This window comes from Grus americana, chromosome 5, assembly GCF_028858705.1.
Source record: "Grus americana isolate bGruAme1 chromosome 5, bGruAme1.mat, whole genome shotgun sequence".
In the NCBI taxonomy this organism is placed as follows: Eukaryota; Metazoa; Chordata; class Aves; order Gruiformes; family Gruidae; genus Grus; species Grus americana.
This window is the reverse complement of record NC_072856.1, coordinates 64,324,463-64,446,358: the sequence shown is the minus strand read 5'-3', so window position 1 is coordinate 64,446,358 and position 121,896 is coordinate 64,324,463. Positions and strand designations below refer to the sequence as shown.

The following is a 121,896-nucleotide window of genomic DNA, read 5'->3' as shown; positions in this document are numbered from 1 at the left end:
ATATGTGAATTGAGAGCGAGCTTTCCACTGTGCGCGGTACTGCTAAGTCCGCTGTGGATTAGCAGATGGAAGCTAAAGCATCCTGTGAACAGCATCTGCTGGTGTGTTGTATTAAGCATTGCTGCAGTTTGTCATGCAGCCTTACTGCTGCCTCTTTAGCACAAACCACAGCACAGGAACTGGTGTGTTAGCAAGTGAAACCAACCCTCTGTTCTTCCAGAGCAGCAGGAGATGAGACACTTGTCATTTCATCAGGTTGGTGTTTTGTTTCTTTTTTTTTTCCTAGAGAGTAGTTTCCATCTTTGTTAAATGTCATGTTAAAAAACATCCCTCTTGGCTTTTTCTTTAGTGAGGTTGGAAAGGGGTTGTTCTTCTTTTGTTATCACTCAATGCTGTAAGAACAAAGAGTTTTTGTTACCTGGCTAGTATGCAGCCCAAGGTAAACCAAACCTTACTGAGGCCTTTGCCAACAGCAGGAAGGTCACCAAGCTTGTAAGTACAGACAGGTTACAGCCACAGAGGTACTTTTAGCTAATGGCTGAATTGTGTGTCAATGTGTAAATGTTTTTAAAGGTATGATCCTTAGTTTGTTGGGGCTGTTGCTGTCCAGCATTGCTGGGGAGATGATTCAGCACTTCTAAATGTTGTGCCAGAAGATCGGAGATTTGGCCCTAAATACATATTTCACTCTCAGAGCACCTGTATGGCAAAGATGAAATATAATCTCCTTTTCCCAACACTTCACAAACCACTAGAGATCCTTACTCTTTATATCACAAGCTTCTACCTGTGGGTTTGTTTGGTTTTTTGCTCAAGATCCATTAGGAATGGAAGTCAGAGAAAGAGAATCCTGTGGGTTTAGAATTTTCACCCTGCTCACCAAGTATTTGACGATGTCACATCAGCAGAAAACCAAAATAATGCTGCCTGGCTGCTTCTGTTTAAAAATTCAGCCTATGGAAGTTTGACATGAAACAGGTATGTTTAGAAAGATATTTTTATTCAGTCAAGTGCATGTACAGCTTGATAGATTTGGCAAGTTACACGATGACAAAAGTACAAGAGATAAAAAACAAAGCTTTTGTTTGCAGTCACGGACTATGAAAAAAGTTTTTCAGCCTTAGCATGAGAAGAGCTGGATTTTTGTACGTGTTTGTCCTTACTTCTTCTTTCTTGAGTACGAGGCATCAGCGTCCTGCAGTGAGAGCACATTAAATCAGTGTTTCCCCCATCTGATTTAAATCCTTCACCCACACTGTTATTTTGCTCGAAACAGCTCATGACAGTGGTTACTTAAGCGTGGAAGTAGGAAGTTTTAAGTTGCACGTGCCACCCTTATTTTCACATTTCCTGCTTTTGGAGTACTTTGACATGTTGGTTTTTTGCACCAAGTTTAACAAAAACATAGTAAGACAAATAGCACCTACCAAGCAGTACTGCAAGAAGAGAACACAGCACTGCACGTCTTTCTGCAGGGACGTGAGCATAAGCGAAGAACCCTGACCAACAGCAGAATTGCTTAACGTACCTCTGGGTATGTACCTGGCACAAAAACTAGACACAGCCAAGGGAGAGATTTTCAAGTCTTAATTCCAAGTTGCATTAAATAATTTATGCTAGTGCCATCTAGCTCAGCTCTGCGTTAATGGCAAGATCTGAACTTGCAGACTGTGTGATGAAGATCAGAGCAAGACCTCTGGCGCTACACACTGTACTGACTTCCCTGCTCTGTGATGTGGCCGCACTGCAGTAATTCTAGACTACCAGGCACGCAGCTATGGAGTCTGGCCTGGCCTCAGCTGCTAAGGAAGTGAAGAGAGGAAAAGAAATGGATCCAAAATGCAATCACAACATTCCCATGGCTAAAGAATCTGTCAGAGTTAAAAAAAAAAAAAAGCAAATAAGGAAGAATAAACTTACCACTCCACTTTTAAAGTTCTGTATCCGCCTCTTGCCCATTCTGTTCATCAGCCACCAAGCCCAAGTGGGTGCGTACTGCCAGAGGTAGCAAACGGCCAGATAGGGGTGGTCGCTGATCCAGGCCTCCTTCAGGTCGTTGGCCGTGCTCACCAGGGTGAGCCGGACACAGCGGTCGGTTGGCATCTTGTGGGACTGATCACCACTGTTCTCTATGGACTGGAGGGCAGAGCAGGGATTAGAACTGTATTTCTGTTTGTGAGCGACGGAGGGAGAAAAGGGCCAGGCTCTGCGCAGCTGCCATTCTCCTCCCCGTTTCTGAGCTGTCCACAAGTAGAATAATCCACCAGTGCAGCAGAGGCTGGGGCCAGGGAACCCATCCCTCGCTCTGCTAATCCTTCAGCCTTTGCTCTGGGTTAAAAAAAAATGGATCTCCAATCTCTGTCCTGCTTCAGCATGGCTTCTACTTTATCATGAAATAGATCTGTTGCACCAGGTCACCCATTTTGAAGCTGAGGATGCTCAGAAATGGGAACTTCCTGTTCCCAGCTGCCTGCCCCATTGTAGGCTACAAATTACTCAGTAACTAAGTTACCAGATGAGGCCACATTCCCTGTTATCTTAACTATTCCTGCCAGCTTTGTGCTGCGGGCAATCACCTCAAACGAGAACAGTAACAGGGATGTCTTTTTCTTCAAATCCTGTCCACGAGTATCGCTTAGTGAACGTAAACTACAATCCTGTGAATTTATATGCATTTCACTCCAGCAGTAACAGGCTGCTTGATCAAGCTGTTCTTCTATTTCCCAGAGCAAAAGCAATTCTGGGCTAGATCTGGTCTTCCTCCCAGGTCTTTTGCATTGCTGCAATCTGAGGAATTTGTTTTGCAAGCTTTCCAGATTGCTCAAAAGTACCTCTTTACTTTCATGGAAGTATGAAGTTTTGCAAGCCAAAAATCCTTTCAGAACTCAAGTCAACAATGGGAGATTCACACACACACACAAACTGGTGGGTTATCCTGAGCTTTACATTGATTGAATTCAGGACAGATTACAATTTGATGTATCATAGTAGCAATTTTTGCCAGATACTTTGTTAGATAGCCTTTATTAAGGGCAATTGTGCAGTTGGAAGGTTTTGCTTTTTCTCCTTGAACAACCACCAACAGAAAAAGAATGCGTGCCTCACATCAGCTGACTCCAGTGGCTTTGCCAACAACAGCGTCAGCCGCACAGGGGACAGCGTGACTAGGGCAAACAAAAAGCTACCTGTCCAGAAAGGATAGTATTCTGCATGCGGAATTGTGTCCAGAAAATCCTGGCCTTTCCCCCAAAAGTGCAGCAGGGTGGCTGTACAGTAGGTTTTACTAGACTTGGATTGTATGTGTTGGAAGAGAGAAGGCATAACAATTCTCAAACTCTATTTTCATTCGATACAGACTTGATACCACAAAGAATTACAAGACTATACGTGGTTCTGCATCAATCAAAGCATTTCTTGGTAAGAAGACAAGGTTGGCTTTTGCCTTGAGGAGAAAAAGAAAAGACAACCACTAAAGGACCACTGGGCCTGCAGCAAAAGTTGAATTTATCACAACAGAACCGAGTCCTTACCTTTGCAAGATTCTCCGTAAAGACATTTTCTATAATCTTAGACTGTACAGGTCCTGGGCATATGTTGATAATACTTATGTCAGGGTAGTCAGTCAGCTCAGTTCGAAGAGAATTAAAAAAACCCTAGAAGAAAAGACTACAATGTAATCTTCCTTTGCCATATTTCTGCATGCAGCAAAGCTTAACTGACTACATATTTTCATTCTAATTCTGTACTGTAGAGGCAGCAGTATTCCACTGAAAGCAATTCCTACTGCTTTGTTTGACTTTTTACGTTCAATGGCTAATTTAAAATTTTATCTGCAATTACAGACATCATTGACACATAAATCACTAAAGGATCTATCCTTGACTTCCCAAATACACAATAATTTCTCTAAACCACAGCCAGATTCTGCTGCCCCTGTACAGAGGACAAGTCCCACTGACAGAGCAGCGTGGGGGCTCACATCTGGAGATGCTGCACATCTGCAGCTCCCACCAGAGCCAGCCACGACTACAAGTGCTCAGCATCACTGTTTGGTAGTGGAAGTGCCACCAACTACAAGAATGCAACATTGTGGAAATTATCTTTTGCAGGTGAACCGCTCTTTGCGGTGAGGTCAAGCATTTTAAACTGTTTCTATTGAGTAAGTGGCAGTGGTTTTATACAAGAAAAGGAGGAAAACTTTTCAGCTCATCAAGTCAAAGGTGGACCCTGATATTTTAGGGGGTAATTCTGCACCATGGAAATCACTGCAGAGTTTGAAATTAGCATCCACATAGATATACGTCTCATTTCAGCTCATGAATTTGCCATCAATGTATCTAAGTTTAACTATAATTATAAAAGCTGCAAGTATGTCCTTTCTTTAAGCTAACAGGATACAAGTTTTCTTAATCTCTGTGGCAATTCACATTTAGACAGGAACTACTACTGGGAACACAATCACTTCAGGAAGGTGCTTCCCACCAGAATTGCTGGCCAAGCACTCCAGAGCTACGATTTAGCAAACTCCGTATGATGTCTTATCTTTGACCTGGTTAACAACAGTTCCCTGTATTTATTCTAACACATAATCTTGTGTCACAACAGAGGCAGAGTGCGAGCACAGGCTGATAAACTTCTCCTACTGTAGTAAAAATTTATAATTTGTACTCCTGTCCAGTTTGGGAAGAGGGCTGGCTCACCCAGACCTCTTAACTACATTGCAACGCAGGGATCAGTGGATACACTCCTGTGATGACATATGAGTAGTCAGCTGGGGCAATCCACTAAAGCTGAGCAACGAGTTGCAAACCAGTGCATACCTATGACCAAAACCACAGGTCTAATTTCCCAGTTGCTGGTGACTAACTCCAGCTTATAGATTGCATACAGGCTTTGCAGTTACGTTCTGTGAAAACACTGACCATGTATTTCAAGTTAGAAGGACCTGCAGGCCCCATAACTAGTATCAGATCTTCACAGCACATTATCAAAGCCTGGGATGTGGAACTTCTAGAGGAGTACGTTCTAACATAAAGACACTTTATTCCCCAAAGTTTGCTTCTGCACGCATGCGGAAGTATTTCAGATCTGCCAGCCACCCAGTTGTTTTGGATTAAAAGCCAGGCCCTCCCCTAGATTACCTCCTGCCCCAAGAGGAGACTCCTCCACCCCCGGTGCACACCTTCAGATGTGGCACCAATACGGCCGTGCTTTACCCACCGCTCCAAGCTAATGCCACATCCCCTCCTTCCCTCAAGGGGCCCTGAGCCCGCTTATCTCAGAAAAGGCCCTTAACCCCCAAGTTGTGCACTCCAAGAGTCACAAGTAAAAAGACACTAAACCCCAAAGGGGAGAAGGTGGCAGCGTGTCATGAGTATGGCCTCTCGCGTGAGGGGAAGACATGGTACTGCTCCTTGTTGCCGTGACTGCTTTGTATCCTATTCGCTGCAGCAATGACTGAAATCCAGGCTCTCCTAGAAATCCAGCCTGAAGAGCGGCCAAGGCAGCTGTCTCCCCTCCTTCGGGCAGTTGTGAGTTACTCCATCAGGACTGAACCACATGAGCAGGGCTGAGCGAGAGCTCTCCCAGCCCACACTCCCTTAACACTCCCTGCTGATTCGGGATGCTGAGGAGCAGAATTCACTCCCATTTTGCCTGAAGGAGACAAACTCAAGATGTACTTCCAGGAGTTGAGGAGGTGGAAGGGTGTGTGTCTGTGATAGAAAGGAAGCCAGAAATATTGCTCGGTCACTCGTGACAAAGCACCTACACCAGCTTAAATGCTGGGAGGCTTCTAGGATACAAATTCTACCTAAAAATGGGCACCTGACCACAGTCCTGAGCAGCCAGATGAAGGCACAGGACAGTAGCCAGCTCTGTAGGTGACCTCACACACCTTCCTGCACAGGGCATCAGCTCTGGCATGCTCCGCTCTCAGATTGCTGCTTCTCTCCAAGTATTGCTAAGGGACCCTTGCTGACCCGAGCAAGCTGCAACATACCAAAAGCTGAGCGTTGGTCCAGTAAGCTTACATTATCTTTGGAGATCCTGTCTACACGGTAGCCGATTGCAGGGCTGCTGAGGCTTTTTTCAGAGTGCTGTTTGAGCAGCACTGTCAGTGCTATTTCATTAAAGGGTCACACAGCCTGTAAACATGAAATGCATGTAGATCACAGAGATCACAGCAAGCTCCTGTTTCTGCTCCGTGGCCATTCTGCTATCCCCCTCCATTTCAAGGGGTTTGCATGGCCCATCCTTCCCCTGTGCTGCACTTCCAAGTCTTTGCACCATGTGAGAGGTGCAGACTTCACCAGCAATGCAGGATGGCCAGGAGACGGGCTCAGCCGAAATCCTGGCTGATACACACTGAACAGTCTCTTGAAGACCAGAATCTCACATACTCAGTCCCCTCTGGAGGCTCTACCTACAATATATACAGGTTCTCTAATTCCAGCACTTATCTTAGATACCCAAAGATAGCTGGTATGAAATTCCTCCACTTCCTCCCAGAAGAGAAGCTTAAAATTCTGAAGTAAGAAAAGAAAGCAGTCTCTTTAAATTCAGGCAAGGGCAGACCCAGATTTGGGAGCAGTAAAGGAATTCAAGTGCAAGGGGAAGAATCTGAGCGTTTCCAGCAAGCCCAGACTGAAGCCAGCTCTGACATGTTGAATCGCAACCACTTTAAGCCATCTTTGGGCCTTTCCAGCTTAGTGACCAAATCCTAGAAGATGCTGAAGAAGGCAAGGCTGACCTGACTTCTACTAAGACAGAAACAAGTAGAAATTCCCCTAATGACCAGAGACTCAAAGAGAGTAGCAGTGCCTGCTCAGTGCAGTCCATGAGCTTATTAGACAAGTTCCTGATTAAGGAACATTGTGAAGGCCACCATTTCCGATCCACTCCACATGCCACCAATTACATGAATTACTAGATGAATGGCACATGATGTCCATGACCATCATCACACTAGGAGAGAAACTGCATCAGTCAGATGCAGACTCCCATGGACTTGACTCATGCTCTTACAGCACTCCCAGAACTGAAATAAAGGGTAATTTCATCAGTGGAACGCTGTTATGAAGAATTCCAACTGGCATGAATCAAAGCGTGATTGTTTCAAGAACAAATTTTAATTCTTAGCAGTTGGAGGAGGAAGGAAGGAAGGAATGCTGCCATTTAAAATAAATTAAAAAACAAACAAAAAACCCCCAACACACACAAAAAAACCCCCAGAATAAAAGCAGGACCTTTTCAAAAAGGCATAATTAAGACTGCAGCATTAACCATGTCAGCTGTGGTAGACTCCAAGGCATGAATTAAAAAAACAAAACAAACAAAAAGAACCCCAAAAAACCAACCAACCAAAAAAACCATAATAAATTCATGTCAGATAGGCAGGCATATTTAATAACAGATGGCCAAAATGCCATTTCAAGAAGATCTTAGAGTAAAGGTTGATAGATGCTGGGAAAACAAAACAGGAAAACCATCACTTCATGCTTCGTCTCATTTTTTCCCTAACCTGTCGCCAGTCATTTCTTCTTGGTCATCATCAGCGATGGGCTACGGGGCTAGCTGTAGAGGAGTGCCATTCCCACAGACCTCCTTTACCTGAACTGCTGGTGGAGTTTGACTTCAAAAGAGCTTTTCTAGGTTTTTGGGAGTTTCATGCCTACATCCAGCCATAACTCCAAACTGATATGAAACTCTCAGGCAGAGTCTTTTCAAAATCTGTATCACAAATCACATGTTTTAACACCTGCAATTAGTACTTGCATAATTACTGTGAAAGAAAGAAGAAAGGAGGTTGGAGTCTGGCCTGGTTATTGAGCAGAAGTAGAAGCTAACAAAGATATAAGCAGTTCAGTTAGCTTATTTTTAATTTATCCAGAAATTTTAGTAAACTCTCTCTTTAAAGCTTCTTCCACATTCTCAATCTTAACACGATATTCAGAGTTCTGAGAATTTTTAAAGCAACACATGAATTCCTTGTGCTCTGCAACTCATTAGCCACGCTTAGACCAACTACACCATACCCAAAAGATAATTCAACTGAAAGAACACTTAAAGGAGCATAAGGGAATTCTTGCTTCTGCTCATTGCATTCTTCTAATTTAAATCTACTAGCCTGAACCCAAAAGCTAGCCTCTGGTGGCCAATTTCATCGCTGCCACTCAATGAAGAGCAGCAGGTCCCTCCCTGTCACTAACTGAAAACTTTTTATTATCAAAGGCCTGTCACTGTCTTCTACATCTTCATTCTTTCAAGTGTCTAGTGGCTTTGCAGCCTCAGCCACTTGTTACATTCTTCTTGTTGTTAGTCAAATTGTCAACAAGATATTGATCCCATAGCTTAAGCAAAGTTATTTACTCTGTTTATGTGCTCAAATCCAACAGGGAGTAGGAAGGTGCCAGTTTTTTAAATCATCACTGAGCACAGCTGACATTTATTTTACTGAGATCAAAATGTACACTAGCAGGAAGTCACACAGTGGTGAAAGACAAATACGTCTAAATAAATTTACTAGTTAAACAAATGGTTCCTTAATGATACACGCTTTCTTCTTTCCCCAGATACTCTTCTGAGTTGTTCTTTTACGTTTTTCTACACAAGTGAGGCTACTTTGAAAAACTCTTTCCAAGCAACATTGAAAGTTAAGTGTTAGGCAGAAGATGACTTCCTAAGACACTATGAGCTGCCAGTTCTTCACACCACAGCAAGGTTCAGAACTGTCGGGAAGATTCGTTCAGATGTTCCCAGCTAGATCAGGAATTCTCATTTATCCAAGTTGTCTGCTTTACCACTCACTGTTCTCCCTTTACTGTCCTAAAGATTTCCTGTAGTCTTAAAACTCTCACCAGAGACTTTTACTCCCTAACTGAATTAAGATGAGACCATTAGGGCTTCTATATACAACAGAATAATCCTCTGATTTAGGTATTCCTTCATCTTAAGGCCAGAGGTTAAGTTCTTGTGTTTCACATTGGATTTCGCTATTTAGCAGTGGGTAGGACCACCTAAGATGGCATTTGAATTTTAGTCAGGAAAAATCAATATACACTGGGAGCTGAGATATTTCACGTTTCAGAGCAAATTAGTTTTAAAGAATTTTCCAAACCTGAGAAAGCTACATATGCTGTGTGCAATTTCAGGCGAGACTTGTGTTTTCTGCACAGAATAAATTCCTCTGCTACAGTACTAACTGATGCTGGTCTATTTACACAACAAGACTTAATTAATCTCAGAAATTTAACTTACCTGCAGAGCATGCTTGCTGGCACAGTACCCAGAGGCAAGAGGAGCTCCCATGATACCCATCACACTGCTCACTGTAACAATCTTTCCTTTTTTCCTTTGGATCATGTGATTCAGGACATGTTTTGTTAAAGAGATTGTACCTAGGTAGTTGAGTTCCATTATGGCACTGTAGACATCCAGGTTTGTATCCACAAACAAAGAGCGTTGGGAACGTCCACCATTGTTGACCAAAACATCGATCTCAGGAAAGAGACAATGGTATATTCATATAACACACATCTTGGCACTTACTCAGGCAATTGTTGGTGACTATTCTCTTCTCTCTAGTGTTGTCTCTGCCATACACAAGTACGGTCTATCAGCTGCTGAAGAAGTTTCAGCAGTTGCTCTCCCCAACCCGACTCCCCCTTTGAATGGAGGGCTGGTTAATTTTGAGCTGAATCAACCAAAGAGGAACACAGTGTTTGATGCCAGACAAGGTTAACTCCTAGTACAGGAACACTGGCAGCCGTTGTGTTGTTTTCCACACAGCATTTTTAAACCCTACTGCTCTGTAGCAAATAACACTTTTAACAACCAGGTCCTGCAAGGTGAGCTCTGAAAATACATTTTGTGCAAAACCAGAAAACAACTAGAGTAAAGAACAGAAGAACCAAATCTTGTGCTAGTAATTTCACTGTGAAATCAAAATATCAGTGCGTGAAAGGCCTACCTTTAAGTTTTGCACACTGTACTTAATATTGGTTAGCTCTGACTGCTACTGTCTTAACTCTGTACTCTGAACTAGCAATCAAGAAAACTACGCACAGAACAAGGAAACCAATTGTGCCTGGTGCCCAGTTTTGTCCCATATGGCTCTGAAGCCAAATTACATGAATAAAGGTTCTGACTTTCATGCACAATTTTAAACCCTAAATATACAGCTGAGAATTGTTCCAGATGGTCCAGAAATTCAATGACATCAAGCATGTGAATTTTTAGTTCTTAGTAATGACCAGCAATTAATTGTCCATTGCTGCATCTCTGTAAAGCCTGCTGAAACCCAGAAGCAAGCAACAGAAGGGATGAAAATTCAGGTACTTTTTGACAAGACTGAAACTTAAGAAGCAGGTAGACACTGGTGAATAAAAATGAGATATGAACATAAATGCAGGGATGAGAGATAGAAAAGAAAGAGAATTTTAACCCCAGAAGCACACCTTACCTTGCCAAAATGCTTAAGAACACTGTTGGTTGCAGCTTCATGAGAGCTTCTATCAGTCAAGTCAAGACGCAGAATAAGGATATCTTTTTCACTTAAATTGCTGATCTCTAAAAAAACCATAAAGTGAATGGGAACCAATAAGATTCCCATGATCGTTATGTCAGCAAATGTAATGTACTTTTAAACACCACATTTTCACTAAAAAGACACCAAAAAAACCATAGCATTAAGTTGGAAATAAAACACTTGCTTTGTTTTCATTTTGATCTCCACATAGAATCCATTTTTAATCTGTTTCTACCAAGTCTTTCTTTTCTCATCATTATGTTCTTACTTGTGAAAAGCTTGACTTTATTAAACAATTTCATAGAATCATAGAATGGTTTGGGTTGGAAGGGACCTTAAAGATCATCTAGTTCCAACCCCCCTGCTGCAGGCAGGGACACCCTCCACTAGACCACGTTACCCAAAGCCTCATCAATTTAACTATTGCAACAATTGCAATAGTTGGGAGTAACATGGAACAGGATTATTTGATACAGAAATTTTTCACTGAGCCATTGGGAAGCACAGCGTACTGGCAGCCTTGACACTTTGCTTGTATCTTAACTGGTCAAGCATATTTATTCCTGGCAGCAGAACAAGTACAATTTAGACCCAAAACACAACATATATACATGAGTAGCTATGAGGCAAAGTCTAGAGAAGCTGGATTATTGGAGGAGGTAGAAGGAGAAGGTTTTTATTTAACTGACAGCTTTCAATATACCCATCTCCTGAAATAAAAGTCATCTGTCATCAAGTTCAAGCCTTCATGGTGAGTGTTTCTACCACTGTCTCTTCAGAACAACTGACCTTTTCCATAGAAAGTATTTCTTGAGCAGTGATTTGTTACCCTGCGGTTCTGGGGCAGATGACTCAAAAATAAAGTCTTCAATGCTAATCTTTGCAGGTCATTTTAACTACATATAACTTTTTTTTTAACTTTATTTATATTAGTTTGATAGTCCTAATTTTGCTTCTAAATTGATTCCTAGCCACAACTAAGTGTACCTGCTCCCCTTTAACCAGCTGCTCTCTCTAGAGTGCCTAAGGCTCTGATTTTTTAATTACTACTTCTTGCGTATACAGGTAAGGTTGAACTTTGTCTTTACACTGATGTACAAATAAGGATGTTACTTCAATCCATAAGTTGCCTCTGTTCAAAGGTCATTAGAATTTAGGCTACTGCTTAAAATAAACCCATCTGTCTTGTTTAAAAGCTACTAGTATTTCCATTTATTGCTCCCTCCAACCCCTCCATGTGCATTTTCCCCTCCATTTCTTCCAGAAACACAGCACTAAAATCCACGTAGTTTAAACTACTCTCTCAGAGACACAACTCTACCTCATGCTCCCTCAAACAGATTTGCACAGTTGAAACCTGCTGGGATGTGGAGTGTTTCTGCTGTGGATTAACAAGACCACATGTTCAAACCAGCCAAGAAAGCTACACAGTGGGGAAAAGACAAAAGCTGAGGAAGAGGCACAGATAAGGACTGTGACAAGGAAGGATGTGCTGTTTTATATGATGTAAGAAACTTTTGACTTCAGGAAATATCAAACTTGAAGTCTAGTTCTTGTTTTGGAACAATCCATAGTCCAGTCTGATTTCCATTCCCCAAAGCACTCAGACTGCACATCTCTATCAGCGTCCTTACTTCCTTTCTTGGGCAAGGAATCCTTGCTCTAGTCGCTCCTCACAGACAACTTTTACAAAATTTCAAACATTCTTGTCACCCTTTTTCTAAACTTCCACTCAGCCCATTGTTTTTCCAGCAGATGGCCAGAACTGTGCAATGTTGAAGGCATGTACATATCCCAATTAATACAGTGGTAGAATGATGTTCTCCATTCCTTTTAATAATAACCTCTAATATTCCACTTCCTATTTTGCCTGCTTCCAAACTCATGTTTGGAAGGGACCAATTATGATAACGCAGAAAAACACTTGCTCCCAAGTGGGAGACCTTAGTTCAAAGTTAATTGTTTTACACAAATGCTAACATATGTCAGTTAACATCCTTTAGGGAATGTTGTGTCTCCAGCTGCAAAGTGAACAGCACATGGCTACCAACTTTCAAATGCAACTGAGTGCTCAAAGCTCAGTCTGCCCAGAACAAAGGCCACTTTCACACAGCTGTGAAATTGTGCACTTCTAAGTGCACAGTATTTTTTGCAGGTCCTTTAAAGTCTCCTTACACAGCAGCTTTATACTACGTGGCTTCTGGTTGGGATCAAACTGCCCAACCACCAAGCAGCAGGTCTTCTGACTGACATTTTCCTACCAAGCAATCATGGGCTGCCTCTTTCCCTGTTGAAGGTTCATTAAGTTCTAGTTATTTTTTAACTAAAACATGGTTACAATCACCCAACAAACTTATTTTTTGAAAGACAGCTGCATAAGTAATGGTGACTTAGAATAATATTTTGTTATGACATCAAGCGTATACCTTCTTCCCTAGAGGTTTTCAGAACAACTCTGTTCAATACATGTTAATCCAAGATAGCAGTTTCTCATAACACAATAAACACTATTACTCAGCACAGAACCATTATTTTCCAGCTCTTCAGCATTTCCTCTTATTTCTGTCTTGTATAACGCCCTTTAACAGAACATGAGCTTTCAGCAGAGGCTGAACAACATAACCTCCTGAGGTTCATTCCAACCTCAATTACTGTATAATTAGAGCACTTACAGATTGCCTGGCACTCCCTTGGCCTATCCATATTTAAATCATATTTGAGCTTTGACAAATCAAGAAACATCCTCCTATTTTTTTTTTCTTTTTAGGGCTTTTGAGAAAAAACAGCCTCCAACATTACTGGTGAAACTAAACTCATGTTGCAGAGTGGATGGGGGAAATATAGAAGCCACTTGCAGGAACTATGTAAGTTACAGAAGTTGTTTTCTCTCCCTCCTGCAGAAATGCAATGAAGTGTTGAGTCGGCATAGGCATGACTCAACAGGTATTACCATTAGTTTTATGGTACTTTCCCTCTCTCTCTCTCTCCTCCTCAGCTTTTAAGCAGTGTAGAATGCATAAACGTGTATCATAGGGTGGTGTCTCTACATTTTGAAGAAGATATATGTGCTTGTTTCTGACATTAATATGCAAATTATCTAGTTAAGTTGCTGCTGTGTATAGCATCTACAGCAGGCATGTTAAAGCCTATTAGCTCCAATTATGCCACATAATTCAGCCAAATTCAAGTTGATGTTACATGTTGCAGCTCAATCTTAATCCATCCCATGCTACTCAAACCTTACAGAATACTCTTGAACTCAATTGCAAAAAGAAAACATGCAGGTGGAAGCAGGGACAAGCCACCCAGGAAGCACGTGGACCCACTGCCCAAGCATGCAGGGCTGGAATCGAGAAGATCAAAAGCTCAGATGGAGTTAAAAATAGTGAGGAATGTGAAAGGCAACAAAGGCTTCATAGGTACAGCACCAACAACAGGAAGACCAAAGACAGAGTGAGCTCACTGCTGAACAGGGATGGTGAAGAAGTGATGAAGGGCACAGAAAAACATGAGGTACTCATTGCCTTCTTTGCCTTAGTCTTCACTGGCAAGATCTCCTCTCAGGTTCCCAAATTCCTGAGGCTAGACTCTGGGGGAAAGAAATACTACCAATGTCAGAGGAAAACCAAGTTAGGGACAAACTGGATATATAAGCAGGGCAGTACATACATCCAAGATTTACAAAAGCTAACCAATGTCACTCATCTTTGGAACATACTTGGTAAGTGAGGAGATCCTTAGTGACTGGAGAAAACCAAATGTCACACAATCTAACCTCAGTCCTTGGGAAAATTATGTGGCAATTCCTCCTGAAAGCCATTTCCAAGTATATGAAGGACGAGAAGGTGACTGGGAAAAGCTAGCACAGATTCAGTATGAACATATAGTGCTTGACCAACTTAATTGCTTTTTGTGATGAGATGACTGGCTCTGTGGACAAGGGGAGAGCAGCAGATGTTGTTTACCTTGACTATAGCTTTCTATGTTGTCTTCCATAGCATCCTTGAAGCTATATTGGGGAAATATGAAGGGTCTAGACGAGTGGATTGCAATGAAAGTGAAGAACAGGCTGGATCATCGGGCCCAAAGAGAAGCAAGCAACCATTCAAAGTCTAACTGGTGGCCAGTTGTAAGTGGTATCCCTCCATGATCAGTATCTTTTAATATCTTTGTTAATGACTCAGATGATGAGACAAAATACAGGTTTTCAGCAAATCTTCAGTTAACATCGAGTCCAAAGGAGCAGTTGCTATACTGGAGGTTAGGACTGCCATTCAGAGGCATTTCAACAAGCTGTAAGAACAGTCTGACAAACCTCATTAAGCTCAACAAAGGCAAATGCAAAATTTCACACCTGGGCCACAACAATGCTATGCAGTACTGCAGGCCAACGTCCAAATAGCTACGTATCAGCTCTCCAAACAAGACCTGAGGTCCTGATGGAAGAACAACAGCAAGTTAAACCTACATCAGCAATTAGCTCTGGCAATTACAAATGCTAACGGGCTGCACTAGCAAGACTAGACTGAGGGAAGTGATTTTTAACTGCCTCTACACAGCACTCTAAGACTCTATCTGGAGGACTGTGTTCAGTTTTGGACCTCCTAGTTGAAGACAAATACTGCTAAACTGGAGATAGTGTAGCACAGGGCCACTAAGATGGTTGGGGGGGCTAGCACACATGATAATCAAGGAAAGGGGTGGAAAACTGGGTTTATATAGCCTTAGGAAAAGAAGGGTAAGAGCAGAAGTGGGCCAAATTACTCTCTTCCACTACTTAAAGGCTGGCTATAGAAAATATGGAGTAACTATGTTTCTGAAGAGTTTCCACCCTACTAATCTTACCTATAGTTAAAATAAAGTTCAGTAGCATATACTTGCAAAAAAACATTGCTACATAAGACTTTAAAGCTAGTATACACCACAGTTAAGACATTCACAGAGTCACTTAAACTTGGCAGAGGCAGAAACTATCTTAGCTAAACCTGTACTCTTGGATCACATCAATTGAAATATTATTTCTGAATATTCCCCAGTACATCACACTCTTGTACAAGCGTTGCCTGAAAATGGATATCCAGGATTACAGCTCCTGCCAGCCTATTTAATGTTATCAGTTTTGCAATGACAACAAGTGACCACAGACGCAAATGTAGTTGCATACTTTTACTGACTGCTAAACATTGCATCATATAGCACTGAAATTTTGCCATGATTACCACTTAGCCACACTGTCCTCCTACTTCTTTTTGAAGATATCTATTTAAGTGACTGCTTTTTTAAAGCATCATAAAATAGAAATACAGAGTTGTGCATTTTTGAAAGCTCTTTGACAGATTTTCAGAGTAGCTTGCTGCAACATTTAGATTTCTAGAAATGTTTAGGTGCTAACTCAAGACAAACATTTCATTATTCACAAGCACACATGCCAAGTAGACTGTGGACATTCTATCAACATCACTAGGAATGAACTGTCAGTGTGATAATATACTCAGTATTAACACTGCATACTGAGCCATGGAAGATAAATAGTCTGAAAGAGGCATAGTGTGAATCATGTTCAAAACCTCTATTTATAAGCGTGAATTAACTGTCTACCCTTCTTGCTGTCAAGCCAGAAAACAGAAGGGAAAGAGAAACAGGAGGAATGAAGCCAGACTGACTTAGCAGGCAAATGAAAGACAACTGGAATAGTTAAACATTCTGCTTCACATCTGTTCCTCTTGATCTACAGGAGATCCTCTTTCTTGTATTTGCTCAGAACAACTTTTTCTGAATTTTTCTGTTCATTCCTTTTCCAGAGAGGAAAGTCAGTTGTCAGTCTCCCTGTAACATGCACAAACCTGAAGAAAGAAGATTTCTCAGTAGCACACAGCTACATCGTTTGGTTAGTATGACACCCCTCAGATTGTTTCCTCCATTCTCCACAGTATTTATTCTTTTTCTTAATCTAGTATCTTACAAGACCACCTGCAATTGATAATGAGATTTTTTTTTTAAAGTAACATTGGCTTATGAAGGAACTCATAACTCAAGTCTATATAAAGGCTTCTCATTCACAAAAAGAAAATAACGGCTTCAAACGTACAGTGAAGCTATGTATAAAGTTTACTTTCATCATGAAATTTATTCCTGTGATATGTGGGTTGGTATTTCTGTGGAAACTCCATTGCAGCAAGAATGGAACTGCTGACATGAAGTAGTAAGTTATACTTACGAAGGCATTTCTTTTTCACTCTTTCCAGCTCATCCTCTCTTCTTGCTGAGATGGCAAGTAAGGCTCCTATCTTTGATAGCTGGTAAGCCAATTCTTCCCCGATTCCACTTGAAGCTCCTGTCACCCAGACAACCTTGCCGCGCAGTTCATTTTCTATCAAAAGAATCAAGACAGCAGTTCACATATTGCCAATACTAGGATATACATTTAAGTCACTGCAGGGATATAATCTCATACTGTTTTTCAGAAATATGCTTGGTTTAGGGGCTATTACAAAATCCTGACTTCTTTATTTTTTGGTCACATACAATTGTGAAATCATTCATAGCTGTTCTGTTGCCACTTGAACTTTGTTCCAAGGCTAATCTGAATAAACACCAATTATCTACCTGATGGAAGAAATTTGATCGCATTTCTGCAAGCCATCCACACATAGCATTTCCACTAACCTCATCAAAGAGTTTCAGAGGAAAAGGGAGAAGAGAATTCTTGGAAATGACAGGAAACAGTTACTGTATTGCAAATCCAAACAAAAGCCTAAGCAAACCTTTCCCAATAATGTTCTACCTCGAAAATGTTCCTAAGTAATTGCCAACAGAAGAAAATTCTCTGAACAAAGACAGCTAATCATAACAAACCAAATAAGTGTTCATCCATTTTGTTTTGTATTTGATGCAGGTTAATTCCTGCACTGGCCAGAGTACAGTACACAGAGTTCCCAAGGTGTAAGCTCACGTGTAAAATTTCCCATGTACTCATAGTTTCTGCCCAGCTATGCTTTTTTAACCTATAGTAAAAATAATAGCTTATTACTCCTTTTACTCCTCTGCTTATATGCCTGTTCCCCCTTGTTTGCAATCCATGATACACCTGGGTGCTGGGAAAATGCTTAGCTTTCTAGACACATATCCAAAATCATCAAATACAACAGATGGATGAAAGTCACCCATTTAATTCTAGAACATGACTTAAGGATGAATGATTGCTAATATCAGAGCGCTTTCCAGAACGTATCATTGCCTAACACTTGTATGTGTTCTTCAAGATTAGTCTTTGTGAATATTAGTCTTCGTGAAAATCTAACAGAGCGCTGCTGACAGGAGCTCTTCTTTCCATTTCTGAAGCTTGTACAGAGGAGCATTCCACCAATGTCTAGCCAAACAAAAAAGAAAGATTTCATAACATAATTCAAATAGCAGAGCCAAATGCAGTTCCTGAGACTTAAAGCCAGTTGTATTCTGAAAAAGGCCAGAACAGCATTTTTCAGCTCACTGAAACTTACCCAACTCAGTTAATTTAGCAAAAATACTTTTTTTTTTTTCCTCCTCTGCAGCCAGTGGCTGGGACTACTTTTACTTCCTGCTTACTTCTGTAATCACTTCCTGGTTTTTTTTACACCACACTGTTTCAAATTTCTATTTTTAGAGTCTTAATGACTTAAATCCCATGAAGAGATTGGTACAAAAACCTACACTTCTGACAAGAGCAGAGAGCTCTCAAGACAGACTATCAGAGCTCAACTTGAGTTTGTGGGACTGGCAGTGAGTATTATTTGTCTTTTTTTAGGCTGACTGTACTTTAGCCAAAGAAAAATCTCTCCTAAAACCAAGCTTTGGTGGTTTGGGGGTTTTTTGTTTGCTTTTAAAAACAATAACAGCAACAACAGCCACTTCCCAAAGGAGAGATGCATTCCAAGGTTAGGAACTTGGGAGATGGAAAGGGGTGTTGCTGAAACTGTACGAATAACCACTGTATTTATCATTATACCAAATGGCTGCTGTCTGTAAAGCTTATTCACACTCTTTTCCTGCAGTTTTATTCCAATACATTACCAATTCATTGAATTAACCACAAGAAACATGGGGGCTCATCTCCCCTGTTACATTCTTTTGGGGAGAAAACCCATGTAGACAAACACTATGTGAACAAAACACAGACATACTTTCAACCCTGCTTACCAGGCTCATCTCCTCTTGCTACTGAAAATAAATCCGCTTCGTCCTACCACTTAGTTTCCCTGTTCCCAACCTGTCTTGGGCAGCTTCACTGCAGTTAGTGAGGATCTTGTTCTGTGGACAGAATAATTAACTGAGATAAGGAAAGCTTTCCACTGATTCCCCAGTGCTGATAGTTACCAAGCATTGAGCTACTGGGAGTTAACATAGTGGAAAACCTAACTCAAATGCTGTTGTAGAAGAAGTATCAAACCACCAGCTTGCTCTAGAATAAATGGCCTGTTGTTACTGGAAATAAGTTTAAAAATTAACCATGACAAAAAATAAAAGCATATTATACAATTACTAAGCATTAACTACTGTGTTACAAGGATAACAAATGAGAGGTTGAACAGGGGTTACTTGCAGTACTGCTAAGAAGTGCTTTTGTAGCTCTATTTACATTTTTTCCAACATTTTATAGCTCCTATATCACAAGGTTGCCATATAATCTCACTCATGAAAAAAAATTTGGGGTGGGGAAGTTTAAAGCAGAACATCCTCCCTGCAGCCCTAAAGAATCGTACCATTATTCCCAGCTTTAGGGCTAGGCTTTCATACGTAAAAAGATCCTCCTTAGCTTGATAATATTACGCTGCCTGTGAAAAGCACACCATTCAGAGCAACTGCTGTTCAGCTAATGAAATACGACACATAAGGGCAGTCGTCCAGCACCCAGTAACCCTTGTCTCCCAACCACACAAATATTTAGAAGATGGGAAGCAATCCAGCACCTGCCAATGACAAAACCCAGAAGTGAATTCTCCCTATAGAACTGAATCATTGAAATGGAACCAGTCTTACCTATATTAAGGCCTTTCTTCATAATCATAGTTTACAGCACAAGAGAAAGAAATATAAGAGATCAGTCTGCTTTTTGGTAAGTATTTTTATCTCCAAAACTTCGACATCCATAATAATGTTGTAGAAGCAGTAACACAATATAATGACTGCAAGAGCGACAGCTCTAATAACAGCTTTAAATAAAAACCAAGGGTTTTTTCCATGGGATCCACACGTTATTTACCTAGGTAGTCGACATTATGTGCACAATATGGGGAGGAAGAACAGAAAAGGGAGAACATATTTAAAGAAACATCTTTTCTAGTGTTTGTCCCTTCTGTTTTCCTACCTGAACAGCTAGGATCAGCACTGTGGCACCACCATCCCACGTGTATATGGCTGAACTATCAGCAAAATGGCACTTAAATGCTACTGTTTCAGCTACATATTTTAGTTAAATACAAGCACTGAGGCTAGGGTGGAAGAGGGCAAAACACAGCTCACCTCTTTGCAGAGCAAAGGAGCTTATGTTGAAAAAATTCTACCTGATTCTTCTTACATTACATGTTGAAACGACAACATCAGAAAATGACTACATTGCTCTTTATATGGGAACTCTGAGACACTAGTTAAAAGGTTTCCAGGCTTCCAACAAGACTGAAGGCTACATTCAAATAACACTATGTCTACCTGATCCTACATCTTGATGTGCATTACACATAGATCCTTTAGGACAAAGCTTCAATTCTGTTTGTATCAGTCAAGATTTATCCTGTTTCTCTGCCCTGAGTCTCTCCGTGATCTTTGCAAAGTCCACACATGAGGCTTTTTTGTAGTTTTCATATAGTAAAGGAACTATCTGATGGATATAAAACTTTGAACTGCGTACCCAAAATAGTTACAGATGATTGCTCACACAGATTTAAATTTAGTATTTCTTAGAGCTTTATTACTTGTGCATGCTTTTCTAGTCTTTTCTCCATTATATGGACTAGCACTTTTGCAGCAAGCTTCTACTGAAAGCAGAACACAAGTTTGTCCTGCTCTTCTCTCAAGCCCTTCCTAACGCCAACCATGATGTGCCACCATCCCCTACCAAAATCATGGTCTCAAGCCCAATCCCTTACTCCACCATTCCCCCTAGGCACACATTTCTGATCTGCCTTCCTTCGATGCGGTCTTATCTCAACCCAACATCCAGTTTTATTACCCACACAGGACAGCTTATGGAATGCCTCATCTCATCTTCTTTCAGATCAGCTTCTTCCCCTGACTGGTCAGATGCAAGAAGGTCACTGATGGCACCAGCTCCCTCCCCACTTTCACCTCAACGCTCAGCACAGCTCACAGCAGTCCCAAATCACCACTGCTGGTAAGGCTGAGGGGGGATATTCAGAAATTTGTGGCTTTTCTGAACAAAAGCATCTATTAAGCAAATAAAACCTATGATTTTTAAAGATCTTTGTCCAGAAGTAGGCAGAATTACAGTCAGGTTAGAAAGATCAACGTGAGCAAGAGCTGAAAATCCACATCTGAAGGCATTTTATTGAACTTTTGTACCCACGGGTTCCAAAAGCAGCACCCTACAGAAAAGCAGAGTAAAGCCTCAGACAGCAATCGCACGGTGCTGTTCCCTTATGCCTTTCAGGGCACAATTCTCGGAAGAGGAAACTCATTTAACCTGAACATTAATATTCATGTTTACTAAGTTATAAACACTTTCAGCACTACTGTGAAACTGAAATCTGCTTGAAGATGTAAGAACAAACTGAAACAGAAGCTAACCAGACTACAAAGCAACTCATCCTGGCCACATGCTCTTTTGCTCACCAACCCTTCCTTTGACACCGTTCCCAAACCAGGCACTCACCAGGCAGCCCCAGCTGCTGGACATCTGCCCAGAAACAGTGCAAAACAACTGGTTTTGGGCCAAACAAGCCAGCTCTCACCACGGATCTCCTAGAGCTCACCATTGCTGCAAAGTTGCTTTCAGACAGCTACTTTATTTATAAGGGGCACCTCACCTTGTTGGACAAGGGCAGGAAAATTATGCTTTTTTGGGTTATTTTTATTGATCTTCAGATGAGCCCGCAGGGCAGCTGCCAAGGGTTGGTTCCACCGCGCTGAGGTGACTTCAGCCCTGGGGGTCTCTCATCCCCACACGCCGCCATCCCTCACGGAGCGCCCCAAACCCGCCTCCGGCGACACCGCTCCCCGCCCCGGACCCCCGCCACCCTCCCGCCGGTCGGCGGCTGCTGGCAGGCGGCTTTACCTGGCTTCTTCCCTCGCCACTCGGCCCACAAAAGCGTGAGGTCGCCATCGGCCCGCAGCCAGCGGAACAGCTGCACCAGCAGGGCCAGGAGAGCGCCGCCCGCCAGCGCCAGACACAGCGCGCAGCCCCACGCCATGGCGGCCCACCGCCACCCGCCGCCTCCTGCCGCCGCTTTATCAGGGCCGCGGTTCGGCGGGAGCCGCCCCCGCTGCCCGAAGCCAGCGCCTGCCCCACTGCAGCGCCGCACCGCGCCGCGCCGGCCTCCTCCCCGCGTTCCGCCTCCCCTTCCACCCCTTTTCCCCGCCGGGTTGGGGCGGGCAGCTCCGCTCCACAGCGCTTTCGCCTCACCACTCCACCCCCCTTCACCCCCCCACCCCCCCTCACCCCCCCCCCACCGCGGCCTGTCCCGCACTACCCGGCCCGGCAGCGGCCCGTGGCGGTCCGGGGCCGGTGGGTAACCCGGGGCCGGTGGGTAACCCAGGGCCGGGACTGGCGCGGACAAGGCTGCGATGATAAGCGCTGGGTTTGTAGGGGAGAGGCCATGCACGTGGCGGGGTGAAGGTCGCTTTCTGGGAGCGGGGCCCTCTTCTTTCCCCTCCTCGACGTGCCCCGGAGGGGAGAAGAGGGCTGCCCGGCCTCTCTGCTGGTAAACAACCCGGGGCACTGCACGTCCTCGGGCGTTGGGCAGGTGTCCGGGGCTGTCTGGCTTCGGTGTTCAAGATCAAAAACGGGTCTTTAGAGATCAAAAACCTATGCCTGTCCTCCTGGGGAGAGCCTGGGGACACCAGGGATTCTGCTCCCCCTGAGAGCTGCCAGGCAGCCCCCAGCCCAGCTGCACCTTCCCCCCGCTCTCGCCACAGGCCATACCGCGTTCTTGTGCCAGGAGGCAGTGGGTCTTGCAGCCTGGGGGCCTTCCCTGCCCGGGTTTCTGCAGTAATGCTACCCTTGGGCGGGTCTCCCGCCATGCCAGCTGCCAAGGCAAACCCAGTTCTCACATACACCCGCTCTGGCCAGTGTTTCAGACTTTGGGTTTAAACCCTGGGCTCCAAAATCAGTGGTGCTGGATACCCACAAGTACTAAAAACCCAGAGACCACAGCATTTCTGGACATGAAATCACTCTCATCTACAGCTCATCACCATAGATTTGTAGTGCTTATGTGCAGAGGTGCAAAGCTCTGTTCTTACCACCTTGATGTTTCAAAGTTTTTCACAGCAGTACGTACAGATATAAACCCATAATAATTGCCAGACACTTGACACAAAAGCATGCAGAGCATGTGTAGGTCAAGCCACATAGTTGTTCGAAGAGACACACAACGCATTCCCAAAATCTCACAGGCTACAGCCCCTCGTCTATCGGAAGACTTGGCACAGGATGACCATGTTTACCGCAGACAGCTGCCCAGTCTGTCCCAGCTATACCGATGACCGAAGGATTCATGAATCAACACCTGAATTGCCACAAAAATTTGCATTACATCTTTCTGAGGCAAAACACAGCCATTGTCTGCCTTTAAACCTTTAGGTTCTGACTGATTTTTCAGCAAGCCAGTCAGAAGCTAATTCATATGACAAGGGAAAGGCAACATAAAAATGTATCACCAACATATTGTTTCTGTAAATAGCACCAATCCTCAACTGTGTCCAAACCAATTGTTAATTAAATGGTGGTTGTGTTTCCAAATAGAAACAGGTCTTTGGAGGTTATGAAGGAAGACTATCACAGGAATTGTGACTGCTCACAGTTACACGTCATGGTTACAGATACGCTTTGTATTTCTTCATTTTCTCCTGTTTTACTGAGTCGAGAATTAGTTTGTGTTCGTCCAATGCATAGCGTAATGGAACCTTAGTGCCATACAAAATGCAAATAATATAAATTAATAGCAAGTAATGTAAACTGTTTTCCTTACTTTCCAGTGCAAAATTAGAGCACAATGAACAAATTTTCTCATTGCAAAATTCCACTGACCATCCCTGCCAGATCTTTATAAGGCATAGTAATAAAAATTCTGGGTCTTATTTTCTCCTTTGTGCTAAGTGCAGATGGTTGCACACCTGATTGTGGAGCTTTGCACCCCAACACACCAGAACAGACAGTATAAAGTTGGAAGAGGATGTACGCTGCACCTGCACAGTGAGAATTTTCCCGGCTATCTCTAATGAGACAAGCATACAGCAGCTCAGGCTGAGTGCAGAAAGGATGCGCAGGAGAAGCTCACGAGGTCCCAGCATCCTGTGACTGGTGAGCGGTAAGAATTTATCCTGCAACACTGTGCTCTGACCCTTCTTTTACAGCAAAACCAGAGTAAAATAGATTTGTTTAAAAAAAGTTCAGTTACAGAGTTCTTGTGCATTCGTACACCTGCATGGTCGCCATCAGTGGGGGCTTTACTGCCTGTCCCCCAGATTACAAGGACAGGCCTGAAGTGCCTGGTCAGGGCATGAAGGCATGCTCAGTGTCAGGCTGAGCATGGGAAGGAGAGCACTGGAAAAGTTACAAGGCCCTTTACAAGGTAATGTCCATTCTTGCTGGTTCCTAACTTATAAAAAGTAAATACGCTCATCTCGTTAGTATTATCTTAATGACAGATAAATATACCTAAGGAATTATCTTAATTAGCCACACTTGAGTCTATTAAAAAGACTTATTTTGAGATCCCCACCAGCTAAAAAGCAGTAAAGCTACCACAGGCTGCAGCTTTTACATATGGCTGCTGTAAACCATCTAAATCATGCTGGACTGTGAGATTTCTTCTCAACCCCAAAGCATCTGGTAGAAGACTGATGGGAGTTCAGGTTGCCAGCTTCCAGTCTCACCTTAATGGCCAGCGGTGCTCTGACTTTCCTTCTGGAAGTACAACTTTGAGCGTTGACAGCAGCATACACTCTGTTTGTTGCTTCAGAGCCAGCAACTACTTAGAGAAGAGCTGTTTGACAAAGTACCAAATCAAAGTGAAACACCTCTTAAAGGATCACATCATAACAAAGCCCTTGGATTTGACCAACATCTGAATTCCTAAAGAAAACCAAAAATATTTCTCTTCTAATGCCTGAACTTAGTTTCCACCTGAGAAGCTATTTTTTACTTTCTGAAGAGGCCATTACTGCTAACAGTTTTTAAAAGTCAACCAAAGTCAACCTGAACATCAACAGAATGAATGACAGTTCTGCTGCACTTTGTGCTGTGATTTATGCAGATAGCACTTTGGAGTTCAGTAAACATATTCTGATATCTATACAAAGTACTTAACTGTGGTTGTGAAGTGCAAGAGCCAATGTAAAGCTGAAGTACAAGGCTCTGAAAACAACACAAGAACTAGTTACCAATGTGGGAGGTCAGTCACACCCTGCTGTGAACCTTGCCAAGGTTCCCCATGTTGACTCTGTGGCAGCAGATAACAGATCAATTAAACTCAGCACATAACATGATAATGTGCCTCATACTTAAGAGTTACACAAATTATATTGACACACTTAATGTAAATAAAAGCAAGATAAACAGCTTTCCGTGTCCAAACCAATAAGGCAGAAATAAATGGTTGATTAGATTGCTGGTTTGATATATGTCTTTTTATTCAGCAATTTTGTGCAGTATTGAGAAAAACCTTGTGCAAAAGTGCAATGGCACAACGGAACTGGGAGATGAATGGCTTAAGAGCTGTCCTGTGGAGAGAGACTTGTGGTACTGGTGGATGAAAAATTGCACATGAGCAGGCAGTGTGCACTTGCAGCCTACATTCTACCCCTCTGCTCTGCTTTGGTGAGACTCCACCTGCATCCAGCTCTGGGATCCCCTGTACAAGAAAGGCATTGAGCTGTTGGAGCAAGTCCAGAGGAGGCCATGAAGATGATGAGAATGTTGGAGCACCTCTCCTATGAAGACAGGCTGAGGGAGCTGGGGTTGTTCAGCCTGGAGAAGACGCTGGGGAGATCTTAGAGCAGCCTTCCTGTACCTGAAGGGGCCTACAAGAAAGCTGGAGAGGGACTGTTTACAAGGGCATAGAGTGACGGGACAAGGGGTAATGGCTTTAAACTGAAAGAGGGTAGACTTAGGTTAGATATTAGGAAGAAATTCTTTACTGTGAGGGTACTGAGGCACTGGAAGAGGTTGCCCAGAGAAGCTGTGGGTGCCCCATCCCTGGAAGTGTTCAAGGCCAGGTTGGATGGGGCTTTGGGCAACCTGGGCTAGTGGAGGGTGTCCCTGCCCATGGCAGGGGGGTTGGAACTAGATGGGCTTTCAGGTCCCTTCCAACCCAAACCATTCTATGAGTCTATAAAGCAGTAAATTTTTACAGATTGATGGGTGAAGTGCTTCCTCTTTGAAAGTTCACAAGAGGGCCTCAGATGACTTAATGCCAGCCCTGGTAATAATACTGCGAGAGCATGGGTGTGAATATTTTCCGTGGTACTGTGATGCAATTTCTTTGATCCATGTTAGAGTAAATAAAGGTCCAGTGCAATTATCTGAGATTATTTCAGTGTCTGTGTAAAACATAGATTTGAAAAATGCTCTTACTTCACTAAATTATTTATGCAGGTACGATTACATTAAAATGAACAGCGATAAGTAGAGCAGCACTATATTCCCTTTTCCTCTATTTCCTCTTCCACTGTGAGCAAAACACACACTCCTTCTAAGGAGAAAAGCTCTTTGTTTTATTTATGAAAACAAAATTTTAGGGAGAGTCTATCATAAAGTGAGTGCAAGTGAAGTGAGGCCAGTTTTGACTCCAAGCTATCTGCTTCAAAATATACCTGTGCGATATGGTTTAGTGTTGCTAGAAGACGAGACAAACACACACACACATCCAGGCAAAGACAGTCCCATGTAAATGTAACGGAGTGCCAAAAATATCTCTTACATAAATGTGTCTGATCAGACAGTGGATATATACATTCTTCCTATAGTTTTTATTTCATATCTGGTTTAACTGCAAATTATTAATTAAGAAAATGTTGTCTCTTTTGTAATAACATTTACTGAAAACTTAAAAATTTATCCTAGGTAAAGAACATCAGTTTGAGCCTTTTAAATGCAGGAATCATTTTGATCTGACACTGATTTGGGCTACAATTCTGCTGTTGCTGTCAGTGCAATTTTTGCTATTGCTTACAGAGAGTACAAGCTGTCTACTTTCTGTATCAGAATTACTGTCTTGAGATCAAGTCTCTACGGTTTTGTACACTTAAGCCTCTGCATTCCTAGCCACCCTAACCTCCTCTCATTTCAGCTTTTAGCATGTTGTTCAATCTTCATGGTTTTTAGCCCCTTCTGCCTGCCTTCTTACTCAGGTCACTTAAAGACAGACTTGAAGGAAATAACTTCCATCTTTTCTTCCTTCAGCTCTCTCCTTAATTTTACTTACTCCTTGCATCCATTTCATTTCAGTCTGTTTAGTTAAGGTTTTGTGTGTGAGCTCCCATCAGTTTAAAACTTGGGAGACTAGTCGTAATTAGGGTAAGTTGAACTACTCTGTCTTCTATCCATTTGTAAAACAGGACATCAAACTGTTGGTACTGCCTTCCTGGCCACTGCGTTACAGTTTAGTACAACCTGTTCCCAAGCAATAGAAGGTAAACCAGAGAAATTGCTTTTTTTGCCAGAGTATGCTACATCTGTACCAGTTCAGTCCAACAGGACCAGGGCGCGGAGTCATACACTGGCACATGATCATCCATCCATTTAAATTGTTATCGTGGTTCGTAGCATGGCTTTGCCCACAAACACTGTCCCAAGGAATGTGGGGTATGTCTGAGGGGTATCAGCTACAGACACAAGCCAGGTCAGGTGAGTTGGTCTCAACACTAGAAAGTCCACAGATTGTTTTACTTACTGGCAAAGACACAGCAAAAATAGTTACACAAGTCTTTGCAACTGTTTAGTTAAGCAAACTCTAAGTTCAAGTGGTGTAACTGTGAGTAAATGATTCTTTCCTCCTCCCTCAGAAAAAATTATATAGAAAACATCTGACAACATCAGCATCAGAGAAAAATACAAAATAGTATTATAAAAAGACACAGTGGCAAGACAATTCTTACTCAGCCAGGACAAACATAGGAAGCACCTTCAGACACAGAAGTAGGTAACTCCTGGTTGTTGGTCAGTGGCTTTTTGTGGCATGCCCAGAGGATTTCTTCAATATAAGAAGTGAGAGCCATTTTCAACGCTCTACCCAGTGTCACACTTGTGTCTGAGGCTGTAAAACTCTGCAGTGATCCCAGCCACCTGCAGCTACGCTGGGCCCTGCCTTTCTTCCAAATTTCACATCCATGACTTTTCAATTAGATTATAAACTGCTTGGCTTTTTGTTTGCAAAGCGCTTACCGCGCTTTTACCAACACCTGCATTAACCGTATCTGTTTAAAAGGGGCATGTTACTTTTAAAAGGACAACGTTTGCCTCCAGACAAAGAGCTCCTGCACATCGAGTCTCCCTCACTGACCTAACTGGATCTTTGAATGTGACTTAAGTCTTCCAGATGTGACCTTCACATAAGGGTGAATTTTATTCAGGACTGCCTGCGAGAGCTCTGCTCATTCCTCCAGACCACGCTACTTTGGTTTCTCATCCTGTTTATTGACATTAAAAGCACTTTTACTCAGAGAAATAACAAAAAGGGAAATCCAGAAAAAAATCCAACCTTTTCTGCAGGAGATGGGCCATTTATATGAAGATAAGATTTGTTTAGTATGATGGGACAGTGATGGAACCCAGAGTCCTTAAGTCGTATTATCCATTTCCTTTTCACAACATGCTTTCTTTAGTTTACATTAAGGAGGATGACTAAATCACCTGTGTTTATCTAAATAACAGAAATACAGAACATGTTCAGGTGAATTGAACAAAACTCCATTGGATAATAATGCCATTTTGTTTGTGTGACATTACTACTATGTAATTCTTCATGATTATTCAAATGAAATATTAAAAGAAGTCAAGATACAAATATATGAAAGATTTTTCCTCAGAGGAATAGCTATAGGTAAAGGGTTGAACATACATGAACATACCATGACATATGAATATATCATATCTGGATAAGTGATGGAAAGCAAGTACTTAATGTTTTTCTTTAAAAGAAGCTTTCTTATTTTCTTGATATGGAACAAACCTCTCGTGATGGTGAAGAAGAGGAAGACGTTATCATTGATATTTACATTCTGATTCTTAGATACCTGTTCTGCCTGCATCTATTGTCCTAGATGGGTTACAAGGTCACCGAAGTCAATGGAAAGATTTGTGCCCCCTTTTCCACATTTGGAATTTTCCAAATACATACATAGATATATAAAACAATATTTATTAATTTTAAATCTGTTGCAATGAATCGAGAAAAGTTTCTTTCTCTGTGGGCTCACTCCTTGCACTAGTACTGAAAAGACTACTCATGCAGGGAACTAGTGAAAACTTTCTCTCCCGCATCATTTAACATAAAGTGAGGAGGAGAAGGAGAAGAAGGTGGTGTCCAAAAGGCTGATTCTGCAGAGCTTTGTCTCCCTGAGCACCTGCTATAGTCAGCAGAAACAAACTCCATTGTGGGGGTGGCCAGGGAACATAAATGAGGAACCTGCTCTGAATCCTGCACTGAAAGATACTCTCTTCCTCTGTCTCCTTACGCAGAGGTAGCTCATGGAGTAGCTTGTGGACGGAATGTCTCCCAAAACCCGTGAAAAAACACTTCAGGGATCCAGTCCTTTAGTAGCTGTTAGCCAATGACAGAATCAGATAACTAAAATTCCTTTCCTAATCCCCAAATTATTTTTTTTTTCTTAATTATTAGTACTATTTTTGGACAGCCTCTTGATAGTGTAGTTTTTCTAGAGAGCTAGTTTCTCTCCATTTTCATTAATGTATTCCTCTTTGGTTTTAATACAGCACTGAATTAAAGTTTACTTCTTCATATTGTTAACAACTCCAGCACAAATCTGGGACGGGGCTTGCTCTCTAGCTCAGGCACCCTCTGCTGGTCTTCCCAAAGCAAAACACAAAATATCAGAGAATTTTCACTACCAACTAACATTTTTAAGAGAAAAATCCAGATTTCTGTTTCTAAACCTTTTACTATCAGAATATAAATTACGAAGAAGATCAGCTTTGGGGCTGTAAACTGAGCATGGGGGGAGTTTTTTAATGAATTCAAGAAAATAATTGCATAATCAAGCATGTGAACCTGTGGAATTTCTCAGGCAAAAAGTCCAAAAGTGGACATGGCCTAAAAAGCTGATCACAGCCTGACGTGGCTCTTAGCAGAACCCTGTGATTGGCCTTTTAACGAAGATATTATGTAAGGAGCTGTAGAAGCATATGCTACTGGAGTCCTTTTTTTTCTGCGTATCTCGGTTAACAAAAGTCATAAGCAGTAGTCCTGCACAGATAATACGTATTTTAAGGAGGTAAAAAGGTAAGGAGATACAGTGGCTAAATGTTAGCTTCCATTCCAGCAACGGAAGAAAGAGAGAGCTGATCTAATTATTCATCTGGGAAAATCCCTGGATTTCAGAGAAGTAAATTAGAGCATAGTGCTTTCTTAATCAGCTGACGGATGCGACGTGCTGGTGTTGGGAGAGGGTAAATTTGGTGTGCTGGTACTCCAACAGTCCCTTTCTGGTAACCAAAACCAAGAAAAAGTGGCTCTAAGACTGCTCTAACTACTACTAACATCTAAACCAGTATGCTGCACTGCTCAGGATCAGGCAGATGTGGGTTTGTCAGGAAGGTGGCCCTTGTTGCTCTTCTGAAGTGTATAGGATGGGGTCCTGCAAGAAGTTATGTTTAAAATCTACAGGAACACAAATCCAAGCTGTGTACATGACTTGATGAGCCTTTCAACTATTCCACTTTCTGAAGGCAACTTCTACTTGACATTAAGCCTCAGTGCAAGCAACCAGGTGCTTTGTTGAAGATCCATCAGCTTTCCATGTATGGTAGCACAGGTGTCAACCCAGAGAGATTCAGGAGAGTCGCAAAAGACAGTACCGATTATTAAACCTGAGGGTTTTTAATGATGTTAAAAAGTACTTTATACGTCACAGCAACAGGCAAGACGCTAGCCACAAGAATTTAAATCAAAGCTATGTAAGCAGCCTCCTGTTACCTTTCCTGGGTAAGTAAATTCTTCAACATACTGGAGAAAGTGCAGTGGAGAGCCACCAAGATGAAGAAAGACTTAGAGAAACATCTTTGTTCAGCTGTAAGAAGAGAAGGAAAAGGGGAGATTTTATTGCTGTCTTCAACTGCAGACTCTTTTCAGATGTGATAAGACAAGAGACAATGGGCACAAATAACAACACAGGAAATTCTGATTGGAAACACAGAGACAGGTGCCCAGAGAGGTGGAATTTCCATCCTCAAGGATATTCAAAACTCAGCTGGTCAAGCACCTGAACAACCCCATCTCATTGGACCTGCTTTGAGCCAGAGGTTGAACTAGATGACCTCCAGAAATCCCTTCAAACCAAATTATTCTATGATTTTATGATAAATGACTGCTGTATCATTCATCCATCTTAAACTGATGAAAGTCATTTTGACAGTACTAATGCTTCCCCAAGCAAATAAGAAATTTAAACCCAATCCAGATTCACTCAAGTCAGTGGGAATCTTGAGTTTAACTTGAAAGGCACTGGATCAACTTCAACGCTTTTAGTATTCGTGTTCAGAAAAGACCCTAAACTTCATTTTTGTAGACAGCATTAGAAATTGCATCAGGGTGGTGGCGTTTTTTACTGTGGGTTTCTCAGCAGGTTGCTTTTGCAGTGAGATGAGAATGAAGCGTTCCACATCCGCTGACTTCCGAGTATTCACAAATTCTACCTAGAGAGTTAGCAGCAGAATGAAGTGTTTGCTCAGAGCTCTGAAGGTACGTAACTTTGCTTTTCAGTTTGCACTTGCAGGAAAATTCCTATTTGCTAACTGTTATTGGTAATGAGCCTCTCATCTAACTTGGGTTCAGCTCAGGTCAACTGCTACTTTCATGTTGAGACACTGTCTATATTAATTGAAATTTATGTCATAGAATGGCAATCGTGTGACCTTTGTAGAGTGAGCTAATGATTCCAACCACATTTGCAGCAGGCTGCTGTGAATTAACATCGCCAATGCCCTCTCTTTTTCACTTCATTGTTTTTCTTGTCTTTGCAAGAGAAGCTTTTTTCCTCTTCCTTATCTTGTCTCTTACAAGGGATTATATTATTTATTTTGAACATAAAACAGACTAAAACAACACAAGGGAGTAATTAGAATACGACACGATAAATGTCAAGCACTAGGCAATTATTTTATTATTCCTATAAAGGTTAAAAAAATGCAAAAAAGAAATGTTTGTAAAAATATGACATATGCCTTTACACACACAAATATAATGGAACCTAGATTTATCTTAATAAATACATGAATGATATAGTACAATGAATGAAAACAAGCAAGAAAACAAACATTATTTCAAATCTTTAAAAGGTATCACATTCCCAAATCTTCATTCCCAAATCTCTGAAGAAGCATCTGGACTCCTAATCCATTGGATTAACTGAAATTTCCTGAGAAGGAAGGATACCTTTCTGTTTAGGGTGGAGACTTGGATTATCTCCAAGTAGCACCCATATTTTGAGTAATACTCTGGTATTAAGCTGCACCACATTACTCGCACTTAAACATTCTACAAAAGAACTTATGCTAATGTGACCTGGAATATGAGATTTTCCTTCCCTGATAGGTTTCTCCTCCTGAAACTCTGAGCTTGAACCGCACAACACACAGTTGTTTCTTTTCATAATTGCCACTGTTGCTTTGCTAATATTTTGTTCTGGATCATCCCCAAAGAAACACACCACCATCATGGGGGGGCGGGTGTTGTCATGAAAATGCTAAAAATCCAAATTACTACTTGTTTTGTTTTCCTAAGAAAACTGTCACATGTAGCTTGTGATCTTATATCCATTTTTACCATGTCCCTTATGTCAGCCAACATGAAACAATGTCTTTCCTTCTTACATTCATACCACATCATCACCTATGTAATGAAACTAAATTTAAACTTCAGTTATGTTGTCAACCAAAGAAAGGTATAAGTGGCAAAATCCAGCTCCAGAATAGGATTGTCCTTTAAATCCTGGACTCTCCAGAATCCTTGGTACCGTGTAAAACCTATTTTGCAAAATGCTAAGCAGTGTTCAGATTTCACATATCTCCACACTTTGTCTATTGGATTCTGAAACGTTGCTTTAGTTTAACTGCTTAATTGACACAACAAAAATATTTCCTCAGGTGTGTCCCAGCTAACAGACTTGTTAAAAGAGGCAACTGATTGAAAAGATTTATATGAATGAATGTAGCAAAAGTAAGTTGTGTTTGGTTGTACAAAGAAGGTGACTAGATGCAGCTGTTGAAAGAAGAAAAGGACTAGCAACACAAAAAATGGAGTTTACAGAATATAAATCTTATCCTCTCATCAGAACTAATCTCCTTCACATCTGGAAATTCCAGTCTTTATCGAATTTCAGAATCTCTTGCTTGAATGTTAGTAATTATAAAACTCTAAGAGCATCATAAGACTCTTGATGACTCAGTATGAAGTATTCTTATGCATCAACAGTCTGACATGTAATTTTAGCTGTGATTGCTAAGCTAATTTTTAGGTTAAACAACTGACAATTGTAGGCAGGCATTAAAATTGGCTGGGATAACAGCCGTTTTTACAACATGCTAATGACTAAGGGTTTGATCCTGCAACTCTGAGGTCAATGGAAGCTTTGTCACTGACTTCAGTGAGGATACAGGCCTTCATGCACAGACTACTAATAGCAAATGAAAACAGCAACTTACGTATACCCTCACATTTTTAAAACAGAAGAATCATCTAATGAATGGAATAGGCTAAAGCCCAGCTGATAAAATATTCTGGTGGTTCTCTACTTCACAGCTTGTCTTATAGCAAAAGAAGATCATCGAGAAAATGAAACTTTCAGCAATTGAACACAAAGACATCGTAAGCGTTCACCACTGGTGGGTGAAGATGCAATAAAGTGTATTATCCCCTTCAGCTGGAAAGAACCTTAGAAGGGTATCTGTGCTGGAGTCCCGTCATGTGTGAATTCGGCCCAGCCTTTAGAATACTTCAAATCAACTTATGTTTTCTAATAATGTTGCTTTACGCTGTTTCATGGTTTCTGTGCTGAAGAGTAATGCAGATGGTCCCAATGGGACCATTTACATCACACCATCATGAATCTGGTAGAGAGCATAGGGGCCAAACTGAATTGGCATACTGTGGCACAGCATGCCAGCATTCCTTCAGACATCAGACACGTCTTTTTTGTCCCTTTTTATACAAGTTCAGGACTCACAGGCTTTCTAGCAAGGCTTTCCCATTTCAACCACTGAGGCAGCTGAGATCCTAAAGGGAGGGGGAAAAAAAATCACTATTTAAATGGATCTCTTTTTTCCCTCATTTTTCATTTGCTTTAAAATGCTTGTAGGCTATACTGATGTTCTTTTTTAACTTCCCCATTTCACATGAAAAGCAAATTTTCCTGGCCACCAGGCTTTCAGTGACATTTTGCTACAGATAGAAGGAAGCATGTGAAATGCAGGTGATTTGCAGATGAGCTCTGAAAACCTTGACAAACTGCATTTGTCCTCCTGAGCTGCCTGAATTTTTGTCATCTTACTTTGGACTTTTGAAGAAATTGGGAGGTGCCATGCTTTTCGCATATTTCATATACAAAAAAGTAGGAGAAAAACAGAGGGACAAAAATAATAATATTCTAGAATAAAGCTTTATATTAATTTTCAGCATAAAAGGATTTTCCCTCTATTGGTATTTGGTCTTTACTGTACTTTGCTTTTGCTGATTTTCCTGAATTGCAGGTTACTTCCATCAGCAAATTCTCACTGGAAAAATAAAACTCATGACTGAGCATTGCTTTTTTTCTCTTACAGCTAGAATAAGAAAACCACATCGTGATGCCCTGATGATTTTGTACGTAATTTTGTAGTTTGACAATTACTAGCATTTTTTTTTAACAAATGTCCTAACTGTTTGAATGTTGTTTTAAAAAGCTATCGGGAGAGCACAAATCTCGTCTCAGAGGGGCCAAAGTGTGGCAGTTTGTGTAGCACTTTTCAAGGCTCTAGCAGAAAGCGAATTATATCAGAACTGCTGCATTTCAAGAATGTGGGACATTTGCATAGGATGTTCTTCAAAAGACCAAAATCTTTGTGACATCTTTCAGAGAAATTCAGTTTGGGTACAGGATACACCCTAGGTGTGTGCTTTGATGATTTAAACATCATGTGACTATTAATCACAGCTACAGTACTGGCATTTCATGGAGGTCGCCAATGGCACAGCTGCCTGAGCAGATACCTACACATGTCATCACACCAGGGTGTTGCAGGAGTAGTACCAAGAAGATGTGAAGCCTGCAGCATAGTCATCCAGCTGGCTTTTAGATTCCAAAAATAGGTACGGCCCATTGGAGAAGAGATGGAGCAGGGCATCAGTACTTCACAAGCCAAGTATAAAGTTCTGGCAAGTTCAAGATCACAATATTGCAGCCCACACATATCATTAAATATGAAGATTTCTAATAGATAACCTCTAAGCACCACAGGTAATGAATTAATTTTAGCCATCTAAAAATTAAGGGTCTAGTCTAGGTGGTCATCTCAGCTTCTGCTGTAGTCACAGAAACTACAGGAGAGGAAAAGTCACTTTCAGACAGCAACTCACCCGACCTGCTTTAGGCACTGGCGTAATCAGGGGAGTAACAATCATCTGAAGGTGCCTGTCTCTCTCTGCTGAACCAAGGCAGCCTGGAACACGGCTTGATTATGCATCTACTATTTAGATGAGTGCTATTAGGTGATACAAATCCTATTCCAAACAAAACAAAACCCCACAGTCTACCGGCTTTTTAAGCTGCAGAGTAATTTCAAATACATTATTTCCCATCTACATCACATATTTGTGGTAGACAATAAGAGAAGCAGGGACGCTAAGTAAGGGATGCTGAAACCAAAAGGCTCTGCTTTTCCTGACCTTTAGAATAAACTACATGTGAGACACTGAAAGGAAGACAGCTTCTTCATTTAGGGATCAAGAAATCTAAAGCATGCAACACAACAGTGTTTGCCTCTTCTTTAAAGAATACACAGACAAAATTCTGGTATCTCATGATATACCTTATAATAAAAGAAGTTTAACCAACTGGTATTAAAACTGAAAGAGTTAAAAGGAGCATTGGGCAGTAGCAACAAGCAGAGAGTACAGCAGACTCATACAGAATATGGCCATTATGATGGAAACTGATGCCAAAACGCAGTTAAATTGCCATGTGATCCCAGTAGCAACTGCAGTCCCGTATTCTTTTTATGGGAAATGATGTCATTGGGAATAGCTTCATTGGACAAAATGTGGAATTTTCTAAATTGACAGTTTCAGTGACTACATTGGACAAAATCATCCTCCTGCCTGCAATAACCAATAGTGTATAGGTAGTAACTATCTGTTTATTTAGATAGGGGTTTTTTTTAATACTCTTGGCAAATACCATCCATCTAAAGACTTTTTAAAGCTGTAACAGGAAGCAGAAAAAAATCCTCTAAAAATACTATTCTCTAAAAATACCCTGTGGAACAGCACTTCTTTATAAATACACTTTATTATGTTAATAGAAGTTTCTTGTTTGAAACAGTGAAATATGATTCTTCTCAATAATTCAGTCATGGTTTACGATGAGGTGTTGAAAGAGTTTTGCAATGGTTCTTGTTACTGCCTCCTTGACTGTGGTGCTAATGATTCTAGTGACTACAGGTCCCAATCAGCTGTATCTCATCTTCATCTACAGCTAAAGGGAAAATAAAGAGTTGTATGTTGGGAGATGTAGTCTCATCAGCTACAAATATGCATAGTAGAGGAGTACATTACACACAGCTGTTTTATCCTAATTAAATGTGATGTTTGAATTTCTTGTAAATATTTGTTATGGTTGTCAGTACAACAGGCCAGGCAAAACTAGCAAACTAAATAAAAGTTACACTTTAAGAAAATACTGTGGTAATTCGACTCCATCCAATTTCCCAAGAAAAACATATAAATAGAAAATGACAGCAGCAAACTCTCTGCTGTCATTACATTCCTCCAGCTTAAAACTAGGGCATCACAGAAAAAAAGCTGGGCCATGTTTTTGTTCACTTTTATTTAAAAAAAAAACCCACACAAAACCCCAGCTGTAGGTAACACTAAACAGAATCTAAATGAAATCCACAATCGTGTATGATTCAAAGCGTTAGGAGAGATTTATTGAAGTGAAAAAGGAGGGTGAAAAATTAAATTTATGTTTAAGCGCAGAAGTTAAAGAAGCATGGCACCTCTGCAGGAACAATTCTGCATAACCTCTACCTTGTCTGTATGTCGTAGAAGTTGGGGGGGGGGAAGTAAAATGCAGTTTTAAAAAATCTGAAATGTATCAAAACTGTAACTAATTGTCTTTGAATACCAGAGGAAATTCAAAATTGCATTGACAAAGATTATGGGAATTACTCCGTGACTTTCCAAACCTTCCCTTTCATTGTGGAACACACTGCATATATTCTGCTCCCCTGCAACATATTTTCAGAACATTTTGCATTTAAATCTGCCTAGAGGTTAAATTTAAACTATAATCCCCTAAAGTTAAAATTAACTACAATTCAAAGGCCTTAAATAGTTAACACAACATTGAGCACTACTGAGCGGTGTTCAGTATCATGCTAACAAACACGATTAGGATGAATACAGCGAGATCAGCTTCAAACATACCATTCAGCCACAGTCAGCAATGGAAACTGCAGATTTTGTAATCACACTGAAACACGGTCAGTTTATCTATTACAGGAAAGCACAACAACGACGAGGTTTTGTTATATTTGTTACAGCTTTTTAAGCTATCTTCTGGGAGGCCTTCGCTGTTTGTGTAGGTCTTATCTGCGCAAGAGCCCTCAATTAACTGTCCTCAGTCGTTGGCACGCTCGGGTGGAAGCTGCACTGATTGTTATCTACAATGGCTAGGGGAACATAACCAGCAATTGGAGGGCTTTCCAAACATTCATTTTAGGGAAACCTTAACGCACGGCTGTTTGTTCTGATTGCTGTTAAAGATGGAAACTATGTAGACAACCTTCCCGATTCTTTAGTTGAGTACCCACTTCACCTTTCCCCAGCCCTCTTCAGTATCTCTCCCTCTGTGGTCAATTCTTCCTTCACAGCCTCAAAACTATTATGCATCCTTAATCCTCCCTTTAAAAGCACTCTTCCTCGCATCCACTCCACCTTCAAAAATCTCCAGCCCCGTGATTTAACCCTGGCTTGCTGCAATTAGCCACATGGAGGGGGTGTGTGTGTCCCAGTCCGCCCCTCTCCTAGTCCGCCCGGCTTCCACCGCAGCCTCCTCGAGCATCCTCTCCCACATTCACCTCACACAAAACAGAGGTTTAATAGCTTGTCCTCTAAATTCCTTCCCTACAGACTGGCGGGGGGAGTCGCTCCCTGAACATACTCCCGTCCCTTTTGTCAACAGGCCAGCCTTCATCAAAGCGTAGCCGAAAATCATGGGATTATTAAACCCATTATGCGTTCATTACTGGTAATCCGCTGCTGATTTTTCCAGCAGTTGTGCTTTCAGCAGGGAAGCCTGCAGGGCTCTGGTTTAGGCGGGTAAGAGGATATCCCAGCGTGGCCCTGCGGCCCTGCGCCTGCCCGCGGATCTGAGGACGGGACACGAGCAGGGGTCGTTTTTCCTCAGCCTGCCCCGAGCGAGGAGCGCCCCGCACCCGTCGCCCTCTCAGGGAGGATCCCGCCCGGGCCCGGGCCCCGCTCCCTACTGAGGCGAGCAACGAACGTGAGCTACCGACATCGGAGCCGCCAGCGTTAGCCCCCACCTCCCCCCTCAGGGAAGGGGGCGGTGCCAATGACGTCTTCACCCCGCCGGAGCCCGTGCCTCGCCCACGCGCTTCGCGCATGCTCAGTGCGGCCCAGCTGGGGGGGGGGGTAAGGGGATGACGATGGAAGGGAGGATGATGTAATACTTCTAAACGGCCTCGTTCCGTTCCCCACCCCCCCGCCTTTGCAGCTCTCCTAGTGCCAACATCCGGGTATCCCGCCCGCTACGCAGAGGCGGCTTTTTGCCCTGAAAAGCGGCGTTTTGGTGTTTTTTACTGTGTTTTGGGGGGGTTTTTTGTGTGGGTTTTTTTTAATGGTAGGAGGAGGGGCGGCCAGCGCGCGTGCGCGCGCCCTCTCGCTCCCGCCTCTCGATCGCCGGGGAGGTGAGGCGGGAGCGAGGGCGCGCGCACGCGCGCCGTGGCGGGGGAAGGGGAGCAAGGGACAGGCAGGCGCGCATGCGCAGAGGGGAGGAGGTGGCGGCGGCGGCGGCGGCGCAGTGCGTGCGTGTGTGTGTGTCTGCGCGAGGAGGAGGAGAAGAAGGAAGGGGGGGGTGGACGACGCTCCGCGGCGTTGCGCGAGTGGGCGCGGAGCTCGGGCGGGCGGGAGGGGGCCGGGGAGGGGGGGACGGCGGCGGCGGCTAGCGAGGAGGGGGGGAGACGCGGGAAGGCGAGATGAACGCTGGGCTCCCCCTGGGCAGAGAGCCGCCCTCGACAGCCGCCGCCTGTGAATGAACTGAGGCGAGGCCGCCAGCCGGTCCCCCTCCTCCTCCTCCTTCTCCCCCTCCTTCCCCTTCTCCCCCGGCCGGCCCGCCCGCCGCCGGCCCCGCCGCGGACGTCCCCGCCTGCCCCCGGCCTCCCTGCCCCCACGCACCTTCGGGAACGCGGAGCGCGGCCCTGCCCGCCACAGCCGGCGCCGTCCGCCGCGGCCGGGGGGGTAAGTGGCGCTGCGCAGTGCGGGGCCTCCGGCGGGCCGGGCTGAGGCGGGGTGAGGGGGGTGGCGGCGGGGCCGAGCTACGCCGGGGTGCTGGAGGGCTGCCGCCGCCTGGGCCCCGGGGCCTGTAAACAAGCGGGGGTGGTCTGCGCGGGGGCTGCTGTCCCTCTCGGCTCCGCGGGAGAGGGGGAAGAGCGGTGTGTGGGGGGGTCGTTCCTCCTGGAGCCTGGGTGAGGAGCGAGGCGCCATCCCCGGCGGCGGCAGCAGCTGGTACCAGGTCGGGGAGGCGAGAGGGAGGGAAATGGGGTGGGGGGCGGCGCGGGTGCGAGCCTGCCTGGGATGCTGCTGCCAGGAGTGTCGTGTGTCCCCCCCCTCCCGGGGCTGAAGGTGGCCTGGCCGCGGGGCTCCGCTGCGTAGCCCCTGCATTGCAGGCGCCTTTGCAAAAGGGTGGGGGGTGGCACGGCAGCCCCTTGGGGCTGGGCATGGGGAAAGGAAGGGAGGAGGGGGAGCGGAGGGATTTGGGCCTGGCTCAGGTAGCAGCAGCTTTCCTCCTTCCCCCCCCCCCCCCCCCCCCCCTTTTCTTGGCCGATTCAGAGTTCGTTTAATAATGACTATAAACAGCCTCCTCTGCCATCGCCACCCAAACGCTTGGGGCACGGCACTGGGAAAAAAAAAAAGCATCTATTTATAAAGCACCCCACCCTGTCGAGGGTCGGAGCATCAAGCACTCCCCAAATAGTGACATTATTATGCAGCGGGTGGCTTTCCCTTGCCAACGCCTTTCAGGCGTTTAAAGTTTGAGAGACATTTCTCTGCCTTTGAAAACAATGTCGTGAGCAAAGGTTACGCTCATGATCTCTGATCTGTCATAGAGTGCATGTTAAAAGTAGATAAAAGAAAACGTCCTCGATTAAAAAGTTGTCCAGTGTTGTACTGGATAATTGGGCTTGCATGTTAAATGCTAGAGGTTCTGAGCATACATCTAATCTTTTTATTAAATTAGCTTGTCTTATAGTAGATATGATACAGGTTTAAGACTCGCTTCAGGTTGATAGTTTCAGAAGAATTGATTTTGTAGACATCTGTTCGATGTGTATTTGTATTTATTTAGTACAATTAAAATATTTCAGTGTTGTCATGTGTATAACAAAATTTTGTTGTTGCAAAACTAACATTTACAGTAGTACTTGTGAGGAACTAATTTTTTGAGTTGTACCTCTACCTGTTGTCAAATGAGAAAGTGCTGGCCATTCAGATGGCCTGTGTGGTAACTTTAAGGTTTAAGGTCCTGTATGTCATACAAAGGAATTTTTTATTTTAATTCTTTTAAGCAGAAGGCAGTTTTAGATCCTGAGAGACCAGTAGGTTTTTAAAGGTAGGTGATACGTTTTCCTTAGGTTGTGATGTTTAACATCAGAGTAAGTAGAATCGTTTTATAAAGTAGTTCTAAGTATTGTCATTCTAGGAAATTACTTTCAAAATACGAGCCCATGTAGCACTTTCCTGAGCCTGCATAGGTACCGTTCTGGAGGTTAGGTGGCTGAAGCAGGATTTGTGAAGGACTAGTGAAATTGAAGCAAGACAGTTGCTGTTACTCAGGACCCTGTGTGAATTGCCAAATGTCCCAAGAATTGTGCAAGTTTTACCCACATATCTTCTCTGATAGCTTCCCTTCTGTTACTATTCATAGTTTTTCTATGAATAGCATCAGAGACAGGAGATGGGGCGAAAAAAAACGTAGATCAGGGAAGTTTTACGTTTTACCTATCCAATCAAAGTAGCAATGAAAGGTGCCGAAGGAAAGCAGTTTTGATAGGTGTACCAGCATTTTTTCCTGGAGGAAACACAGCTGCTCCTAAACCTTTCCCTTCCGGGCCTTTCTGGGTCTACCTTTTGTATATGAGACTGGTCTAAGAGTAAAAGACTTGCTGATGCATCATGCCAGTTATTAATGTTTTCCTCACAGACATAGATATCTGATAAAACCCTCTGGTAAACACAGCTTGTATTGGAAAGAGCTGGTCTGTACTCTCATGCTCTTCTGACATAGCCATGTTTTTTGAGTATATAGATGAGGCCTAGCTCTGGTTTATAGGTTTAATCCTTTGGTTGATGGTTGTCTGGTAGATCTCTCCCCTTGAGGTACAGTAGAAAACTATACCTGTTTTCCGAGTATTTACTTAACTGTCTGTAGGTAAGCTTGAGATACTGTTGTTGAAACCGAGGAGGAGAGATGGAAATGCCAAATGACTGGCGAAGCTTGCAGGTCTAAACAAGCAGAACTCACTCAGTGCAATTTGAATTAAAGCAGAATACAAAAAAGTTTTTTTCTATAAAATCAAGCTAGTTGCTTCTTATCTGGAGTGCAGCTTATGCAGTAAAGTTGAGTCATTCTTGCTGAGATAGCATTTTAAGAACTGTCGTTAAAATGCTTAGATACTTAACTCTGGCACAGTATAATTTGCGAACTTATGTAACTGGTATGTTTTTGAATGCAGCTGTCAATAAGAGATCTTATTGCACTTTTCCTTTTTAGTGGAACTAGGGAATATAAAGCAGCTGTTTTCCCAAGATGGCCTAAATATAAGTCTTAATAATAATGTATTTCTTACTAAAATACTGACATTACTATTGACTTAATTTTTACAAGTTCAAGTCTATTCTGATGTTAAAATATTTGTTTACATAACTGGCTAAGCAGGACTGCATTGGAATTAAGTGATTGAATAATACAGGTTGTGCTATCAAATAAGTTTTGAAATGGGAAGTACTGTAAAATAATTGTATTAATTTTGTCTCTGCAAACCTGCAACTTGTTTTGAAGCTTTGAATAGTAACAGTGCTTAGCATAGCTACACCTGAGCCAAACAACATTTATCGTTACTGTTACATGTGGCCCTTTGTAATTTTTGCTGCACTTTACTCATAAATTGTACCTCACTCTTACATTTTTTTGAAACATTGGTTGTATCATCTGTAACTTTTTTAAATGATGCAACCTGTAGTCTCATTTGTTCTTTTGAAAATTAAGCTCTTTTTGGATACTGCTTTGTTGCTGAATTCTTACTGATCTCTGTAGTTTTAGTCACATGATCCAAATTTCAGTTAAAAATATTAGGATAAGAAATCAACAATTTAGGATTTATTAAGATTTAATATTTTAGAGTAAATAATTTAAATCTTAAGGCTAGGAAGAATGTTTATACCAAGAAAACTGTAATTGGGGTGGGAGAAGAAAACAAGCGTGATACCGTGGGAGTGAGTAGACTGATTTTTGTTCCTGGACAGAGGTAGTATCCAGCTGAGTGTTACTGGTGTTAAACCAATGCTGTAAGGTCTGCTTTTCTGTATTTCTATCTGCTAAACTCTGTTCTGTGTTACTAAGTTACAAATGTGTCTCAAGCCTCTATCTTTTTTTTTTTTAATTATTATTATTTCTGTTTGTGCTTTAACTGAACGAGCATTTGTTTTACTGGGTGTTCATTTTAATTTTTTTGTTTTCACTTAACTGGTAAAACTAACTAATGGCTATTTCAGCTTGCTACTGAAGTCTGCAAAACAGAGTGTGTTTATAAATATGTGAAACAGTTGCTCAGATTTTTTTTAATGGCTCTTCTAAAAAGGTGTGTTATGTGACTAAAACAGAATAAAAACTTACTTCATCTACAGATAGTTCCAATGAAGTACACCTCTACTGTTTAGAGTGTAAACTTCGTAGCAGTATACTAGCAAAAGAGCATCTGAGAGTGATACAAGGGGAAAAAAACAAAACTGGCTAATCAGGTTTCAGTATTGAAATGTAGAGAAATGCTAGCGGTTTACACATGGAGGAAAAAAGTACGTTAGCCTCTTTATTGCTACCATCTTAGTTCTCAGTTCAGGTAAGAATAAGATAAAAAGGCCTCAAAAGTCTTCTAAGATAATAGTTTACAGACCCAAGAAACTTAAGTGTAACATGACTTGTGTTCTGATAGCTGCAGTTTAAATAAAGCAAAGCACTTAAAACGTGCTTACACTGATACGCCACGTGCAACTGAATTATGGGGGACTACTCAGATGTATGATGTTGCTCTGATGCTTAAATATCCTGCTGGATTGTGACCTAGAGGATGAAATGTGCTTTCATATTTGAGTCTTGGCTGTAACTTGAAGGATTTTCTTTATCTATGCATACAACTCATTTTAACTGCCAACTGTATTTTTGATCTGGAATCTGAATGGTAGTCCGTATTCTTCTTGACCACGTATCATAGCTATTTTTGCATAAAATTCTGTGTATTTTTTACTTAGGAAATGCCCTAAAATGCAGTAGCCACAAGTACTGTGTAAACAGTGCCTGGGCTCTTTATGTTTGGAAAAGAGTTTAAGGAATTATCCAGCTGTCCACTATGTTAAGTAAAACCCAGTCTTTGAAAAGGGGTGCAGAACATGGAAAAATGTGGGCAAGTAAGTGGTTTGTATTCTTTAAGTTTTTAAGAACCATTCTGAGGCTGCAGAATGAGTCCCTGTAAGGTTAGGAAATGCTGGCATTAGCACTGCTTGTATTTTGAACAACAGGTGAGTTTGACAATGTCCTCATTCAGTGAGCAGAGTATTTAGAGCTGCAATGGACTCAAGTTTGGACTCAGGAGAGCACCTTACTGCCTTGTTCATCATAGGCAAATCTGTCAACTCTGTACTGATAGTGATAGAAGTGAACTTGGTGATCAGTGTGACCCTCAGAGGAAAGCCTTCTGTCCTGAAAGTTACTGTCTGCGTAAAATGCTAAAACAATAGGGGGTTTGCCTTGGTTTCTTTTTTCTATTTTTATATAGTCTTGGGGGAAAAATCTGCTTTATTGCAGCAGTCATACTCTATCCTTGTTCTTTTAATGAGATAGGAATGCTGGGGATGTGAGGGCAAATAGCTTTGTAAATAAAAGCTCTGAGTGTGTACAAATGAACAAACTCCGGCTTTTCCTAAGCTTTGAGGATTTGACTTCCAGGTCTTAATGTGCTTCTGGCATAGTTTTGATGTCATTTCCTTGCAAGCAAAGCCACGTTACAGCTGTATACTTCAGAACATTTCCTATTTTATTCCCATGTGTAGTCATCAGGTTTTAAGTCTCCTGTACGCTACTTTTCCTATATCCTTACCAGAATAGTGGTAATGTTGCTGAGATTAGAACCCCACAAATATTTTAATGTAAAATAAAAGATCTGGGAAATTGCTTATATATCTTACTTTGAATTATTTCATAATATTGAGTACTTGGCTAAACAGGAAATTTTGGGACCTTCATTGTGAACATCATCTTTTAATCATTGGACACGTGCATACTGGTTGCGTTTTCTCTAAATAGTTTATTTTACTCCCAAGCTCTATCTGTATAAACTTCATTTGTCACTTAGGTTTTATTCTTCCATATTCATAAATAAATTATTCATAAGACAAATCAGAAATAGGTGGCTGGTGCTTCTTGTTGCAGTTAGGAAGATCTGAAGTCTGAAAGCTTTAAATTATTTTAGAAAAATAGCAGTGACCTCAGTAAGCAACTGGAGACACAAAGACTGAGAATTAAAGAAGAGATGGTTTGATGATTTCATGTGTTTGATTTTCTTTGGAGTATATAGGACTGTGTTAACTTAGAAAGTTGAGATGTTTGTGGTGAGATTATCAGTTAAACAGTGTGACAGAAAGATGGTGGGATTCGATAAGAATTTATACACATTACCACAGGTGACAATACCAAATTATGTTAACTGTAAAAAAGTGGCAGTTTCCTGAACTTCATCATCACAGATGAGAGAGAGTTGTGTGAGTATAACTTCTTGCTGTATTTCAGGAATGGTTCGATTAATGTGCTTGGTGTTCTGTTTTTTAAAAAAAATTACTCTCATTCAAGCCTCCCTTTGTTTTTGGAGTCTCAGTGAATAATCCCATCAGGACCTTTTTTTCACGTAGCATCTTTTTCCTAATTTATTTTAATGCTTCAGCTAACACACTGACAAATTGGCAGTAGCTTGACTTCACTCCAGTGGCTTTTGAACAACCTGAACAGTCCTGGTCATTCTAATAAGTCATTTTGGTGTAGAGGCTTTTTACCCAAGAACTTCACTTTCCTCTTTTGGGTAATGGTAGTATGGGCTAGGACTACAGTTCTGTCTGATTTTTCTGACTAGGTTTAGCTGAACTTTATAAAAAAACAAATGCTTTTTGCTTGGTGGTTTGTTTTTTTTTTTCTTTCTGACATAGAAATAACAGTGGAATAGTGTGGTTCTTCCACTAAAGAAAACATTCCTCTGTGAATCTACAACTTGATAATACTAGCAGTGAAGGAAGATGCTGAAGCTTCAAGCTGTAAATGACAGATCAAAAAAATGAAGTTTAAAGAATGGGGAGTGGGGGAGTTAGCTATTATTTGAAGCACTTGATATGTTCAGTTATCTTCAGTTCTTGAACTTCCAGTGACTTGTACTCAAGTAAGAATTGTCGATTAGGCCCACCATGTCTAGGAGTGGGGGTAATAATCTGGTATGATGGTAGATGACAGTGGCAGAGCACTCTTGGTATTACAAATACAAGAAAATTGTAATTCAACTTTTATGACTTACTATAGCTGCATTCTTCTGTGTTGTCTTTTTCTGTTTCCTGTTCACCCATGTTTTCTTTCTGGTGAAACTGTATTGCTGTGCATAGTTCTGTTGGAATAGCTGCATACCACTGTATACTGTTTCTGACATGAGCAGTTTGCTTGGAATTCTTATTTTCACTTGTTTGCCTTGCTCTTTCAAAAAATTTCAATCTTGCTGCATCTCATTGATACAGAAAAATGAAGCAAGGCCTTTCCTTCTCCCGACTCTGTCCACGTAGACTGCAACTTCCTTGGATCTTCCAGTTCCTTTTTACAGTGCTTGCTTCAATGGGGCTTTGAATTTTGGCTGGAGTCTGCAGGAGTTTGTGTGCTGTTAACAAAGCAGTTGTCTAATATCTGTGTCTAAAATGGGTGTCTTTTGTTTATCTTCCAACACTTTTAAGTAAGAAATCTTTGGAAAATGAAGTATAACCAGAAAGGCGCCGAACTAAACACCAGCATGGGCATGTTTTTTTGCTTATTAATGCTTTCAAACAAGGACTGTGGCTTTTTCATTCTCGTACTGTTCAGATGGCAGCATATGAATTTATGCAGAGCTACCTCATTGATTTTCATAGCACTTGTTAATGCCATTTTGGTTGTCTACACAATTTCTGACAGTGATTGGGCTGCTTTGATACTGATGCCTAGTGGGTTTTTTTCTTATGCTTTCCCACCTCTAATTTGCAGTACAAATATTTAGAAAGAAGCAAGAATTCTGTCTGGGCCAATAAATATTACCTTAATTGTGTTCAGAGGGTGCCAGTCATGTTAGGATCCTAATGAGTGACTGGTCCTTGTGGATGCAAGGTGTATCATCTCCCAGAATCAATTTAGTGATTTTTCTATTCCCTGCAGTGGTCCTGGTGGTTCTGGAAAGAACTTATTTTCTTCAGTAACTGATGATAGAGCAAAATGAAAACAACTCTGTAATCTTGAAACTACATCACTGTCTTTCAAATTTCTGCAGGAATGATTTGTTAGAGATTAATTATCTTTTTCAGTGTCCAGGGCTTGCTTTTTAAAAAATCAGATTACATACATCTGTTTTGGAGGGAGTTTGAGCCTCAGCCAACGTATGTTCATGGCGAGAATAGCAGCTCCTAGTTTAACCTTGGAACAGGTTCAGTTGTCTGCAGGAAAAGTAGGTAGGAGCAGAAAAAGATGTTTTAAGAAAAAGCTGATACCTGTTGTTGGAGGGAGGGTGTTAACTTAGAAATGGTTATCTTTTGTGTTCCAGAAGACGTTTGGAGGCTTTAGCAATCTTCTAAATCCTGCCTACCCCACCGTACACACACACGAAAAATAAATTGACATAGGAAAACAAGTGGGATAAAATATTTGCTGCTTGGTATGGGGAGGCATTCAGAAAGGCAGTCAGCTCCTAGCAAGGAGGGAGGATTTGAAGTAGAAGAGATGTTATATTTTAAAAAAAAAAAAAACCACAAAAAAAAAACCAAACACAAAAACCCCCACCCACCTCCCAGAACATCCTAGCTCAGTGAAATGGCAGTGCCTGTGGACCAGCTATCAAGAAGTCAAAGCTCACAGGAGTCTGTATCAGAGGTGCAGTGATACAGTGTTTTCTGCTGTGGTATGAAGTTGTAATTGTAATCACTGTTATATATTAATTACAGGGAGAGAGGGAGGGTAAGTGGGGAAAGGTTGAAACAATTCATACTTTCCCTTGTACGCTGAGAGTCATTAAGTTGCTTACCTTTGAGGGGTTTTTTTTCCCTGTCTCACACTTGCGTCCGTGTATAGACATTCTTGCCTGTCTAAAGGCCTGTTACTGAGAGCTTTGATATTTCTCTTTACTTTCTTTAAACTAATGTTTCCAGCTGTCTACCTCTTCCTGTTCCTTTGTCTGCCACATGCCATAGCTCCTACATCTGTCCTAAACAAAAAAATTGTTAATGTTATTACAAACTTTCTTATCCCAATGGGTAGTTTCTTCTTATGTTCTTCTATTTGCAATTGTTTTACTGTAACATAACGCAGACTACAGTTGCATGTCCAAGAAGTAAGTATTCTTGTGGGGAAATTGTGTGTTAGTCCGTGTTTATTAAAATAGCCCCACTTCTGTATTTTATTTCTTTTATGTCTCCTAGTTGGCCATATATTCCTGTGTCTGAAAGTACACATTCAGAAACATCAACTCTAATTTTCAGTACTTCATTGATGTTGTTGAACCATGAGTGCCAGAACTCAAATCATATAGCCTTCAATAGTTTTTAAATAGTTTCATTGGCAAGCAGCTTTTTCATGACTTCATTCAGCCCATGACTGTGGTGTAATTATGTCTCCTCATCTGTGTGTTCTGTTTTATTTTAGTCATTCTTCCGATCCCTGGGATGATCTCTGACATGTTGTTTGTTAACATTAATTGATTTGGGACATCCAGTATGTCCTGTCAGTTTTTCATTCAACAGGCGCTAACTCCTGAAAATGTTTCCACAATTACGTGCTGACTGATTGCTGCATCTAGCCTGCTTAAGGCAGGGGGAAAAGTACCACAGATCGGGTTGGAGTTGAAGTGATCAAATGCCCTTTTTCTATTCATTAGCAGTCGGGGTAATTTGGTGACTTGCTCTGTGTCCTGTAGTTCAAGTAAAGGTTGTAATCTTTCTTTATGGCACTCATTACAACACACAGGGCATAATGTCACTTGGAGAATTGTTCCAGGAAATTGGAGTATGGGGACATTTCTCAGCTTAGTTTGAACAAGTGCCTATGACTTCAGTGTGGCTCATATAAGCAGCTTATCCTATTGGAAGGAATACAACTCGAATGCTGTTTAAAAAGGATTATTAAATTACATGTGGTTAAAGTACAAGTTTCAGATGGGGGTGGTAGGTTTTCTTGGACAAGACGATCAAATCCGTGTCTGAATTCCTTTGAAAAATAAATTGTCTTTTTACAGGGGTACATGGAGTTACATTAACTGCCCTTTGTGAACAATTTAAGACTTATCATCATTTGAACTTTCAAGCACATGAATAAGCAAATAGCAAAACAGTAAAAATTATTTTCGTGTGTATCAGAAAGCGTTCTAGTTGCACTGTCTGGATAGCACAATTTGAGGGACAAATGAAGGGGCAAAGAGATTTCATGCATTCCAGTGATGTATCTGTGGTTGTCCATGGTTGTCCGTGGTCTAGTATACTAATTACCCTCCTTTTCTTTGCCACTCTGTTCTCCGGTTGCATCTATTTTCAAGGAGTTTAGCTACTGACTCTTTGGCATGCTCCATTCATTATTTCAGTTTTGTTTCTAATGCTGCAGTCCTTTGAATTTTGGCACTCTTGTGTTTTATCCCAGATCTTGTTACTTGTGTTGATTTTTCTAGGCCCTGTATAGTATTCTCGCTTTTCTGTCTGCAAACTGCAACTTGAGGTTTTTGTGCACTTACTGTAGAGGCTGTCCTTCGGTTTGACCTCCACAAAATCAGTGTTTCAGTAGTCATGGTTTAGATGAACTCATAGATGCGTCCCCTGCATATTGCCTTTATGCGTAGGGGTCCATTTTCACTTTTAGTTTTCTTCAGAAGCCTCTCTAGTCTCCAGAGCCAAAACCCAGGAACTTTGCAGAAAGCTTTTCTCTTTCAGGAGAGACTACTGGAAATGACTAATACGGAGATGGTGAACCAAGAATCACCTTACGTTAAAATTGAAGTTTACTTGACTAATCATTGTGGCAGTTGCAGTGCTAGATGATATTTTAGGGTTACCATTTCTGGAGAAAATGGTTGCACCTCTGATCTTTTTACAGCTATGGTACTGTTTAGAATTGTCCTTCTCTAAGAAGAACAACAGTGGGTGGTGTACGTTTGCCACTAAACTTCATGATTAAAGTGGATTTTCTTTTACTTTGGCTTTAGTAGGAATAGGAAGAATGTTTGCCTCCTTTAATAGGTAAGTGCATTGTTCAAGCATCATGAAAGTTGAGGCTTCCAGAGTAGAGGACTGGTGGTCTGTCTCCCACTGAGACCAGTTTTCTAATGTGATCGTGGAAGTGTGTGGCTGGATTAAGAAGGGCAAAGGGGGAAGGGCAGTAAAATTATTTGGAGAATAAGGGTAATAAGATGAGAACTCCTCTTCAGGAAGATGACTAAAGAAATATAAGATAGGACTAAGTTAAACCATGTTCAGAATTTGTTGCTTTATTGCACATGATGCATGCAGACCGTTCTGGGTCTGACTTGTCTCTTTAGTGTTATTACATAACAAAGTCATGCTGTAACTTGGGTGCTTGCACTGCTATAGGTTAATCTGATTTGCATACAGAGTTATATGCTTAACTAAAGGTGTCATTCCAACTTAATCAGTATAGTGTACAAACCACTTCACAAAAGAATGAAGAGTGTACTAGTGATTTAGGTAGACACTGATGCATGAAAGATGTTTCCGTAGATAGGGACTCAAAAACAGGTCTAGAATATATTTTTAGTAGGCAGGAGGCATGGCTTGCTTATGTCAGCCTCTGCACGTCCCATCTTTTAAAACTGAATTTTTTTTTAAATAAGTAAGACTCTTTAAATTCTTCAGGTTTTAGCCACACAAGGGTATGGGGGGAGAAGTAGCAGGTAGCCTCTGATTCATTAAAACCCCCCCCCACAAATTGGTCATATTAAACTCAAATTTTTCTGAAAAAGGATTGAAATTCTGGAAAAACTGAAGACTTGGCATATTCATCCTATCCACAGCTAAACTATGCTTTCCCTTCAGATGCAGTGAGGATTTTGAAAACCTGGCCTACTCTCCTACAGGTTTAGACTGGTGTTCTGGTGGAAGTACAGTTATCTAGAGTGTTGCAAGGAAGGCAGCTGCAGTCCGTTACTGCAGTTTTCAGAAGGTGACTACTTTATGCTATGGGCTGTGAATAATTTCCTAAGTAGAAGCTATGTGACCACATTGTGGTTATACTTCTGTCTGGTTGTATTCACATCTACGGTGGGTAGCTCGCACCCTTGAAGAATCATGTCAACGTCTCACCTACAAGGCTTAATTTAGAATAGCAACACCTTTCAGTTTACCTTCTGGGAAGGAATAAGGCAACTTGATTTTTAAGTGGAGAGTGGATTTGTTAATTTTCAAAGTGTGCTAGCAGTTCTGTGTGAGTTGCTAGAACCGCATACGACCTGTCTGTACGTATTTTTACTTGTGGTTTACATGCCAACCTACTGAAAGGGCTGAACAGCTTACAAAGCACAACTCTGAATATTGTGTACCTAGTAATGTGAGAGATTAGAAGGAAAACTGCCTTTTTTAGTCCAAATTTGACAGTGCTTGTGGTCAGTTTAACTGTATCCTGTTCTTAATGCTTTTCTGTTTTCTTTTAAAGACAGTAATAATGAAAAATACTTCACAAAAATTTGGTATTTGCCAGGGCAGTTTCTGCTTTTTGTGCTCTAAATTAAGGTGAAATAATTGTATATCTGCATTCTATTTTATAATCTCTTTGACAATAAGAAAGTGTAAAGTGTTAGTTTAAACTTTGCTGCTATCATGGAGTAACTGAAAAGTCTATTATTCTGCAAAATAATTCTCCATTTTATTTATGGCAGTATTCTGTAATTATTTTGATCACTCTGACTTCACTAGAGTTGCATGTGAAGATAAAAAAGTCTAAGTTGTATTTTTTTCCTAGGAAGTGCAGTAATGTGAACCTCATGCATGTGCTTAGTATACAAGACCAGCATACGCTCTGCGTTGTTGGCTAGTTACAGTTTGTGCGGGCATCGATATTTTGTGTTCACTTGAGAAAAGACAGAACTTCAGAGTAGGGATCGGGGTGAGAGGAAGCAGAGGTGTACTGCTGCTGACATCTCTCTTCATACAGCTGAAGTATGTGTGGCTTTTGTTTTTGTAACAAAGCATGTGAGTCAGAGAGTGTATATCCAGTCCCTGTGCCTCACATTTGAATCACTGTTGTGGTGACATCAAATGTAAACATTTCTTGACTATTTATTCTAACACATACAGATGTTTTAGAAAGGTTGATAGTGGCTGGAAGAGACAATGTGAAAAGCTTTGGATATATAGTGTCACAGCTGGAGCTGTATTGCAATAAAAGCATGTTATCAAAAAGTGATGTTATCACTTAGAAAACTGATCAAATGTATTCCACATGCAAGTTAAAGCCTTCTGAAACCCCTAGTGTACTAATTTTTCTGCTAGTGCAGCTGCTTAGTTGGGGCCTCAGGTAAAATCTGTTTCAGAGACTCTTCTCACAGTTAATTTTTGTCCACTGTCTTCAGATAGAAAGGCTTGTAGTTTTGTTCCATTACCTTGTGTAACAGTGATTTGCACACTTTGATGCTTCCCAGGGCAGAATTTGCAAATATGTAAAATGTGTGACCTATTTTGTATGATTTTTTAATAATGAATGCACAGATAAACTGATGTGGATTAGAAGGGTGGGTTAAATGGTTAGGGTGTGAAAGCCATGAAGATAAACCAGTCAGTTTACGCTGCCTGCAAATATAATTCTTACTCTCTTAAGCATGAATATTTGCTGCATCACATCCCAATGATGGGAGGTGGAGGAGGATAGGGCATGCAGTATATTGGTCTGGCTTGAATATGGAAGCATGAATTTACAATACTTGTGATTTTATTTCCAAACATATTTCCTTAGACTTGTCAGGGGTAGTTGTCTTTCAGTGAAGCATGAATACATCAAGGTTTTAAGTAAATCTGCAGCACAGAAATCTGAGAAGCTTGCAGTGTAATTTAACTGAAAATCCAAGGATGAGCTTTCACAAATGGCTGAGCCAAACTAATGGCTTGCTGCTGCCTAAAGGGACAGCTGCTGTGTTCCTTCTGAGTCCTGCTCCTAGTTATCCAGTGTTGCCTCTTCCTTTATGCAGACTCTGGCATCATCTTGATCATTCAGATCACTTTATCTGTTTAAAAAAAACCCAACACACCAACAAAACAAAACCCCCTGAACCTCCTCCCCCAAAAGAAAGCCTAATCAGTTTGCTTTCGTTTCTCTGTCGGAAAAGCAGTGTGTGAGCAGGACTTTGTGGCCAGCAGGTAGGGATCTAGGGACTGTTCTGGAAACATTGAACTCTTTCATTGGCTCAGTAATCGCAGGGAACATAGCTATTCACATGTGTGCCAGTTAACAAGTCCTCTTTCAAACTAATGTCATACACACTTATACTAGAGGCTTTTGTCAGAGCCATGAATGTTAGTGGAATATAAGTTCTTCAAGTAAAACAGCTGAAAATACTTAACACAAATATGAAAAGTGCAGTTCAGCTAGTAGCAGTGTCCTTGTTTAAACTAGATGAAAGCAATGCAAATTTGACTTGAGACACAGAAAAGTCAGCTTTATATCTGTGTATTTTTTTCACCTTAACATTATTTGGGCTATTATTTAATAGTTTCCAATAGGATGTTTAAACAAGAGATGTTTAAGAAATATCTTAATAATTCTTTTTTTCTTTTTAGAACTGAAGGAAAGTCATCATGGGAGCATTTTTAGACAAGCCAAAGATGGAGAAGCATAATGCCCAGGGGCAAGGGAATGGGCTTCGTTATGGTCTGAGTAGTATGCAAGGCTGGCGAGTTGAAATGGAGGATGCACATACGGCTGTGATTGGTTTGCCAAATGGACTTGATGGATGGTCGTTTTTTGCTGTATATGATGGGCACGCTGGATCACAGGTTGCCAAGTACTGCTGTGAGCATTTATTAGATCACATCACGAGCAACCAGGATTTTAAAGGGCCAGATGGGCCACCATCTGTGGAAAGTGTAAAGAGCGGCATCAGAACAGGTTTTCTGCAAATTGATGAACACATGAGAGTCATCTCCGAGAAGAAACATGGCGCAGACAGAAGTGGGTCAACAGCTGTGGGTGTCATGATTTCTCCCCAGCATACATACTTCATCAACTGTGGAGACTCGAGAGGTTTACTTTGTAGAAACAGGAAGGTTCACTTCTTCACACAGGATCACAAACCAAGTAATCCACTGGAGAAAGAGCGCATACAGAATGCAGGTGGTTCTGTAATGATTCAGCGTGTGAACGGCTCTCTTGCTGTTTCAAGGGCACTTGGGGACTTTGATTACAAATGTGTCCATGGGAAAGGTCCTACAGAACAGCTAGTCTCACCTGAGCCCGAAGTTTATGAAATTGAGAGATCAGAAGAAGATGATCAGTTCATCATACTAGCTTGCGACGGTATCTGGGATGTTATGGGAAATGAAGAGCTGTGTGACTTTGTAAGATCCAGACTTGAAGTCACTGATGACCTTGAGAAAGTTTGCAATGAGATAGTTGACACCTGCTTGTACAAGGTAGCCAGACTTGAGAGAAGAAGTTTACTGTGTTTTCACTGTTAGAATTTTTATATGTTTTGATTCTGGTCTATAAGTATCCAATGGTTTATGTTAACATGACTTTGACAGTAATTACTATGATTCCCACAAAAATGATTATAGAGGGGGAACGAACACGCAACAGAAACTTTATGGCTTTCTGGGTGGTTTTGGTTAATGAAGAGTTTAAAATCATGTACAGATACGTTGTGATCACTGGGAAACTAGAAGCTGATGGGAATTTGTGGGCAAGCTAAGGACAATAACTGCCCTTTTCTGTTTCACAACATATTTTACAAAACCTTAACTCTTAAGACTTAATCAGGGTGGAGAATATTCTTTCCCTTCCTAATCGTCCCCTCCTTTCTTGGGCATGTAGTAGTAACATAACTGTCGTAATTACACCAAGATAAATGCAGAATGAATGAACCTTGACTCCATATTTTGCAGTTTAAAATTTCTTCTTGACTATGTGAAGATCTGACTTCCTAAGTTAGTTTTCTTCTGGTTTAATTACTGTATTTCTTAGCGTTGTGTGATACAGCTCTGAAACTAGCTCAAGTAGAAGATGGGACCGTTTTGTTTAACAAATCTGTGTAATTTTGTCTACAATAACTTCTACTTTGTATTAATAAGTTGCAGGATGGTGCAGTTACAGAAGAGATTTGAAGTATTGAGTTTCATAGCTTGACAGTTAATTTTCCAAAGGCAAGCTATAAGTCATAATGTAAAAGAGCCAGCGTTTTTGATGCTAGAGAGACAAGACAACATCTCCACTCTTGCCACACGGCTAACAAGGTCGTTGTTTCCCTTTTGGAAAAATGTAATCGCTTTCCAACACTTTGGCAGATTGATAATGCATAAATTTTTGTTTACAATTTTTGTCTGGTGATCCTGAAAACAAATACCAGGGAAGGAACAGCGGCTTGTGGATGCTGTAAGCTTTGCAGCAGCCAACTGTCAGCACCTCCCCATACGCCCATATACTCTTGTTTTAAACACTGGCTTGTTCTTGATCTTACTGACTTCAGCAGATTTAATTGGTGTAAAAAATTAAGCATATGGATGCATGTTTGTAGACCAGAGCACAGAGATGTTGAAAGTAAACTAAACAGTTACTTTTCCTAAGCAGAATGTGTTTGTATTTCAACCTATTCAAGTATTAGGGTTCTGTTTAGTTGGAGTTTTAAATGTTTCCATTTCAAAGAATGCTTTTGTAAAGGCCTGGGCCCCTTCCAGCTGGTCTCTTAACAGATTGTCTCACTTGTAACTTTACTTGTTTTAAAAGAAAAGGGAGGAAGAACTCTAATAGCTGTGATTTTAGGTGGAAGCTCTGTCTGAATTCAACACCTCCCTACTTAGTGCTTTTAAGCAGTAATGGTTTTGTTTACCCAATATTCAGCTGTATTCCCAAAATTATTGGATAGTACTTAAAACAAGATGGAACACAACTTTGTAATTACACATCGCTTATTAATAATGTCAGTTTTTAAAAGACAATGGGCTGTCTGCAGTTGGCTCCAGGTAGTCTTCAGACCATAGAAGAGGAAAGAACAAAGTGACTTAAAAGTTGTACTGAATGCACAGGCAGACTTTTGGAATTCTCTGAGGGGGCGGGGGTAAATTAAGGCTATGATAATATTAATCCATAGTAGTAAAAGTTGTATTCTAATACCATATGATTTGTGAATTTTTGTGTAAAATGCTTTGATGTGCATTTAGCCCGGTGTATGTATACATTCTCAAATAATTTTTTCTTTTCCACCAGGGAAGTCGAGACAACATGAGTGTGATATTGATCTGTTTTCCGAATGCACCAAAGGTATCACCAGAGGCGGTGAAAAGAGAGGCAGAGTTGGACAAGTACCTGGAAAGCAGAGTAGAAGGTGGATCATTTAAAAAAAAATAAGTAACTTTGTTTCTAAACAGACCCCCTGGCCCCCTTCCCCTTCCAACAGCTAAACTCTTAACACATACAGGCTTTTTAATAGACCTTTTCAGTGCCATTGGCCATCCAGTGTACATCTCTGAAAAAGGCACTCATACAGTCCTGCTGTATGTCCTGAAAAAATTCTGTTATGAAAGTGCAACAGACTGTAGCCCTGAAAACTATTCAGAATGGCAGAGAAATAATTCATTTATGCTCAGTGTTCTTCATGAGTCTGTTGACTGTGCTAATTTTCGACCAGTAAATCCAGGTTCCTCTTATATAGAGTTAAATAATCAGAATATCTTGCAAAACATCTATGAAGATGGTAATTTGAGTGCCATTTTTCTGTATAGGTATATACAAATCGGTTAGCCATAATAATTTATTATCCAATTATGGTAGGGTTACAGCTTGATTACTGTCATCTTTAAGGCACCTGCTAACATATTTACTTATTTGAAAGTATATCAGAAATTTGTCAAAGCTAATCTTTAAGCATTTATAATGAACAAAAGCTGGGAGCTCATCTTACTCTGATAATAGCTTCAAAATTTTTCTTTACATTTGTATGTCAGGAGTTTTTAAACTTTAAACTGAAACCTTAAGTCTTAGGTGTTTTGGGTCACCTAACTAAAAATTATATTTGAAATCAATCTGATTTAAAATATTTCTCATTAAAACGGTATTTATAGTGCCTTTTGGTATTTAAAAACTAACACAACTTGGAGTTTGTTTCTTAAATATAAGACAAACTGTATGCATTATTTGCATAGGTTAAGTCTATTTTTGAAATGGAGTCCTATAGACCTATATGTTACAAGTCTAGTTATGCATATATACTCCAAGAATCTTTAATACCATATACAGCACCATACACAGAGTTCTTCACAACTACAGTATCAGTGATTAGTAACTTAGAGGAATATATTCTGCACTTTTTTCCTCCTTAACTTGCACGAAGATAATACAGTGCAGCTTCAGAAATTTCGCAGAGAACTTGCCTACATGGGAATTCTGTGTTCAGATAAATTGCAATTTCAAAGCACTTACTATCTCTGTACGTGCTCCTTCAGAAAGTATCACCTTTTTCAAAGGCCTCATTCCCAAGGTCTTGGCAAACTACATCTGTTCTGCCCATGAAAAAATGTCCAGGCAGACATTTCTGTGTTCTAAGAGAAGTTGATGCACAGTAGGCAATAGTGTGAATCTTTTTGACAGTGTAGCAGGAATATCTAAGTGCATGGTAACACCGTATAAGTTAAGTGTCAGATGGCTTTCTCCGTTTCAAAGCAGTGGGAGTTTTGCACCAGGCGTTTGAAGAGCTTACTATGTATGCCCACTCACAGAATTGGTGAAGAACAAGTGTGCTGTAAATTCACACATTAATTTACAGCATGCTAACTCTCCTAATTTGGGCGAGTATTACCTTCATATGTTAGATATTTTGTCTGAGTTCAGGCAAACCCCTGACCTAGATATGAAAATACATTCAAGTTAAGGTTGCTTCTTGAGCTGGCCCCATTGTACCCCTAGGAATATTACGATGAGGAAAGCTGACGTTTTTGTACAGAAACTGCAGTGAATGAGGAACCTAAACACTGGAATTGTATGTGATTATGGTACATACAAGGAATTTGGCTGCTGATACTTGTGCATTTATACAAATACAAAATTTCGGGAATGAGCAAAGTGTGATACTTGCGTAGAGGCAGAAGGATTCTGTATGTAGTTATAAAGCACTTTAATACTAATTTAATGGGATGGTGTCTGAACAACTTGAGGAAATACATTGTACTTCCCCTCAAGGATCTTTATTTCTTTTTTAGAGTTGTCCTAAATCTTTTGTCTATTTGTTGCACAAAGATACTATTTAATGAATATGTAGTAAACACTATTTCAACCCAGCAGTGATTTGTATCAGCTGTATGCAGAACTTGGCCTTTTAGGTCTTACTCGTGAGGGAAGATGAGAGGCTGAACTGAAGCAGAACTTCAAGAACAGGAGTCGATTAACTTTGTTACATTTAACTTAATTCTTGTGCAATTAAATTGTTTCCTGGTGTAAAAGGCTAATACAGTACTGGCTAGGAAGGTAGGACTGCTACAGCATCTGAAACTTTGAGCACTACAGTAAATAATCTCACTGTTATCCTAGGATACTTTAAGAATGGCAGTGCTTAACTTTAAAAGCCTAATCGTCAGTTGAAGGAACTAGAAAATGTGAAGAGTACTTTTAGAATGATCTTACTATTCTGTAATACCAATTTCAAGTTAAAATTCATTAAAATGGAATCTTGGTGAAAATGCATATTATGTATTTTTATGCACTTCAGTACTCAGCGTAGTCCAACAAGCAATGAGATTTGATGCTTACTAATGTGCATTTTTTTCTAGTTGTACTTTAATTCCCTCAGTCCAGAATATATCTTTATACTGTTAGGAAGTAGTGCAAATTTTGAGACTGAATAGGGCTTAGTACTGATGGTCATCTTGAATAAGGAGAGGTGATTCAGATTTTTAAAAATGTAGGAATTTTTCCACTTACCATGCCACCTAGGACTCTCCTTTTACTAATTTTGATGTACTCGTGGTCCAGATTAGTAGCTACAATAAATAACAGTGGAAAAAGAAGCAAGTGTGGAGAAGCATCTTTGTGCCATTACTTGCAATAAATCAGTGTTACTCCTAAGATATCATGTGAACTTCATGGTAGAAGTAATCAGTCATTCCAAAATGTGTTGCTATTATTTGCACTAATATGTGTTATTGATGTGTTGACTCAAAAAACACTTGTCTTAAGCATTTTTGTGTTCTCAGTTTTTTTACGTAAAAACATTCCGTAATAGATAATTCTTGCAATATTTATACCTATATAGAGATAAATAATTTTAAGTTAGCTGTTATATGTTCCTTCCCATATTTTCACAAAATCAAAGCTCTGGCTTTTCCTTAAACTTTGTGTGGAATTCCCATTCAGAATATGAAATAAGCAGATATATTTTGAATCCTTTATTTTAGGCTTGTAAGTACACTTTTCCAGTACTTGATGCCATGAAAATGTGTAGATGGTTTAAAAGTAAATTAAAGATTGGGGGGAGGGTTGTAAGATGTATTGAAAGAAGATAATTCCAATAAATTAAACACAGCTAGCAGACCGACTCCATTTGTTGTGTCTTCAGTGTTCATTCAGTCTGTATCTATAGTTTTATCAAAATATAAATGTATTCATTTAGTGGAGACTGTATGTTAAATGTACTGCAGTTACAGGTTGTGAAACTGTGTAGTATAGGTAAACTATAAATTCCTTATTTTTGTACGGCAGAACTTTAGCACTAGCACAATGTAGTATATACTAGATGTTCAAAATTGCACAATAAAGGAACTTGGCAAACCAAATCTGAGATCTTTGCTTCTTATTCAGATTTAAGAGTGTTAGATTATTTATTTACTAAATACTAGATGGTAAAATGAATTTTGGCTATAGATTTTGAGGAAATGGCAAGTTTTTGAGGTGTCTTTGGTGTGTGGTGTCGTGTTTAAAACGTAGGTTTTGAAGCTTAAAGCTTTGTGTTGCGGAGTTTGACACTGGTTGAGGGCTAGACAGTGTTTCCGCTGTACCTTGCAAATAATTTACGCAGCCTGACTGCAAAATAGAGCTGATTATTTTTGTAAACACACACAGCCCTGAAAAACTATTACATGCACAAAAAGTAATTCACAATTGTTGTTTGTAATTTTTTAACTAAAAAGGACTGGATTCATGTTGGTTTTAAAAGCTTCTAATGTTCCTTATTTCACTGATTAAATTATAAAATGGAAACTTGGTATGCTGTTCTGGAATTATCATTTAGGGCAAAAACTGAATGCTAGAGTATTTTTCAAAAGTGGTACTGATAAATTCCAACTACTCTTCAAGCTGTGTAAATGCTTTATTACATGAAGAATAGTGTGCGTGTATGTATGTGCATGTATATATTATATGCACACGTGTACACGTCATTGTGTGCTGCAGTATTCACTTGAAGATCAACAGTGCCAAGTCTTGATAATTCATATCTCTTACAATTTTTAAGTGCTCATGTTTACAGAGAAAACCGAGGTGCATTTTAAACAATGTGCTTGTTCTTTAAATTTCATAAAATCCCTATTTAAAGAGCAACTCTTCAGGGGTGGTATGGTCTGAAATCTTTTTAGTTCAAATAAAGTTGTGTGCTTATGACTTGGAAAAAAAAAAACAACAAAAAAAACCAGGCCTAAGAATAAAGTTAGAGTGAATTTCTTAGCAGACATGACTGTGGCTACAGTACAGATTCTCTTCACCCAGAAGTTGGAGTGGATCACCTTTTAAATAACTACCCAATATTCACGTATCCCCAAAGTGAATTGAGGATGGAACTCTTTTCTTAGATGTGATGTCCCTGGCTTTTAATTTGTATGTAATAGTTCTTAAAATTTGCATGTAACTGTAATGCAGTGAGGTACAAGTATTGGCTAATATACGTACAGCCTTGGGAGTTCTTTTTAATGTCTAACCTTTTGTTTCTTGAAAATATTATGCTTTCTATGATGGTGATAATCTTTTCTGTTGCAGCGATAAAGCTGATGTTAATATCTGCCTTGTGCCCAGGGTATTTTGTTGGGAAGATATTACATCATCTACTATATATAATGTGTAGCAGGAAAGCCATTAAAGAGGGTTTTTCCCCCACTTTTATTAGGTAGCTGTGTATTTCTAAAACCAGTGTGCATGTTAAAAGTTAGCAGTATATCTTTGTCAAATCTGTTACAGGTTCTTTTTCTTATGGAACCAAAGTTAACAATTACCATGTTGAATATGGTCTGTCATCTTTTTTTTAAATGTATATTAACGGAAGTTAAGCTGCCTTTTTATAAAACTGAGTGTTTCAATCTTTTTAAGTTAAATTTGGACTGCACTTACAAAAAAAGTACTTCTGATTCCCAGAGATCATAAAGAAGCAGGGTGAAGGAGTCCCAGACTTAGTCCACGTGATGCGTACGTTAGCAACTGAGAGCATCCCAAACCTCCCGCCAGGGGGTGAATTGGCAAGCAAGTGAGTTCACATCAGTGTAAATGTGGTTTTTGATTTAAATCGAAACTTGACTGTGTAAGGCCACTCTTAAAAGTGGGGGGAGGGAAGAAGGGTACTGGACAAAAGGAGATGATCTGTGCTCCGATTTTGATTACTTGGTTTTTCTGAATGAAAAGGACGAGCATAAGAACAGAGTTAACTATGAATCATTACTAAAATTAAATGTCAAACTGTAGTTTTTGGAAGGACTGAAGGTTTTTTAAGGGTGGCCTGAGTGTGTGTGTCTTTTTTTTGTAATTAACTGGGTTTTCTGGGTGGGAGGTTGCACTTGAAGATGCAAAAATAATGCACTGACTTTATTAGTTACTTGGATAAGCAGTTCTACGCTTCGACAAGAAGTGATACGCATACGATGTTTTGCTTGGCAGCTTTCTTTTCTTGTCTGTAGCTAAAACAATGTTGTAATAGCTTATAAATTTGTTTTTGTTGTCTCTCTGCTTGTGACAAATCTGAGAACTGGGTAGAAGTCTATCAATAAAGAAAAGTGGGAAGTTAAATTTACAGCTTTATATAGACTGGCTTTGTCCTTAGAGTTCAGTGTTGATGCTCTGTGGCTTCTCAAATTGATGTTCAGTCTATAAGGAAGCAATGAGCTTAGCTCTTTCACACACTAAACCAAGTGCTTTTTGGTTCAAAAGATTGTTCAAGAACCTGTATTGTGTTAAAATGGATTGGGCATACATGGTACAGACTATATTCTTAACCCTTCAGAGTATGATTTTTGTATTGTTATACCAAAACGTGAAGACTCTAGGTATGAAATTGAATAAATAACTGAACTGTAAAGATGACTTCAACAAAACAAAATTGTTCCTATATGAACTATTTGACTAGGAAGAGATGACAATTAGATATATAATAGCAGCATCTATTTGGGATGTGTTGCTGTAGTCTTGAAGTACTGATGAGTCAATTACTCATGAAGTATGGCCTACAAGTTGATTTTTCTCAATTTCCCTTGGCTAGCAGTAGCATCGTGGTTGTGAGGAAGTGCTGAGAAGTCACTGAAGTGACTGACTTCCATGTGATTTTGTGTCTTGGTGATGCTAGTTTGAATAGGGGTTGATGGAAGTATGGATGTAATTGGATGGTAGCATAGCTCAAAGCACAACTGTCACTTTGGAAGGAAAAGTATGCTTTTCCATAAACCTGCCTTTATCTAGAATCAAAGATACCTATTTCTTGAAAGATAAGGGAAACTTTCCAGTTCATATGTGCAATGTACTTCGTATGTAATTGCTTGTTTTTATTGCTTTAAATTCAGCCTCTTCTTCCGTGCCCTATAATCATTCACTAGATTCACTACGGTGCTTATACTGCCGCATGGTAGTTCCTGACTTTTCGGTGTTACGGGATGATTATAAAGCCTATCATCTGCTTTTTTTTCTTCTAATGCACTCTTTTGTGATTGCTTTACATGCATTTGTGAGCAGTTAAAAGGTTGTTCTTTGAAGTTTGTTTTGTATCGCGGTTGTAGTCTGCTACTTCGTCATACTTGGATCTGCAGAAGGGGGATCTGGAAGAAAGTTGCGTTTAAAGTCCAGTCTATAATTCCTGTCCTTTACTCCCTTCTTTCCTTCCTGTTCCCCCTCCAAAGTTGTTTCCTTATATGCTGGGTAAGGCAAAGGCTTGCTATTCCTTCAGCCTTACTTTGTCCTTTTTTTTTTGAATGTCAGTTTTCAAGAAAACCTTTTCACCCTGTGTAAAAAATAAAACAACACGAAACAACAACAAACCACCATGTTGCTTGTTTACCTGTTGCTTGCAATTTTTCTATTAATATTTTATCAATATATTTCCTATTAATATTAGAAGATCACATAATCCCAGAGACAAAAATTAAATTACAAGCTATCTGAAATATGCTGCGCAATACTTTTTTAAAGGAGGAAACTGTCGTGATGCTTGAATTAATTTTTAACTATTTTTTACCAGACAAAATTCTTCTTAGTCTGAAGATCCGATACATAGAACTGCTCCTAGCAGTTTAAATTTTTTTTTGAGAAAACTTGCATGAGACTATTGGACATATTGTAAAAGAGTATCGCTGCAGAAATAATTTTTCCAGGTTTGCACAAGGAAAGTACATTTCAGAATGTAACACGAACAAAAATGTACTTCAGAATGCAATTTTTGTGCATCCAGAAAAGAAAAACAAACCACAATGCTATTCCCCTATGGAAGTGCCATAATACATGAAGTATTATCACAGTGTTCATCAGGCTCACAAGTGACCAGGGTGTTCAATGTCTGTCACGTTTTCTGACACACTTTTTCAAAGCCAAGGGACGTATCACCAAAGAGCGGCGCAGCCTCATCTGAGTGTCAGATTGTGGTCTTCTCCTGCTGACCTGAGTGGTGGTCAGCCTTGGGTTTTTTGAGCCTGAAGGTTTTAAAGGATACGATAGCTGTGTTCAGTGTTTAATGACAATTAGTGCTAACTTGCAGTAATCTTGGTTCTGTGAATATAAACTCTTTTAGAAGTTTGTATTTTAAATTAAAATTGTACTTAGGGAATTTGACTTTAAAAAATAAAAAGACACAACCTTAAAATCTTGTGGGTTTTTCTTTTGCTCTAGACGGAGTGTAATTGAAGCCGTTTATAACAGACTGAACCCCTACAGGAATGATGATACTGTAAGTATCCTTTCTCTTACGTTATCTTTCCCCCCACTCCAATTATTTTAGCTGTTTTGTAAAGAAACATATTGCTAGAACCTTTCCCCCAAAAAAAGGAATAGCAATATTGTGCTCTTTGGAACTGTGTTTTGTAATTACTTTCTGCTGCCTTCTGTTCATCATGGTCTCAAAACTGATTGATTTGTTTGTCCTCTGGAATTTCATTATTTGAATCCTGCCTGGGTTTCCAAATGCTTTCCTGCCAAATGGTGGAAAGAGTCATATTTGGGGTTTTTTCCTCTTATTGGAGACATTTTTCCCCAAATATCAAGAAGAAAGAGGCTATACTTATAGGTTAAACAAACTTGTAACTATCAGCTTTAAGGTTATATTAATTCTCCAAAAGACTGTGTAAGCACTCTTAAGCATAGAGCATCTTACAGCAAGCGTACAGTTTAGGTTCTTATGTCAGATCAGAGTGACATGAATCCACTATCAGTGGGGATAAAACCCCCAAAACTCTAAAACATGAACAGTGATCCCAATTGCAGTTAGATCTCTGAAAGTGCTGTGCTTCATCAAGTAAAGTTGATCCTTTACCTATCAGCTTAGACATGACACAGAAATGAAACGCATCCAGACATAAAGAAGGGTGCATTGGCTTTACAGTTGGGTGCTACACTTTATTTGGCAGTTCTCAAATCTTTAGCATAAAAATGCCTAAATACTGGCTGAAAGGATACTTTAAGTTTAAAATACATTCTATAGTATGTTACAATTCTACAAATGTATGGTGCACAAACTTCTTTTTGTGATGATGTTGGCAACTCAGATACATGCATGCTGAATAGTTGACATGCAGCTCCTGCATTTTTACTCGCTACTGCTTTTATTATTCATTCTTGCACTTGAAACAAACACAACCATTTTAGTCTTCCATATAATCGCTCTCCTTTGCTACTTCTGGTCTTGAAGAAAAAACCTGGAGGTGGTACTTTTGCAAAGGGTAATTTTAGTGATTTTGTTGGGTTTTTTTACTACACCTCCATGCCAACTGTTCTTCTTTATGGTTTGTAATGAATTCTGTGTGCAAGTTTGAATGAAGGGTGCAGAACTTTAGTGCTAAGAAATTGTCATATGTGGCATTGCTAGAGACTTAATTAGCCTCTCTTCTCTCTAAGGAATCAGCAAGGCAGCGCTTTTAAAGAGGAGTAATATTTCTACCTCCTGCAGTCGTTGTAATGACAGGAAAGCGTAGCTGTGGTAGCATAAACTGTTGTTAAAGCCCATCATGGCCCTTAATTACTTCGGGCAAGGTAGCAGGTAATGCTGAAACTACTAAAGATTGCTGTACAGAAGCAGTTTGCTCTGATGCCTGCGCTACTGGCTTAGCTGTTGGCTTCAGCTACCGAGCTGTGGTCCCACTTCTTGGTGGCAACGTTAACCTATGTAGCAACTGATGAGGCAGTTAGGAAAAGCTGAATATAGAACAATCTAAGCAAGGGAAACAGACATGACACGAATACAAACAGATTAAAAAACCACTTAAATATTTGATTTGTACTAGGATTTTTTTAACCGATAGCAATTGGTTAAACATTTTTCAGGGGTGTGGTAGTTACACAAAATCCACTGTTGCCTGTGGGCCTAAATGGACCAAATTGTAGGGATACTTGGGTATCGGCTGCCTGGTTGTAATGCCATGTAGTGTGGCCATATGGTTATGATTTAAAGCACGGCATGGCTCTGCTTCCAATTTCTTTTCTTACATACATTTTTTTCTCCTTGCGGTTTTATTACCATCCAAAATTAGGGTTTCCTGCAGTTGCCCAAACTACATTTCTCTAACCTTAAATTGTAGGTGTTAAAATTGATCTGAATTATAACAGGGTGTCAGCTGATGACTCTATCTTCCTGTGCAGTGAGGGAGGGCTGAAAACAAGCAAAGATGGTAATGATAATAACAAATGGCGCGAGGCACATCCTGCTCTTATAGCCCACCTGTGTAGTAAGTGTATCCTTTTTGTATTACTTCTGACTGCTCTAGGAATGCTTTTGAATAATGTTCCTAAAATACTCTTTTGAGGATTGATAAGGATATTATAAAACACTTGGTCAGATTTTGAAATGTCTTGGTACTTAATGCTTCCTTAATTAAGCATATTTGCTTTTAAGTGCTGTTTCTGAAAGGAGAGAGAAAACAGACTCCTAAAATGATTTAAGTCTTTACCCTTTTCAGTCCGGATTATCCAGAAACTGCTGTAACTATGGGTACTCCAGACTTTAAAGGGTTCCTTCTTTTTTCTTTAAGGATTCTGCCTCAACTGATGATATGTGGTAAAACTGCTCATCTAGCTGTGGAGTTCACGTTTCATCCTTCAAATGAAAGTGCAGCCCAACCTCAGTGACCCTTCTTAACATCCATCCTCAACCTTAATTAAAGAAGGGAATACGACGCGTTGGTGAGAGTGACTACAGCAGTACGACATCTAGCCCAGGAACTGATCTTTTTTTGTAAAACAGACTTCTGTAAACGTGATTTCAAACCGTAATTCATGTTGTAAATCAGACTCCAGCAATTTATGTTGTATGATTTTGTTTTTGTAAAGTGCAATTGTCTTTGTACAAAATGCTCATATTTAATTATGAACTGCTTTAAATCACTATAAAGGTTAGAAGAAATGTTTGGCTTGTGTGATGCAACAATATATATCCCTTTAAATTCATGTTGTGGTTTTGGATTGCAAGGAGCAGCAGCCTAGCCAGCTAGGTGCTCAAGAGGTGCACAAAACTGTAAAGATAGCTTTTTGTTTTATATGAAAGCTAAACTTGTGGACAACTTACCAGAAATTACCGCGCGTGGATTTGCTTGGCAATGGAAAAATAATTTGAGTAGTGCACATACTTCAACAAACATGGATAGTTTTCTTGGATGCACTCCTGCTCTCACATTGAACTAAAGGGAGTCCTGATTTTGACTTCAGTGGGAGTTAAATCATGCCCTATTAATAGTATCATGTTCATATGCGTACAGACCTTGGGATTAGAATGCCTTGATTCTTTGCACCTCTTTTTTCATTAACCCTTACCTGAAACTACTAATCACTGAGCACGAACAGGCAGCTTTCTACATACGGTAGGAGTCTGCAGCATTTTTACAATCCTGATTGGCTGGGTCTGCTGCTGTTCCAAGTAAAATACTTTGAATTCCATTTTATCAATAAAGCTTGATTTAACAAACAAGAAATTTATCCATAAATGTGTAATTCCTTTTTTCCTGCCTTTTAAAATGTCAGTGCCATTGTAAATGATATTTTACTTGTGGAAGAATATTTTTATTAATTGGTAGCCCATTTTTAAAATGGGAAGGATTTTGATTATTGCCCAAGACATAGCCATATGCTAGAGGATGATGTGGGATTAATCTGTTACCCTGTTTTTTACCAGTGTGGGTTTTTTCAGGCTTTTTGGTGTTGGATTTTTTTTTTCCTCCCCACTGAAGATGTGCATTGGTTTGAATTTGCCTACTGTTTGATAAAAATACATTTGTCAAAGCCTGACAATCTTTAACATTTTATGGTGTGTGTTTTTAATTGACCCACTTACTTAGAATGAGAGACTAGTGGTTAAACAGTACTTGTGATTTGAGATATAGCATGTTGACAATATTTAACTGTTCGTTGTTTAAAATTCTAATTTAAAATTTTATAAGATAATAAACTAATTTGATTTAAGCTTAGCTTTCTCCCATTGAGCATACACAAATTAAGTTTTCAAGTCAGTCGTGTTTGCAAAACTGCTGTTTTGTGCACCTTGTATTGTCTTTTTGGTTGAGAATATTGTATTTAATATGTAGTTTACTCATTTAGTAGGCAGATTCCCCAAAAGGAAAATCAGTAAAACAAGTAGATTGTAACATTTACTGCAGTTAAACAGAATCAAAACTTGGTGTATAATTACTTTTTTGATAGGAAAATGTAGTACAATGCATTTTGCTCTATTTGTCTTTCCCTAACTTTGAAATATACATATTTGTATATATAGCCTTAAAACTAATGCAGAGTTAGGGAACACTGAACAGTGACAAAGTAACTTATAGTGTCTTGGAACTAAGTATAGTATATACCAGCAAACTTTTCTTTTATCCCTCTTGTCTATGTGGGGTGCTTAAACGTAACTTCATTGTATTCAGTTTGTAATCTGTTCAAGCATGAATGAAGAAAACATAAGCACTATTTGTATTTATAAATTTATAGCAATTTTTGCTTAAAGAACCAATTCCTTACCTACCTATGAATAAATGCTTAAAATGTCTAATTTTGTTGTAGAGTGCAAAACTATAATAATGTTAAGTTATAGCTTCACAGGCACCTAATTAACAAGCATATTTAATAATACATGGCGTATTAGTGCAAAAAGCTAAACTTAATTTAGGATGAGGCAGATAAAGTTCTGTCCTTTTTCGTAGAGACTGAAGTTTAGTTTTGGAAACTGCAAAACCTTGAACTGGACTGTGGAACCTTTGAGTTTTAAACTTTAAAAATCGGAAGCGAAACTGTGGTGTGAAAAGCCATACTTCAAACCATAATCACTTAAACTGTCTCAGTGACAAAAGAGAGATTTGAAGCCTCCTCTTATGAGGTCTCCTAAAGGCTAGAAAGAAAATAATTCTGCTATTGCTACAGGCGATGTAACTAGGTTTGAGGGTAGCGGAAGAAAGCCCGTTTCAGGCCTTTCTCCCACCTATTTTCAGCATTTTGATGAGGTCAGAGCACTGAATCTATTATGTATGCATAAACACTGCCATTTTAGATACAGATTTTGATTACGAAATATAGGAATTAAGTATATAAAGCATCCTAGAAAAGAGGCAAGCTGTACTTTTCACTGCTCTGAAAAGAAAAAGGCACTTTTGCACCTTTGTGCATCTCCTTCTTGCACCAGAAACTTTTTTTTAAATGCTAAAAACATTAGCACCTCAGGGGCAAGGCAGCAATTTTTCTTTTTTTTTTTTTTTAAGTATTGTGTGCTATTTATTTCCCTCTTGCAGAAAGATTCCTGTGTGACAGAAATGAAAATTGTGTGATGTTAAAAGATGTATTTTTAAATACATGTTCAAATAGGATGGTCCCAATTTGCTTGTTTTTAAAACGAAATGACATTTGTAAAGCTACTTTGCTTCATGTGCCATGCAACTTTGTTTTCCTTCTACATTTGACAGCTTCACTGGCTTCAGTTTCTGTGAGTTTTGTTATAGTCAGATTAAATGTTTCACTGATCGTTCTGGGAGAATACCTGTACTGCTTTATAGACAACTGTTACAAATTATTCTCGCTAATTCAGCATTGAAATGTGTTCAAGACAGAGGCTTCTAAAATGTGTTTTAAAACCGGTCGGATTAACTAAATGCAATTACGTTAAGGTCGTAGATTTGTAAGGCTTTGTAAACCTGTTGTATCCAGAGTCCCCGGTACGTGTCATGGGGCAGAAATCTGCAGGGCCGGTGCTGGTTGGGAAGGCAGGGCCTTTTAGCTGGCTTGCTCTTGCCTAGCCAGGAAGCAGCACCACAAAGACCTTGATGCATGGCCATCATTCATGTTAATCTTCCAGCAGAAGTCGGAATCGGAGAGAGAAATCTCATCTGCTCATCATTAAACTATGCTGAATTGCGGTAATCCTGGGCTGTGTCATACTAGCAAGATGCCTGATGAGTATTGAGCAGCAGATGAGCAATAGTTGCACTTACCTTGATCGTTTGCGCAGGTGCCAAAGTATTTTAACATGTACTTATGATCAACTGACTTCAGCATCCATTAAATTGTTTATTGCAAAGCTGGTACTGTCGCAGCTCTACAGGTTACAATCTGAGCCATTTTGCTCAGTTCAAGAATTGGAAACTTGAAGAGGTGATTTAACAAAAATAGGGAACAGTTTTCACTTCAATTGATTCCCTGATAAGAATCCCATCATAATTTGTTACACTGGGACAGGATAGGCTTCCTATTGCATTTCATTTTTTAGTGATTTATGATCTAAGGATATGGTTTCGTGATCACCTTAAATCAAGACTAAACCGTGGCTGTAAGTTTGCCCCTAGTGCCCTTTTTGTGCCATAACTTGTGTGGCTGTACAGTTAGGAGAGAAAAAACAAGATCTGTGCTCTTCTGGTGGGTAAGTTGATGTACCAGCACCCCGTAGCTGGATTTAGGGCAAGATGCAGAGTGGGGAGACAGGCCTGAGAGCAAAGGAATAGTTGTACAACCCTTCCTGCCCCAGGTTGAGGAACTGCACCCTAAATGCAGATATGTGGCTGACGTGTGTAGGGAGTGTTGAAGCCTTTGCAGATCTTTTTCCACTCTATGTACAAAACAAACATTTCGCTTTGGTAAAACCTTCTTCTTAAAACTGGAATTGTGAGACTGGGTGGAATGTTGACTTGTGTATGCGTTCCATGCTGACAAATTTATTTTCTCTTTGCTTTCTCTAGATATATGTAGCTCTGGCCTGAGGGATAGACAGCATGGCTGCCAGAATTAGGGTAATGAGGTGGTTGTTACGTTTACCTTATTTCAGTGTACATCAGGATTTCATCATGCTGAGATGTTCACCTTCATCCCTACCTGCGCCGCCTTGGATTTTTTTATGCGCACATGAATTGGTATACTTCGATTTCTTGATATTTAAACTTGGCCATGTCCATACCAGGGTAACCTTTCATACCACGTTACCCTTTTCCTCATCCTTTGGCAAATACAGTATTTTGGTACAAACCTGATGTACTTTGCATAGGTTCAGAAACAGCAAAACTCTGTAGAGCTATAGAGCTGTACCTGGCAGTTTTCTGTAGAAAATGGAATTGTTCTGTGCTAAGCTTCATGAGGTGTGAAAATAATGTCTCCTAGATAACTGGTATAGCTCCTGTTCCTACAGCTATGTGTGTTTGAGATGATCATAACCTGAGCCTTTGTATACCAAAACAGGCTGTAAAGTCTCTACTTGGCTGAACAGGGTTTTTTAACTCTTTACATGGTAAAAAGAGGCTCCACACATGAATTTCTAGGATGCTGCAGTGCATAAAATGGATGCGATTCCTGCTATGAGCTGTAAAAATGGAGCAAGATTTACAATCTGAGGCTAAGTACCTTTGACTGACCTGTCTATGAAATATTGATCAGAGAATCGGATCTTCTGGTGAGCTCTTCCTGAGCTGTCTCTGTGGAGTGCCTGCGTGGTCTGCGATCTCTGCAGACCCAGGCCTGCACCTTCTGAACCTCCTCCTGGCCTTATTTTGCTTAATGAGGTTGCTTTGAGGCAGCAGTCTCCTGGGCAGTGGCATTTCTTCACAGAAGTTCGAGAAGCTGTAGGAAAACTTACAGATTTCTTTATTCTTGTGGAGTGCTAAATGCTTTCAAGTGGGAAAAAAAAGAATATACAGCATGCTAAAAGTTGAGTATACATAATCTCCCACTGAGAACTTGTTTCTGGAAAAAGCTACCAATATTTCTATTTACTTAATATGTGAAAAAAAATGCTTTAATCTCCTGATTGTGTCAGAGTTGTTGACCTATACTGACCTGGGCTCTATGCATATTCCTTGCTTTATGTTTTTATTTGATGTTCCTTTTGAGTAGCAGTAAACCAGATCTTCTCCCCCACCCCCAATGTGGGCACTCTTCTAAAGTCTCTGCTTCCAAGCTAAGAGAACAGAAGTGATAACGATGTCTTAGGAGAGGCGTTTGGGAGAGGCTTGCTTAAAATGCAACAACAACAAACCCCCTAACCTTTGCAACCACAAAATTTGGGAAAGTGGGCTTAACTTTAAAAATGCCTTTTATAGAATTAATGAAATAGTTTTATTCTGCAAGTGTCAGAACTTCAGTAGGGGTGGGATGACAGGTCAGATTTCTAAAGTATATATTGGTTTATGCCTAGCCAGATTTTTACACTTAACTTGTACTGATTCCTGCCCAAATGCTATCTAAAATATCACTAGACACCTACTTCTTTCTCTTATCCACCCCCCCCCCCAAAAAAAAAAAAAGAAAAATAAACCCAACAATCCTTATTACTGTGTAACCAGCCATCTGTACGGATGAGTGCTGTGTCAGGGAGGAACATTTTCCTTTAAGAGCACTACATCTGCACTTCTCAGCTCGCTCAAGAACCTTGAGCCAAAACTGAAATTCATTTTTGCTTCTGTTAACCGTATGGCTCTGAAGAGCTGGGGGGGTTTTACAGCTGAAGTAGATGGGACTCTCCATAAGTATTGTGAGGAAACCTCCAGAGTTGAAGGAGGTGCCATTGTTGTTTCTTTTGAGAAATATCTTTGAGAAGAAAAATGAGAAAACTGAAACTGGCAGGTCATAAAACATTACTTCTATCAACAACTATAGACTAAGGTTCAGAGTTTAATTCCACTTGTGCTACTGAATTCAACCCAGTCTGAGCAATGGAAGTACTGACTAACCCATTTCACTTTCACTGTTGGGATTTTAGGCTGAAGGACAATATTTTTGTTTGAACTACAGGGGAAAATTAAATTAAGATAGTTTTGGGAAAATCAGGCACGTACTTTACATTCTGCTGACGTTGTTGCAGCTTCGCTCACAATGTATGAAGTTTCACGGATATTGTTGGAGCCTTAACTGTCCCACTTTTATTGAAATGAAAAAGAAAGGTAATCCTTACTCAGTTGGGTTTGAAAAAGCTTTTCAAAGCCAAAGGGAAGAAGGTGGTAATGTTAAAGCAAAATGTTAGACTAATCGGAGATAACAATTTCATAATTCTTTAAATATGTAAGTCAGCATTTTTTTCTTTTGAAACATCAGAAGGGCACAGTTTAAGAGGTTCGGTCTCTTAATGTCGTGCTTTTAGCTGTAAAGAACAAATAAAAGGATGAAACCCAAAATGAGTTACCTGGGATGGAAGAACAATGAGACCCTAAAAATCTAGGAATAAACATGCTGAATTTACCTTATTTCCGTGTCCAGTGAGGGACCTACTGAAAGGATCTTTCTCGGTGTTTTCAGGGCAACTTTTTATTCTTGCTGAGTGTGTGATGCTAGCCTGGCAAGCCTACTGCTGCAATTTGAAATTTCCAGACTCTTAAAATAGAAACTGGTCGTTATACACCAGTGTCCCCGGTGCGAGAGATGCTGCAGTACCTGTTCCCGCGCGTGCTGCGGGTTAATGCCGTGCAACCGTTTGATGCTGGAAGTTGGGATTTCCTAGCAGACGTTTGATGGCTGATGGTGTGATTCGCAATGACCTCGAGTACCAAGAGTTGAGTTGTATTTATTAACCAGATCGAACTCTTTGGTGCCAGGAATCTAGTTTTTGGAGGAGGTGCTGAATTATGCGAATGTTCTTGGCAAATCGCGCCAAGTAGTTCACTAAGAAAACTAAATTTCTAGCGATGAAGGGTTAATACGACACAAAAGCCTAGATTCTCCTAGCCAGGGAATGCTGGATATTTGAAAAGCGTGAGGTTGGATTTCCAGAACTTGGCTGCTTCATAAATGTCTCAAAGCAGAGATTTTGGTTTCTAGCATCTGTCTTGCTACTAAGACCACGTACAAACATGCTGAATTAGAGAGTTTTCACCTGTCTTCTCACAGAATTGACTCCACGTCGTATCATAAAAGAGCCTCGTTTGTAGTGACATGCTGTGCCTGTCTTTTTAGAAAATTCATGACCTCTTTATATCTATTTTGTGGAAAGTGTAACTTTTTTCATTGATGACCTGTATAAATGTGTGTTACAAATGGAGAGATTTAAGCTTGAAAAGCATGTTTGCAGATTACACAGCTTCGTTATGGAATTTATAAATTTAACAGAGTAATATACAAGAGCATAACTATTTTCCTTAAGTAGAATGTATAACAATATATAATAAATTATTCTCCACGTAGTTCACCCACTATTTACAGTTTTACACAATTCAAACTGTGTGTTTACAGAAAGTTCAATAAATGTATATTTTGTACTATGTACAGATTCCTGGTCCCAAAGAAAATGTGTGAACTTAGTTTCTAACTTAACTTTCGAGATTGTACCTTTTTTTTTTTTCTTTTTTTCCTTTGGTTTGGAACCAGTTGAACAAACTGCATTATGCCTGTTGATGGTGGAGGCTTGCATTGGAGTAAATGGGAATTGGAACTATTTCTAATCTACAAAAGTGATTCCACTAAATAAAGCAGGCAATTACATCATGCGTGTGTATTTGAGTGGTGTGCTATAAACCGTTTTCACATCTGGTTTATTGTCACTAATTTACAAACTTCTCAGGCCTCCTCCAGTTTTTCGATTCAAGCTTGTTATATTAAAATGGAATATTGAGTGCTTATTTTGATCATTTTTCAGTTACAGTAACAAAAATCCCCCTTTTCACTGTTTTTCCTTTTACATGTTGAAATTCCAAGATAAAGCAGCATGCGCTTGGCTCCAGCCATAGTATTCCTCAGATGCCACCTGGTCTGGGGTTTTCAGGAGAGCTAGGGATTGATTAGGATGCCCAGCTTTTGGAAAACCAAGGCACATGGGAGCAAAATATATTTGTGTCTTCTGCCCTTATTTAGTACTGTAAAATACAGGATAGACTTTTGTAATATAATTTCAAAGAATTCAAGGATGCTAAAGGCTAAAATAAATCTTCACATTGGTTTTAGCCTGTATGATTTGGAGGGAAAATGAGCCTATATGTTATCAGTTCACATTTATCTTCCCTGGAAGTCTTTATAGATGGAGAGCTGGTAGGATTCAGACATGGACTCTACAAATTAAACCAGGGGAGAGGGCAGGAGGGTCCTCTGCTATCGCCTGCCACCTGGAGCAAACTTATCTTTTCTAAAGGTTCAGCCCCATCTCTTTAAGGATTAAAAATCAGAACTACTGAGTTGTCTAGCAAAACAAGGGAGTATTTTCTGTGGATTAAAAAAACTGAAATTGCTACGGTATGATTGACTGTTAGTCTTGGTTCGCATTAATGGAGCAAATGTGGGAGACAAAATGTATCCCTTTGTCTTCTGTCTCAAAGTTTATAAAAAGAATGCTTTATCCCATCTAATTAGAAATTTACATTTTAGTGTAGTTTTTCTCAAAGCCGAAGAATAACATACCTCTGAATAGCATTGTTGGTTAATTTAAATGTTTGTGGGTTTTGGGTTGTTATTTTTTTAATTTTGACATGTAATAATAAATTTGAAGGTCATTGGAGCTGTTTAGATAGAAATGTTAAACTAACTTAAGGTTCATTGTGGCTGAATTTACTCAGACAGCATTTACATGGGCTAACTTAAAAGAGGTAGAACCCTGAAGCCCAGTTAAATCATTTAACTGATTTCAATTTTAAGAGTTCAGCCATTTTCAAGCATATAGGAGTTTATTCTAATGTGATGTTCTGAAGGAATGAAGGTGAATTTGGCAAAGAGGAGCAAGAAGAGTTGTTTCCAGTTACTGATGGAAATAACTAAGACAATTATCCCTGTAAATACGTATACATAAGAGAGGCTCTGGGAGTTGAGTGAACCTGGTGTACGGCTCTCATTTGGGAGCTTGCAGGACTGGAAGCTCATCAATATAATAAGAATTCAGATATTAAATTAATTTGTACTTAGCAATTTTAGTGCAAACTTTCCAATGTTTTTTACTGAAAGTGGGAGAGCTTAAAATTATCTGCAACCTTTCAAAGATCCTACTTACAAGCCCCAGCTGTGAGAGAGATTTCTTTTCCCAATTAGCAACTACTTCTGCTGTTCATCCTCTAAGAAAATATTTGCTACCCGAGTTTTTAATCCTATTAAACAGGACCGAAAACTTTGCTGTGACCTACCACTTAGACTTGTCTCGAATTAAAAATTTGGTGAATAGACTTAAACCAGTGAGTTTATTTGTACGGTAGACCAGACATGAAGTAAATACAAGTATGTGTTTTCTTGTCTTTACTCCCTAGTAGAAGAAGTATCTGTGACATTGCCCTGTGTCCTGCTGAGTCTCTTTAGGAAGTATCATCTTGCCGAAGCTGCATCATGGCTCTTCCCTTTTACTCTGAAGTAGTACGTCAGAGTGTGCCGCTGGCTCGCGAATCCCAAGTGTAACTTGGTGAGAACAGTCACCTTCTTCTGAAACTTGAATCCTGTCCCATAAACTATAAGAAGGTAAAGGATAAAACAGCTGTCTAGAATTTACTTCAAGATAGTAATTCAAGGTATGTTACAAAAAAAAAAAGGCGGGGGGGGGGAAGGCATTTAAGGAAACAAAAGCTTTTCTGATTTTTTTTTTAAATAACCTGTGGAGTCCCTAGACTAAGATCTAGACAGTAGGAACAGGATATTTGGACATGGCTGTCTTCCAGGTGTTTTGTAGCTGTGCTTTTTTTTCCTGCATTTCCTACTTAATTACTTTTTCCAAAAGGCCAGAAGTCTTTCAAAGTATTCCTTTAGAAGAGTAATTTATTGGGTCTGTAGTGCTTACCCCTGTCATGGATATAGTGGGAGTCTGTTTCCTGAAGAATACGAAGTGACGCTGTCACCTTAGTCTTAATCCTAATCCTAATGTTTTACTTCATGTTATAAGTATCCTGAAGTGTGCACTTCAGAGTGGGTTTGGGTATTTTTTGCTGCTGTTGCAATGTTTTGTTTATTTGGGGCATTTTAATGCTCACCTTTGGTTATCTTAGAAGACTGTATACAACTGGAATAGGAAAGTAAGTGAAGTCACTCTTCAGTTGGTGATTGTTGACTCCCAGTAATGAACTGGAGACTGGCAGGATATCAGGAATCAGTTTCAGGGAAAAATAAAACAAAAAAAAACCCCAAAACCAACCAACCAAACAAAAACCACCAAAAAACCCCCAAACCACAAACACTTAAAAAAATAGAAGGCTGATTTTAAAAGGTTTTTATTAAATGTACAGCATGAATCGAAATAATGTAAATATTTTTACAGAATTGCAGAAATACATTAGCTTAATGCTTTTACACTCTTAAAACTTAGAGGAGTTTCAATATGAAAACTCTATTGTTCTGTTAGGAATAGGTGGCCAGTCCAATAGGCTGAATCTTGCCCCAGTTTCAGATGTCAAGCTGAGGGTGAGGGTCTCCATTTACCTGCAAAACCTCGGCATGGGCATGAGTTCGGTGCTGGAAGAAAGCTGCTCCAGGCCATAGCCCGGCTTTTATTATCTAACAGCTAATACAAAACTTTCATATTAAAATTTGATAAGGGGCTGTACTCACCTTATCACCTTGTTTCTAGGTAGACTGTAACCTTTAGCCTAATTTTTGTATTCCCTATGTACACAAATCAGTTGGGTCTCGTTCTGCGGTTGGCTCTTGCTTTGCGTGCAGCAAAGCGCATTCCTTCTGCCACCTCTCGCACACACCCGATGCTTTTGGTTTTTCTTCCTTAACCATCTCTTTTTGGCCCGAAGCTGCCAGACTGTTCCGTAAAAGTCTGCAAATCCTCTGGGTGTTGTTATATTCCCTCTTGCATTTTCTGTGTGCGTTTTCTACATTTTCTCATATTAGGAATAGCGCGCGCTTTCTTTCTACACCACCTGGTCTAACAGGGCTAGAGACTCTTAGGCGCACTGCTGAAAAGCTGAATTTCTACCGTCTCTACAGGCAGCTACTTCATGCTGTAGTGGGAACACCTTGTCTCGGCTTATCTGGCCGCGTCTAGACGTTTTATCCATTTCCACTCGGTAGGTCCCGCGTTGGCAGAGCCCTGCAGCATATGCTGAACATTCAGTCCCAGCTGAAGCCAGTGAGCTTCTCGCGTGCCTCAAAGTAAGCCCATTCATGTGTTTTTGTGGCACTGAACCCGCAATTCATTTCCTCTACCGTTGCTATGGGGTTTTCTGAAAGAAAGAGAAACGAAAACACAGTTGTACAGTCTACATTAGCGAAGGCCAAGAAAATTAATGGAGCTACTTTTGACCCTTTTTTATTTTTTTGACTTCAGTATCGCTTGACTTCAAAAGGTTTTTGCACCATTGCCTGGAAAATGTGTTTAGTCTAGTGAACTGGTGCTGGTGTATCATGTTCTCCATGTTTGAAGAGTGTATGTATGTTTTTAAACAATGTAATCCCTGTGCTCCAGTTTACAAATTTTTTAGAAGTAGTGGTCTCCAACCTTATTCCCAATTCCTTCATCTTTATCTCTTCAAAAATGTTTTTATACGGTTAGCATAAATATCTTTTGTGCTTCAAGCAGCGATGGAGAGAGCAGACTTGATGCATGTCTGTGAACCAAGAACTTTACTAGTTCTCCTGCTCTAATGAGGATGAGGGAAACAGCTATTGGAAGCAGAGTCTCTCCCAAGAAGCAACACGATAAGACTCATTTTTCTATGTCTGCTGGAGCATCGTAAGTCTTAATATTGCCACTTCTTCGCTACCCAAATTGCACTCAGTGGTTCTTTCCTGTGTTTGAAAGCTCTGCTCACCAGGAGCAAACCCCTCAGTTCTCATGTGTTGGTTATGGTTTATGCTGTCTGAGCAGAACAGCTTTAACTGGACAGTATCATAGAATCATAGAATGGTTTGGGTTGGAAGGGACCTCAAAGATCATCTAGTTCCAACCCCCATTAGTTACAAATCCCAAAAGGTGCAAGCTTAAGTGCAAAAAAGGAGACATTGGCAATTGGATATACCAGATACAACTCACCCCATTTCACCAGTCCTAATTCTCGGATACTTCTAGCTAGAGAAACCTTAAGACAAAGACACTGGGCAGCCCAAGCCTTCAGGCCAGCTGTCTCTTTTGACATATATTTCATTAGGCAGTTGTAGTTCCTGAATTACACACGTTCTTTGTCTATTACATCGTGACCCCTAGCACAGCTGGTGATGTTTTTTTCAAAGGGGAGGAGGAAATCTGAGGTTTGTCTATTTTGATCTCGTGGAAATCAAATCTTTATGAAAAGAAAGCCAATGTTTTCCTCTCCTGGTCTGAGGAAGAACAGTTGGGAAGAGCTATTTCCATAGGTCTCCTTTTGCTAGCCACTGTGAGGATCTTGGGCCAGGAACCCTCGTGCATATTAGCTCGGAGAAGATGTAGCTGTTTTCCTTTTGCCATGCATGGATAGGGTCATTGACTCCATTCAGCTGAAGGCCTTCTGTAATCGATTTTCAAAACAGTCTGAGGTTGTTGCATACTGTGCCCTACGGCATCCCAAGGATTTGTGTATTGTGTGCTTTGACCTGATTCTTTTTCCCCCTCTCTCCTGGCATCCTGAGGTAGATCTGCCATGCTTTGTTGTCCCTTGCAAGTGTCTGGGGGGGGTGGGGTGGTAGAGGTTTGATTTGATTTTTTAATTAATGCCTGGAAATCTACATGTAGCATCAGCTTTTGGCTTTCCACCGCCCAACCTTTGGTGTCATTGCCCTGAATTACAGCCCTGATGGGGCCTTTCCATGATGTGTTCAAACTGTTTGGACCTGTTCTGGCAGCACATTCACAAAAATAGTTACTAAGCCACAAGACCCAGGACACGGGTCTCTAAGATGTATAGAAAATATACATTTTTAGTCATGTTCCTTGCTTCTTTGCAAGATGCAGCAATAAAGGCATCGCTTTGTGTAGATCCCTGGTTTAAGCTAATTAACTGAGCATTCAAGAGAGCTTTCTGGTTTGTTAGGCTCAGCTCAGAATATTTTGTTTTAATTTGATACCTGCATGACTTAAAATGTTTATACGGATCTGTCCATGCATGTGGCCGGTGGTTTACAGTCAAACATAAACAGAAGATACTAATGGAGTACTTCGTACAGCAGAAATTTAGAAATCAAAGAAATTCACACAAATTAAGTGTAGGGAAAATTTGCAGTGAAAAGAACCTTTTGAACAGGATAAATGTTATTTTTCAAGATTAAATGTTAATTAGTTATATTAATATTTGCACATATTGCATACTTATGGTTAATATTTGATAGAAGTATGAAAACAGGATAACTACTTATTTAAATATAGTTTGGCAAACCAGCTTATTCCCGTATAAATGTCAAATATGGTCTGTGTTTAAATGGAGTCACCCTGCTGTCAAAAAAAGACATAAAAAGTCTCAAGACATTGCCCAGGCAAATACATGCCTACGTTCCAGTCTCATTTAGGAGCACAATCTCTAATTGCAAAAGTGCTTTTGAAAACTGTATTAGGAATTTTCTCCACTAGCAAATCAGCTGTTTTCTTTGCAGAAGCGAACAATGGAGAACTGACCTAAATACACACAATTATGCAGGAAATTTTGCTTTGGGGCACAAAATGGAATTGTAGGCTGGGTATGAAAGTTAATTTGAATTTCAGACCAAGTCCCAACTGTTGCAGAAGGGAGAGTCAAAGGAAACTATATTTGAGGGATTTTTCCAGCCTGTTGTGAACACTGAATTTTCCTACAGTAATCTCCTTTTTATAAATGAGACTCGTAGATGCTTGTAAGATAGGGTGTCACTATGGAAGTTTTCTCACCCTCTTTCCTCCTGTTCTTCAAATAATTGTCTGCCTGTTCTCAGGGAGACGTCCTAGAATGGGATGTCCTCTTTCTCCTGGTTAGTGGTGAATGCTGGATCTGGGCTGTTGCCACTAAGTCTGGCTGCTGCAGAACTGAGCAGTAGAAAATGTGGCCAGTATGAAGACACGGTCCAGACATCTCAGCAGGAGAAATTTAGGTCAAAATTTGAGGGTCAAAATGCTGCGCTTGCCTTCTCTTTCTCTTTGTAGACAGGGTATGTTTTCCAGAACAAAAAGCGGAGAGAGAAACAAGTTAATGAAAAAACAAAACAGTCCCATGTAATGAATGGGAAGAGGCCAGAACTGTTTATTCATCTCAACTGATTATAATGTGGAATGATGAAAAAATACTAAAGGAAACAAAAGAGAAAATCAAAATATAAAAATTAATAGAAAGTTTCTAGAAAATCGAATAGAATTAATAGAAAATTAATCAAAAGCTGGTGGTCTCCTATTTATCTACAGGCTAAATCTGTATTCTCTGATAAGAAACTTGCATTTGCAGGATGCTCCAAAAATCAGGATGTTGCGATACAGTAAACCTACACCTGCGGTCTGTAATGCTTCTTACTAAGCAAAAGCCTTCACCTAGGGATGTCAAAGCCTCTCCAAGGAGAGGATGTCTCTAATTCTGCTCTTTGGCTGTGGAACTGTGCTGCTGCTTCTGGGAGAGTCAGGCAGTGCGAGGTGGTGGGGTGGGACAGACAGACATGCTGTTGTCATATCTGGGACCCAAGAGAACCTGAAAACTCTGAGAATGCTGCAGTGCAGCTTCTTACTCATTTCTGTGCTCTTCCTTTTAGCAACTGAGGAAAATCTCTACAGGTAGTTGTGGGGTGGCCTGGGGAAGACACAGAGAAACAGGCAAGCAAAAGCCTGGTGATGGCTTATATATTGAGTAGAGTACTCATCGCACTGGTTTGCCTGGTTCCTACAGTGCTTGGGATCAAGTCCAATTTAGAGATAGGCAGGTTTTATTGCTTTTTTTATATTATTCCTTTCCAGTTTACAATAACTTATCCATGGGAGAAATATCTACTGCATCAAACACCAAGGCTGAGATTGTTATTTCAAATGCCCTAGAAGAGAAGCGTCCCTTGAGAAAATTATTTTCCAGTGCTCCTGGTTTTAACTCACTAACACCAGTCTCAGTGAGGGAACAGATGGTCCTGAGCATGTCCAGGTGTCCTGGGAGCTCTACAAGCAACTGCAGGTTTATAGGGAGAAGGTGGAGGTGATAGGAAGGAGGGACAGATCTTCATTTGCTCCAGAGGGAAGCCAAACTTTCCCATATTGCAAGCTACACCTCAGGGCTGTGCATGTACCATGCTCATGCCTTAATTTCTTTAGGAATAATTATGTTTGGCCCCACTTATGTCTTACAGTTCATACAGATGGAGGATATAAAAACCCGGTGATGTAATGTCTTCATTTGAAACATCTGCCCACTTCCTCCTCCAGCCTACGGGTCAGAGGAAGCCATGGAAAAAAGGCTCAAGGACATTCCTCCTGCCTCTGTCTGATTTCTGCCTTGATAGGGCTCAGACCAATGTTGCTTCAATTAATTTATTTTCTTTTAAAGCACATGTTTCAGAGGACTTCAAAAGCTGGATTCCCTAATCTTTGGTTGATCAGCATGAGTCAGAAACATCTGCAGGAAGAGCAGAAAGGTGCCTCTGTAGCGTATTTCACAGCAAGGAACGGGCACATTTGTGTGAGAAGGAGCAGCGCTCTCGCAGGGGTAGGTCAGGCGGCAGAAGGGGCTTTAGCAGAAGGTTGTGCTGAGTTCAGCAAAGCTGCCTGCTGGTGCAGCCAGCAGCACGCCGTTCTCTAAGTCTGTTGTAAGCTGCTGCTTTAGGGATGTTCAAAGGAAGCAACTTCTCTACTGCTGCCCTCCCCTGAATTTTCCCTGTACATTTGGCAACGGATTAGAAAGTGAAAGAAATGGAAAAAATTATTAAAAAATATTTTTTATATGTGCAGGAGCACACCCAACCCTTCCTTTCCCCCTGGGGATCTCTCCTACAGCGCTGCCTCTAACCTCTGGTTTAATGGCCATGCAGCTGTCAGCAGGGCTGAGGTTTTGTGGTGGGACTGGAAATCGTCAAGCGTCTGTGCAGCATGTATGGCAGCGGAGCCAAGAGCGCTCTGCTGAGGCAGGGCCACCACTGCTGCAGAGCTCCCAGCAAGCCTACCTGTCCAAGGCAGATCTACCTGTCCAAGGCAGATCTCCTACGTGCCCAAGGCAGATTTCCTCGTACTCTAACGGGACTTTCATGGGTGGTACCTCCCTTGACCTGCTGGTAACACTCTGCCTAAGGCAGCACAGGAGGCTGTTGGCCTTCTGTGCCATGAGGGCACATGCCTGGCCCATGGGCAACTTGGTGTCCAGCAAGACTGTGGTGGTTTAACCTCAGCTGGACGCCAGTTGTCCACCAAGCCGCTTTATCGGTCCCCTCCTCAGCAAGGCAAGGAGGGGAGAAAAATAAGATGGAAAAAACAACCCCAAACTCGTGGGTCAAGATAAAGGCAGTTTAATGTAGCAAAAGGCCACACACAGAAGCAAAGCAAAACGCAAAAGATTATTCTCTACTTCCCATCAGCAGGTGATGTCCGGCCACTTCCTGGGAAGCAGGGCTTCAGTACGCGTACTCGTTACTCCGGAAGACAAATGTAAAAAAAAAAAACCAACCCAAATGCCCCACCCCGTTCCTCTCCCTATCTCACAGCTTCTTATTGCTGTGCAGATGTCATATGGTATAGAATATCCCTTTGGTCAGTTTGGGTCAGCTGTCCTGTCTTTACCCCCTCCCAAGATCTTGCCCACCCCCAGCCTACTGCTGGCCGGGGTGCGGGGGGAGAAATGTTGGAGCGACAGCCTTGATGTGTGCCAGCACTGCTCAGCAGTAGCCAAAACACTGGTGTGTTATCAGCACCTTGCTAGCTACCAATGCACAGCAGAGCACTGTGAGGGCTGCTGTGGGGAAAATTAAGTCCATCTCAGCCAGACCCAGTGCAAGGACCCACAGGTACTTGTGTGCACGGCTGCTTTCCAGCCGGTCAGTCCCCAGCCTGTGCTGGTGCATGGGGATGTTTCTCCCCAGTGCAGGACTTTGCATTTGCCTTTGTTGAACTTCATAAGATTGCTGTTGACCTACTTGCCCATCCTGTTGAGGTCCCTCTGAATGGCAGCACAACCCTCTGGTGTATCAACCACTCCTCCAAATTTTATACCATTTTCAGACTTGCTGAGGGTGCACTCTTTCCTGTCACCCAGGTCAGTAATGAAGAGGTTAAGGAGTATTGGCCCCTTGTCCTGATTTTGGCTGAGATAGAGGTCATTTTCTTTCTAGTAGCTGGTATAGTGCTGTGTTTTGGATTTAGGATGAGAATAATGTTGATGACACACTGAGGTTTTTAGTTGTTGCTGGGTAGTTGTAGTGTCTGCACTAAGTCAAGGACTTTTCAGCTTCTCGTGCCCTGGCAGGTGCACAAGAAGCTGGAGAGCACAGCCAGGACAGCTGACCTGGACTGGCCAGAAGGATATTCCATACCATGTGATGCCATGCGCCATATATAACTGGGAAGCTACCTGGGAAGCGGGATTTCTGCTCGGAAACACACTGACTGAGCATTGGGGTTTGTTTGGGTTTTTTTCTTCCACAGGTGGCGAGCAATTGCATTTGTGTATCACTTGTTTCATCATCATCATCAAATAATAAAATAATAAATAATAATTAATAAAAATATTTTTCCTTTGTTATCCTATTAAACTGTGTTTATCTCAATCCGCAAGTTTTTTTCCATTCTCCTCCCCATCCCCTTGGGTGGGGTGGGGTGAGTGAGCGGCTGCGTGGTGCTCAGTTACCGGCTGGGTTAAACCACGATGCCCCTGTATCAACCCCTGGGGTACACCACTTTTCCAGGTGCGATGTGTGAGTAATGGTGTGGTCACCCTTCCCTGGTGCACCTTTCTCTGGCCTCCTGGTTTGAGGTCAGACTAGGAGCAGTGGACTGCCATTTTTAAAAGGGCAAATTTGGGACACGATCACAAGAAGGCATGGCCAGAATACACCACTTATTCACTGGGAACCAGAATTGCTTCTGAAAAGAAGTGACTGGGGCTCCCACTGCCTCCACTTTAAGTCTGGATGAGACAGCAGAGGCTGGGGGATGTAACTGAAGTTGAACAAGTAGGAGTTTCTCCCCTGTAGCATCCAGAACTCGTTTAGCTTATTGCACATGCTTCTCAGGGAAGAGAAGCACTGAGAAGCGATAGGAGAGCCAGTGTTTACCTGGCAGCATTGTCTCAGTAGTTTAATTTGCATCTGTGTGTGGTACCTGACCTTGGGATTTTTCTGGGAGGGAAAGACAGGAGACGCCTTTGATTTAGATGGGTGAAAAGGGATTGTGTGTGCAAGCAGCCTTGCATGCAGTGGCACGTGTGGTACATAGCCAGGGTTAAGGGGGAGCACTCAGACTCCCTTCATCCTCCTGTTCATCCACGCCTGGACTTGCTATATCAAATCAAATCAAAGGACAGGAGCTGCAAACCGAAATAACCCCACTCCTCACTTTCCCCTCATTACTGTTGTCACTGTTTATCTGTTTTACAGCAGAGCCCAGGGGCATCTGTCATGGGTCAGCCCTGGCCGCACACAGAGGGACAGTCCTGCCCCGTGTGGGTGCAACAGGCAAATTCCAGGAGCTTCAGCGAAACAAAGAGGCAGTGTCATGGGTGCCACGAGACCTGAGTTTTCACAACATTTCTATTACCGCACCTGATCCTGACTGCAGCCATCAGCAAAGTTCAGGGCAACTCCGTGCACAAAAGGCCAGGCCACGCAGTCTGAATCAAGCAGCGCTGGGGCAATCTCTGGTAGCAGCTGGGAATCATAAAATCATAGAATATCCTGAGCTGGAAGGGATCCATAAGGATCATCGAGTCCAACTCCTGGCTCCACACAGGACCAGCCAAATCAGAGCATATGACTGAGAGTGTTATCCAGACACTTCTTGAACTCAGTTAAGCTTGGTGCTGTGACCACCTCCCTGGGGAGCCTGTTCCAGTGCCCAACCACCCTCTCGGTGAAGAACCTTTTCCTGATATCTAACCTAAACCTCCCCCGTCGCAGCTTCATGCTGTTCCCTCGGGTTCTGTCACTGGTCACCAGAGGGAGGAGATCAGCGCCTGCCCCCTCGCTCCCCCTCGTGAGGAAGCTGTAGGCCGCGATGAGGTCTCCCCTCAGTCTCCTCTCGGCTGAACAAACCAAGGGACTTCAGCCTCTCCTCATACCTCTTCCCCTTAGACCCTTCACCATCTTTGTTGCCCTCCTTTGGACACTCTCTAATAGTTTTATGTCTTTTTTGTACTGTGGCGCCCAAAACTGCACGCAGTACTCGAGGTGAGGCCGCACCATCGCAGTGTAGAGTGGGACAATCACTTCCCTAGACCAGCTGGCAATGCTGTGCTTGATGCACCCCGGGACAGGGTTGGCAGGGAAGGCAGGGGGTGAATGCTGCTTGAGCTCAATACCCTCCATCAGCACCAAGGACCCTGCCAGCTAAAATCTTTCATTAATTTAAACTTTAAATAGCGCCGGCAGCGTTTACCCAAAGTAACGGCACAAAGCAGCGTGGTTGTGCGCTGCTGCAGGTGTAGCTGTCTGCCAGCACCGCTGCCATGCTCACAGTTTTTCTATGACCCAAGCCTTCTGTCACCAGGGACCCTGCAGTCAGCTCTGTAGAGTCACCTGGGGTTAGAGGCAGGGAGCACTAATACCCTTTGTTCACCGGGTAAATTCTATTTCCCTTTCCATTGTGCCGTGCCGCTTGTCAATGTAACGTTACACCCGGGGTAGGAGACTTGTACAAAGAAACTTCAGTGAAGGCTGGCAAATTACAATCCTTTACTTGTGAATGGGGACGTCATAAGAGATGGGTTAAAGCAATGCACCTGGTGTAAATAATTACATGCTTGAAATGGGAGGAAAGGGCTGAAGGCAAGCTAAATGCCAGGTGATTGTTTTGGATGGCAAAGGAAGGACTTTTCATGCGGGAAGAACAAATGACCTGCTCAGGAGTCTGCTGGTGATGGAACGATTAATCTTTTCTCTTTTCCTCCTCATTCTTTCCTTGATTTTTGGGGGGTTTTGTTCATCCTCCACTACCTCCCCCTTTTGTTCTCATTCCCAGAGCAACACCTGGAGGTAGGAGCTGCCTTAGGAAAGGAACCCCACAGTGGCTTATTCCAACCAAGATTGTATTTCAAATAACCTGAGTCTTTTGTTTTTTTCCAGGACTCCTTTGATCTGCAAACCACCCTTTAAATGACTGAAGCAGGAATCTGAACACCAGTGAATTTGCTTTACTAGTCATCTGAGTTGGATTTCTTAGACCTGCAGCAACTATGCTGCACTCAACCGGTGTGAGCAGTGGTGGTGGTCCTTGACTTGCCTTGAGATGTGCAATGCAGCTGAGCTTACCGTGATCAAAGCTCTTTTTTTTGGCAATTTTCTGTGCCTTCTGCCACTGCAGGAATCAAACAAGCTCATATAGGTGAAATATGAAATACAGAAGCACCTTTTCTTGGGAGAGTAACGCTCTTTCTTTTGAGAAGGAGAGAGGAATGGGATTTTTAGGGGTCTCCACATAAACCCTGGTGCTCGGTAATGTTTGTTGGGACAAAAATTATCGTCATAATCAAAGTTGGTTTTGTTCATGAGAGCTAGGAGTGGATAGTTATCTTTACCAAAATGTATGCTTTATTTAAATTCATCCATATATGGAATTTCATGGGCTTGTATTACTTGTTTTGGGTAATTTAGGAAATTAAAGCATTTCTCTAAGTGTTTATCATGCATTGATATGTATTTCAATATTTACTTAATAGCTAAACAATTATCATTGATATAAGAAAAAACTTGGTGTGAGAATAATCCTGTTTAAACATATCCAGGACATTTCAACAGTATTTTTAAGAATTTGAATTCTATTTTATATTTAAGCCTTATTTGTATCAATGCCTGTACAGTCCTTCAAAAAAGCAGTTGGACTACACTTGCTTCTGTTTCTACATTACATAATTGCATTTTTTTGTATTGTATTTTGCACACTAATTGATACTTAGGTATTGATTACACGTGTAAGCAATTCAAAACATTCATCCCAGTTCCATCCCTTGTCCCCACACAGGTGGGAAGAATGGTGTGCCTGTACTCAGTGTTTCTCCCGTCCTGTGGGTTGTGCCGCAGTGAGCTACATCTTTCCTCTCCAAACGTTGTTTTCAATTATACTAGGTGCCTTTGGACTGATACAGAAGCTGTAGATCCTTGGACAACAATCCTGCATCTCCAGAAGAGATCATGAAGAGTTGCCATGATGCTTCCATGCCATTTCTAGACACGGGTAAGACAGGAGAGCACACTCTGATGCCACACACGCAAAGCTTTGGTTGACTTCCCAGTGGTGGAGCAGTGAAAGGGCTGGTTAACGTGTCTCTCTGCTTGGGTTCGGAGAAATCTGCTGTGTGTTGCTGCTTTTCCAGATGAATTTTTTGACCCCGAAATGAACAACATGATAGAACAGGCATTGTGGAGATAAGACTAACGATGGGAGGTAACTCAGCCCATTAGCAAGGATTATTTATAACCCCTTAAACCAGAGAAATGTAAATTCTGAAACAAAGCTCTTAATTTCCATCTTGTCTTCTTCAGGTGCCTCATTTTTCAAATTTTAATACAAAACACAGGAATAACAATAGTGATTGTATATTTTCCTACTGCGTGATTTTTTTGTTCATCTATTATAGTTCTTCCCTCTCCCTTCCCCTCTCCCCCAGTAATCACTGTAACTCAAGGGGAAAGAGTCAGGATTCTGGCAAAACCTGTTTCTAACTAAACAAGTGAAATCCTGCCCCCACCGACACCACTGGCTCATTTGCATTGCCTTCATTTGGGCCAGAGTTTCACCAAATACCGAGTTTAAACTCTGTTTTTGGTGATTATTTTGGAATGGGCATCAGTGAAGAAAAGAATTCGGAGGAAAAGAAAAATTCAATGAAGAGGGACCTATTGCCCCAGAGCAGGTGTAAGAGCATACACAGGAAAACCAGTCAGCAATGCGAGAGCGGTTAAACATCAGCAGATCGGCCTCTTTACCACCCCAAATCTGAAGCCACTTGAAACAGCCAAAGTAGAGTTCTTGTCTGATCCTTAACAGGACCCGTGGCTGCCTTACTCACCATGAAAGATCTACCTCTACACAGCATGCTTTTAAAAAAAAAAAAAAAAAGAAAGAAAGAAAAAGGCCCTTTTAAAAGCATTTTATTGCTTTTCATGTTTAAAAAGTCTGGGGAAACAGAGAGGCTGGGGAAACCTGGACATTTCCCTGCTCACAATATTATTTAGCTCTTGTCATGCTCTGTTTCTTCATGTAGCCATTACGAGTGACTAATGCAGCAACACAGCGCTGAGCACGTCTTTCCCTGGGGCTGGGGATCTCATGTCAGGGGGGTACGATCCAATTCACATTGAGATGGATACGTTAAATCCTTTTACTCGATGCCTTGTCAAGAAAAGCCGATCTGCCTGCTATCAAATGCACAGAGAGCGCCCCAGCCCATAAAAGCAGTTTTATGTGCTCATTGATACAGAATAGATTGTCACAAAACATTTCAGGCGTTGTTGTCAAGGTCAATAATGCTGATCTAGTTTAGCACAACGGGAGGGTAAAAAAGGAATTCTGTCAAGATATGACCTTTAAAAGACCTCATCTTTGGAGAATCAAAACATAAAAATGTGGAAAGGATGTTATTTTGTTACCTTTGGGCTTATCTGAACTGGCAGTAATTATACTCGTTAGCAAGGAAATAGCTCAAGAAATGATTGGGTTAGGAGCAAGATCATAGAATCATAGAATGGTTTGGGTTGGAAGGGACCTTAAAGATCATCTAGTTCCAACCCCTCTGCTGCAGGCAGATGATCCAACCAAAAAAGCAAACAGTGCACTAATTTGGTGAGTTCACGTAAAGATGTTTAAAGTTCATTTTTCCAGCTGTGATTTTAGCAATATTCAACTAGCTTTCCCTTAATGGGGCACAGAGATCGCACATCCAGCTGCACCCACCCTCCCCTCCTGTTACCCTACGCTTCTTTTCTGCTGGTTTCAAACCAACCAGTTGGTCTTCACGGCAAGGACTGCCCCTGCCTCTGCACAGCCCTTGGGTCTCAGATGGGATCTGTGTGCACTGTGGTGCCACGAAGTGTTTGGTTGGGCCACGCACAACGTGCCTGCATGTTGGGCAAAGTCTTCAGCCATGGAGAAGGCAAAGCAGAGGCAGTGGCAGGGGTCCTACCAGACTCACTGTTTGTGCTGAAAGCAGTTCAGCTGGTTTAATCTCAGTCTCAACTCACTGCTGGGCCAGTTCCTGGTATTGGTACAGACACAAGAACTGAGTTCTTTATCTATACAACCCTTCTCAGGTCCCTGAGGTTGGACATGAGGGCGAACACTTTTCTCCGGTTTTCTGTTGAATGTACGCAGACTTCATTGTGCTATTTTGCAATTTAACACTAAGTGTAGATCAGAACATGACCTTACAACCTTTCTTTAGGTACACAATTATTTCATCACTGCTTTTCCTCCCTTTGTCAGAATAAGGATAACTGAGGATGGATTTACATGTCTTAACAAATGATTCACTGCCAAGTGCTTTAACTCACATGTGAGCCAGCATCTACAGACATTATTGTGTCTAATAAAAAGATCTGATATGCAAAATCACCAGACTAGTTAGCCTTACTTGGGAAGATAGGTAGGCGAAGAACGAGTGTATAGAACGAGCAGTTTTTCCAGCCAGCATAAATAAGTCGTTGCCTACTTTGCTTCAGGGAGCTAATTTTTCATGTGCCACCAACACTGGCTTTTTCGCTTGACTTGATCTGTATTGTGGCATATGCAGCAAGCCTTTCTCCCTTCCTCTATGTTACATTTATTTTAGGCCAGTATAAATACACCTCCAGAAATCAGGAGAGAAAAGAGTCTAAAGGTCCTTCATGCATTCTCTTGAAAAGCTGGTTTCACACGGTGTGCTCAGAGGTGCCATCCTGTAGCCTGCAAGCAAAATCTCACCTGTTTCTGAGATCTAGTGTCTACCTCAATAGTAGTCCATCCTGCTTGCCTTGGCCATTCTCTTCAAGGTCTCATCCTCAGCATTAGCAGTGGCAGTCACAGGTCTCATGTCTCTAGTGACTGGACATAGGATTAAGGTTGGCTGTTCCCAGAGGTTCATCTATTAAAAGTATCCTAAAGAGACAACACATAATACTTTTAACTTCCTTTAAATGCGAGTAGCATTAGGACTTCAGAAGTTCTGGCAGAATCCATTTAGCAAGTGATAGAAGTTCCTTTCATCATCCCAGGTGGGCAGTGCAGAGTTATGGGGAGCATCTCTATTTGCATGACATCTTCTGCACGCAAACCAAAGAACTTTTGCCTGAACTTGAGTTTGTTCCTCTTGTTTTAACTGTCCCGAGGCCTCCATCAAATCTAATGTTGGATGGGGGATGACTGAGCATGGGACTCCCTTGGAGTGTGAAAGTTTAACCATGTGAAAAGGGACCTTTAACCATTATTTTACCTGAAAGTTATCGATTTCCTAACAGTTCTAGCAGAGATCAGGGACTGCAGCTATTTGCATCCTGCTTGGATGGTAGGACCTTTGGGAGACCAAAGACAGCGGGGATCTTCCCTGCTGTACAAGGAGCAAAGTCATACTTTGACAGAGCTCCCTGGAGTGGAGAATTCCCTCCCGCTTCCCCATCTTTTGGTATAAGTGTGAGATACTGGATACTTAGGACTCTGTCTATTGAAGGAACGTACGCTACGGCATTTGTCTTTTTGCACAGAGTTGGGCAGTATGGCATGATTAGGAGCTTTCAGCAAGAAACTGGCTCACAGATCACTGTACTACCGCTGAATCTCAGGCTGAAATGAATTTCTGAAATGAATTTCCGAAATGAATTTCCATCCCAAGTCCTTTGCTCTTTGTCACCTAAACATCTCTGGGAGAAGCCAGACTGAAACTAATTGCTACTGATGCTCTTCAGCTCTTCAACTTGGTCTTATCCCCGCAGCAAAATCCCTGGCCCAGGATTGTCCCATGCCAGGTTCAGTTCCAGGCTGATTTGTGAAACTCCTCTCTCTTACCTTTTGGAGCAGGGCAATGACAGCGTTCAGTTGGAAAGTATTTCTTGGGTCACTGAGCTAAACTTTCCACCACGGGGAACCAAGCCCTGTAATCCTGTTGATAGACAAAGGCATACACAAGAAGTGAAATGGCTATTAGTCTTGTTGGATTATCTCCTAGCATATAAATGGACAGACATATAAATGGATGACTAATTCAGAGCAGTGAGTAATCACAAGATAGCAATATTTCCATAGCTTGGGAAAGTCCAGACTATGTGTGCTGTTTGGTGTCAGCTGAGATGAAAAATGGTGGGTTTAGTAGGTCAGCTAAGATACCCCCATATAGAAACATGGCTTTTGATAAAGCAAGCAAACACATGCAGTGCTGCCTAAGAGAAATATTCCATAAACCCCATGCATTATACTTTCAAAAGAGAGACCATACGTACAATTACATGATAAAGTTTAACAGAATCTGTGAGCTCTGCCAGTGTCCTGAACCATGAAAGCTGCAGATATTTATAAATGTCAGCAAGATCTCCAGTGAAACCGTAACATTGGTATTTACTTCAGGACTTCATTACTATTTATTATTGTATAAGATCATAGATTTGAAAGTATAAATAGATGGAGGAATTTTCTGTGGACTGCAAAAGCATGATCTGGAATATACGCGTCTGGGAGGCAAGTGGAATATCTGATGCATAGGAAACATTAAACAAAGGCTTTTTCTTGGAAATCTTTTTATACGCTCTAGTTCAGTTTATATTTCTGCCATCACAAGCAGGGCCCAAGCACAGGCAAGGAGGAATTACATAACTTTTGTTTATATTTCCATTATTTTAGCTGATGTATTTAGAACAGCTTGATAAATTAATCATGACTCGTGGTCCAATTCACAAGTTTGTCGGCCAGTTTGCATTCCTGCATTTGCAGAATTTAAAACACGATGCACTTACTTAAACTTGGGACATTTGGCAAATTGTCTCTCCATTGAACCTAACCTGTGCCGAGCGCTTCCTGCCCTACATCACCCGCTCACAGAGCACTACAAACCAGAAATTCAGCGTAAGCAGCGTGGTTCCTGTGGCAAGAAGGGAATTACATTAGGTTTATGCAAGATGAAAGATTTGCCTTGTCAGTGGAGTTACTGGCTGACTTCTGTCTCCCTCCTCCCCCATATAAGCTAAAAAAAACCCAGGGTGACCATCGTGTCATTGAGAGAATTACACTTCAGATCTAGTCATGCATGAATACATTTGGTTGTATTGTTGGTTTGGGTTTTTTTACCAATGAGATATCTTCTGCATATTTCCTTAAATAAAATGAAAAATTCTAGTAGGATTAATTTAAGATCCAAAATTATCCTAGCCTCATTTTCCTCTGCTACTCATTACCCACATTTCTCCTAGTTTCCTGGAATTTCTAACTTACCCACTAGTTTATATATGTTCTTCAGATCATCTGTCCCCAGAAGTAAATAAGGTTCAGCTTCAAAAAGTGCAAAAGAACTTGTCATTTTCTCTCCAGGTTTCCAGCCGCTTTAGCTCCTTCATATTATCTCCCTGACCTCACTGTCAATTCTCATGTATTCTCCATGGCCCTACGAGCAGTAGCAGCTCATGCCATTGCAGCGCAGTGTCATAGCTTGCTCTGACTTCACGGCTGCCCCCCGCCCCCATGCCAGATGCTGCTGGCCATCCTGTTTCACGATGCACATTGCAGAGGGCTCCTCACGCAGCAGAAAAGATGTGAGCAGCTTGGGACTGCCACACTGCAGGTTCCTGTGTGATCCTGCTCAACTCTTGGCTGCATGGGGCATGCCAAGCTGTTAGCCCTCCTCTTCAGCTTCCTGTCACATGGCGCGGTATGGTGTGATGGGTGGCGTTGGCTCGTGATTATCTTCAGCACTCAAAGTGGGCAGCAAAACTGCACACAAAGCTCCTCTTAGTTTGCCATGGTCAATAGATTTCGGCACCATGTTTTTCAGCATCATCTTCTTAAACCAGGAGTTCCCAATTTACAGGCACCAGAGACAACCCTCACCCATCAAATTCTTGTGGACCAACCAAACCCACACCTCCACTGGAGGATTTTAGGAAATCTCTGGACCTGTAGGGAAGACGTTAAATATATATGCAGAAACACTCCACCAGTAGCGGCACTCAAGCTCCTCATATGTTAAAGGGAGAGTATCAGGCAAAAGAAAGTTAAATTATTAAGGAGCAGATGCCGCCTTCTTAGGCAAATCAGTGTCTGAGGAGCAGGGAGACAATACAAGAGATGCTTTAAGAAGAACACACAGGACACAGCTCTGAGCCCCAGAGCTCAGCAAGGTCCCTAGGTAAAATGGGGAGAAAGATGTAACTGCAAAATCTCTCAGCCAAGACAAATATCAAATACACAAATAAACAAACAACTGCTGGTTCTGCTATTTCATTCAAGTTGTGGATTACGTAGATTTAATTAAGCAGTTCATAAAAAGCCATTTTGCCATTAACAAAATTAAACATTCCAATTTCTGTCAGAATTTCTTATTTTAATTTCCTTAATTTTAAGGAAAATTATGTCAAGGAACTTTGAAGAAAACAAAGGTTCGCACTTCAAGTTAAACAAAAGATTTAACTAAAACTACAGATTAAATTTGTAGCTTAAAGAAACTGTGACTCCTTTTATAAATGCAAGCTGTGATCTCAATGGACAGAGGGGATGGGAAGAGGATTGAGCCCTTATCGTCTCATTCTTCCCTTGGTCCAGACCAGCGTCTCAGGGTGGGCTGAACGGAAGTAGCCCTATCAGCTTCTGCAGGGCAGCCATCTACAGCACCCACCCAGGTCTAGGTAACACCTGGCCCGTCAGTGACTCCTTATGGATGATGAAGCCAACCGTCTTCAAGAAGATGAAGGTGGCGAAGGGAGATATGCTGGGGGAGGATGTGCAGCAGCAGAAGGAACAATGGATGCTCTGATTTGGGTGTAGAAGGAGAGGCTGGATTGCAAAAGATGGCAGGAGAACAAAATGCTGTAGAGATCAAGGGAGTAGTAGACTAATAATTTAATGGTATACACTGTCATCGCATCCATCATCCACTTTTATTATGGCGTATGCTTGACTCAGTTGGGAGGAACACATGTGCTCAACCAGGGCCTGGGCTGAGGCACAATACCACACATACAACATGGGTTATGGTGCTCTACAGCTATTAATAGGTAAGTTTATTAATGTTTGCTTTTTTTTCATTATGAATGGGTCATAAAGCATGTTTATTGCTCTAATGTCTACAAAGACAAGTGTTAGCTATTTTTTGAGACCAGTAGTGTTTCTACAAGTGACAGGTGACTTTGTGCTGACCTTGGGCTTGGGACAAACATTTCATTTCAAAAGATGCATCCAAGAGGTAAATGATGGGAATGCTGCCACAAAGCTTGTTCATAGCTGTCAGGTTTCCACTAGGGACGAAGTTTCTATGTATCCTTTTTAAATTTTTAAAAATAAAATAAATGGAAAAATACTGTAATCTGGGCATGTTGGCTTGTCTCAAATCATATCGAGTGCAAATATCTTAAATATAGACTTGTAAATAGGGCCATGGCACACAATAAAGAGAGTGTGGAGTGTTTAACATGCTACTTTATTCAAATCAGCAAGTCTCATTATAGTACATTAACATAATGTCTTCTGTCAGAGTCTTCCTTCTTTGCTTTGTTAGACCGCTGCATCTCTCAGACACGCAGCTGCTGTTTGCATGAGGTATTAGGAACTCTCTCTCAGTAAAGGGACTGTATCGGCATCAATTATTTCCATTTCAGCTGTGCTGGGGTGAAAGTCAGCAACTGCACGCTGTTGTTCAATCTCTGATGTGCTCTGCAATCCAGACAGTAAAAGCTGAAATACCTATGTTATCTCTTCCAGTTGTTGTTCCTGCAGGCCTGAAATATAAAATATAATTTTGCCTGTAGGTGTTGTGTTTAACCACAAGCAGAGGAAATGCATCACTTGCTTTTGTGTCAGATTATAATCGTGATCTTTGACATATGGTGAGAACCAGGAAGCAAAATGGAGAAAGATCAAACATGACCTTCACCTGTACTAAATATATCTACATTGCCAACCAAATGTAGACAGATTTTTTTAAGTGTTTCATGCTTTGGGGCATTTTTAGTAATGCCTTTTTTTTTTCCCCGAGAGAACAACTGGAAGCATCTTTAAAAGGCCTGAATTTTGAGAGGGTGTCTCAGCAGTTCATAAAAAGCCGTGTCTCTGTATTGTCATGCAAGCTGGGAGCCTGGAAAGCTCTAGTCACTGCAGAGGATCTTGGTCCACAGCCTAGGTTCTCGCTTTCACACAGGAAACACATGGTCTTGGCTCGGACTCAGAGATGGGGGAGATAGCAACGTGCAATGAAAGCAGTGAAGGGCACAACATTTGCATCGACGTCTTTGCTAGTGAGTACATTGGGAAAGTCTTGGGTCTCAGTCTTCCAATTGTTGCACTGATGGCAGAAGGAGCTCAACTCATGCTAATAACATGACCTCCCTTTTTCCCCATCTTCAAAACCCTCCTTAGAAACTGCTTCCTTCATGGGATCTCTTAAGACTGACTTTTGTAGGGAGCGTTTCTCTGCAAGGCCACGTACTATGTGATGGTATTCCATAGATCTTGTGTCTCTGAGCTAGAGTGTGTTACAGGGCAAGGACCTTGTCAGCTCACCAGTCTGTAAAATACCATTGTGATTTGCAGGAAATAATAATAATGTCTAATAAAATGGCCTTAAAAGGCATGATAGAGAATTAGGCTCCACGTCTACAGGCTGTTGGAAGCCTGTAAATAGGGCTTAAGAGCACGAGTAACAATTTTTTTAGGGATGTCTTAAATGAGTCTGCAATAGAAACAATTTTAAATGTCTTTGAATAGATTGTTTTATAGCAACTTCTATCAGAAGGGGATTACAACAAATAAAAAAAAATCCCTCCCCTCATACAAACCTAAGGTAAATATAATCCTAGATTTTCCCCAACTTTGAAAAAGTGAAATGATTGTGGTTGCATAATAAATATTTTAGTTTCTCAAAACAAAACACTGGTACTTGTATTTAAAGGGGTTTCAACATCAGTTTTCACTGTCAAGCTGTTAGCTCTGAAAGAGGCAAAAAAAGCATAATTTATAAATAAAACTAATGAAAAATAACACCAAATTTACACTGGTTTGACATAATCCTGGGAATTCTTGGCAATTAAGATGCTGCCTCTTCCAAAGTGTGTGTGCTCTTCTACCATAGCCACATCCTGAAAGATCTTGACCCCTCCCAGTACAGACTGGGACTAGTCCCAGTACAAACTGGATCCCCTGGTCCCCTACCAGTACAAATTGGCATCTGTAGCCCAAAGCACCTGAGCCTGAGCATGGCAGGGAGTGTGCCGATGTTTGGTTTAGTGTTGCGTAGTCCTACGAGGAGCAGGGAGTTGGACTCGATGATGCTTATGGGTCCCTTCCAACTTGAGATCTGCTATGATTCTATGATCTCAGGTTTTGGGAAACTCACTCTGAGTTTCCCCTCCGTGGAAATCAGTCATTTTACATAGCTCTGTGTGGCAGGTGTGAACAAAGATTGAACAGGTGACTTTTTGCAATTCAAGTGAAATTGCAAATCCTATAGTCACCACTGCTTTTTTTAATATATACCTCCAACATAGTTGGCATATACTGTACTCAATTAAAATCCAGTGATTACAAGAGCCACCTTTTCCAGTAGCTGAGATTAGAGTAGGCTAGTTTTATATCATAAGATGGTTTTCTTTATCTTTTTATAATTAAGTCTGCAGCCTTTGAAGCTGAAATCTATTTTGGATTATCATTGCATGTATTTTTGCTACTACAGCAAAGACAAGCAGGAGGATTCCTATTAATAGCAGCTCATCTGCAGCATCCCAGTGAAGCTGGGGTGGCTTAATCTACAGGGATTTTTACAGGGATTGTTGCAAGCTTTAAAACTCGACACAAGAGGGCTCCAGTTCCTTTGGTCAGGAAAAAAAAATCACAGCTGATGAAAAGAGCACAGCAAGGCTCAGAGGAGCAGTTCCCTCATGGTATAGTGTTGGAGCATGGTGACAAAGAGCAGCACGGAACTGCTGGCAGAAGATGTCTTGTCTGTGCCTGGCTCACCATTCCCCCGGGATGGAAACAGAAAAAACTGGAGTAATTGCTACATGAATGTATCTGTAAAAATGAATGAAAACATGTGGTGTATGAAAGCCTGAGGTTTTGTGCTCAAACACCGACAGATTAGGGAAAGGTCAAGAGAAGTTCACCCTGACTGACCCAGCTTCTGCAATCTGCAGCCTGACTCAGTCTTCATCCCCTCCTCGCACACCAGCTCTGAAACAGGGAGTTGTCGTTAGCCCTTCTCTGTGGGCAGGAGAGCGGGAGGCTTTGAGGCTCCAGGGCACCAGGCTCTCAGCTCGGGAAGACACAGCATCCCGTCTGACCTGAGGGAAGGGTATCTCAACAAGTTGTGCTTTCCTCAAACAATCCTGCAGCTGCATACCCACTGCCTCCTGTGTTTCACAAGCCCTGCCTTCGTAGGTTGGGCTTCACATGATGAAAGAGAAGACCTGTCAAACAAGGACTTAAATCAAAGGCATCCTAAATGTAAATATCAAGGTTGCTACCATATGGGCTTGACTTTCCATCATCAATCAGTATACAAGTAGCTTTGCCACCTTCCCTAGTTCTTGTTGGGGAGAAGGAGTAGTGTGGCCTAGGGGCTGGAGCCATTGCTGGGGAACTCAAGTGCCTTTTCTTCTCTTAGTTGTTTGATGACCTCCTAAATGATCGGGGGACTGGTCGTTCCTGCCTGTGAAAAGGGGATAGTGGTGCTGCCATTGTAAAGTGCTTTGAGATCTGTTGATAGGAAGAGTGTTAAGTAAGAGCAGTGTTTTACTGATATTAGCACATGTGGAAATTGCTGCTGGAGCATCTTCTGGGAAGAGCTGACCATGCTGGAGCCTGCTCTGCCCCAGCAGACCCTCTGGGGCTGTGTCCTTTTTCTCAGGCTGCTTTGGGAAGGCTGCTCCAGTGAAAAAATACTTGTACAAACACACTGCTGTCTTTGTACGCACAGAAAGTAGGGGCTCTCCAGGGTCTGTCCACTTGCTAATAGTGATAAAGGAGGAAAGAACTGCATGTCTGCTAGAAAATAAGTGGACTTCAGAGGAAGGAAGGAGGAAAGACATTGTCAATCATCTCTGAAAATAGCCCACAACAGAAGGAAGGAAACGGATGTCGGTCATTTCTGTTGCTCATCTCTCATTTCCCCTTGGAAAATTTTATTCCAAAGCCGCTACAAGGCTTTTGGGGGAAGATATTTGACACTGCTTTTCTGTGCTAAAAGCATTGGAACTAATGTTTTGACTGATACCAGTAACTAAATGATTTCCCTTGTGATGGGTTTCTAGCCTGTGTGTCCAGTGCAAGAGGCATCCCGTGGAAGTACTACTGCATTCCAGATAGACAGGCAATTTGTTGCACCCAGGAGGGGTGAGGGGGGAAAAAAAAAAAATCTTATCTCTGCGGTCGCTGGCAGCTGGCAAGTTTCAGCAACAGGTTTGACTGGGCTGAAAGCTGTTGTGAGCCGGAATGAAACCATGCAGCACTTTATGTACGGACCATAAGAGTATGATCAGGCTGGATGTGAGTAATGAGGCTAGTAATAATAATGAGACTAGTAATACCTACTCGAATTAAGTATTAATTCTTAATTTGAAGTGCTGCATGAAATATGTCCGTGGTACTCAAAAGGACTCATAACTGGACCTCGCCGAAACTCACAGTGCGTTCATAGCAACACTGATTTTAAAGACTTTCTGAATGTTCTCAACCCTGGACCGGTAACGTGAAGAGGAAAGCCCCACTTCAACTTGTATTTGAATGAGCTCTTTAAGGCATCTTAGTTATCACCCAGCTCTATTCAGTGGCTTGCCTCATTAAGGTCTCTATTTTGCACATCCTCAGCACCAGAACTTGTCCCTGGAAGGTGGATGCTCTGCCACCTTCTGCTGTCTCCACTGCAGGAATCATCCACATTTAATAGAGCTTTTCAAACTTCTCCAAGCTGTTCTGACCCTTTAGTCCGCTCGCAAACATGGACAAGTGGTGGAGAGGGCTCTTGCTGAAGTAAGGGTATCTCATCCAAGACGTATCCCCCCTTACATGCTTCAATGTACGAATGAATGTTGGCACAAGGCAGTGTATTTTCTCAGGATTTTAACATGCTTTTTACAAGGAGACAACTCTTGTGTCTCTGATGGGAGGGATTATGTGCACTTAGCAAGTTGCTGGTATTATGACATGGACATGTGCACATGAAGCTTGCATGGCTGAGTGTGTTATGTCACTGTGTAAGCAACTGCAGAGCCACTTCAGCATCAGACCCGTTAGCACTTCATTCCTTAAGAACTTAATCTTGCAATCCTTCCTACTGCTAGTAGCCCTTACTCATGTGAATAAGCAGATCTTCCATTTCAGCCCTTGTAGCCCGTAAGCTGCTCCCTGTTCCTACAAAATCCTCAGTGCCAGGAGGCTTTCCAGCCTTAGTGTTGTTGCTGTCATGTTCTTTGCAACCATAATATTTATTCACGAAAAGCTACCTCATTCATTCTGACCTGACTCTTGAATGAAGACGGTGGCAAAGAGCCTGCTGGCTTCGGTTCTGCGGGCTCAGAGGCCTTATCTAAGGAGCTGCATCCTGTAAAGCGCTGAGCACTGTCATCGGGTCCAGGCAAAAGCTAAAGCATGGGCCAAAAGGTTAATCGCACAACCTGACTCCTCTGCCACTCTTGGAAAGTCACTCCCATGCCGAATTCCTGCAGACAGCTCGGCACTATCCACGATTTAGCTCTGGTAGTCAATAATTTGCGGGGTTTTGTGGCACAAGTTATTAACCTGGCCAATTTAGTGGTTCTGTGCAGCCCCAGTCCCTTATACATCACCTCTGTAGAAACCACATGCTCTGACTCTCTGAAAATGCAGATTCTTAATGAAATTCAGCTTTAGAAAATGCAGGTGTTACAACACCTGTTTTCACTAGGACAACCCGTTAATGCAATTAGCTTCCCAAAGCTGTACTGTATGGGGAGAAATGCACATGAGGGCTCGAGGCATCGCTGTAAGCAACAAGTATCTCTTTTCTTTCTGGTGTCAGAATTAGGAGACAAAAAGTTTCATGGGTGGTCCACAGTGAAGGGAGAAATCTTTTCCTTTCCTTTTTTTTCCCTCCTCCACAAACAAGCACTAGAGAATACATTGCTTTCAGTGGGCAGAATGTCCCTATCACTATTAATTGCACCTTTCAGCAAATTTACTAACTGCTCCTTTGCCATTTATTAGGCAGGGGCGGGAGTGTGAAAGGTGGTTATCTGAAGTGTGCTCTGGGAGGCTGAACTCCCTGTGAGGCTGGCGATTTCCAGCCCTGGGGCTTGTTTGATTACATTTGTGCCCGGTCTCAGAGGTATATTTTTGACATGCAGTAAAAATAAAGCCAGAAAGCTATAGAAGATTTTTTTTCTTGGTTCTCAGAGAAAGCAGCTGCCCACATTTGGTCGGATTTGAAGTGAATTGCATCTTTTGTGTCGCCTGTATTACACGGCCACAGGTTTCACAGATCTTTATGTTTAATTAATGCCTTCCCATCCATATACCGTATCTCCAGGCAGGTATCAGCAATGTTACCCAGATCTACCAGTTTAATTTCAGTGCATCTCCTTCAGTCTCTAGCTGTCCCCTAGAGCTGGATCCCCATTTAAGCACACTGCTTTATAACCTGGCGACCGTGGGAAAAGACATTTTTTGTGCTCGAATATTTCAGAGTGTTCCCATGAACAGTGAATGTCTGTGTCCCAGCTCAGGCAGAGTTTCATTCTACGTGAGGAGAGGAGCATCTGGCCCGGTGGTCAACCAGTGACGCTGTATGGTTGGCACAGATGTGGTTTGAACAGAGATGGAGTTTCAGGAAGCTGGCTCACTCCTTGGCTTTGCTACAGGCTCCCTTTGGGGTTTTGCCCATGGCACATAGATACCTCCGCTGTCTCTGAGCACCAGGTACCCTGAGCTTTCTCTGGAACATTTGATCTAATCACTGCTTCTTGTAGAATTAGATGTCGGCAGATGGGAGAGGTTCCTGCTTCACCTGCTTGACCTACTTCGATGTTCATCCCACCACAGCAGCCAGAGGGAAGAATGGGCTTCGTCACACAATTCAGTAGCAGAAGCAGGTCCAGAGCCCCAAGCCTTGACCTGGCTTGGGGACAGTATAACACCTGGCTAGCCACCATGCTTGCCTTCCTCATGGCCTTCAGAGGAAGAAACTTCTGCCACACTCAGAGCTGGCACAGGCGTAACATTTAACCCTGTAAATTCATCCCCATGCAAGTAAGACATATTCATATAAGTAGCTCAGGTCTGAAGTCTTTCTACACATTAGTTGCCATTAACTCTGTAATAATATTGAAGGGGAATTTGCTCTTTGCTAGAGTATTGGATCAGCAATATCCTCAGGACTTGCACTCCCAGTTTGAATATGACTTGGACCACATCTAGAAAGAGTTATTTAAGAAAGAAAAAGACCAACAGGTTAAACTGGCTTCTTTTACAGCCAAGTCAGATGGTTATTAGCGTTGAAAATATTTTCAGATGTGTATTTCTTCCTGGTAAAGTGAAGCATGGATGAGCGTGACTTCAGCATAGCTGAACAGAGATCCAAGACAGGTTCAGTGCCGAGCAATGGCTTCAAGGGGACTGCACAGCCCCTACCAACGTTATAGCACTGGGACTGAGCGTGCGTCTCTGATAGACACCAGCCCGTGACACAGGGCAAAGTCAAGGGGTACTCTGGCAATCTACCCTCCTTTTGGAGCATCATTACCCTTACCCAAGAGAGCATGCAGAGAGCTGCTTAAAAATGCTTCCCTGTCTTCTTTTCACATGCCTCCAATGTTACAAAATGCAGCTTCCCTGACCAGATTTTTGTATATACTGCAATTCCATTAAAAATGGTAAATTTTTAGTATGCATAAATATATGGTTGTATTTTATACATAGCTACTTTTTAATATTTTGGTGCCATTTTTTTCAATTTTATATCTGTCCTGGTTGTGTGTTCAAATGTGTTGTTTCCTCCTGAGGACTGTAATTTTTGCACCATGGGTAAAGAAGCCTCAAAAGAATAAAGTTTTTCAGGCAAAATATCCAGGGCACAATATCTGCTTTCATAAAGCTCTGGACATGCTGTTTGCCATTTCCTAATCTTATTCCTGTTTTTTAGTGCTACTAGAGACTAACTTCTGGTGGCAAAGTCCTTGTACAGAAAAAAGTGAATATTTTGACCAATAGCCTGAAATCACACATTCTTTCATTGAAAACAGTTAATTAGGAATTGAGCTCCAAAGTTAATTTCACCAAGGTCATTCACTGTTCTATTGGGTCCAGTGACCCTGTCTTAAGTAATCACAGCATTAACATACAAGGTTATAGCTTTCTTTTCAGTTGATGACATAATCTCTTTAATTGGTGTCAGGAGGCCTGCTTATGAAAGAACCATGGAAAACACCTATGGACTATAATTTTACTTTCCCCATTCACAGAGCAAATGAAACAAGCCTTAAGAATGTACTAGAGGCTCATTACATCTCCTAGCCTGTCAACACAAAGCCCCTCCGTTTCAGCCAAAGCATTAAGAATGATCAATTCTGTTTACTTCTAACTTCAGCCTGTGAACTATTAACCTTTTCAGCAAAACTGGTGAATAGTAAATGTCAGATAATCCTCTCTGAGAAAGTTAAGAGGGTAGATAATGCATTTTAATTGATTAAAACTTGCATGAACAAAAGTTTAAAATATCAACAGGAGAATCCCTCGCGATTCTTATTTTTGGTGGGACGCGATCCAACTATTCCGCATTCAGCCCGGTGTCCACTTTAATTTTATCTTTTCTGAGATAAAACTTTTCTAAAAGCTGTACCTGAAAATTAATATCCTGCTTAGCAGAAATTCTGCTTTTAGAAGACAAGGTCCCTTCCACAGCTGGTGTGCACTGGCTCAGCAGGAGAGGAGCTACACAGCGTTAAGCTAGGGCAGGATTTACACAGGTTGTTATTGTAGGTAGATTTAAAACAAATATCCCTGTTGACCATATTTACAAAGCTTCAGAAATGGGTGTAAATACTTTTATGTGTTCTTTTCATTCTATAGTACTAGGAGTTACTGCTTGGCTTTTTTTTTTTTTTTCCCTCTTCCTTTTTTTTCAGCAATTTGGACTCTTCATATTCTATGATTGATCCAACTCCTTCACAGGGAATTTTCTTTGTAGCTCCTATGAAATCTGTCAGCGGTCTCTGAAACACAGAGGGTCTTAAATTCTACAGTAAACAACACTACACCATTTCTGGAGACAGCAAGTTGTATTTCACCAGCACCACAATTATTCACATCTTCTGCTTTTTTTTTTTTTTTTTTTTTCCCCTATTGCATTCCTCTAAACCTTCTACTATTTCAGGTTTTTAGCATCTCTTTGAGGGGAGTTCACATAATCCACTTTTCTACTGTTGCACATTACCTTCTGATCATTCCCAGCTTCATGAAGGTCTCTCTCAAGTTCATATTTATCGGTTGAAATAATCTTCACAATTTTTGTGCAATTTTTATTTTCTGATTGAAAATATTTTTTGGTTTTGTTTAATAAAGGGAAGAAAAAATTTGAAAATTAATTGATTGTTTTCAAAGGAAACCTTTAAAAATAAAAGTCTACTTTTTCTTGGTTGTGGGTGCACAACATATTAATGGCAGTCCTTCCCAATCCTTTATTTTTTTAACATGCTGTGTTATATCCACATTGGAGTGAATACTCCTTACATTAACCCTCCTCATCTTCAGAGCTGTGGCTATTAAAATAAAGGAAACAAAGAACATGTTTTTTCAGTCTTTTTTGTAGCTTCTGGAGGGAGAAATCTCACTGCTACATTTCCTTGTGCACAGGAACATGATTGCTTTTATACTGTGGAGCATAAAGAGAAGGTGGTTCTGATGTCCAGGGAGGAAAGTGCTGTTCTACCTGCACCACCAGTGCTTTAGGCAGTGAAGTGATGGGTCTTCTGCCAGTGCAGCTGGGACCCTGTTTTGTCTTCCAAGGTAACTGGGTTTTCTTGATGTTTCCTACCTGTGCTCTGGGACTCATTGGGATCAGTCTCCTCTCCTCTGCAATCTCAGTTTTGGATGTAACGATGTGCTCCACACTGATATGCCTGATCAGTCTTTTTCTGCAAGGAACTCCAGATAATTTTGGGCCTTACCACTGGTTTATCTGGAGTTGCACAGTTGCAGAGTCAACTGGTTGATGTCGACGGTAAAGCTTGTCATGTGTTATTGCCATTATCTGCACTTGTGGGGCTCCCAGGATGCTGATCCTCCACTGCGTTAGGTGCTCCACAAACAGGACAAATGAACTGTTTCCATCATAAAGAGCTGAGCATGTCAATTGGGCTCAAATCCCTCTCCAAAGCGCTTGTTTTCATCTGCTGAATTTGCTGTGGGCATCCATGTAAGCTGGATGGGGCTGTAATTTCTCTCCCATTACCTTCGTCTCTCCTTCTACTAGCTTCTGGATTGAAGAAGAGACCTACCGATAAGTCTTGGGAGAAGACACCCAGCACTCCTGGTCCAGCACCCTCAGCTATCCTGGTGGCGGCGGCAGTGACACCACTCTGTGAGGAGCACTCCCCCAGACTTCTGCCATGGACAGCAGTAGAGTTCACTGTGCCAAGACTTAGGTCTTTTAAACTCAGTCCCCTGTTTATTCTTCCTATTTAGATGATCATTATCTCAAACCACAGTCTTGACTTCAATGCAGAAGTAGGGATGTGTGTGTCCGTGGGCGCACAGGTCGTATATGGGTTTGCTTATAACTTATTGCATGGATTCAGTAATAAAACGAGTCTTCTTCTCAGGCAGTGGTACTTTTCAGTTAGACGAAACAATTCTAAAATATATTCTGCTCTCCGCACCCCAGCTTCCCTTCAAAGGAAGGCAGCTTCCCTCCGACGCAGAAACACACCACAATTTTCTTATTTGTCTTCTCTTTTTTCAAACTTGTTTAAGTCTTTAGAGCTGGTCTTGCCCATTTAGCCACAAAATGCATGTGCGTGCATGCGTGTGTGTGTGTGCTTCCAGTGAAAAGAAGGGAAAAAATCCACAGGTTTGAGTTTGTACAATGTTTGCCCCTTTTCCCAGCAGGGATGGGTTTTGAGAGCCAGGAGACAAAAAGCATGGCCTCAACAAGCTGAATTTAAAAAAGAACATCATTTTCATTATGTAGTCAATCTCAATTACAAGCAAATGTTTTCTCTGTTGAGACTTTTCTCTTTTCAGAGCATTATGCAAGCCTCTTTTGTGGGTTGAGAGAAAGGATCAGTGGTCAATAGGGAGCAGAGTGTTGTGTACAGTGGATTTTTGTATCCTTTAGTCTACTACATAATGCGTTTTGTCAGGAGAACAGCCCAACATCCTGAGCAGATTTGCTGAATTAAAGAGCACAGCAGGGATAGGAAACTTGTTGCTAGGTGACTGACAACTGCTGCATGTCAGTATCTCTGCGCCGGAGGTTACTCTTCCCTTTTCTTCCACCACTCAGTCTTGCCTTTTAATCTGCATCTATAATTAACTCTCTTAATACTGTGCAGCCATTTCTTTCCCTTTTGCTTCAGATGGCTGTCTTGCCATTATTTAATCTCGAACAGAGAGGAAAAAAACTATTTAATTTTTGTGCTTCGCTTGGCGGGGAGAAGTTGGGAGTTTTATGCAGCACAATGTCTCGTGTCTGCGCTGGGATGAGATGGCTCTTAAAAGGCATTTCAGAAGATATATGCTCTTTGTTCATCTTAATGCTCAGTGAAACATTTCTGTGTTTACCGTTCTTTCTAAAGCCTGTTTGTTTCAGTTCAACTTAATTGAAACGTGATTGCTTTTAACTGTTTAGGTTTGGTGACCTTCCAAGCTCTTTCACTTGTGTATTTTGCAAAATAGATTTTCTTTGTATGAGGCTCTTTCTTCAATGACTGGAAATCCAGGGCTGCATCTGGCCTAGATTTGCAGTGGCAGAAGTCAATTAAACAACAGTGTTTACCCTGCTTATTTTTACTCTTATTTTTCATGCGCAGATCAACCGTTAGTCACATTTGTGAAACTCTGCGTTGTTCCGAGGATGCATCTGCGTTCAAGAATTGCCTCCCTGGTTTATACCCATCGGTCACTCTGGAAATGTATTTATTTTAATTTTTGTTTTTATTCCAACTTCTTATCCAAAATACATGGTATTTAATGAATGTCGTAATTGCGGCGATGTGATTATTTCCTTGGGTTTTTATTAGAAAATGACAAGAAAATATATGTCAACCTTTATTCTCGGCACTCTTTAAAATAGCACTTTTTTTTCTTCATTGTATGTGCATGTGTTTTGGGGAAGCTGAATTTAGAAGTTCAAAGGAATTAAAACAACAATGAAAGCTCTTATTTTTTCTTGCAGGTTTGTAATAAAGCTGCAGTCATGGAAAGTATGCACCTTAGACACTCTATATACTGAAAATTAGACAGCGATTTAAGAAGAATAGCCAAGTAGATGTGAGAAGTGCTGCTGGTGAAAATAGGTGGCAGGCATTGCTCGTAGGGGTCGGTCCCCCGTTTGCTCAGTAGAGTACTGAACTTGGGTAATTTAAGGGGAAAAATAGTGCCAAAGACTATTAAGAAGCTGTTTCTACAGAGGACCTCTTTCCCCACCAGTGCAAAAGGTTTTACTGACACCAGAAGCTATAAATTATATTGCTCTCTATCAGCTTCTGTGAAACAGGTCCGCTGAGGGCAGGTTTGGTCACTGGGAGCAGGTAGCACAATGAGTGCTGTCTTATTAATGTCCATGATCTCTGACTTCAAGTTTGTAGCCCAGGAACGTGAGTGGAGGGATTTTCACTGATAACCATGGTGGTGTTTCTCCTTCTCTTTAGCCAAGGGTAAAATCCTGCCTGAGGAAACTCAACTTCACACTGGAGGAGGAGAAGAAAAATTGCAGTGTTTGGAGGAGCAGCGCACGCAGTAATAGGGAGGGCCAGGAGAGGGCAAGCAGTGAGAAGATACCAGCATGGGGCTGTGTTGGCATCCAAGCCTTGAAATATGGAGTATGAGAAAACCCCCAGGGACTGGCCAAGAAGCACTGAGCACCCATAAATGGTCAACATGTTCAGCTGAGTCTTTCCAACCCAAACAAGGAACAAATCTAGTCACACTCTTATTAGCTTCTTGGAAGCCACAAAAAGGGGACAAAGACCTTATCACTTAAGGCAGAAGTCTGGAATTGAACTGCAGCAATTTCATCCTTTTTTGCACACAAGGAAGCCAGCACCAGTGTTGAATAAAGCCATTTTGGTTTATGCTTTTCTGACTGTTCTGAGACCAGAGTTTGCTTTTCAGCCTTTGTACAAGGTTCAGGTGTGTTGGGACAGGTGTACAAATCTGGGGCAGGCTGGGGTGGGATGCATGGTCTAAAGGGTAGGTTGTTATGAACAGTGCATTGTGGTAACTTAGAATCATAGAATCAGAGAATGGTTTGGGTCGGAAGGGACCTCAAAGCCCATCTAGTCCCAACCCCCCTGCCATGGGCAGGGACACCCTCCACTAGCCCAGGTTGCCCAAAGCCCCATCCAACCTGGCCTTGAACACTTCCAGGGATGGGGCATCCACAGCTTCTCTGGGCAACCTCTTCCAGTGCCTCACCACCCTCATCATAAAAGAATTCTTCCTTATAGCTAATCTAAATCTCCCCTCTTTCAGTTTAAAGCCATTCCCCCTTGTCCTGTCACTCCATGTCCTTGTAAATGTCCCTCTATAGCCTTATTGTAGGCCCCCTTTAGGTGCGTGGTTTTGTTAGAGTGATGTTAAGTGTGTCCTAATTTCTTCACCGTGGTACGTCACCCACATTTGTGCTGACACATTTTGCAGTGAATTTTGGCCAAGTAGAGCAAACACCAATCCATTTGTGTCATGTTGTGGATCAAGTTCTGCTCCCTTTACTCAGGTAAATAGTCTCTTTGAAGCCACCTGGAGAAGGTGAGTTGGATTCATGCTACTACTTGGGAGGAGTGGCTATATATTGAAAACTTGATGATTAAATTATATGCTTTTAGTGACAGGGTCAAGTTCATGGCAGTCTCGCAGCCTTGGGCTTGTGCTCTAAGTGCAGAAGCAAGTTCTTGTCTTTCTTTCCCTGACTCACAACGGTGATGGGCACAAAAGAGTTATGGCAAAGTAGACGGAAGTGGGCTCTTCCTGCTAACTAAAGTAACTAAAGTAACTAAAAGGCTGTAATTTTCCTGAATGCAAGCTCTAACCCCAGAGAAAGCAACTGCAGCACCACATAACCCATTCGTGTTTGCTGTCACCAACTCCTGCAGAAAAGCATTACTGCAGGAAAACAGGCTCTCCAGCAAGAAAAGGTAGTACAGACCACCTCTGTTCTCATCCGACACCTTTCCTCCCCCACATCCTTTGCTTCCACCTCCCTCTTAGCTTTTTCGGTTTTTAATATACTCCTTGTTGCAGATGCAGCTGTTGCCAGACTCTGCCACTGCAAAGCTGAATGAGCCCTTTGCAGACAATGATCCCCAGGCATGAATGGGAGAAAAGGGAAGATGAAAGGAGATGATGGGAGAGGAGACAGCATGGACAAGAGGAGAAAATGACAGGCAGAAGTAGCTTTGAGCAAGTGCCTTTGTCCCTCATCCAACACCGACCAGTGTCTGGACATAAGGTATACACCGTATGGTGTGTTACACATAAAATCTATGACCCTACTGACTGTACTTCTGTTGTCCTTGCAGGAGAAATGCATTGTACAGGACAGGAAGATCATGTGAAAAATGGGAGACATGTTTCTCAAGGCCAAGACTAGTGTCTAGTGCCTGGAGAAGCTTCCAGGCTTCTTCAGGAGAGATATTCTTGCCACGCCATGCCATGCTTGTGAAGTACAAGGACATGAAGAAGGACAGTAAGACAGACCATGCCATTAACTACTCTGAGGTGACACATGCTTGCCTGCTCTCCTCCCCAAGGAAGATGAGACTCAGTCCCTTCCTGCAGTGAAGGGAACCAATTCCTGATTCATATCTCACCCCTTTCTTTTCCTACCTTGCCATGCAATGGATCTTCTACTTGGCTGTATGCTCCAGTGTGAAGCACTGGAGACAGATCACTTTTTCTTGCTATGGATTTGTTTTGTTATCTGGAAAAAATTCTGAAATACCCAGCTGCTTCCATGCAAACTCTGAGATAAAAGGTTAGGTACTGTGTGAGGGATACGACTGAGCATCAGTCATCACACCTGCTTTGCAAAAAATATGCAGGCACCAGCTAGGGCTTCAAACTGACTCCCAGGGACTCCTTTGCTAGGTAACACTTAGAAAATACTACTTATAAAACAGCATGTTAGCCATCCAATGCTGAAAAAGACAGGGATCCCAAGGGTAGAGGAAGAAGCATGGAGTCACGGGGCTGGAATAAGAAGCCCCTCAGCATGGGGAAGTCCTGCTCAGGGCTGTGCAGCCAGTTGCTCTTCCTCAGTGCAGGATTTTTCATAGCTAAGAGAATAATCCTAGACTTAGACATGTAAATTGGAGAATACAATATGTGTTTCATATCCCAAACTATCGTTGACCCACTAAAAGGAGAAGCAGCTCTGCATCTCAGGGATTCTTTCCTGACTTGTCTTGATCTCCCTTATTAATAAATTTATGGACTCTGAGATGACTCGGCCAGACTGTATTCTTGTCTAAATTTAGCAGTCAATTTGGTTTATTGCTTCAGGGCTGCACTGAAGAGGAATCAACAAAAAAGCATCCTTTTTTTTAATCACTGGAGTTGAAAGTGCATTTGTGTGAAAATGGATATAAGCTTGGAAATAACAGCAATTAATTATTTATTAAGCATATATTGGAGACAGGCTTTAAAAAAAAAAATCACATTGCACGTCTTTACCTCAGAGTCACCCGTTTCTCCTTTGTCTGCTTGTTGTCTGTGTTTTGCACTGGGTCTGCCAACACCGTTCCCTGGACCCAAAGGATGCTACAGGAGACCGTGGGGACGAAGCGGATGTCTCTGAGCTGACACAAGGGAAAGAGATGCCCTCAGCGATGGACGGATGCTGTAGCTTCTTTGGGGCAGGTTTCTACCATTTCAGAAGCCTATAAAGCATCTCTCATATTTTAACCTGCTCTGCTGAGAAATAAAATTAAATCCCTTCAGTGAAATCAATAGCACCAAGTAAAACTTACCTGGAGCCATACGCTGCCTAGTTAGAGCACAAAGAGAGACAGTTTCCCAGATTACTCTTTCAATGGAAAATGAGTAGCAGGTTTCAGAACAGTATTTTGTCTTGTGAGAAACCAGTCAGAAGTGCCTTTTTATCTGAACTTAGTCACTGGCTGCATCTTTCGTAATCTCTTACTAAGGCTCCAGCTCTGGCAACTCTGAAAGAGTCTGCTCAGTTTTTTTGTTGAGGAAAAAAAATCCAGTGGGAATTAGGTTAAGATCTCCTCTCTTTGCCCTAGTTATGAGTCATTTGAAGACTTGTTGGTTCAGTGTCTTAGTTTAACTCATTTTCAAGGCTCAAGTGTGTTGGAGTGACAAAAACCCTCCCTGCACCTTCACTGCAGCCTCCGGTCCCTCTTCTTTTCCACCGACTTACAACAAGACTCACAAGATGGGAACTGGGCAGCACCCAGTTTTACCCCCTCCTGCCCTGACTGTGGCACATGGGTGCCAGGGCAGACCAGGGTGCTGGGTTGCACAGAGCAGGAACATCGATGACAGTGAGCCATGGGGTGAGCACCAGCCCTCCTCACACGCATACAAGGATGTTTATTTTATAGGATGTTTTTATTTTATTAAAATAAATAAATAAATAAATAAAAAGACCCCACCTGGAGTACTGCGTCCAGCTCTGGGGGCCCCAGTACAAGAGAGACATGGAGCTGTTGGGGCGAGTCCAGAGGAGGCCACGAAGCTGATCAGAGGGCTGGAGCACCTCTCCTGTGAGGACAGGCTGAGAGAGTTGGGGTTGTTCAGCCTGGAGAAAAGGCAGCTCCAGGGAGATCTAATTGCGGCTTACCACTACCTGAAGGGGCCTACAGGAAAAATGGCGAGGGACTGTTTATCAGGGAGTGTAGTGACAGGACAAGGGGCTATGGCTTTAAGCTGAAGGAAGGTCGATTTAGATTAGATGTTAGAAAGAAATTCTTTACTGTTAGAGGGGTGAGGCACTGGAAGAGGTTGCCCAGAGAGGTTGTGGATGCCCCATCCCTGGAAGTGTTCAAGGCCAGGTTGGATGGGGCTTTGGGCAACCTGGTCTAGTGGAGGGTGTCCCTGCCCATGGCAGGGGGGTTGGGACTAGATGGGCTTTCAGGTCCCTTCCAACCCAGGCCATTCTGTGATTCTATGATTCTATGTCTAGTGCTTAAGTCAGGACAGCATCATCTGACTTCAGCTTTGCACCCAAGCGACTGCCCCACGACACAAGCGCATGCAGAAATAGGTTCACAAAAAGCAGCTCTGGCTGCTTTGGCCAATTTTCTAGGGCTTTCTTAGTATTTAATTGAGGAAAGGGGCAAAGATAATTCAATTCGTCTAAATGCTTTCCCTAAAGCTCTGTTTTGGCCAACGAGATGTTGGTGAATGTTCTGTTGAGCCTTGTTTTTTCTTACGCTTTATTTCAAAACACATAAAAATGAGAGAAATGTAGAAAATTATCAAAACTGGAATTTCCATTCACCTTTTTCCTGTTTGAAAGTGAAATTCTTTAGAAATATAACCAAACTTGTGTTTGTTTATGGAGCAGGGAGCTCTGATGCCATTAAATTAGTTGTGACATTTTAATGTAATTATACAACATTAGTGTCAGATAAGATTCATTAATGGACCTTGATCTTTGGTGGTTGTTCAAAATTGATTTTTGCACTGGAAATCCATGTTGGATGAAAAAAACCCTCCAACATTTCATAAATTCACCTTTCTGCTAAAATGCTCAGCTAATTGACATAAGTACATTAATGAGAGCAACACACTAATAGGATTATATCAATATTCCCCCTGCATCAGTTAGAGACCCAGCAGCAATGGTCATTAATTATTGCCTTACAGTAATCCCTGGCAGCTTTTGTATGAGTTGGATTGTCCTTCTTTGAGAAGATCGTTCTGCTTTGTTATTTTTCCCAGATTTGGGGCTTTGCTGTTGTTTATACCAGTGTAATCCCATTGGTCAAACTTCAAGCCTAAAATTAGTCTCCTAAATCTATACTTTGATATCTCTCCAAAATATAGTCGGATTTTCTCCTCTCAGAACAAAAGCAATTCAAAGGCAACAGGAGAAACATAAAATAACTATGTATTTGAAGAGGATTTGCAAGAGCGGGAAAGATAAGGGTTAGAGTCACACTAGAAGTCAGATTTTCTAAAAAAAAAATAAAAATATATTTTTAAAAATTTTATTTTTCCATGTCCAAGTTGAAAATTTTGTCTAAAGATTTCAGCAGAATTACTCCTAATTTATACTAACACCTTTATATCCTTTGCCTTGACTGTACTAGGCCAAAAGAAAATGTTAAAATTACTGAGATTTAGATAAAGACAAAAAGTCATAAAATAATTCCGGTATTTTGGAACTCACTTGGTTTTGTAATGTTAAAACCAATGGTGATATTTAATAGTAAACAACATGGGTTTAGTGATCCTTGTTTACCTTGTACATCAGTTTTTGTCTATCATCTCATTCTATTTGATTTAGTGTAAAATAAAGCAGCTCAGTGTCTGTCAGCTGCACTGGGCTGCACACAATTCAGCATTTTAGCTGCATTTCTTCCATTGGGTTTTTCTGAACAGACAGTATCTATATTTCTATAAAACAGCAGAGATACAAATGGACTTGTTGAAGTGAGTCCAGAGGAGGCCACAAAGATGATCAGAGGGCTGGAGCACCTCTGCTGTGAAGACAGGCTGAGAGAACTGGGGTTGTTCAGCCTGGAGAAGAGAAGGCTCTGGGGAGACCTTAGAGCCCCTTCCAGTCCCTAAAGGGGCTACAGGAAAGCTGGAGAGGGACTGGTTACAAGGGCAGGGAGTGACAGGACAAGGGGGGATGGCCTGAAGCTGAAGGAGGGGAGATTGAGATTAGATATTGGGAAGAATTTTTTTATGATGAGCGTGATGAGGCACTGGAAGAGGTTGCCCAGAGAGGTTGTGGATGCCCCATCCCTGGAAGTGTTCAAGGCCAGGTTGGATGGGGCTTTGGGCAGCCTGGTCTAGTGAGGGTGTCCCTGCCCATGGCAGGGGGGTTGGAACTAGATGGGCTTTGAGGTCCCTTCCGACCCAAACCATTCTATGAGTCTATGATTCTATGAATAATCCCAGTGCTATGTACACGAAACTGTTCATTTATTACCAATACCACTTGTCTGCTCAGGGAAAGGCAGTGTAAAAATAGAGAAGCTTCCTCTATTTATAAACTAGCTCATCGCAGTTAGATTTAACCCACAGTGTTCGGAAACCCTAGGAAAAAAAATGCCATTATTTCCAAGTAGCTTTGGACCAGACCCTGTCTGAAGGGAAACATTTCCACTTGCAGATACAGCCCATCAGCAATTTAATTTTCCTTTCAGAGTCTGAATCTGATGATTGACAAAATCGTTTACTGTTGAAGTCGAGGAGCGCACACAGAAGTACGACTCTCAACAGCAATCTGAGATGAGAGGGTTGTTTCTCAGTAAATATTTTGAAAGCAAAAATTAACTGAAATGTTCATGATTCGAGAATTATGCAATGGCTTGTTCATCTAAATGCACAAGCCAATTAAATGAAGGTAAAAATGTAATGCAGAGTAATGAAGTAATACTGCAACATGAAGCAGCGACGCCTCAGTTGCAGTGGGTACGTGCTCTTTGTGCCCCAAATTCCTCCCCACTGCAGTGCCCCCAGCTGCCGTCCCCGCTCGGCAGGAACAGCGGCACCTTGGCTCGGTCGTGGCGCTGCCCTGGCCAAACACCCGTGTCCGAACGCTGGGTAACAGCTGAATCCTGCCTGTCCTTCCTTCAGCAGGGGACTAACCTGCCTCTCCTGTTCCTTCTTGGTAAAACCGTAAGGAAACCGACTGTCAAACGTGATTAAAAAGGCCGGTGAGTTCAGAGGTTGGGAGAAACAAAGTGTGATTCCCTTAAAAATGAATCCAATGAAAAGGTGGGATATTTTCCTTAACAAAATGATAGTGAGGCGTTGGACATGCCCAAACCCCAGCTTCACTGCCGAGACTATCCACCCAGTGCTTTTTTTATGTAAACAACTCAGGTTTTTATTGTACTGAGCCTCAAACATGAGCTTTTAAAAAGATGCTGATAATGGTATGAGTTCACACTGGGAGCATGCAAATCTGCTAAAAATAAACCCAGATTGATAAAGAGGAGGAGTGAAAGCAGACTGTTACATTCCCAGTTTGCAAAAAACTCGGTGTGCAACAGACTGGGTAGGTAGGTAGGCAGACGGATAGAAAGGCAAGGAAGCCTATGGGGTTAGGGCCAGCAGGTTGTACTGCCAAGCAGATGGTCATTTAGTTTCCCTTTGGTTTGGGTGATGGTCCTAGTTAGAACATCATTTTCACAATATAAATAATGGCCGGTGTGATTTTTTCTTTGTCTTATAACTTACACAGTATCTTGCATACATGCAAGTCAGTGTGAGAAGCAGCTGTCTGGCTTTATAACCACCTTAAACTCCCCGTGCAGAAGAGATCGCTGCTCTTTGCTACCTCTGGAGCGCATCCTTGCCGCTGAGAGAGGCCCTCAGCTAGCCCAAATACCTTCAGCTTTAATAGCTTGTCTGATCAGAGGAAGCCAATGAGTGAGTGGTAAACATTTCCCCACCGCTGCTCTGCAGATCCTCAGGCAGTTGTGTGTGATGCTTCAGAGACCCATGGAGGGCAATTAAGAAAAGTCAGCCTTTCAAAGGCATGATAGAGTAGCACTTACTCCCACTGGAAAAAAATTTAGACATTTATCAGCCAAAATAAGCCCAAAAATACTTTTTTGCAGAGACAGCATAGCTTAGGAGTGTTCATTCTGTCTGACCTTATGAGCCACATCCCCAAATCCTTGTGTGGGCAGGACTCACCAGGCACAGACCCTGTCCCATTGAGGTCTGTGGGCAAGTGGGGCTGATGGACACAGCGAGGGCTTCCCGCTGCGGGCAGGGGACCAGCAACTGTCCCAGGCTGTCCCAAGACCCCATCTACCTCTCACACACCGTACCCCTGCTGCAGGAGCCACAGCTTCCCCCTCCTGCTGTTATCCTGAAGGCACCCAAATCTACATGCCGTTCCTCACGGTGCAGGTAGGACCCCACAGCAACTTGCCGTTCCCATCCCACGGAGCTCACAAACTGCTTCACAAGCAAACACCAAGATGGACGGGCTGGCGAAGCACGGGCAAACATGCCAGCGCTGAAGCTACATATTCAGTGAGGCTAATGCGGAGGAGGAGCGACAGTTCCTGTTGTCATGTGGTAAGTGGATGAAGCCACCAGGAGTTGTGTTTATTTAAGGTCATGGAAGAAAAGGTTCTTCAAAAAGTATTCAAAGCAGGTGAGGGGGATGACTTCATGAAGCACCTCAGGAAGGCTGTGAATAGTGGCAGGAGGGGAAAATGCTAAGAGGTTCACACAGAAGCAGTTTCACAGGATGCTGAAGTTGGTACGTAGGGCATGGAGGATGCGCGGGGGATAGCACACGAAGTGGGGAAGAGCTGGAATTATGCAGGGCAGAAAGGCAAGGACAAGGAGCTTGAGCAAGATGCAGTAGAGAAAGGGGGAGTTAGTGACTGATTGAAAAAAGGCTGGGCTGATCTTGGCAAAGACAGAAAGGGATTTCAACAGCTGCGTTCTGTCTGGGTGTCAGGGAGGATGGAGAAAAGGAAGTTTTATTTAATAACTAATAAGCAAATAATTAGCCTGGATTTTTAGCAGTGTAATTTGAAAAGCAGAATTTCGCCCTTTGCTTTGCTTTCTCCTCTCACACAGACTTCATTTGATTCCTGCCATTGCTGGAAAAAGCACTGGCATTTTTATTCAGCTTTGCTTTCATTTGTATTGAATTTTTCTTCCTCAGCCACACGCACGGTAAATGTTTTCATTTCATCCTGGCTCAGAAATGCTCAAGACCCACTCTGATCTCTCTTACTCCAGCTCTGCATTGCTGCAAATCCCTCCATAATGTTACAGTTGCCTCAAATTTTCTGTGGATGTAAATGCAAGAAGCGTCAAGCCTTGTATTTGGATCAGGAGGACTGACTGCCTTTTAATAGAAGCATAATGAAACCATCAAGAGTTTTCATTCAATTAGACTTTTTTCCCTCTGGCAAATGATTATAACACATTTATAGTGTAATGGGCAATTACTTCATACTCCTTGTCTGTTGACATCTTATTAAGTCTACATTTTCTGTCCCTAACAAAGAGATCAGATATAATTGTTAGGAACTACAAGGAATACATAAGAACTACCAGAATACATTTAAGCAGAATGAATATGTATCTGTTAGTGAGATGCATGATATGCGGTGGCAGATTTCTCCAGTCCTTTCTGCTCTGGTGAAATCTCAATTCTTTTATTTCTTCATACATTAACTTTTCCTCTGGTGTCAAGAATGATCTTTGTGCTGAGTGGGTGTGGATTATACAATGAATTCTGTACTTGTGAATATGAGAGTGAGAGATGCGATGAAGGCTGCAGAGGAAAGTTTTGCCCCTGGAGGCTCTGAAGATATGTGTATCGCTGGGGTTTTTTAAACCTGTAGCAGGGAGGCAGGGAAGGCAGGGCAGGGGCAACAACTGATGGAGTCAGCTCCATCGTGAAGCGCAGTGGGTAGTTCTAACAATGCTGATGTTTTCTTTAGCTCAATAACATTTCTTATCCAGACTCTGAAGAACGTGAACCTTCCTGCAGTGCTCTACCACCTTGGGATGTCCTGATGCCCGGCAACAAGCAGATGTGTTCAGCGTGAATGGGTGTTGATGGGAGCTGTGTGTACATATCCCTGAGAGCAGAATACAGCCTTTGCATTGGGCTACTGAGCAAAACCCTTACGCAAGGATTTTAACGGAAGTCCGGTAGATCAGCACTTTTGAGCAGCATTCTGCAGAATCCACTCTGGTCACACACAAGCTACGACCAATCTGGGACTCACCTGTCTCAGCAAGAGTCTGAAGATCCCAGATACGTGGCAATAATTCCCCTACGAGCAGCCCTGCTCACCCTGCTGCAGGGATACCCTTAGGTGATGGGCCAGGAAGCATCTCACGGCTGCACTGTCCTTGTCTGCTGTCACCCTTCCTGAGGTACTCTGCTTGGAGATGTATGACACTGCTGGGACATGAGGCCACTGGTAGCGGCAAACCGTGTGAACTCTGTGTGGGACACGTACGGGCCTTTGCAAACTGTGGATCATCTGTGAGGCTAGCAATCACCTAAACGCTTTGCTCCTGGTCCTTGTTGGTGTTCCAGCTCATTGTGTTAGAGGTCCTAATAACTGCAGCGTGGCCGTCTCTTTACGGACAGATTGAAGGACAACAAACAATACGTACAAAGACCTTTTTCACCTGCTTGGTTTGATGCTCTTTCATTACCCTCTGTGGTTACACACCCGTGACTGACAGGATAAGCAACGCCACATCCTGACACAGTTGCCTGGGAATTCTGAGCACACGCCAGTAATTCCTACCTGGCCGCTGCAACGGGATCGGTTTACAGCTCAGGAATCATCTTACAAAGAAGAGCTTTAAGAAACAGTGACAGAGTAGTCACCCAGAAAGAGATGTTCCTCAGATGCTCTATCAGCAGGGTCAGGGGAGTGGGACAGAGCTCGGTCTGTGACAATTTCCGTGACAGCAGAGTCCAGGCCAGGACTGTGGGACGTCTGAAGGAGGCAATGAAATCAGCAAGTCAGGCAAAATCACTTCATCTACAAGTCCAAAAGCCACAAACAAAGACTTTAAACCTGAGCACCAAAGCCCTCATTCTTCTTGATCTGCCTTCTACACCTCCCTGGAGCTTGAGACAGGCAAGAGTGTGCCTGTGATGGGCGGGGACACACTTCTCATGTATGGTCTTCAAGGTCTTTGTTTTAGTGCCCTCATCTGAACACCACACTGCTTCTCTGTTAGGTCGTTGCTGCTAATTCTGGCCATTTGCAAGAGACTGAAAGGATATTTTTTTCTCATGTCTAATATCACATCGGGGTTGCTTTTCTGCAGCCTCTTCTGAAACATCCACATGTGGATGGATTTTCATGTGAGTTAAGTTGGTGCTTCCGCTGATCCCAAGAAACGTCTCCAGTAGCGGGTGACTTGTCACAAAGTTGGGGTTAAATTGATGACAGGCTTGGGGTCAAGAAGGAATTTGTGCCATAGATCAGACGGACATGTGCCATTGGTTTAGGGCTAAAATTTTTTGCTTTTACCTACAGTATGGGGTAAAATCTTCTCCCCAGTGTCACCCAATTTCTCACTGACACACAACAAAGGAGTTAAACACACCAAAGGTGTTAATTTAACACGCTGGAGATGTTAAATGTGCTATTGATGTCAGAGTGCTGTGTGACACGCCAGGAATGATGGCACGTGAGGACTGGCGTGTGTGCTGTGAGTCTATCACCAAACTGTTGGTGATGCCAAGGGTGGACTTTGGTGAAACGGGGTGACCCTTTCCAAGCCTTTGTCCCCATGTATCTGTGCATTCCTCTATAGAATAAGAATGCAAACATTTGTGCTTCTGCCTGCTGTTGGCTCTTGTCTCTTCCTCCCATAGATTCAAGCACTACTTTTTTTCATGCTCTACCTAAATTATCCATTTTGCACCCATTTGTTATGGATTTCTTTTCTAAGGCAATTATCCGGGTTTTCTTAAATCAAATGCCTGCATGCATGTTGTTTTCAGAGTAAATATGAATTTCATTATACTTTGATTATTGTTTAATAGCACTGGGGACACGATGTTTGGAGGCAGCGTGAATTTTGATTCAAAATGTCAGGTCTTTTTCTGAATAGCTCCTTCAACTGGAGACCTTCCCCATCAGGTCTTTCATAAAGAGAAAGGAGACAAATGGGAAGATAAGCTAACTAGGAAAGAAAGAGATATTCCTTCCCTTGACCTAGAAGCCTGGCAGGACTCTTTTTCAATGCAGTGTATTATGTAGTGGTTTTCACTATTATGCATATATTTAGCAACTGCCGCTCACCAATCTGCAAAGGGAATAGGGTGGTGAAAGATGGAATTCAAGGGAGGAAAGAAACACAGGAGATGTTTTGTCTCTGCTTTTATATTGCAAAGACTGCACTGGAATATACACAAGAATATATCTCCATTGTAGTGTGGGACTCTGTAGCTTTTAATACCTTTGGCATCTCTCCATTAATATACTTCCTGGTGACATTTCTGAACAAAAAAACCCCACTTTAAATTGTTGTCAAGACCAATCAAAAAGCAGTTCTAATTGCAAGCAAAGGTAAAAAAGATACACCACAGTGCAATGAGGAATGCAGGGGCCTGTTGGAGAACATACATATACCAAAATGCTCCTCATCCTCCAGCTAGGGAATATATATTGGGAAAGACTTTGCTCAGAAGCTGGATTTTGAGCATTGTTTAGGCATGTTATTTTTGCTGGGTTCCTACTTTGCATGCAGTATGTATACTGGCTTACAAGTAATTTTCACCAATAAATTCCGGCATCTCGAGTGCTTGGTACCTGCTACAGTTTAGATTCTCTATTTTAAAGACCTGCTGGAGGAAAGTACCTGTAAGTGTTGATGTGTCATTACGTAGTCTGAGCGTTCTTTGTTTCCTTGGCGTTATCCCCTGGCAGATTATCCAGCTTGCAGATAAATCACTTCTGCATATGGGCACTGTACAAGCAATGTAGATGGAGAGGGTCTACTGCAGAGTCACAAAAATGCCGCTCTACTCTTCCTGAGTCTGCTCAAGTATCTTCACACCTTCCAGTTCAGAGCTGACTGTATATTGTAATGCAACTCATGTGAAGGAGGCTAATTGTGAGCAGACCTGGCCACACTCCTTCGTGCAGGGACCGTGCTTGCACAGCTCCTGCTTCATCCTGCTGGAGGTTCCTAGATGTGTCCACAATTTACATTACAAGGAGTAATGCTTTAAGGTGGGATTTGCACAACAGCAAAGAAGATGTTGTTACTCACCCGTTAGTTTTAAAACATTACAGACAGACAATGAAGGCAGAACTTGGTTCTAATGGGGGATACAAATATAAATGTCCTGCTTCAGTTATCGTGTCTCTGGGCCTCCATAAGGACAACAGAAGACGACAAGGGAGATTTGAGTCCAGAAAGTGAACTAAAACCCTGAATCTCAGCAGCATGATGAGCAACAGGAGGAAATGCACATCCGAAAGGTGTGGTAAAGCCACATTAGATAGGAGGAAAAAAGAAAAGGGTATGGAGGTAATAGGAAATCTTAAGCTTGTAACTGATGCAGGTTTGTGAAACAGGACAGTCCATCTCAGTAAAGATACAAGCCAAGAGGAAATAAAGCCAAGGAAAGACATAATTTTCAATGTACAATGTATTTAATTAATACACGGTAAGTGTGTCATCTCACAGCACGTCTTACTTCCTTTATATGTTTGGGTATTTGATGTTATTTTTTAAGTTTAAGTTTTTGTTTCAGCTCCCATCTGGTCAAAAGCAGTTCATTGTGAATATTGTGTATTTGGTATCAGAGAATTATTCCCCGGATTAAACTGAATGTACAGTGAATGTTTAATCATCAGTCATCATCCTTTACCATCAGTCCTGA

General features: G+C 41.5%; 2 protein-coding genes across 2 annotated transcripts; one reads left to right on the top strand and one right to left on the bottom strand.

Annotated features, from left to right (window-relative positions):
* Window positions 1–981: 981 nt before the first annotated feature.
* On the bottom strand, window positions 982–22,059 carry DHRS7 (dehydrogenase/reductase 7). Its single transcript, XM_054828881.1, has 7 exons — window positions 21,795–22,059; window positions 16,746–16,898; window positions 10,463–10,569; window positions 9,259–9,498; window positions 3,531–3,653; window positions 1,921–2,136; window positions 982–1,195 (listed from the first exon to the last, which is right to left on the bottom strand). Exons 1-7 carry the CDS (start codon window positions 21,928–21,930, stop codon window positions 1,160–1,162), a joined length of 1,011 nt encoding a protein of 336 aa, XP_054684856.1. The 5' UTR covers window positions 21,931–22,059; the 3' UTR covers window positions 982–1,159.
* Window positions 22,060–39,256: 17,197 nt separating this feature from the next.
* PPM1A (protein phosphatase, Mg2+/Mn2+ dependent 1A) lies at window positions 39,257–72,275 on the top strand. Its single transcript, XM_054826139.1, has 6 exons — window positions 39,257–39,651; window positions 53,722–54,573; window positions 56,363–56,480; window positions 61,487–61,595; window positions 64,214–64,271; window positions 66,565–72,275. The coding sequence occupies exons 2-6, from the start codon at window positions 53,740–53,742 to the stop codon at window positions 66,592–66,594; spliced, it is 1,149 nt and encodes a 382-aa protein (XP_054682114.1). The 5' UTR covers window positions 39,257–39,651; window positions 53,722–53,739; the 3' UTR covers window positions 66,595–72,275.
* Window positions 72,276–121,896: the final 49,621 nt, after the last annotated feature.

Coding starts and splice junctions, on each gene's coding strand:
- PPM1A (XM_054826139.1), top strand. CDS start 53,740: ATGGGAGCATTTTTAGACAAGCCAAAGATGGAGAAGCATAATGCCCAG. Junction 56,481..61,486: donor CCTGGAAAGCAGAGTAGAAG/GTGGATCATTTA, acceptor TCTGATTCCCAG/AGATCATAAAGAAGCAGGGT. Junction 61,596..64,213: donor GGGGGTGAATTGGCAAGCAA/GTGAGTTCACAT, acceptor CTTTTGCTCTAG/ACGGAGTGTAATTGAAGCCG.
- DHRS7 (XM_054828881.1), bottom strand. CDS start 21,930: ATGGCGTGGGGCTGCGCGCTGTGTCTGGCGCTGGCGGGCGGCGCTCTC. Junction 16,899..21,794: donor GTGGCGAGGGAAGAAGCCAG/GTAAAGCCGCCT, acceptor TTCTTTTGATAG/AAAATGAACTGCGCGGCAAG. Junction 10,570..16,745: donor AGTGAAAAAGAAATGCCTTC/GTAAGTATAACT, acceptor TGGTTTTTTTAG/AGATCAGCAATTTAAGTGAA.